Here is a 144,179-nt window from a genome sequence, read left to right on the forward strand (position 1 = left end):
GTTATTCCTGCAGGAGGTTCAATGCAATGTTTTTTTTTCCTACATCACCATATTCTTTCATCAAAGTAATACTGTTGAAAAGTTTACGTATTTTTGCATTTTATAAGGTTTTGTTTTTTGTCTGGTTATGTGAGGTTATGTATTTTTCGTACTTTGAAATTGATGGTAAATGATAACTAGTAAACTAAGCTATGACTTAATGCCAAAACCTTACCAAATAGATGCTTTCCAAAGTCATGAAAAATTATCCTTGATTGCATATAAACCCGTGATCTCAGAGAATGAATTCATAAAAGAAAGTAATTACACGCAAATTTTTTTTAATTTGCAACTATTTGGAGGTCAAGAAGGTCACCTTAAATAAAATAGGTTCTCGAGGGATTCTTGTGCATTTTTTCGAACTAATGAAAATGTGTAATTTTGATATGTAATTCAGCGTTCACTGTCAATTCTTCAAAATGTGTTGTAAATTTTCCACAAAGCGCATTTCGATACCAAAATTTCTTACTGACCATTTTCTTTGGTCGCAGTGCTGTTTAATTTTGGTCTCAAAAATGCCAATGGAAGAAATCAGAAAAAAAATGCACTCTTCATTCGCTGGCGGCAGTAATAAATTTGTCCATGAATCGGTACCCCATTTTGTTTTTTTTTTTTTGGACTTAGCTCTTGCTCGGAATTTCTTCATATTACGTCAGCTTATGAAGGGATCTATTGCGGACATCTCACCGCAAACCGATTTCAAAAATCTTGATTTGGCTCGGAGCTTTGAGCATAGAAGTGAAACAACTCAAATTCGAGTACCCGAGATGCCTGGGTATAAATTTGGCACACAACTTTTTTTTATTTTTTCAAATTAAAAGAATCGTCCTGAAATCACTGGAAAATGTATTTTTTGACATTTTCATACAAAATAGAAGTGAAGTACACTATCTTACGTAAATTAACTCAACTTTGACGAAAAAGCATGCAATTTTACAAAACAAAGAGGAACAAATAAAACGATTTGAAAAAGTGAACAAATTTCATATCGATTTATTTCTAACTAAAAAGTAAAGTAAAGTAAAATTTTGCTGCATGGGCATGCAATACTTAGCATAGTGTATCATCAACACTATGTTTACATCGGGGTGCCAAATTACCCGCATACCGAATTTTCACTTTGGAATGAAATCTATGAAATTTGTGATTAAAATCTCGATACACTTACTCGAATTCGTTGAAGAACATCAATTTCTTGATCCAAATCAGCTTTAATATTTAAAATCGGCTCACTATTCGATTTTTAACGATTTTTCAAAAGACGCACATGAAAAATTTTCGAGATTTCTAAAACAACAAAAAATGATTTTTTTTAAACACAGATATTTTGGGTTTATCTGACGTTTGTTACCACAGTACTAGAACACTTTTTTTTGTTCACCGCCAGAGTGCGCTCATTACCGCCGGAGATCCGGGTAGGTACCAAATTACCGTACCCCGTGGGTTTGTACCAGTTCCTCTATTTTTTTTACCCTGATGTCTAAATCGTTCAGCAGCAGCGTGTGCTTCTCATTTCTCCTACGTGCGTCCTACATCTTGGTGCGTCTATTCATTCGTTTCGATGCATATTGTACATGGGATTTGATTTGCATGACGGATCGACAGTCATCTGCATTGGGGCTGCATGAAACAATGTTTGATCCTCTGGAATGCTGCGCTGCAAATGAAGTGAGATGACAAAATCACTTGATTGTGGATGTCACCTTATTTTTAGTTCCTTTTTTTACCATAGTCGATAACCGAAGATAATACGACTTCGAATCTCATCTTAATATTACTATGGTCCCGTCAATCGCCTTACGGGACTATCTTATGTCATTCGAAGACAGAATAAGAAAAGGGGGAAATATCTCTCGAACAAGAATGCTCAATATCAAGGAAATTAATTTATTAACCTCACAATTTTTGCCTTATGTTTTATGCCTTTTTCGAAAATTAAGGAAGAAAAACACATGGTTTTCGATTGTAAGGTTCTCAATAGTTCATCGTCTTACTATTAAGTCCATTACAAATAGTTTTTTGACGTAGGATTACGTCTTTCGGGAACATATTGGGGTACAAATTGAAAATCGAAAATCGAGCACATCGTGACAATTGTCCAATTTCAAACGCTTTTTGCTCAGTCATTTCATGATGGATTGTTGAAATTTTTGCGTCAATCGATTTCGGCACTCCATAACAATTTTTTATATTGAATAAAATATTATTTGTTATGAAACTAACTATTGAACAATTGAAAATCTCAACCCCTATTCTAACGAAAACATTCACTTCTAATTGGTCAAAATTGACGACAATCTGCCTGGCGGAAATCGGCATTGCAAATAGATGAAAGTAGGGGGAGATTTTGTTCCTACAGAAATGTGTTCCCTAACAGAGACATCATAACCAAGCTGCCTGGGGGAAATCGACATTGCAAATACATGAAAGTAGGGGGAACTTTTGTTCCTACCGAAATATGTTCCCTAACAGAAACATCAAAACCAAGCTGCCTGGGAGAATTTTCACCCAATGAAAGTTCATGCGGTGAGAAAAAATTGAAACAATGAAGAAATATTCGAGAAAGTGATTTCCCATATGCTCTACATAAAGTATTAGGTGTTGTTAGTCCAATTAGAATTCGTATTGGGTTGAATAAACACTCAGAAAGTAAAAATTATAAAAGAAAATTACCTTTTCCCTTTCTAATATGTTTTCTCTATATTCTCTATATGATCTCTATATTATACATGTTTTTACTGATGAGAAAAATTGATAATTTTGTTCGGTATTGGTAATTATCTTATATTACATTGGTAAGTTTTTTTTCTTTATTTCATCCATACATAACACAGGAGGCATCTCGCCTAGGATCACAGAGGGCGGTTTTCATCATATCTCATTCCATTTCGGCATCTTCTATCTGATACGCACCACCCAACGACTGTTTACCATATGTTTGTCATCATCACTCGGTCAACACTGGTGGAGTGAACAAACAATACCCAACTACCAAACAAAATTGCCCTTCTCAGGGCCACCAAATCATTATCGAAGAGTTTAACGATGTAATTCTTCAAACATATCCAAAATCAACAGATAGCCTAAAGGAATCCTACGTCAACTATGCGGTCGTGTCTCGGACACAACCCTACCTGTGATTTTTTTTTTATGAAAATTACTTCTACTTCTCAATGGATCTCATAATCAAAGAATCATCTGTTAACCAGACCCCTTCTTCTTCTATGATCAATAGCAGTCTTCTTGATATGGTAAATGTTTACACACCGCATTCATGGACCATACCGGGACTATAATGATCGTCTTGCTTAAATCAAGTCCAAAGCTGTCGGAAGCTTTTGTGTTTAACATCACATAAACAGTGACAACAAAGGGTTTCCGAAATCGTAATGTTAAAAAATGTGTCGCAAAATACGAATGCTTTCCATTTTCGTCACTTTAAAACATATACGGATTAGGGAATCATAATGTATTGCATACCAAACAATTGTTAGAGAATTTCCGATTCGATTGGTATGTAAATATGTGATACGCGATAAACGTAAAAACATTGTCAGTGGGTAATGTAATTGTAATTGAAATAAATAATCATCCATTCTATGAATGGCAGAGGGTGGAGATATGAAGATTCAGACTCCCTCTAGTTTGCTCAACCGGGGAGTAGTAAGTCCCCAAACGTACTCCTAAATCGTAAGACGGTTCTTCTGAGGACGAGTCACCTCACCCTAGCAAACATCTCTCGAAAAAAATCGCAAATATCGACCCTCATCCATCGAATATTCTCACGCAATCCATGATTTCACCTCCCCCGTCTGATAATCCCGTTCCAAACCAATCTTCGTCCTCGCCAGCCCCCTCGGTTGTCACCGCTCCCCTGTCAGTGTCTATTCAGAAAATATACCTGGAACTGGCCCATGGGTTGTTATCTCTCGGCCAAAACCAAATGGTAAAGCCTTGAGGGTCAATCAGATAATGAAAGATCTGGACAGGTACAATTTTGTATCTGAAAAGGTAAGGTTAGGCCGAACAAATTGCGAGTTGTCGTGTCTAACTGGAAGGATGCAGTAGAGATTGTTACTGATAAGCGAACATCGCGTATTTATTCCCTCCCATTATGTAGAAATTGGGAAAATAATAAGTAAACGATTTGACAAATTCAAGAGGCTGCCTTCGAAGGAAGTCAAAGTTTTGCAGTGTCGCTAACTCGAAAAAGACTGGAAAAGTCTGAAAGAGAAAGAAATGGATTTACACCGTTCCGAGTCACTTTTTCTGGCTCCACTATCCCGGACTACGTCATGGTGAAAAAACTGAGGCTACCGGTGCGACTCTTGGTACCACAATTTTAGGAAGCTACAATTATTATAATGGATTTTCAGGTGGAATGAACACACTTCAAAATTAAAATCATGAATGTAAAAATATTTTTTTTCTGTGTCGAATATGTGTTTTATTTACACGAAAACCTCATTTGATGTGTTTTAGTGTGAAACGTGCCGTGCTGGTTACGCTACGTGCCGAATAGTATAATACTATCTTAAGTGTGGACCGGCCCGGGCTTGTCGACGTGCCGAAAACCGAGTCGAATCATACCGAACCCAACCAGAAACAAGTCGATTCGGTTAAAAGAAAGTCAAACCGAAACAAAACGAAGTACATTCGCGTTGACGGCATTGTGCTTCACGTGTTCAATTTGTGAAGCGAAAATGATAACGGATTGTCAGATGGAATGAACACATATTTTAAAACAGAAATTATGAATGAAAATAAATCTTTTTACATCAAATATGTAATCTATGCAATAGAGTGACGTCCCAATGTCGCCAACGATGAAAATGAGATAAAGCAGCAAATACATAAATAAAACACAATACATATACGAACAAATTTAAGAATTGAGTGTGTTCGTCAACATTGTTTCAATCTCCTTATATCCCATCGTTTTTCTCAGGAAAAAAATGTCACCCTTCAAAATACGAGTTGACCGCGAGTGATCGGTTTTCTACTTTACTAACCATAGAGTTAACAAAACGGTTTATATATAGTAATTGAAGTTTAGTTAATAATTCGGCTCTTTGAAACTTATGTAGCTGAGCCTGTAAGAATGAACGAATAAAAAAAGCTAACCTAATCGACCACTACCCTCTCCGTTTGTGACGTAGGTTTGCATTTTTCAGTAAGGATGTCAAATCAGATAACAGTTTCAGATGTCAGTTGAGGATGTCGAATCAGCAAAAAAGAGTTGTTATAATATAGTTTTTTTTTAACACTAATAACTATCTTTGCAGCGAAAGGATTTAGATGACGTTCATACCAGTTGAATTGGAAATCTTCTAAGATACATTTCGATTCCTTGAAGCGGCCGTTCTATATTATGGCGCAATATTTTGGTTTGTGCAATATAATTGTTCGTCTAGGGCAGGGGTTCTCAAACTATTTTGGGCAAGAGACCCCTTTTCTAGAATGAAGTGATACCTCAGACCCCTAGAGTCAAACTTCTTCAATCATACGAAATACTTAACAATTAAAAAACTTTGCTGTTTATGACCCCTATCTAAGGCTGTGGAAACAAGGCAAGGAATCCACTGCAATTGACTCAAACTTCAGAGAACATAATCTTTACAAATATTTACCTTTGATTAAAAATAAGCTATTGAAACAGTTGAAAAAATGGTAACCACTGCCTGTGAACCTCAAAAACGCTGTCGCTGCCTTGAAAGCTCATTCAATTGCGCCTTTGGTTTGTGCGAAATTTAAAACAATATTTCTAGTGCAGCGAAAAAATTTTTTTTCATACAGACTAACGAGGAAAAAATTGAAAAATTTTATTTTTCATCAAATACACCATTTATTTTTTGGAAAAACTACATGATATTACAGTAAAAATCGCAGATCCTAAATAGAACGATTATAATGAAAACTTATCATATTGTTGCATTTTCAACTAATTTCGACAGAATTTGCTGCCGGTGCTAGAAAATCGCAGTTTTTCTACATAAAAATGTCTCATAAATTAATATCGTAAATATTCGGCAGCTCTAAAAAAAAGGAGTATTGCCAGATACCTTTAGAAGTCTTTGGTTAAGCAAAATATTGAAATAATAATCCAAGTGCGGCAAGAAAAGATCTTGTGGGTGACAATATAGTTGCCACGGCTTTATGAAGGAAATTTAAAGGAAGAAAATGATCGTTTGCACACACTTCCCACCATCCAATATTAACCAAAATCTAATCGATTACTCACCAAATATTAAATTTTCATCTGTCGTCGCAATGTATAGTGGAAAACGTCGTAAAACTCGAGCTAGTGCTCTGAAAGTTAACTTTTCATTTTTAAATTTTCCGCAATGGTTTTGTTTGTATTGGTGAAAACATCTTTATTTTTTCGACACTGATGCCAGACAACATCATTGAAACAGACATAAAAACCACTTAAAAATATGTTATTACTGAGTCATAGCATTTCCTGTCACGGAAATCAATAAAATAAAATTGTGTTGATATCAATACAATTATTATGTTTACATTTAATGGGTTTATAATGTAAGTTTTAGCAACTTGAACATTTGTTAAGAAAATTGTATTGCAGAGCTCGAAACACTGCCACGGCTGCCTTGCTTTCAAAAATAGTGAACGGAAAAGTATTACATTCAATCAAAATGCCTCAGCCAACGAAGAGAAGGGTTAAGGCTCTCCAACGTGAGTATGTGAGAACAAAACGATCAACGAAGGAGAATATCGAGGGATTATCAATATCGAGTTACTGTGCAGAAGAACTTGTTGATAACAAAAGAGCCCCAATTCACTTGTGTTATAAATTTGCTCATGTTACGCTCAGAATTTTCCTTCATATGCAAATACACCTCCTATATATTTACATTTAATTTCAGTATTGAATTGTTATTTTTTTTTTTAAATGTATTCTAAGAGTCCTGTCAGTGAAGCGCCACACAGTCTGATAAGTGAATTGATCTATTTACGTACAAAGATCAAAACAAACGAAACAAATTGCTCTTCTCTCACAAACACTATTACCCCATTTTTACACGTAGTTTTACCTATACTACTACAAAGGCTTGCTTCCACCTTCACCTAAATACGTGCTTATTTGCAACGTGTCTCCTGTTTCGCTCGCCCAAATTGATCTTATATTTAAATAGCATATATATATCATACAAATAATATACAAGCATTGAGGAGTACCGGATTTTTTGTTATTTTTAGGCTCATTTAATGTAATATATCGGGATGCCAAAACATGAGTTAGCACAGTTAGCACAAATCGAGACCGCATAGCCGATAAGCGGAATATAAACATCCGAATCACCATCCAGCTGCATCATCATCAACAATCACAACTTATCGGACCACCCGGAGACCAAGAATAAACAATCAACCGTTCACAAGAATCGATATCAACATCGCGCTGATGCCATGAATAAACATTCCCACATTCAAGATGTTGTAAACACAAATCATTGATATATATAAGCAGGGACAATGAATGTAAGGTTAGAGTTAAATTTGAATAGTGAATAGATGCACATCGTGTGCTCGAAAAGAAGAAATTGTTTTTTTTAAGTAAAGTTTAGTGTTTAAGATTAACTGGCGCCCGAATAGGGACCTTGCCAAGTGAAAGTAGTGCCAAGGAAGTGAGACAAGTGAAGTGATAGGGTGAACGATAGAGTTACCACCCACACTATCCGAAAAAAATATCCGAACGCACGAAGCCTCTCTGGACCGCAGGACCTCTGCAGCCGTGTGGAAGAGCCCCTCAGTAGCCACAACAGTTAGGAGCTCGCTTGTGGACCGAACAGGAATTTGCCGCCACACTGGGAAGGAAGGAAGACACTTCAAGGATCCCGACCAACCAGTCTCGCTGAACCCGCCAGCGGTTGGATAAATCAAAAGGTGATAATAGGACATCGAGACAAAAGTACTGGACACGCGCACCGAAGCTTTTCGAGACGTCACTGAAAGAGGATTGACATCCGAAAGTACGTTGTTCCGCAGTCTTGTGGTGTTCCCACAAGATGTTCAGGATTTACATGTAAGTACTAAAAACAAAAACAGAAATATCACAAAGTGAAATAAAGTGAATAATTTAACAAAGATTCAAATACAAGTAGTGCAAATAATTGTATAATTCCAAAATATAGTGTGACAATTAATTAATTAAATAAAATAACAAAACAATTAATTTCAGAAAAAAATAAAGGTAATTTCCAAAATATTCATTGAAAATAATCATATTATTTTAAAAAAAAAAAAAATATATATATATACTAATTCTTTTTCAGGTAAGGTTAAAATTTTTTGATAATTTTCCAACAATATTTTTAGGATAAAACTTTTTGTGAAACAAATATTTTTAAAACAAACATTTATTTTTATATTAAACAATTTTTTCAGGTTAAAATAAACATTTATTTTATCAACATTTTTTAACATTCAATAAATTTTTTAAACTGGATAACCTGCTAGAAGCATTTAATCAATTAAGAATAAATAATATGGAACAATTCGACGTTAACCAACTACTGAGCAGGATTGCCGCTCTGGAAGCCGCTTCCGCTCCACAAAATATTCCTGATTACAGTGATCCACCCCTATTTTTCACAAAACAAGACGGTTCTCCCGTAAACCCAGATACTTTTGAGAAAATTCCCGATTTAGTCAAAGACTTGCCAATATTCACAGGCGATCCAAGTGAATTAAATAACTGGATCAGTGATGTTGACAGTCTAATCCAATTATATAATACTACTGCAAACCATAGTGTTGAATTGCAAAATAAATTCCACATGGTATGCAAAACTATCAGACGGAAAATTAGAGGAGAAGCAAATGACGCTTTAGTCGCTTCTAACATTGGTATCAACTGGACGATGATCAAGAAAACACTTGTCACTTATTATGGTGAAAAGCGTGATCTTGAAACACTCGATTATCAATTAATGACCGTACAACAAAGAGGAAACTCTTTAGAAATTTATTACGACGAAGTAAACAGATTGCTATCACTAATAGCAAATCAAATCAAAACAGATCACAGATTTAGTCACCCAGAAGCTTCAAAAGCTTTAATAGAATCTTACAATAAAAAGGCAATAGATGCATTCATAAGAGGGCTTGATGGAGACATTTATAAATTCATCCGAAATTATGAACCAACTTCTTTAGCAAGTGCATACAGTTATTGTATCGCATTCCAAAACGTAGAATGCAGAAAAATGCTAACTAAACCAAAACATTTTGAACATACAGCAGCACCCAGAAATTTAATTCCAATTAATCCTCTAAAATTACCACCACGCATGTTAAAACCAAATCCCATTCAAAATTTCAGAAATCACAATTTCAAACCCCAGCCCTTTATTAATAACAACAATAATTTTAGGCCCCCATTTCAATGGAATGCTCCAAAACCAAATTTCCAACAATTTCCGCAACATTCCTTTCAACCAAAACCACAATTACCTCCCAGAAATCCTTTCCGACAACCTCCACCAGAACCTATGGAAGTAGATCCATCCATTAGGACTAGACAAATAAATTACGGCAATAGACCTCAAAATACAACTCAGGTAAACCCAATGAAGAGACCAAGACTCTTCAACATTAAAACCGGCCAATATGAAGATCCCCAAAATTTCGTTGAAATTAATCCCAATGATCACGATTATCCATGCATAGATAACGAATATAATGAAGAGGAACAAACCGAAGAATCATCTCAATATGAACGATATATGAAAACAATTGACACACAAGAACGGGAAACACCTGAAGAAGAAGACATAGAAAAAGCAGAACTAAATTTTTTAGATTAAAATCTGCCCTACCATACTTTCTTTATTTTGGTAAGGCAAAAGAACCACTAAAAATTCTAATTGACACAGGATCAAACAAAAATTTCATTCACCCTCGATACGCAAGTATCAGCCACAAAATAAAAAAACCTTTTTATGTATCTTCAGTAGGCGGAGATATAAAAATTAATAAATATTCCAGCGGAAAATTATTCAAACCATATTCTAATGTTTTGATTAAATTCTTTCATTTAAATGAATTAAAATCTTTTGATGCAATCATAGGACACGACACATTAAAAGAATTGAAAGCAGTAATAGATACTTCAAATGAAAAATTAATTTTAGAAAACAAATTCATTATTCCTCTACTCCAATACAAACTACAGGAAATCAACAAAATAAATATTCGAGATGATCACCTAGACAAGCAACAAAAAGACAGACTCGGAAAAGTTTTAAAAGATTTTCAAGATTTATTTCAACCTCCGGATGAAAAATTACCATTTACTACAAAGGTCAAAGCCGATATCAGAACTACTGACGAAAATGCAGTCTATAGCAAAACTTATCCTTATCCTCAAGCTTTAAAATCTGAAGTTAATAAACAATTAGAAAAACTTTTACATGATGGAATTATTAGACCATCACGATCCCCTTACAACTCACCAGTTTGGATAGTACCAAAGAAACAGGATGCTTCTAAAGAAAAGAAATACAGAATGGTTATAGATTACCGAAAATTAAATTCAAAAACAATTAGTGACAGATATCCAATTCCGGATACATCCACAGTCCTATCTAACTTAGGAGAAAACAAATTTTTTACCACATTGGATTTGGCATCAGGATTTCATCAAATCCCAATGTCTGAAAAAGATATAGAAAAAACAGCTTTTTCAGTTAATAATGGAAAATATGAATTCATTCGTTTACCCTTTGGCTTAAAGAATGCACCAGCAATCTTCCAAAGAGTAATGGATGACGTTTTAAGAGAACACTTAGGAAAAATATGTCATGTCTATATAGATGACATCATAATATTCGGTAAAACACTTGATGAACATTTGAAAAATTTAAGAACAATTTTGGAAACATTAAGAGAAGCTAATTTCAAAATTCAACCTGACAAATCAGAATTTTTAAGGACCGAAGTCGAATTTCTTGGCTTTATTGTTTCAAAAGAAGGTCTAAAACCAAACGATAAGAAGGTTGAATGTATTCGTAAATACCCTGAACCAAAAACTCTGAAAGATTTACGCGCATTTCTAGGACTGTCTGGATATTATAGACGTTTTGTAAGAGATTATGCTAAAATCGCAAAACCCCTTACAAAACTTTTAAGAGGGGAGGATGGCCATCGCCAAATTCTGAAAAATCAGTCAAAAAACACAATCATCAATCTAGATGATGATGCACGAAATTCATTTAATACTCTTAAAGAAATTTTATCTTCTAAAGACGTTTTAACATTTCCAGATTTTGAAAAAACCTTCATTCTCACCACAGACGCATCAGATAAAGCAATAGGAGCAGTGTTATCACAGCAATTCCAGGACGGCGAACGACCAATAACATTTATTTCTCGAACTCTTTCCAGGACCGAAGAAAACTACGCAACAAACGAAAAAGAGATGCTTGGAGTCGTATGGGCTCTTCACAACTTAAGGAATTTTATCTACGGAGCAAAACTAAAAATTTACACAGATCATCTCCCACTCACATTCACATTATCACCCAAAAACAATAATGCAAAGCTAAAACGATGGAAAGCTTTCCTTGAGGAACATGATTATGAAATGTTCTATAAACCAGGGAAATCCAACGTAGTAGCTGACGCACTTTCACGCATCCAAATAAATTCATTAACCCCTACTCAACATTCGGCAGAAGAAGATGACAGTTCCTATATACCCTCAACTGAGGCTCCCATTAACGTTTTTCGGAACCAATTAATTTTTCAGATTGGGCCTAATTCATCCTATGAATTTAATGTTCTTTTTGAAAAATACAACAGACACACTTTTGTTGAACCAAATTTTGATATAAACTTTCTAAAGGACAAACTACAACAATTTCTCAACCCAGGAATATTGAACGGAATTATGACAGATGAACGAACCATGGGAATTATACAAGAAATTTATAAAACAAACTATAATTCAAAAATTTTGAAAGTGAGATTTTCGCAAACAAAAGTAGAAGATATTCAAGATGAAGAACAACAGTTAGAAACAATCAAGGATGTGCATAATTTCGCTCATCGGAATGCAAAGGAAAACTCACTTCAACTCATAAAGAAATACTTTTTCCCAGGAATACATAAACTTTTCCAGAAATATATAAGAACTTGTGAAATTTGCAAAATGGAAAAATATGAACGACAACCTCAGAAATTTATCCCCGTAAGAACTCCAATCCCTAATTATCCTGGCGAGATCATACATCTCGATATATTTTGTTACAATGCCAATTTCCTTTTTATATCCTCACTTGACAAATTTTCAAAATATCTCAAAATGAAACCAATTAAGTCAAAGGCCATTTCTGATGTAAAGAATGTTCTTTTGGAATTATTATATGATTGGGACTTGCCCGCATTAATTGTAATAGATAATGAAAGTTCTTTTATATCAAATGTCGTAGAACAAAACATTATAAATTTAGGTGTCAAAATCTTCAAAACTCCTGTTAATCATTCTGAAACCAATGGCCAAGTAGAAAGATGTCACTCTACAATACGAGAAATAGCTAGATGTGTTAAAGCATTAAATCCAGATATGCCAATTACTACTCTCATTCAAGAAGCAACTCATAAATACAATAACACAATACATTCATTTATTAACAAAACACCAAAAAATATTTATATAGGAGAAAGTAGAGATAATGCGTCCTATGAAGAAATAGCAAGAAGTCGAGACAAAAATAATGAAAAAATATTAAAATTATACAAAAACAAAGAAGAAAAAATTATTCCAAAAGCTTATCAAACATACGAACCCAATAGCTATGCATATGAAAAAACAAATACTCACAATAAACGTAAGAGTCGATACAACATTATAAAAATAAAAGAAGATCACAATACATACATTATAGATTCCAATAATCGAAAAATCCATAAATGTAATTTACGAAAGAATACAAGCGAATAAAAACATTTTTCGTTTCTTTACAGACTCGCCCTCTGCGCGTCTCAAGTACTAGCAGGAATTCAAATACACGACCTTACAAATAACCCACTCGCAATTGTACCACTAGGAAAAGCAAAAATAAAAATAGGACACATACGCATTGTACATCCTATTGATTTAATTCAAATTGGCAATACAATTTTCAATGTTAATAGTGACATACAGAATAATCCTTCAAATAATCCATTGTATGAATTAATCCAAATCAAAAATTATAAGTTATATGAAACATTTATGAAAATCAAACCATTTGTAAACAGAAGAAAAAGGTGGGATACAATCGGAACAGTTTGGAAATGGATCGCCGGCAGCCCAGATGCAGAAGATCTCCGAATCATCAATCACTCCATGAACGCCCTGATAACCATGAACAACAAGCAGTTATTCATCAACGAAGCTATCGACAAACGAATCCAAGAAATAACAGACATAACCAATCAAGTACTAAAGATCGAGAATGAAAGAACAAAAAACCATTCCCTCGAAATTAATCAATTGATAATTCTCTCCAACATAGACTCATTACAAAATCAGGTAGAAACATTAGAAGAAGCAATTCTAATGGCCAAACACGGAATCCCTAGTAGCAAACTACTATCGATAAAAGATTTTACAAAAATTGCAACCTTTCTACAAAACCACGATATTCACATAACTTCCTTCGAAGAATTATTAACACAAGCCAAAGCACAAGTAATGCTGAATAATACGCACATTATCTATATGCTAAAGATTCCACAAGTATCAACTGAAACATTTGAATACGACTACATTGACTCAATAATCAAGTCAATGAAACGCATTTTATTGAACAAAAATTACATTATCAGAAATCAAACAAATGTTTACGAATTAAATCAACCTTGTGAAGAGCAAGATGACTATTTCTTATGCGATAATTCTCAAATAGAACATGCAAATGAATGCATATATAAACTTACTACAGGGAAACATTCAAATTGCACCTTTGAAAAGGTATATTCAAAGGGACTCGTAAAACGAATCAACGATGCAACAATTTTGATCAATGACGCTGGTGCAGAAGTCTCATCAAATTGTACCAATTCCAGTCAACCCCTATATGGATCGTTTTTAATACAATTCAGCCAATGCAATCTTCATATCAACGGCGAACAATATTCCAATTATGAAACAACTATTCCTGCAAAAACATATGATCCTACCACTGGACTTCGTGTTAACGAAATTCATATCATAGACGCACCACCTGTGGAATACCTTCAGAATTTAACCCTTGAACATCGCGAAAAATTGGAACTATTAAACCTGCAAAATCATTCCTTGAGTTGGAAACTCAATATCTTTGGATCATTTGGACTATCAACAATAATTCTAATCGCAAGCACATTTGCAATTCTTCGATTCCTTTCCAGACGTAAACAAAAGGCCAACATAACAGTCCACTTCGACAAAAACGCTGAGACCATCCTAATAAATGAGCCACCAAAAACAACGGAAATTAAACCTGACACCAACAACACAGAGGAATTATCAGACGAAAGAAAAAAACAACTTCAAGCATTCTTTGATGCACCAACACCATTACGCACCATCCAAAAGTAAACTTTGAGGACAAAGCAATCAAGAGGGGAGGAGTTAGCACAGTTAGCACAAATCGAGACCGCATAGCCGATAAGCGGAATATAAACATCCGAATCACCATCCAGCTGCATCATCATCAACAATCACAACTTATCGGACCACCCGGAGACCAAGAATAAACAATCAACCGTTCACAAGAATCGATATCAACATCGCGCTGATGCCATGAATAAACATTCCCACATTCAAGATGTTGTAAACACAAATCATTGATATATATAAGCAGGGACAATGAATGTAAGGTTAGAGTTAAATTTGAATAGTGAATAGATGCACATCGTGTGCTCGAAAAGAAGAAATTGTTTTTTTTAAGTAAAGTTTAGTGTTTAAGATTAACTCATGTGCTAAAAATTAACTTGGGGTGTAGGGGCCTAAGTGCAAGTTTGTTATACAGTAACATATTAGGAGCATGTTTGGACTTGAATATCATCATGATTGCGAGTATATGTGTCAAATATAGCACAAGTCAAAACGTGCCTGAAAGACTTGTACACTCAAACACATTTTCTCGACGAACTTATTCACGCATTTTTACTTGCCGATTTTCTAATTTTGTACGAATTTATGAAATTATGTCGATGAGCCTTGTTAAATCTTTATGAAAAGTGCAAAACGATCGTGGTCAAAGCGTGGTGAAGCAGCTTAAAAGGGTGGTTAAACCAGAACTAAGGACCAAGAAGGTTCTACTGTGGGATTTAAAGATAATCTTTTTTAGGTTACTCTCGTATGGCCGAACACTAAATTTAGATCTCTACTATCAACAACTGGACTGTTTGAAGCTAGCGATTGACCAGAAACGGCCAAAATTGGCCAACAGAAGAAGTGTTTTGTTCCATCAGGACCACGCAAGGTCGAGGTTGGTTGGGAAGTAATAATGCATCCACCATCTAGTTCTAACTTGGCACCAAGTGATTACCACCTTTTTCTCACATTGCAAAAAATTCTGAGTGATAAGAAATTGGAATCAAGAGAAGATTGTGAAAATCGATCACTATAGTTTTTCGTCAATAAGACTTCTATGGGGGTCTTCGTAGTCACTTGGTTACGCGTTCGCTTACTAAGCGATCGATCGTGAGTTCAAACTCAGGGCCCTCAATTGACCATCTTTGTGTTGTTATAGAATAACTACGTCCACGAAACCATCATCAGCTATGGAGATCGATCCACGGTGGAACAAAGATCGATTCAACCATACAACTGCTCTGCTCTGCAAGAAACATCGGGCTGCTGTTCTATAAATAACCCAACAATGATCAATATCAACTGTCTCCGCTGTCCGGTCTGCTGAACAATGGAAGAACAGATAGAATACCCTTACGCCTATATGGCTACTACAGTGTAATTTGCCATAATGTAATGGAACTGAAAACATAACTCCTAAATGGCTACTACTTCTACTGTGTAATTTACAATTTATAGAAACATAAACATATGTACATGTACACGATAAAAACCCGGCTCTGTTACAGATAAAATGCTAATGAGCCTGATAAATAAATAAATGGGATAAAAAAAAAAGACTTCTATGAGAGAGACATTATGAAATTACCTTTAGAGTAGCAACAAAATATACAACAAAACAGTGGATATTTGACCCAAATCGGACAATCCTAGTATCTCAAATAAAGCATACAGGCAAACCTTTTTTTTTGTGTGCGGGGGATAGGGACCGCACAAAAAAGTCGCATAAAAAAATCGTGCAAAACTTCACCAGCAGTTTTAAAAAATCGTGGTCGGTACACATTTTGAAAAAAAAACTGTTTTTGTGCGGTAGATAGGGACCGCATAAAAAAAGTTTCCCCCAAGAAAATAACTGAAATCCACGCCATTCACCGTTCAATTTCCTTTTGATTGTCTGCTTTGAGATGGGACACTTTGCCTTTTCAGATGCGCGTGGCTGTTTTGTGCTTTTAGTTGCATGTCGAATCGTGTTGCTGATAGAAATCATGTCATGAAAAAACTTAGAAAAACTTAGAGCATTTGATGAGAGGAGGGGAATGATCTCAGAAGTGGATAATTGAGACGCAAATATGCTTTTTTCGCACTGAAATGCATATAAACTATCGAAAAAAGTCACAGGAGGGTTGCGTCGGAGATACGACCGCATAGTTGACGTAGGATTCCGTTAGGCTATCTGTTGATTGGATATGTTTGAAGAATTAAACTCTTTGACAATGATTTGGTGGTCCTGAAAAGGGCGGATTTCTTTGGTTGTTGGGTATTAGTCGTTAGATGGTGCGTATCAGATAGAAGATGCCGAAATGGAATGAGATATGATGAAAACCGCCCTCTGTGACTCTAGACGAGATGCCTAACACACCTAACATTATATGTAGAGCATATGGGAAATCACTTTTTCCAATATTTTTTCATTTTTCCAACATTTCTGGCCGTATTAACTTTTCTTAGGTGAAAATTAACAAAACAGCTTGAACCGAACGACCCGTTCTCGGGCGGAACACACCTTGGTTTTTTTATGAAAATTGAAATGAATCGTTTCATATATCAAATCGTTTTTAACCCCTTCCCGTATTATTTAATACGTCACAAATCATGTGATTTCACAACTCTGCTGAGTGTTCTAGCGCCCTATGTTATGCAAGTACGAAACTCGATGTTGTACGAGAAAGGGTTAACACAACTGCTACCATATACAATTTTACACTTACACTTGTGCTAAATTTTTCATAATACACGATTTGTTATTGATATGAAGTTTCACGAACCAACCAAAATTAAAGTTTTTATGTATTTGCAATACCGATTTCCCCCAAGCAGCTTGGTTTTAATGTCTTTGTTAGGGAACACATTTTGGTGGGAGCAAAAGCTCCCCCTACTTTCATATATATGCAATGCCGATTTCCCACAGGCAGCTTGGTTTTGAAGTCTCTGTTAGGGAACCGCCGCATGTGTCGTCAATTTCGACCAATCAGAAGTGGGTATTTCCGTTAGGATAGGGGCTTTTACAGAGATTTTTCCATTGTTCGATAGTTATGACACATATTATTTTATTCAATATAAAAAATTGATATGGAGTGCCGAAATCGATTGACGCAAGAATTTCATAAATTCATCATGAAATGACTGAGCAATAAACGTTTGAAATTGGACAATTTTCACGATGTGCTCGATTTTCGATTTTCAATTTGTACCCCAATATGTTCCCGAAAGACGTAATCCTACGTCAAAAACTAAATGGACGATAACTTCGTCAAATATGCTTCTTTTAATACACCGCACAAAAAAAATCGCACAAAAACAGGTTTTACTGTATTTGGTAAATTTCGCCTTCACACCGGGCGAGTAGGCAACAGCTGTAAGCAGAGGTTTGGCCCGACGTAAAGTCTGAGAACGAAATGGTTCGAAAGATCGATAGTGTGTAATGAATAAGAGGTGTCACACCGCAGTTCATTTTCAAACTTTTTTTTTATTTTGTTCTCAAATACGAGGTAGAAAGATGGAAAAGATGCACTTTTCGTACAGTACAGTACCTTTCGTACAGGCGGAGAATGTTTGTGTATTATAGAATTACACGTACGCCTTGTATTTATGCTTGGGTTAATGGTTGATAATGGTAGTGGTGGAACAAATATATAATCGCCTATAGTCATAATATGTGTCGGTTGTGAAAAAACTGATTTTGATTTTCCTGAAGAAGAATGCCTCACCTTCTTTCAGGATTTTCCAAAAATTTTCCGATTTTACTCTCCACTTCATGGATCTACGGGAAGAGACGAATTCAACAAAATACAGGAGGCTAAAATCGGACCATTCCTTCTTCGGGTTTCCCGCTTACCAACAGATTTTGCCTTACATTTTTATTTATATAGACTAGCTGACCCGACGAACTTCGTCCCGCCCAAAATTGATTTTTTGATTTGAATATTTTCAAACATCCACGTTTTCTGTGAACGTTAGTGAGTCCAATCAAATTCGTCCTTATAATATAAAATTATTGTCAGACACAATTCTCGTTCAAGATTCTTCAAGCATTTGGAAATAACATGTTTCTCCGTTGCATGGAATACATGTTTAATACAGAGAATATTACAAAATAAAGACTGCTCAAATCAGACCATTCCTTCCTCGAGTTTAGGGCACACCAACACATTTGGCCTTCCATTTTTGCTTATATAGATAGAAGATATAGGAATGCGTTATTCCGTCTGGAAATCCTTTTCCACTTTCGAACAAAAATCAATTTCGTTAGCGCCATCATCAAATGGACTAACAACGCTTAGCTAATTGTAGAACATATGGGAATTAAATTTTCCGAATTTTCCGATTTTTCTCAGCTATATTGATCTACGGGAAGAGACGAATACAACAAAATATGGATGGCTCAAATTGAACCATTCCTTCTTCGGGTTTTGCGCTTACCAACACATTTGGCCTTCCATTTTTATTTATAGAATTTAAGATATGGAAATGCGTCATTTCGCCTGAAAATCAATTTCCACTTGCGAACAAAGATCAATTTCGATAGCGCAAACATCGAATGGACTAACAACGCTTATTATGATGTAATTTTCGGACATGTGGGAATTCAATTTTCCGAATTTTCCAGCCTTCCTTCACAGTTTTCCGAAAATTTTCCGATTTTTCTCTCCACTATCTACGGGAAAAGACGAATACAACAAAATACAGGAGGCTAAAATCGGACTATCCCTTCTTCGGGTTTTCCGCTTACCAACAGATTTTGCCTTACATTTTTATTTACTTAGATATAAGATATGGTAATGCGGTATTTCGTCTGAAAATCCATTTCCACTTTCAAACAAAGATCAACTTCAATAGCGCAAACATGGAATGGACCGACAACGCTTATCATGATGTAATTTTAAAACATATGGGGAATCAATTTTCCTAATTTTTCGATCTTCCATCAGAGTTTTACGAAAATTTTCCGATTTTTCTATCCACTATATTATGGGCCGAGACAAATACAACAAAATTAAAAAGCACCGTTTTTAGCCCACTGTATATTTACTTCGATTGCAACGGCAGTACAATTTGGGACTATAGCTCGAACAATCCACATCCTGGGATCAACTTCGCAGCCCAAGTTCAACCAGGTATGTTCCTAAAGAACAACAAAACGAAACCAACCGTACAACACTTGTGTACAATCGCACAAACTCAGCCGGAGCACTTTGCAATCCTTCCTCAGCTCGGCCCGTTGTGAATGTGCCGTACAGATAAATGGAAGATAATGGAAAGTTATTTCCGCATTCGTGCCTGCGGTAGATTTAGAAGGATGAAAAAGGGTGAAAAATACCATCTTCTCGGCCATCCAGGCCAGCGATGCCACCAGTAGCGGCCAGTAATGGGGGCTACCATTAGGAGGGTTAGCAGCCAAGGCGAACAACAACCAGAAGCCAATCATCGCCGGGTCTGGTCTCTTTTTGTAGCTTTTTTTACAGCTATAAAGAGTCACGCTATCGGAACTTGTTTTTACTTTGCTCTAGTTGGCGGCTTATCTCCGGTTTTTCGTGGGGGGCTAATCGTGCCAAAGCTTCAGCATTACATTTCATTTCCTGCCCAGTGGCTTTCGAATGTATGCAGTTGAACCCTTACTATCGATTAATATGATCAATTGGCGTGAAATCATCCGACAAATTTAAGGAAACTTGTGATAAACCAACATGTTTGGCCGGTTGATACAGTTTCGCTTTTCATCGAGGGAAAGGTGCCTTTTTCTCGCGTGAGTTCTCCGTCTTTCTAACTCTAGTCCGTATCCACGCCAACGTGTGGAAAACAAAGAGCTTCGCCGTGCTTCTTTCAGCGACTGCTCCTGCTGATGCTGGTTATGATGGGGGAGATAGAAACAATGAAAGCACTGAGAAAGTATGTAATTTGCGGCAATTACCGCCCCGGCATCCATCAGGACAAAACAATAGACGCGGTTGGAATTCGGGGGGGGATGAAAGGAAAACGTTCTCTCGGTAGTCGTTTGTACTGTAACCAGAGAAACAACGGAAAGAGCCATCTTCGGCCACTCGGAAAAAAATGCTCTTCTGTTTGGATGGTTGGCTGGTCCAACATCGTTTGCTGGTTTACGATAGCACCGAGCGAAAGTAGTCTGCATCATTGCTATGCTTTAATTCCCACCCACCCACATTTTACGCTACCAAGCAACGCACGAGGCGTTACAAACGACTTTTCCGAACGCAACGCAAGGCGAGGGAAGCCGTTAAATTGTGTTACATTCCGGTGTTGTTTTAACGGGTCACCCTGCTCCTTTGCAGCCACCCCAAACCCCCTCTTACCAAGAATTCAATAATATCCTTTCCAAGAGGAGAAAGTATGAACATCAGCAGCAACAATAACAGCCAAAAAAAGAAAGAAATTCTGGCTGGGACGGAAAATGAGACGATAAAAGCTTCTTATGCTGGGTCTTTGATTGCATTAGAGCATTTTAACGCTTTTATTGTTGGCTTTTCCTCCTGCTCTTGGATGGTCGTGTTTGGTATGGTGCAGCTTCAGCTGCTTGGTGGTTAGAATCTTAAGGTCACTTTTCAGGGATAGATGCGTAATCGGTGCAGTGAGATTGCTTTAATGTTTTCTACGCACGAGCCTTGAAGCTGAGTTGAGAGCGTTTTCAACGATTGTGACCTTCAGGAATCCAAGAGAAGTGTCTAATATCGGAATTTTGCAGCTATACTGGGCAGTTTTGCGTAGAAATTCAATCAGACTCAATCCTTTCCATTGGATGAACACATGCTTCCGGAGCAAGAGACTAAGTACTTTCCACTGGTCGAACGTTTCGACCAGTGGAAAGTACTTAGTCTCTAAGTAGCATTTTTCGAATAAAGATTTGTATTTGCGGCTGAAAAATTAAAACCCAAAAACCTCCGGATGCGTATAAAAACTGTTTAACCCTCACGTTCTCGCGAACAAAACCATAACTCGTATACTCGCGCACGGTGGCACATATTATTCGTGTCTCTGTAATATTGCTATCGTGTACTTTTTAGGCGTTATTGGTATTTATTAAAAGATATCCTTTTCTTTTAATAAATACCAATAACACAATTGGACGAAAAAACCCCAGAAAATATTTTTCTTCAACTTCCTTCAGTTTTAATAGTCATTTAATTCAGCCTTCTCAAAACAGAATTATCGATTTTTCAGTCTGTGAGACCCGGTATATAGCAGGGTCCTAAATGGGGTCCAAAGTGTTAAAATTCTTGGAATGAGGTATTTCGAATGATAGGGCGTGAATTATCACATTCATTTTCTTTCTGAAAATGCAATAAGGGGCTGTGCACATACCACGTGGACAACTTTCAGGTGGGTAGGGGTTACGGGAAAGTCCACGCTTGTCCACGGTGAGGGCGGAGGGGGTTTAGATAATGTCCACGTGGACAGGTTAAATATTTTTTAAAGTAAAGCATTCATGTTTATAGTCAAAATTGAATGAGATCTGCTTTGTATTTAAAATATTTTTAAATACAAATACGCCCACCTTGAGTACTCTGTATTCATCAATAGAGCCTGAGAGTGCTGTCCGGTCCAACATCCATATTTTTCATATGGCTTAACTTATTCCTTGAAGGAAGCGCACATGAATTGGGATCGATCAATTTACACCAATCGGCAATAGAGCCATACATTCCATCAGGATAAAGACACCCAGAGACACAAAGAATGTTGAAATTTTTGTAGTATTAAAAATCTCGACCCAAGTCCGAGTTTCGATTCAGCTTTCGTTCTTGATGACAAAACTGCTTCGTTTTGACGTAGAACTACGTCTTTCATTGAGGGTGCCAAATCAGAAAACAGGTCACGTTTTTGTGAAATAAAGTTAACGTTTATAACTATTTTTGCCGCGAACGGATTTTGGCGATTTACATACCAAACGAATCGGAAATTCTCTAAGATATGTTTGATATGCTATACATTACAATCCCACGGTGTGTAAATGGTTAAAGTTCATGAAAACTATAAGCGTTTCTATTTTCCCATACATTTGTTCTGTCCATTTGTGTGCTTTCCCGAACAGAGATGTCAATAACGGGCAACTTATCGACGAGCAACGAAGAGGAAATCGTAAGATTTAATGTCTCCGTGATCAAAGGAAAAGAAGAAGAACGAAGGGGAATACTTGCCTAGAATACAAACAGTGGATCTCGCTGAGGCAAACTTTCATTCTTCGTGAGGATTCCGACTGAACAACATCGTTGCTGAGCTCGAACGGTGATCGAATGCCTTTCTGAAGGTAATGGGGGTGAGGCCAAGAAACCCAATGAGAACAGCACGAAAAAAAAGGCCCAGAAGGGGAAATCCTCATCTGAAGAAGGTGGGGCAAAATGCGTTTGATTTTGAATTGAGAAATTACGTTTATTATTCAAAATTTATAACACAATTTTCACAGAACCGATTGAATAGACCATTGATGTAAAGAAGATGAAAAAGCGGAAATGTTTCTAAAAAAACAGAGCAAAAATGCTGAAGAAGACAAGGTAGATTTTTTTATTTTTTTGTACTCCATAACAATTATTATCTGAAAATTGAAGAAAAGCCGAAGTGGTTTGAAAAGAAAAACCAACGTTGATGCTAAAGAAACAGCAAACAGATCGCTTAGAAAAAGAAAATGAAATTTTGTGAATTTTTTCATGCGTTTCGAAATAAATATTATTATCGGGGATGAAAACTGTATTTACGGTGTCAATATTCGATTTAGAAACTTCGGAGTTGTTTAAAACAATTTTTCTGGGTTTTCCGGTCCCTATACGCTGAAAAAGTGAATTTGCCAATTTGTCATTTGCCATCTCGTTGAAAAACTGGGCAAGGCATTTTTGAAGCTCTTACAGGAATCTTAGCAGTTAATAGTCTCAAGATGAAATATCTGGTGTGTGAGGTTGGTGGAATTTTAGAGCGTTCTGAATCGTTGATTTCAACACGTTCAGCTGCGAGCAGTATTTATTGGAATTCATCGATACTAGTTGCTTGGTAGAGGCTTATGATACAGATTTTCGTCCAGTCTCACCAGACCCAGACCATGACTTCCTTCAGTCGAAAACCTGCTTCGGGGTTCTATTCACTTACCAAGGTTTTTTTAAGCCAACATTATTGTGAATGATGTGCCCTCCACAATTATGTATTTTTGTTGCGTTTATGAAACGAGTCTCAGATTGAGATACGTTCATTTGAATGTTTTTCGATAAAAAAAAACCTTTATTCTGGAAGCCGTTCGGATTTGAAACTATCACAACCTAGCAAACATTAAATCGCATAACTTTTGCACATGCTAGGTCGCATATAAATTCGTATCAAATTCCAATCGTATAAAATATCAATCTAAAATCGTATATCTAAAATCGTATAAAATGCAGACACACGATTTTGTATATCACAGATGGATTAAGTCGTATATCGGTATGACAATCATTCTTATATTGCGATGTGTGGTATTATATACGTACATCATATTTATTTTATATAACATTGTCGCATATCAATTTAACATGTATCGTATATCGGTATATACGGCTTTATATACACATAACAGTTCGGCTAAAAAGTTTATTAGGTAACACAGTAAAACAATTTTTTTTTTTGCAAAATTCAATTTTATTATTCCACTTTGAAGACGATACAGCGATTATAGCGATCTCGCAACTTTTCGATACCATTTTTATAGTACATAGTAGTACTTTCGGTTTTTCCTCAAAATAGGTCACCGTTCCGGTAATCACTTCATCATCGGTCTTAAATTTCTCGCCAGCGAGCATTCTCTCCAGGTCTGCGAACAGAAAATATGTGCTGTGGACCAGATCTGGAGAATACGGTGGGTGTGGAAGCAATTGGAAGCCCAATTCATGCAATTACACACGAAAATCGGATTTATCCATTTTTTTCACAATAACAAAAGTTGCTTCGCTCTCAATGCTGTAACTCACGAACCAATCGACCGATTTCTGTCAAATTTTGACACGTATCCATTGAAAGATGGTGCTTTGTGATAGTCAAGGAGATTTTTGCAAGAGGCGCCATACAGACGTCAACCTTATGAACTTTTCAGTCGAAATGTTATAATATGACATATTCGTATATCGCCTCCACTTTTGCATGTATATACCAATTATACGTGGTGGATCACATCATTGAGGAAGTGGCTGATCCTCGGCTGAAGGAGGCCGTGATGTTGAATAGCTCAGGATTCGAGAATACACGGAATATGGCTTGCACTGGAGAAAATAAAACACTTTGGAATACAACTCAAATACTGTCGGATTTAATCGCGATGCTACAATTATGGCGCTTATATTTGGATTGAATTTTAATTGGCAGGAATCGGTTTGCATGCACATATTTGTTTGTGTGCGTTCGACTTCTGTTATGCTGTGCATCGGATTACTGTGCTGGTTGTGGATGTGTCATACATTTTGAATGGGAGGGAAGGATTTGGATGGGGATAAGCATATTGTTGGGAAAATATGTATATTTATTTAGGTGATATACCCCAAATATGGCTTGCATGTATGTATATCGCCTCCAATTATGGCGTTTTATACGATTTAATGTTTGCTGGGAATGCTGCATTCTTTCATCTGATCGAGTCAAATCCTATCGGGTCGTGCAAATGTTGCAACCTTGAATTACAGAATACAATAGTTTATCTCGTTCGTATCAATAAAGAAAATATTACTGCCAGACAGAGATCTCCGGAGATACGTCCCGTGCCTCCATGGAAGAATTTTTGGTTCGTTTAAATTTTCGGAAAACCTTGGGAGTTCTTGAAAACTAAAAAATTATAGGAGGTTGTGTCCAAGACACGATCGCATTGTTGACGTAAAACTACGCTGTAGTTTAATTTAAGTCGCTTGTTTATAACCGCGAATGTTGTTTTATAATGCTACGAAATTTTAGAAATAACCATTCTACCAGTATGGTCGCCCTGAAATATTTTTTTCTTGTGGAATCATTTGACGATTATTGTTTGATGATTCATTCTTGTCCCCGCAGAACAATACATGCTAGAGATAAACGCAGTTATCATCCTTACTGGAGAAAGTTTTGTTACTGCCAAGCGAAACTAAATCGCATACAAAATTCCAGAACGACATTTAGTTTCTTGGTGACTAAATAAACGAAATAAACTCTTTCTGTTAATCTCAACAACCTGCACTGCTTCATTATGATCAAGATTAGCGCAAATGCAATCCTAGTTGAAGTCAGTTTTGCAACTGGTACGACAACCCAAATAAATTAATAACTTAACTTACCTTAACTTATTGAATAACTTGGTATTCCTCAAATAATTTTTTGGTGCACAACCTTAACACTTGCTTTACCATAGCGTCAGTTCAATGCATTGATGCAATGTCAAAGGCACCAACGAAGCCTTTATGATGAAGGAAAACAAACAATGTCAACTGCTTCGAAATAGGCTGAATATTTGTCTCAGCAGAGATCCATTACTAATACCCTAGCGCGAATATTTCCCTTCCGCTATCTCCCTTCCTTGTAGCCACGTTCGGATCGACATGTTCATCCGCGACAGCGCAATACGTTAAAACGCACGAACGTACGAACACAAATATTCACATATCGATGGAATATACACCTACTTATCTCCGTTTTGCGCTCTTCTCAACAGAAACCCTTTTTGTTAATATTTCCGGTCTAGATCAGCTTAGCTGTCATTCTTTCTGGAGAGAGTTATCCTACCGTCATGCGAAACCAAATCACAGACAAAGTTCCAGAACCTTTTTTTTCTGGTGAACTGACGATAGCCTAGCTTGATGATTCCCACACAATTGGGTGGCTCAGAACCTTAATGTAATGATGTTAGTTTGATGCAATGATTGCAATGCTAGAGACATCATTGAGTCAGTAATTTGGTCGCGTCCGTAGCTCAATCCGAAACTAAGACATGTGAGACTTTAAACTTCTTCAGTTCATTCGTCTCTAACCTTCAAAAAGGCCCTTGGAAAACTTTACTTTTTCCTCGTATTACACCTCCACCCCCATTGCCTTCAGAAAGGCATTCGATCACCGTTCGAGCTCAGCAACGATGTTGTTCAGTCGGAATCCTCACGAAGAATGAAAGTTTGCTTCAGCGAGATCCACTGTTTGTATTCTAGGCAAATATTCCCCTTCGTTCTTCTTCTTTTCCTTTGATCACGGAGACATTAAATCTTACGATTTCCTCTTCGTTGCTCGTCGATAAGTTGCCCGTTATTGACAGCTCTGTTCGGGAAAGCACACAAATGGAAAGAACAAATGTATGGAAAAATAGAAACGCTTATAGTTTTCATGAACTTTAACCATTTACACACCATGGGATTGTAATGTATAGCATATCAAACATATCTTAGAGAATTTCCGATTCGTTTGGTATGTAAATCGCCAAAATCCGTTCGCGGCAAAAATAGTTATAAACGTTAACTTTATTTCACAAAAACGTGACCTGTTTTCAAACGTCACGTTTATGTCAAAAAATTTAGTTCAGGTTTCAGTTACCTTTTAGAGGTTTTTTGAATGAAGCGAAGTACGTAGCATAATCGTTGAAAGCAACATCTTCAACAGCGAGATTGTGACCACTTGGATATTCGTTGCGTGGACACCGACTGAACAACATCGTTGCTGGACGAGCTGGACGGCGAGGGATCGAGTGCCTTTCTCAAGGCAAGAGGGTGGAGGTGTAGTGCTGGAGTAGAGTAAAGTTTTCCAAGGGCCTTTCTCAAGGCTAGAGACGAATGAACTGAAAAAGTTTAAAGTCTCTATAATACAAAACCTTCCTTCCTTGACCACTTGGAGTTGACTTGATCACAGATTCACAAAAATCATCTGAACAATCGACATTATGACATTATGATGACTGAATTCGGTCCTTTTCCTACATCGAACTGTTCTTAGATCAATTAATTGTTCTGTACCTTCGTAACTTCGTTGTTAATTCCGAAAATGCTGCATTTCTTTGCAGCTTTGAAGTAGGATGATCCCCATTGTTGAGGGTTGCTAGGATATGAAACAGTTTGAGCGTAATCAAAAGAAAGTGCTAAAGTTGAATCCATATCAGCTCCCTCCTTACAACATTTCTGGTAATATTCTCGTTGCAATCGAGCCAGTCTGATGTGCTCCTTGAACTCGTTCAATTTCACCTCAATAGCATCGGCACAGATATTGGTATTCTTAACAAACGAAACTGAATGCTCCTGACAAATACCGCATAAGTCATGAGCTGGTTTCATCGTGGTTATAAATGGACACATACGATTCCATAGACTGTAGAATGTGCTTCGACCGAATAATCGATCATTTCCACAACTTTCTAAATAACATCTATACACAGAAGCTTCCGTATCGGCTGATGGCAGCTTCGTAGTTTTATAATTTTGAATGCTGGGAAGACGTCCAGGTAGACGAATGCCAACATTATTCGCGTAATTTTTCAATATAACAGTACCTGAATAAAAACTGGAGTTGGCAGTTGAAGGAAAACTGTCTATTCTATCGAACTCTTCGAACTTTCACTGTAGTTCGTCGTCACTATCCATCACTACGGTTATTTTTAATATCGAAAAATACAGAATAGACAAAATTAAAAAGAAAACTACGAATAGGATCACTTTTTCATACCGAAAATACGAGACGCAAACATGAACTGATAAAAACTTTTCAACCGAATATTACGCCGCAGAAAAACGATCGAATTCACACTCTAACGCAAGAAGAAACGCTACAGAAGGTTGTTTTAATGCTCAGAGTGGTTTACGAAGTTGATTCGACCATTCAAACCGAAATACCGTTGATACTTTGTAACGCAATCTCGCGGAGTGATAGTAAAAACTTGAAACGCGTTTTTTTAAAATGTTGGAAACACGGACTAGGTCCCTTGCTTCGTGGACGATGACATATCTTATCTAAATATAAGGTGCATTGGGTAATTAAATAAAAAACTCAGGAAAAGTACCATCACTATCTTCTTCAAGTTGAAATCATATGCAAAAATCAACAACCATTCCGAGAGAAAAAAAAATGCCTTTTAACCCAAGAGAGTATTATATAGTATTCTCGCATTCAACTCTGTAGCAAAAGTTGCGTCGGGCCATAATTCGATCTTGAACAAAATGGAAAATGATTGGATACGCAATTAAATCGATTGATTTTAAATTGCATTCGCTCGGGGTCCGGACGGGCGTTTTGAGGACGCCCCATAATTGGAAACGCATGTATTATTCGTCGTCTATCGGGTTTGCCCTTTTTCCGGAGGCAGGCTGCCGCTTCATTGGGATATGATGATTCGGTTCCAACACTTCCCACCTTCCGAAGCAGAGCGATGGGGCCTAGAGTGGCTAGACACTGGCATCTGGGATTTTTGTGATGACCCGGAACCGGTGTGGCTATTTGTCGAGGCACACACACAAATACACATACAAACATACTACAAAACCATGCAAATTTGTTTTCCGGCCTACAAGCAATCAAATGTTAATATTTACCGTTATGATTATCCGCAATGGACCAAAATTGCCTCGCACCGCGCCTCGGCCTGTCTTCCCAGAAAACGGAAACCCCAATCGCAATGAACATGAGAATCTCTCTCTCACCCGAGGTGGGCGTGGGAGGTGGACCAGACCCAGGGAAATTTGATTACAAATACAAGCTGACACCAATTTGTTCATTAAATTGGCTTTATAGTGTGTTTTTAGTGCTTATTCCATTTAATCCTGCCAATTTCGGTGCGAAGGGAGCAGAAGATCGGTCCGTTCGACTCGTTCGGAAAAAGGGATAGGTCAGGCGGGGGGGAGTAGTGGAAGGAAGCTTTATGTTTGGCCGGATTTTCTTCTTCGACCACAAATCACCTCCCGCACACGTAGCTCTGGCGATACGATATGTGGGAGTGCACATCGGTCGTACTGTTCTGCCTCCGGATGAAGCTGGGGAGAAGGAGAACAATATACGAGAGGCCTCTTGGATTGATGAAGGGAGTGTCCGGAGGAAGGGTATGATTATTATTGCCTTTTCATATCATTACCACGACACGACACGACTTAACGCGACGATGATAATCGGCCTCCGTTCGGTAATTAGATTTGTAGTGCTAGTGATTCCTGCAATCAGATTATAATTGCCGAGACGGCCAATTCTGGGCCACCACCGACGCCACCACTCTCCGGGAATGAGGTTGCCGCCTCCGGCCAATTAGGCAGCGAGTTGGCTAGCTTCTTCGACGGCCGGCTCCGATTAGCAGTAAAATTGGCTCATTAGGAGATGATTCGAAGACGAGCAATTATAATAAAATCACAATTAAAATACAACAGAACAGATCGAGAACACTCTCGAGCAGCAGCCAAGACAGTCTCCTTAATTCCACTTCCAGCAGCCAATGTCTCAAGGAACGATGCGAAAGCGCGAAGTCGGGAAGGCGGAAAGTCACCCGAAAGCAATCAAATTGTGAATGCCATTAAAAGCTGTGTAAATTGGGTGCAGCTTAATGACAATTTGACTTTCGCAATTTTATTCATCCGTTGGAATTTCTTTTTTTTTTTTTTTTTTTCATTACAGGCTTAGAAATATTGGTCCGCCCGGATTTGCGGGGTTTCCTTTTATGTGGCAGAATTTTATGGCCGCCGAAATAAAAGCGAAAAGCTGCAAATCATTGAAAAAAGAGGGGGTTTTCTCTGCTGCTGCTGCTGCTGTTGTTGTTGCCCTCCTCATCCGCCGCGGCAGGATTGTTTTTTTACGCATTCGCATTTCGGGCGGGAGAATGATGGTAAACGGAACGAATTCATCATTTATTGCAAATTATGACGAGCGATTCATCACGCGCGGGGTGATTTATCACCAGCGAATGGAGGGATTTTATTTCGTAGGTATTTTCAACCACCTTGTTGGACATGATTTTATAGAAATGGAACCCTATCTTCCCCAATGAGCTGGATACCCAAAAACTGTTATCGAAATACTCATGAAGCTTTATTCCACAAGAGTTTGTACGGACTCGGTAACATTGCTGGCAGCACTGTGTCAGATTTTATAGAGATTTTTGGAGTTTTAAGCTCCGCCCACCTTGTGCCCGCTACTTATTAGCCAAAAAGCTTTTGTTTTTGTAATTGTGATTTTTTCCATTTGCGAAAATTCTAACATTCAAACAAAGAAACGTCATAATCAGGTGCAATATTATCACACGTCTTCGCCGATTGCCCGAAGTAACCAGACGAAGGAAAGTCGCGTCCAAGTTCCGTTATCGGTTACCGCGTGATTGTTGTTTTTTTGCCGCTGAAGAGTTCATTTCACTATCTGGATAGTGAGTGAAGTGCCCTGCCTGCAAGTGGATAAAGGCTTTCATCCTCGGAAAGCCAAGTATTGGTTTTTGTTTTGTCGCTGCTTCGCCGACATTGGAGATTTCGCCGAGTCATCGTGCCAACAGTGACAGTGCGGGTAAGCTTTCACCGACGACTGTGTGTAGTGGTGTCGTAGGCACATTCCCACCACCAACGAGCTTTCAGCACGCTCCCGTTCATCTGCACTGGAGTGCGTTCATAGGTGAATAAGATTGAATATACTGAGAGAAAATATTTAATAATTATAAGTTTTTTTTTTGTTTTTGTGAATTATTTTATTGTGAAATATTGTTTAAAAAAATACTTAGAATATAAGTGAAAATTTAAAATGGCAGAGAGTGGGGGACCTTCGGATATGGAGGTCTCTGACTCTAGTTCCCTCCTAACAGATAAAAAAAAGTCACTCAAACGTGTTCCAAATACGGAAGATACTTCTTCTGGGGACGAGTCAGCTAACCCTACCAAGCCTCCCTCCAAAAAACTAGCAAATCTCCCATCTGCCCTTAACGATCCCACTCTACCTTCAACCTCGTCTTCTCCCTCTGTTCTTCCCGCTCCTTCTCAACTTTCGCCTTCCCACTCTCAATCCCCGTCCTCGCCTTCCCCCCCTGTTATTCCCACTCCCCGTGTAAAGGTCTATCCAGAAGATGCGCCCGGAACTGGTCCCTGGGTTGTTTTCTTCAGGCCTAAGCCAAATGGAAAGGCGTTGAGAGTCATGCAGATCGCGAAAGATCTGGCAAGGTATACCTCCGTTTCGGAAATTTCGAAGGTTAGACCAAACAAATTGCGAGTTGTCGTGAATGATCGAAAAGACGCAAACAAGATTGTTGTCGATCAGCATTTTACAATTGAGTATCGGGTCTACATACCCTCTCACATAGTCGAAATTGAGGGTGTGATAACCGAAACGGGCTTGACGTGCGAATACATTACGAGTGAAGGTACCGGCCGTTTTAAAAAACTGCCCTCGACGACTGTTAAGATCTTGGGTTGCCGCCAGCTCGGAACAGTCTCCCATGAAGGAGAAGAAAAGAAATTTACGCCGTCCAACTCGTTTCGAGTCACCTTCGCTGGTTCAGCTCTCCCTGACTACGTGATGGTAGATAAATTGAGGTTAGCCGTGCGACTTTTTATTCCAAAGCCAATGACTTGTCTAAAGTGCAAGTCAGTTGGTCACACGGCTGCTTATTGTGCCAATAAAGAACGATGTGCCACTTGCGGAGAACAACATGAGGGGAAATCCTGCAGTGCGACTGAGCATAAGTGTCCATATTGCGGGGGATCCCCACACGTGCTCTCAGCTTGTGAAACATACAAGGCTCGCTGGGAGAAACAGAAGCGCTCTTTGAGGGAACGCTCTAAACGCACTTTCGCAGAAATTTTGAAGGGCGCTTCTCCACTGGCTCAAGAACAACAACCAATCAATACACACAATGTCTTCGCTACTTTGCCAGTTGACGAAATGGAAGCGGATACAGCTAACGGGGGCACGCCGTTTATTTCTCAAGGGAATCCCCGGCGCAAAAATGTGACCACTCCCAAAGTTCAAGGACAAGTCCCTCCGGTGATACCCCCTGTTAGCTTGCCCAAAAAATCGAGTGCAGCGGATAAGCAAAATCAGGTCCCTCCTGGCCTCCGTGGTAATAGTTCACCTTCGAACGACCCAGCACTCGAGGGGACATCAAAAACCCCAACTGTCCCTGTTTTTCCGTCAAGTTCAACTTCCCAATCGGGATTTATAAAGTTGTCTGACCTTGTGGATCAAATCTTCACGTGTTTTAATGTTTCCGACTCCATCAGAACCATTGTCACCGCAATGCTTCCAGTACTAAAGACAATTTTGCAGCAATTGATGCAAACATGGCCCCTCCTTGCAATGATTATCTCTCTTGATGTCTAATTTAAATAGAGAGGTCGGAGATATCACTGTTTTACAGTGGAATTGTCGTAGTCTTATCCCTAAATTGGATACATTCAAATTTCTAATTCATAAACTCAATTGTGATGTTTTTGCTCTATCCGAAACCTGGCTCTCTTCTCAAAATGATCTCTCTTTCCACGATTTTAATATAATACGCTTGGACCGTGATGACAGATACGGAGGGGTACTATTGGGGATCAATAAGTGTCACTCATTTTTTAGAATTGACCTTCCACCTACTGGAGGGATCGAAGCTGTTGCTTGTCATGCAAACATCAGAGGCAAAGACCTCTGTATAGTCAGCTTGTATTGGCCTCCGAGAGCTGCGGTTAGCCGCAAGCAACTTGTTGACATGTGCTCACTCCTTCCTGAGCCACGATTAATATTGGGAGACTTCAACTCTCACGGAACTGCCTGGGGGGAACAGTACGACGACAATCGTTCATCGTTGATATATGACCTTTGTAACAGCTTCAATATGACCGTTTTGAACACTGGGGAAACAACACGTGTACCTAAACCTCCTGCTAAACCAAGTGCTCTTGACCTCTCGCTTTGCTCGAATTCACTATCGTTAGATTGCAAGTGGAATGTAATCCAGGATCCCAACGGTAGTGACCACTTGCCAATCAAAATTTCTATCACCAATGGGTTGAATTCTTCTGAATCAATAAACATGGCATACGACCTCACAAGACACATTGACTGGAAAAAATATGCGGACGCGATTGCTCTAGCCATCAATTCCAGAGATGGTTTGCCTCCATTGGAGGAGTATAACTTCATTTCTCGTTTGATCTATGACAGCGCGGTTCGCGCTCAAACGAAACCCATCCCAGGTTCCACTATTCGTCGAAGGCCTCCCAATCCATGGTGGGATGGCCAGTGTTCCAAGCTTTATGGAGATAAATCGAATGCATTTAAAGCTTTTCGGAAACGTGGAACCCCTGAAAATTTTCAGAAGTATTTGGACCTTGAAAATCAATTTAAAAACTTGATCAAAGGGAAAAAACGTGCTTATTGGCGAATTTTCGTGGGAGGTTTGTCACGAGAAACGTCAATGAAAAAATTATGGAAAGTGGCTCGAAACATGAGAAATCGCTCTTCATCCAATGAAAGCGAGGAATATTCACATCGATGGATTTTTAATTTTGCACGAAAGGTTTGTCCCGATTCCGCTCCAGTGCAAAGAATTATTCGAGATATACCACAAGATAGGTGCGATCTTGATTCCGAGTTTTCGATGGTAGAATTCTCTCTTGCTCTCCTTTCATGTAACAATTCTGCTCCGGGATCGGATAGAATTAAGTTCAACTTGCTGAAAAATCTCCCTGATGTGGCGAAACATCGCTTGTTGAATTTATTCAATCGGTTTCTGGAGCATAATATTGTTCCAGATGATTGGAGACAAGTACGAGTTATAGCTATTCAAAAACCCGGAAAACCCGCGTCCGACTTCAATTCGTACCGCCCAATAGCAATGCTGTCTTGTATACGGAAATTGTTGGAGAAAATGATCTTGTTTCGCCTTGATCATTGGGTTGAAACGAATGGCTTACTCTCAGATACACAATATGGGTTCCGCAGGGGCAAGGGGACGAGTGATTGTCTTGCGTTGCTTTCTTCAGAAATTCAAATGGCTTACGCCGAAAAAAAACAAATGGCTTCAGTATTCTTGGACATAAAGGGGGCCTTTGATTCTGTTTCAATAGAGGTTTTGTCAGACAAATTACAATCTCGGGGTCTGCCGCCTCTATTGAATAATATGTTATATAACTTGCTTTGTGAGAAACATTTGAACTTTTCTCACGGAGATTCGGCAGTAAGTCGGGTCTCTTACATGGGACTCCCCCAGGGCTCATGTTTAAGCCCCCTTTTGTACAACTTCTACGTAAGCGACATTGACAATTGCCTTACACAAAATTGCAGCCTAAGACAACTTGCAGATGATGGAGTGGTGTCTGTCGTAGGATCAAATGAATCCGACCTGCAAGAATCCTTACAAGATACTTTGAACAATTTTTCAACCTGGGCCATTGGGCTAGGGATCGAATTCTCCACGGAGAAAACAGAGATGGTGGTTTTTTCTAGGAAGCATAAACCAGCAAAACCAAAGCTTCAACTTTTGGGTAAACCGATCACTCATGCTATGTCATTCAAGTATCTTGGGGTCTGGTTCGACTCTAAATGTACTTGGGGGGCCCATATTAGGTATCTGAGTAAAAAATGTCAACAAAGAATAAACTTTCTCCGTACAATTACCGGCACCTGGTGGGGAGCCCATCCCGAAGATCTTATAATGTTGTATCGAACAACTATTCTCTCAGTGATGGAGTATGGCAGTTTCTGTTTTCAATCAGCTGCCAAAACACACCTCATTAAACTCGAGCGAATTCAGTATCTTTGTCTCCGTATCGCGTTGGGATGTATGCCCTCAACGCATACCATGAGTCTCGAGGTTTTGGCAGGCCTACTCCCACTAAAAGATCGCTTCAATTTATTATCTCTTCGGTTCCTCATCCGGTGTAAGGTTATGAACCCATTGGTGATCGGAAATTTTGAGCAGCTGATCGAGCTAAATTTTCATTCTGGATTCATGAGCTCATATCATGAATTCGTCTCCATGCAGGTTGATCCTTCTTCGTATATTCCCAACCGTGTTTGTTTTCCTGACTACATCAATTCCTCTGTGCATTTTGATCTGTCCATGAAGCAGGATATCCATGGAACATCAGATTATCTTCGATCGAGGATCGTTCCAACGATCTTCGATGAAAAGTATGGGGATATCAATTGTGATAATATGTACTTTACTGATGGGTCCTCTATGAATGAGTCCACAGGATTTGGAGTGTTCAACGAATTTTTTAGCACCTCACACAGTCTTCAGAATCCTTGCTCAGTGTATATTGCTGAATTGGCAGCGATACACTGGGCGCTGGACAGCGTCGCCTCACGACCTGTTGAACACTATTACATTGTAACGGATAGTCTTAGCTCTGTCGAAGCTATCCGTTCAGTGAGGCCGGAAAAGCACTCGCCGTACTTCCTTGAGAGAATACGAGAAATTTTGAGTGCTTTATCCAGACGCTGTTATGTCATTACCTTTGTCTGGGTCCCTTCACATTGCTCAATTCTGGGTAATGAGAGGGCTGACTCATTAGCAAAGGTAGGTGCAATTGAAGGCGATATTTATCAGCGTCAAATCGCCTTCAATGAATTTTATTCTTTAGTCCGCAAAAATACCATAGTTAACTGGCAACGCAAATGGAACGAAGATGAATTGGGCCGGTGGCTCCACTCGATTATCCCTAAGGTTAGCCTCAAACCATGGTTCAAAAGTCTGGACTTGAGCCGGGACTTTATTCGCACCTTCTCCCGACTCATGTCCAATCACTGTTCGTTAGATGCGCTACTCTTTCGTATTAATCTTGCCGACAACAATCTTTGTGTTTGTGGCCAAGGTTACCACGACATCGAGCACGTTGTTTGGTCGTGCGAGCTGTATCTTGCCGCCAGATCGAATTTAGTAGTCACCCTTCGGGCCCGAGGAAGGCAGCCCAATGTGCCGGTGAGAGACGTGTTGGCTCGGTTAGACCTTGATTACATGTCCCAAATATATGTATTCCTTAAAGCTATCGATCTTCGTGTGTGATTGTCCTTATACCCTTAGTTTTTCCTTTTCCTTTTCCTTTGTGAGAGATCGGATCCCTTCTTAAGAATAAGATGAAATGTAAATACATATTAGATATAAGATAGGTTTAAGAATTGAGTGTGATGAGTGTGATTGAGAGTGTGATTGAGAGTGTGAGTGTGATCAATGTCAACATATCCTCATATCCCCTCCTTTTCCTGAAGAAAATATGTCACCCTTCTAAACTCGAGTTGACCGCGAGTAATCGGTTTCCTATATTATTAACATTAGAATTAAGGAAAAATGTATATATACTAGTAACAATACAGTAAGGAGTTCGGCTCCTTTAAACCTATGTAACTGAGCCTGTAAAAATAAACGATTTAAATAAAAAAAAAATAAAAGAAACGTTGAGGTACATGACGACTTTTACGCCGCAGTATCGCTTGGTGCTACTGATTATAAAAGCATTTACAATGCAATGATTGATCAGTTTCATAAAAACGAAATTCCTTACAGGGATCGTCTGAAGAAATTATCAGAACAATGGACAGCGGAAGGTAGATCATTTCAAAGCACATTTTTCGCAGTTTTTTCGAGGAGCTGATCTGTTGAAGAAGATTCGATTTTGATGTTTCGATGCTCAAGTCTGCGCCAATGTTAAATCCCAGAATCTTTTCCAATTTATCCAATTTGACCAGCATTAACGTTGTTTCAGAAGCGTTTCCAGGATTCTACAATAGGAATGTACAAGATGTGGAGAATTAATTCCGTGCCCTAGAGATAAAATTACTAAGGAAATCACAATTTCAGAAAACGATCATGTGCAGGGTTGGTGGACAAAAAATCGATGCGTAAAAAGAATTGACGGTTCGCTCGTATTTTCGGCGCTTCGATGGCTTGTTTGTAACGTTCTCACCATGCCTCACTCCTCGGCAACTGTCGAGCGATTTTTTCTGAATATAATCAGAACAAAAATAAGCTTCGAAATCGGTTCAGCAACGATACGATGAACGCTATTTTAAGATCAAAAGATTTGGTCAAACATCTCGGCGGCAGCTCGAAAATTTTAATAAATGCAATCTCGATTCAGAAAAACTATGTATAAGCATCATTAAACACACGAATGACTGTAAATTTAGTATAAATATTTTTTTTATAAATCGTTTATTTTTACAGGCTCAGTTACATTAGTTTAAAGGAGCCGAATTCTTAAATGTATTTTTTAAAACTATACATATACAATTTTCCTAACACTATGGTTAGTAAGGTGGAAAACCGATTACTCGCGGTTTACTCGAGTTTAGAAGGTGACATATTCTTTCAGGAAGGGGATGGGATATAAGGGAATTGTTACAATGTTGATGATCACACTCAATTCTTAAATCTATTCGTATATCTATTGTATATTTACATTTCAACTTATTTTATTGTTTATACCAAGGGGGGCAATCGCTCGCAATGGATGAAAAGGAGGGTATGAAGACATAGGGACAATCACACACGAAGATCGATAGTTTTAAGGAAAACATATATTTGGGTCATGTAATCAAGGTCTAACCGAGCCAACACATCTCTCACCGGCACATTGGGCTGTCTTCCTCGGACCCGAAGGGAGTTTTCTAAATTCGATCTGGCGACAAGATACACCTCGCACGACCAAACAACATGCTCGATGTCGTGATAACCTTGACCACAGACGCAGAGATTGTTACTGGCAAGATTGAAACGAAAGAGTAGCGCATCTAACGAACAGTGATTGGACATGAGTCGGGAGAAGGTGCGAATAAAGTCCCGACTCAAGTCTACACTTTTGAACCACGGTTTGAGGCTAACCTTAGGGATAATCGAGTGAAACCAACGGCCCAATTCATCTTCATTCCACTTTCGTTGCCAGTTAGCGATGGTATTTTTGCGGACTAAAGAATAAAATTCATTGAAGGCGATTTGACGCTGATAAATATCGCCTTCAATTGCACCTACCTTTGCTAATGAGTCAGCCCTCTCATTACCCGGAATGGAGCAATGTGAAGGGACCCAGATAAAGGTAATGACATAACAGCGTCTGGATAAAGCACTCAAAATTTCTCGTATTCTCTCAAGGAAGTACGGCGAATGCTTTTCCGGCCTCACTGAACGGATAGCTTCGACAGAGCTAAGACTATCCGTTACAATGTAATAGTGTTCAACAGGTCGTGAGGCGACGCTGTCCAACGCCCAATGAATTGCTGCCAATTTAGCAATATACACTGAGCAAGGATTCTGAAGACTGTGTGAGGTGCTAAAAAATTCGTTGAACACTCCAAATCCTGTGGACTCATTTATAGTGGACCCATCAGTAAAGTACATATTATCACAATTGATACCCCCATACTTTTCATCGAAGATCGTTGGAGCGATCCTCGATCGTTGGTAATCTGAATATCCATGGATATCTTGCTTCATGGACAGATCAAATTGCACAGAGGAATTGATGTAGTCAGGGAAACAAACACGGTTGGGAATATACGAAGAAGGATCAACCTGCATGGAGATGAATTCATTATATGAACTCATGAATCCGGAGTGAAAATTTAACTCGATCAGCTGCTCAAAATTTCCGATCACCAATGGGTTCATGACCTTACACCGGATGAAGAACCGAAGAGATAATAAATTGAAGCGATCTTTTAGTGGGAGTAGGCCTGCCAAAACCTCGAGACTCATGGTATGCGTTGAGGGCATACATCCCAACGCGATACGGAGACAAAGATACTGAATTCGCTCGAGTTTAATGAGGTGTGTTTTGGCAGCTGATTGAAAACAGAAACTGCCATACTCCATCACTGAGAGAATAGTTGTTCGATACAACATTATAAGATCTTCTGGGTGGGCTCCCCACCAGGTGCCGGTAATTGTACGGAGAAAGTTTATTCTTTGTTGGCATTTTTTACTCAGATACCTAATATGGCCCCCCCAAGTACATTTGGAGTCGAACCAGACCCCAAGATACTTGAATGACATATCATGAGTGATCGGTTTACCCAAAAGTTGAAGCTTTGGTTTTGCTGGTCTATGCTTCCTAGAAAAAACCACCATCTCTGTTTTCTCCGTGGAGAATTCGATCCCTAGCCCAATGGCTCAGGTTGAAAAATTGTTCAAAGTATCTTGTAAGGGTCTTTGCAGGTCGGATTCGTTTGATCCTACGACAGACACCACTTCATCATCTGCAAGTTGTCTTAGGCTGCAATTTTGTGTAGGGCAATTGTCGATGTCGCTTACATAGAAGTTGTACAAAAGGGGGCTTAAACATGAGCCCTGGGGGAGGCCCATGTAAGAGACCCGACTTACTGCCGAATCTCCGTGAGAAAAGTTCAAATGTTTCTCACAAAGCAAGTTATATAACATATTATTCAATAGAGGCGGCAGACCCCGAGAGTGTAATTTGTCCGACAAAACCTCTATTGAAACAGAATCGAAGGCGCCCTTTATGTCCAAGAATACTGAAGCCATTTGTTTTTTTTCGGCGTAAGCCATTTGAATTTCTGAAGAAAGCAACGCAAGACAATCATTCGTCCCCTTGCCCCTGCGGAACCCATATTGTGTATCTGAGAGTAGGCCATTCGTTTCAACCCATCGATCAAGGCGAAACAAGATCATTTTCTCCAACAATTTCCGTATACAATACAGCATTGCTATTGGGCGGTACGAATTGAAGTCGGACGCGGGTTTTCCGGGTTTTTGAATAGCTATAACTCGTACTTGTCTCCAATCATCCGGAACAACATTATGCTCCAGAAACTTATTGAATAAATTCAACAAGCGATGTTTGGCCACATCGGGGAGGTTTTTCAACAAGTTGAACTTAATTCTATCCGATCCTGGAGCCGAATTGTTACAAGAAATGAGAGCAAGAGAGAATTCTACCATCGAAAACTCGGAATCAAGATCGCACCTATCTTGTGGTATATCTCGAACAATTCTTTGCACGGGAGCGAAATCGGGACAAACCTTTCGTGCAAAATTAAAAATCCATCGATGTGAATGTTCCTCGCTTTCATTCGATGAAGAGCGATTTCTCATGTTTCGAGCCACTTTCCATAATTTTTTCATTGACGTTTCTCGTGACAAACCTCCCAAGAAATTTCGCCAATAAGCACGTTTTTTACCTTTGATCAAGTTTTTAAATTGATTTTCAAGGTCTAAATACGTTTGAAAATTGTCAATGGTTCCTCGTTTCCGAAAAGCTTTAAATGCATTCGATTTTTCTACATAAAGCTTTGAACATTGGCTATCCCACCATGGATTGGGAGGCCTTCGGCGAATGGAGGAACCTGGGATGGGTTTCGTTTGAGCGCGAATCGCGCTGTCATGGATCAAACGAGAAAGGAAGTTATACTCCTCCAATGGAGGTAAACCATCTCTGGAATTGATGGCTAGAGCAATCGCGTCCGCATATTTTTTCCAGTCAATGTGTCTTGTGAGGTCATATGCCATGTTTATAGATTCAGAAGAATTCGACCCAATGGTGATGGAAATTTTGATTGGCAAGTGATCACTACCGTTGGGATCCTGGATTACATTCCACTTGCAATCTAACGATAGTGAATTCGAGCAAAGCGAGAGGTCAAGAGCACTTGGGTTAGCAGGAGGTTTAGGAACACGTGTTGTTTCCCCAGTGTTCAAAACGGTCATATTGAAGCTGTTACAAAGGTCATATATCAACAGTGAACGATTGTCATCGTACGGTTCCCCCCAGGCAGTTCCATGAGAGTTGAAGTCTCCCAAGATCAATCGTGGCTCAGGAAGGAGTGAGCACATGTCAATAAGTTGCTTGCGGCTAACTGTAGCTCTCGGAGACCAATACAAGCTGACAATACAGAGGTCTTTGCCTCTGATGTTTGCATGACAAGCAACAGCTTCGATCCCTCCAATAGGTGGAAGGTCAATTCGAAAAAATGAGTGGCACTTATTGATCCCCAATAGCACCCCTCCGTATCTGTCATCACGGTCCAAGCGTATAATATTAAAATCGTGGAAAAAGAGATCATCTCGCGAAGAAAGCCAAGTTTCGGACAGAGCAAAAACATCACAATTGAAGTTATGAATTAAAAAATTTGAATGTATCCAATTTAGGGATAAGACTACGACAATTCCACTGTAAAACAGAGATATCTCCGACCTCTCTATTTAAATTAGACATCAAGAGAGATGATCATTGCAAGGAGGGGCCTAGTATAAATAAATGAGTATTTTTTTTATGCTCAAAAAAACTTTTTTTTTCTCTACAACGAATATTTTCGATGGTACAGATTTATGGAAAAAAAATTACAGATAAGAATGATTGACCCCTCCGGTACAGATTTAAATGTGGCAACACTGATCGCGACCAGTGTTGCCACACGTACAGATTTATCTGGAAAGGTACAGATTTTTTCGTTATTTTTAGTACAGATTCTGTACGGTACAGAGTACAGAGTTTCGTCAAAAAGTATCGATTAGTACAGATTTTTTTCCGTGTGTGAAATTTCTTACATTCGAACAAAGCAACATTAAGGTACATGCCGATTTTTACGACGCAGTATTGCTTGGAGCGATTTTTTTTAAATTTTAGTTCATGATAACACAAAAAAAAACTATGTATAACCGTTATAAAACACACGAAGGACTTGCAAATCTAAATGTAGTATTTGTAGTAAATAAATGAGTGTTTTTTCATGCGGAATTTCTACGACGAATATTTTCGATGGTACAGATTTTTGGACGAAAAAGTACAGATGAGAAAGATTTTTAACCCCTCTGGTACAGATTCAAATGTGGCAGCACTGATCGTGACCCTTCAGAAGAGGTAGCAACAATTTTTGAATGTACACATAACGGTAAATTTTCTTTTTGCTTTTGCATGTTTTAATGAAAGACTCTCTTTTCCTGCCGTAAGTACAATTTGCCTATCATCAATGTTTTTTTTTGGAATTCCAACAAACTTTTTGTGAAATGTACCCCCAGGTTGTAATATTTCAGCAGTTACAGCAGTTACCTTATTAACGATGACAATGACTTTCGTACAACTTATAATTGAACATTTTATTCATACAAAAATAGGTCCACGAGCTACAATAACTTAATTCAAGTTTACTATAACTATACTCTTTTCTTCCAGTTGTGAGAATCCTACTCCGCTCCACTCACATCGAAGAACTTTATGACGTTTATCACCTTTCTCTATATATGGGCCTTGTTCCGTTATTCATTTACACTTACGCTCTTACTACAAGGGTGGCATCGAAAATTGTCATGTCAAATTCCAAAAATCGACCATGTACATTTTATTTATTGGTAAAAAAAATTTCCTGTGCAAAGTTTCAGCTCAATCGGACATGGTTTAGGGGTGCCTCAATGCGCTCAAAGTTTTGATCCCAAAATATTCATTTTCGGCCAAAATTTTCGCCCCGAGCTAACACCAGATCTATACTCAGATCTTTACGTTTTACGCATTTTGAAGTCATTTGGCAAAAAAAATAATTTCGATTTTCCTTTAGTTTTCCGTTTACACCGATCGTGAAGTATAAAAATGAACTCCGTGTAGTGAAGACGAAGGTAAAGACGAAAACCAGAATGACCCTGTGTTCATTTCCAATGACATTTCTGAGAGAAACGTCAGTTGTAATTTGTTTTTGACGTAGAACTACGTCTTTCAGGAAGGGTGCCAAATCAGGAAACAAGTCACGTTTTCATGAAATAAAATTAACGTTAATAACTATTTTCACTGTGAACGAATTCTCATGATTTGCATACCAATGGAATCGGAAATTCTCTAAGATTTGTTTGATATGCTATACATTAAAATTCGCTAAACTCTAAACGGTTTCAATTAATGAAAACTGGAAGAACATCCTTTTTCCCACAAATTTGTTCTGCCGATTTGTGTGCTAACCCTAACCGTAATATATAATATAATATAACTCGAACATTTCTTAACAGATCGGAAAGATGTTTGCATCAATTGATAGGAAATATTTCTACGCGTCTATCACAATTAATAAAATATTATTTTTCATGAAATGAATAATTGAATAACTGTAAAATGTCACGCGTTATCTAAACGCCCTAACTGCCAAGTTTTGATTGGTCCGATTTACGGTTTCCCCAACACAGACTTCAAAATCGATGTACCTGTGGAAATCCGCTCTGCAAATGTATATGCAAGTCTGGGGTATTTTTGTTCCCTCCGAGCTGTGTTTCCCTAACACGGACTTCAAAATCAATGTGCCTGGGGGAATTCGCTTAGCAAATACATGCAAGTCGGGGTTATTTTTTAGTGTTGAGTACTTTTGTACTCGCTTGTCGTTGTGCAGACCGGAATATATTTCCTAAAACGTACTTTTGAACTGAGAAGCCTGGGAAAATCGTCATTTTAGATACTAGAGGTGAATGAACTTTCGCGGTTCGAGAATTACGTAAACAGAGGGAAATGTAAAATAAAATGATCGTTTGATAATTCTTCCGTTCACATATTTTGGTAGTTCTAGGCATCATATCGAACGTAAAAGGACGTTTAACAAATTTATTTGTATCGAAGAACATAATCTATTACAAAAATTTCGATGCATTATAATATAATATTCGAAGTGGTAAACAAGTGGATTGCATAATGTAATTGCGTAGTTCTACGTCGAAAATATGCGGTCGTGTCCTAGATACAACCCCTTACAATTTTTTTGTTTATCCTCTAGTAGTGAACGATTCGTGTCGAATGAGGAATTTGTGGTTGAACAAATAACCCCGGTTTATATGACCCGACTGCCGGAGAACGTTCAGATATTCTACGAGGAGAGTGACCCAGCAAACATTAAATTGTATAACTTGACATATTCTAAGTCATATATAAAGTGGTATCGAATCACAATCGTATATAATGTCGATCAAAGTATACATCGTGTTTTTCATTTTTTAACACACACTATTTTTTTTTTCTTTCTTTATTAAAGAGATTTTCAGCCAAAGGCTGGTTCATCTCTAAAAACACACACTATCGTAAAATCAGTCTAAGTGACATCATATATGTATTTCATGCAGATGCAGTTCGTAAGCCACTTAAGCATATATTTGAAATCAATCTAGTACTGCGAAAAATCTTGTTATATTCTGTGGAGAATCATTTTACAGTAAGTTATATTAGATCGTAATGGAGGACATATCACATTATATTTTGAATTTGACACACCAAGATTCTTCTTATTGTTATTGAATGGTACTGATGCTCCTAGAGGAAATTTGGCGCTTCCACGTTTGTAGAGATTACTGTACCAAATAACACGCCTTGAATATATCCTGAGTGGGAAGCGTAGGAATGTGCAATTCCTCGCCATTTTTTTTATTTCCAGCGTCGCCCAGAACACACTTTCTAGGAGTTTTCTCTAATAATTGAATCCCGAAATATTGGCTATATTTCCACCTAATCTACACTCGATTGATTCCCTTGGCTGGTGGGAAGACGGGATGAGCGAAAAATTGTGCACACCCAATTACCACCTCAATCAAGTATCAATCGAAAATCAAATCAAATTTAACGCCCGACGTAATCGGCTTGCAATCATCCTCTCTCCGCCGTCGTTTCTTTATAGTAGGTAAACTTCCAGGAATCCTTCCAGACAGCAGCGCACCGCAGCCTGAAGAGTTTTCCGATTCACGCTTCACGGCTGGAGGCTGCCAAAAATCGTCTTCCATATCAATATGCACCAGCTCGTTTCAGCTCGAAACGTTCGATCGGCTGTTTGCCCCGTAGCTACCAGACGTCAGACGCCAGGAATAGAAGTGAAGCGTCGCAAAGCGAATGTTATAACATTCCATGCGGCATTTCACAATCGAACTCCTACGCATGACGAAGGCTGGAAAAGCTTGTCTGAATTTACCCCAATTTTCGTGACGAGAAAATTGTCCCAATCATTACATGCCATACTCGGGTGTGGAAGGCGGAGGTGAACCGATCCCTAAGGAAGATTGCTCGAGAGTTTGATCCCTCTTAAGAGGTAAGAAGGGGTTGCTCGGTGTGCGTTTCGGCGATGCCTGGCGATGATGATAATGATTCTTCTAATTTTGGAACGAAGTGTGAAAAACAAGGTCTTCGGAGAGGGGGGAAAGCACCAAAGGCGCCGAAAGGAATAGCAACGTTCACCACATGGAATGAAACAGCAAAAAATCAATTAAAACAAGGGTTAAAACGGTATTTGACTGTTAAGCGGATTACAGTTTGTTTTTTTTTGCTCCCCGCTTCGCCGTTTAGTATGTTCCCCTTTCACCAAGGGAAACGATGGAAACCCTGGGGCAACCAATTAAACATCAAATCCGTTTGGTGATTTGCTTTATGTGGTTAATGGAAAGTTTCACATTATCGAGTGAACAGAACTGTCAATGAAGAATATGTGGATTCATCTGCTGATCACAATTCATAATCACGGAAATGTTTTACTTTTCACTACGGATGGGTCAATGACTGTTGAGTGATGTAGTTCTGATATCGCTCGTAATTTAAAAAAAGATTTAAATGTAGATATTCATTTGTTATTTGTTTTTACAGCAACAGAAATAAGAACAGTACGAAAACACAATAATCATTGACCTATTGCGAAGCAGCGGAATGAGCATAATGCTCCGCAGTAAAAGGGTTAGATATAAACAAACTCAGTTATCATTTGGTTTTCATAAAATACACATCTTCATTCGTAAATTTCTTCCTTTTTCATTTGTTCGTATTTTTTCGTGCAACAATATACTGGTACAAAAATTTGTTTTGTCTTTTGACGTTATCCACGAATCAAGCAATTAAATTAATTAAATTAATTAAATAAGGCAACCGTCACTCCAAATGCTTCTTGCTACGGAATATGCGCCAACACTGGGAGTGTCTGCTTGGAATACAAAAATTGTCTCCCCTCTGGTACCGGATCAAAATAGATCGTGTCAAGAACCTTATTGAACTAACTCTTCCGATTCAGCTGATCCCACATTTTCCCATTCGAAAACCTCTTCCAACTCTTCTGGTCGGTTCGCTCGGAATAAAATATAAACATAATACATATATCAAATTATATATCTAATTAGCAAAATACTTACAGTTCGTTCAGGTTTCTTAAAAATGGACCAATCTTAAAAACACTGTCTGTTAAGATGAAGGCGGAAGCTAGTCACAAATGGCTGCCACAATGGCGCTCATTTCTTCCCCTCTCTCACCCCTCGCCCGAAAATCAATAATTTTGCGAAACAGTGTGAGGAAAATGATCGTTTTCGCACACTTCCCATCCAGTAATATCAACCAAACTCTAATCGATTACTCACAAGATATTAAATTTTCATCTGCTGTCGCACTGTATAGTGAAAAACGTCGGAATACTCGAGCTAGTGCTCTGAAAGTTAAATTTTCATTTTTCAATTTTCGGCAATGGTTTTGTTTGTACTGGTGAAAGCATCGTTATTTTTTCGACACTGATGCCAGACAACATCATCGAAACAGCTATAAAAACCACTCAATAAAATGTGATTACTGAGTCATAGCGTTTCATGCCATGAAAAGCAATAGAATAAAATTGTGTTGATATCAATACAATTATTATTTTTACGTTTAATGGGTCTATTATGTGAGTTTAATCAACTTTAACATTGGTTAAGCAAATTGTATTGCAGAGCTCGGAACACTGCCACGGCTACCTATGCTTTCAAAAACAGTGAACGGAAAAGTATTACATTCGATCAAAATGTCTCGGCCAACGAAGAGAAGGGTTAAGGCTCTCCAACGTCAATATGTGAAAACAATACGATCAATGAAGGAAAATATTAGGCGGCTCGCACACAGGAGCAATAAGCAACTAGCAACTGTTAACATGCAATACGCAATATTATCGCCAATGGATTATTCCATTTAATTTTTGTTGATCTCGCACACCGACGCAATACGATATTGCTGTCGCCTTTACAGAGCAACACATGTCGCTAGCAACAAAGCGTGTCGGTTGAAGAGCAACTTATCGCCCATATTTTGACAAGTTTCGTACATTAGCCGATTGTTTGCATAATGTCAGGGGTTTTTATTGCTCTGGTATGCGAAGAACAACAAAATATGTTGCCTGTTGTATATTGCGTATTGCAGTTTGCTAGTTGCTTATTGCTGCGGTGTGCGAGCCGCCTTAAGGAATTATCAACATCGAGTTCCTATGCGGAAGAACTTGTTCATACCAAAAGAGCCCCAATTCGCATGTGTTATAATTAGCTCATGTTACGCTCGCGTATAACCAGAATTTTACTTCATATGCAAATGCACCTTCTATATATATTTATATTTGCAATTGTTCATCGGAACATATCGTTCATACATTTTACTTTAGTATTGAATTGTTATTTTTTTCAAATGTATTCAAAGACTTGTGTCAATGAAGCGCCACACAGTCTGATAAGTGAATTGATCTATTTACGTGTGCTTTGCTCTTCTCTCACAAACACTATAACCCCATTTTTACACGTGGATTTACCTATCCTACTACAATGGCTAGCTTCCACCTTCACCTTAATATAACATTGCGCCGCCAATGAAACTTGGATGAATGAACATTGAGAATCTTGTTGCAAACATTTTTCTCTCTCACTCCAGAATATTTCTTCAAGATGGACATATCTATAGGCTATTAACCAGGAAGATACTAAACGCCCATCTTTTTGCATCCAACATAGAACATCATGAGCAAAAAAATCCTAACCTAGAATTTAAAATGAGGGGCTTCGCGCCATACTGCAGCAGTGATTTTAGTTGCAGATCGCCAAATGTAACTTCCGGATGAGTATCGAACATATCGTTTACCAAAGGAAACTATCCAACGGAATCATTGGCTTTTTCTTTTTCTTCTCCTTCTTCTATTTGGCTTTAATAGGCTTTAAACTTCACAGTTCATTCGCCTCTAACTGAATCATTGGCTACAGGTCATTGCAAACGCTGAACATATTTGCATCAATGTTGACTCCAAACAGTAAACAATGCTTTCAGGGTTCACGCGCGAGCCTAGCTTTATGCGGCTAGCGATGTCCGGTAATCGGTCGATTAAAGGATTAATCGATTAATCGAACACTTTGTACATCGATTATTAATCGAATGAACACTGTGCAACCGATAATCGAAACGAATGAATAATTTGAGCCAATTAATCGATCCAAATTCAGAGAAAAATAAACCGGTGAGATCACTGATATTTTATTTTTTTAAAAGGTGTTTTGATTACATTGAATGTCCCATGTAGTGTCTAATTCCACCTCGCAAACATGTTTGCAACGGTCCGCATGTCTTTTGTCAGTGAACTTTTGCCTATAGGGTAGGAAAGACGGACACCCCTGTATTATAGATAAATTATATTTTTATCTTAGACTTTAATGATGTACAAACTTGCAATATAGTGTATCAATACCTTTGACACTTACTGTGTACATCTAGCTGGATTTCTGTTAAAATTGTAAATAAAAACAAAAAAGTAATCTACAAAGAGCAGCTCGATGTAAATTTTCGTCTGCAAGAAAATAAAGTTCTCATTGCTATAGAGTAATTTTTTGGGGTATTTTTCGTTACGTAAATGTTTTACCATCACTTCTCTTCCAGTTTTCTCATTTTTACTCCAGAAATATTGACGAAAATAAAATACTAAACAAGTCGGGTAAGACGGACACTTCACCGACAAAAGCAAACATTTTGTTTTGAAAACAATTTGATTATCTACTCCATTTTTTATTAACAGATTCCCACTAACTACGTTTGCAAGTGCAACCACATGTCATGGACGAATCAGCAGAGCGATTTTTAATACATAATCCGAATTTGTCATTCCGAATGCCGGAAGCTATTTTGAACATGAAAAAATGAGTAAAATTACAGGCCCTTCTAGGTGATTTTAGTCTAGCCTTTTTGTTAGATCATTTTAAGGCATATTTGAAGACCTCCAAAACTTATCGAGTACATAAACTTGAATTTTCAGTTGGTGTCCATCTTTCCCGCCAATTATCCGTCTTTCCCGACTCAATCTTATTTTTTCAAAGATGCCGGACACATTCATTTTTCAAAATTTCTGCCTCAACGACAGATTATATTAAAAAAGAGACCTAGACTATCAATTTGTGGTGAAATAGCTATATATTTTTTGTGAAATTCACGAAAAAATCAACTTTTACTTAGGGTGTTCGTCTTTACCACCCTTCCGCTATCAGAGATCGAAATTCTCGCTCGGCTGCTAGATAAGTAGGGGAACTTTGGGTAAGACGCACCACCATTAAAAATGATGGAAAACGCACTTCCTTTTTCCATTATAAATACAATTAAATGTATTGTAGCACCAAAAACCACGTCTATCTTCAAAAAATAATTATATATTAAAAACTGCATGCTTTCATGCAACTTTAACCGCTTCTGTCATAAGACTTTTGAAGCATTGAAAAACTTATTTATTTTTTTTCAAATTCCAATACATTCACAAATGTTACCAGAGTTATCAATTGAGTTTGAATAAAAAAATGTGAAAAAATAATTTCTTTTATCAATTTTATAATCCATCTCATAATGGGGCACATCGCTCCAATATGAAAATGAACAAAAGAGAGTTAGTGAGTTCCAGTGTTACATATTCACTCAGATATGTTCTGCAATTGTTTTATACCCAAATAGTTTCTGAAATGCATAAAACCATTTTCAGATATCTTTTCTTGTATTATGTGATAAGAACCAGAACGAACAAAATTATTTCAATGTTTCTTACTACTGAAATCCATACATTATTAAGAATAATACGAACCTTAGAATAAAAATAAAAATTCATAAATACAAAGGCCAAAAGTCTAGCAACACAGTTGTGAACAGCGGCACGTAGCAATATATTGTTGATCAGCGGCACATATTAATACGCTTGTAAACAAAAATATTGGACTCAAAATTCTTTGGCGTTTTCAGCGTTTGATAACAAAAATGCCTCGAAAATTCATTATCATCTCGCCCGGACTTCCCCTAGTACTGAAAATATGGAACGAAAAATCAGAGCTAACTTTACCAACGTTAGCCTGTTTAAACAGCGTCTAAACGACCTGCATTTGGACAGCGTCTGAATTGTAAAACGTCGTTTAGGTTTTTTTGACGTAGAACTACGTCTTTCAGGAAGGGTGCCAAATCAGAAAACAAGTCACGTTTTTATGAAATAAACTTAACGTTAATAACTATTTTTACTGTGAACGAATTCTCATGGTTTGCATACCAATCGAATCGGAAATTCTCTAAGATTGGTTTGATATGCTATATATTACAATTTGCTAATCTCTAAACGATGTAAATTCAAGAAAACTGGAAGAACTTCCTTTTTTTTCCATACATTTGTTCTGCCGATTTGCGTGCTAACCCTACCGGTATTTCGAATGCATATAACTCGAACATTTCTTAACAGATCGGAAAGATGTTTGCATCAATTGATGGTGTAATAGAATTATAGGACAGATAGCTAATTCATTTCCTGAGTGTATCCGTTTATTGCATGTCTCATGTATTTCTGATTTGTGTGTATTCCGTTCCAGCTAGTTCCTTAAGAAGCTGTGTTGACAACCAAGATGGTGGAGTTAACAGGTGGCTCGTAATTTACACTATTTAGAAAAGACGTTTGAGAAATGGCAAGACGAAAAGTTTGTATTTGTTTATGTTATTACTTACGTTGGTATGGTTACATTTGATTTCGTCGAAGGTATTTGAAGCAGTATAATAAATAAACAGTTGTCGTTGAAAATAGTAAAATGATTATGATTCCGCCAGCTGGCTCGGCTAATGAGATTCAGGGAGTGCTTTGATCGTGGTACCGCCACTGGCGCATAATTTGCAGCTTTGTATTTTGTGCTGGTTCATAACGAAAATCAACCGTGCCGGCGAAACTGTAGTCAATGTTTAGTGTTGTTTGGATACCATCTATGTAAATAAGTTCAAACTTACGGGATAAGTCCGAACGTCAATTCTGACATTACGTTTTATCTTCCACTTCACTTTCCTTGTTGACAACCATGTTTTTCAAAAAATAACGGTCATTCGTGTTCAGACCTGTACACCTCGTGGAAGGAAAAATCTTAAATACTACTATACAAAAGAAATTCGATCATTTTATTCGGTAATTATAATGGGAAATATTTCTACGCGTCTATCACAATTAATAAAATATTATTTTCCATGAGATGAATAATTGAATAACTGTAAAATGCCAAGCTCTATTTAAACGCCCTAACTGCCAAGTTTTGATTGGTCCGATTTACGGTTTCCCCAACACATACTTCAAAATCGATGTACCTGTGGAAATCCGCTCTGCAAATATCCATGCAAGTCGGGGGTATTTTTGTTCCCATCGAGCTGTGTTTCCCTAACACGGGCTTCAAAATCAATGGGCCTGGGGGAATCCGTTTTGTCAAAACATGTAAGTCGTGGGTATTTTTTTTTTCCACTGAGCTGTGTTTCCCTAACACGGACTTCAGCATTATTGTGCCTGGGGGAATCGGTTTTGCAAATACATGCAAGTCGAGGGTATTTTTTGGTGTTGAGTACTTTTATACTCACTTGTCGTCGTGCAGACCGGAATATGTTTCCCTAAAACGTAACTAAACTGAGAAGCCTGGAAAAATCGTCATTTCAGATACTGGGGGTGAATGTTCGTTCGAGAACAACGTAAACATGAGATGTTCAATAATTTCAGAGGGAAATGTAAAATACAATGATCGTTTGACAATTCTTCCGTTCACATATTTTGGTAGTCCTAGGAATCATATCAAACGTAAAAGGAGGTTCATCAAATTTATTTGTAAAGAAGAACATAATCTATTACAATCGTTTCGATGCATTCTTAAATAATATTCGAAGTGGTAAACAAGTGGATTGCATAATATAATTGCGTAGTTCTACGTCGAAAATATACGGTCGTGTCCTAGATACAACACCTTACAATTTTTACGTCTGAATTGTAAAAATTACCCAAATTAAATTAACCCATCTCATGTTCACTTTACGATGAAATACGATGTCAACGCATGTTTCCATGCAATGTTTTCAGCTGTACCGAAGAAGTGAAAAACCATTATCGGCATCAAGAAGTGACTGGAAAAAAAACCATTTTTCGGCAATCTGACTCGCCGAAAAATAAAAATCGGCCTTGTGTTTCTCGCGAGAATCGAAGTGAGCGTGTAACATTCTCTCGCCACCTATATTCTCAACTATTTTTCCCTATGGGCGAAATTGGATGTTTTTTCATTCAAATCGACAAGCATTTCAATCTCTGATATTTACTGTACTCAATGGAATTTACTTTCCGAGTAAAAAGGTTTTTGGGAATGTGTTGCATTTTAGATAACTTTTTTCGGATATACTTCTACCCGTAAACAATATTTTCTACGATTAATACAATCGAAACAAAACATCGCTCTCCTTTGACATATTACTATTTGGCGGCCTGTTTGCAAATAAATTTTAATGGATTTGAACAAAAATATTAAAAGCATGTCGAAAATATCCATGCCGCATGGTTTCTCTTTGGTGAGAAACGCATAAGCATATCTCTTCGTATTGATTCAGTCGGTTGATCAAACTATCGACTGATAAAAAACAGCAGTGTGCGGGGGCTCTTAGCCAATATCGAGATTTGTACCGAATATACTTGATCAAGGAAGTTATATGGTGATCTACATTATCATCACAGGTGTTTTTATTATTATTTTTACGTGTTTTTGAGATATCGTGAAGAATAGCAGTTCTCCCGGTTGTCTTGCTAGGTTGGTAAGTTGGGGATGTTGTCTCGGTTACCTTCTCAGGTTTCCTAAAGATAACTCTCCGTCGTTGTATAGAGCCCAGCATTGGTCCCTAGGAGGGATTTTGATGCGCGCTGATTGGAGGGCGCAGCAGGAAAAAGTCGGGGTTAACGTGTTAAATATCTAATTACTAAAAATTTAAAAAAAAAAACAAAAATAATCAAAATTCTAAAAATCTAAGAATAAAAATTTTAAATCTGAAAACTTAAAAATTTAAATATTTAAAAATTCTAAAATTTAAGATTTTAGGATCACATCACTTACCGCAGTGAATCCTGATTTTTAACCATTCCCACTAACAACTATTCCTTCCATGATAAACGCTAGGGAACCACGCTATAGAGGCGACCCTTCTGGCCTTCGGGCGACGAATATCATACTAACATTCCTTCCCTTCCCCTGGTGACTGTAAGGACGTGGCCGGCGTCGTTATTGACCGTTTAAAGCTCGAATCACCGAAAATTGCACAACGAGAATTATTTGCTAGTCCCAAGCGTCATTCTGTGTGTTCTTTGTGCAATTTGGTTGGTTCAGGTCAATCACGGAGAGCAACTACGAATTGTACAGTCTACCCAAGCTCAAGCTCAAGCAGTGTGCGGGGGCTCTTAGCCTTAAAGAGCAAAAAGGAAAGGGCAGAACACGGCATGTTAATTGTGCCTACACTTATTTCTAAAAATGACACAATGAAGTATCCAGCATCACTTTCAAATTTTCTCGTATTTTTGTTGTTCTTTCGTGTTGTTTTGATTCAATCTTATTTATCAACAGGAGATTCGACAAAATCATAATCTGTAAGCGTGTTTCGGGTGAATGTTACACAATCCGTTCACGTGCACAAAACGAGAAAAGAGTTTTCTATATTGAGCGCGAAACTAGAGCAGCAATATGATGAGCCAGCAACAATGCTGGGGAGGTGAAACGAGAATTGTAATAAGTACCTTTTCGAGTAACAACTTGTCAATAAGAGAGACCTTGTAAAGCCCTGCGAGCGATAAGTCATGAAATACATCGCCGGTTTTGTTAGATTCTATACGCGTTTTCGTGATATTGAGAAGTACAGGAGTTGCTCCTAGTTATAGAGATCTTATAGAGATCCTACGCCGCAGAGGATTCGAATACATTCGATTTTCGGGATTTCGTTCCACATGCGAAATGTACTGTCTACCCTAGCTGAAGCTTCATTCTTAAAAAGCGCCTCTGCTGGACCCTCGGATGAGAACTGCTTGTTAGCTGCTGAGCAATTCCAAATGAAATCGACAATTGACAAAACATGAGTATTTTTGATTCGAATGAATGTTTGTATTCCGTTGAAGGAAATGTGAGTTTTCCACAGCAATTTGGATTTTTTTTACTCAAGCGTAACTTTTGAAAAGGGCGTATCGATTTTAGTAGGAGAAATCTTTGATAATTTATATCTCAAAAGCTATGAGTCGTACTGAAATAGTGTCTTAGAAAGAGTTATAGAGTATTGATGTCTAAACTTGAAAAAAATATACACTGCAATATCCAAAATACATATTTTTTATTTTTTTTTTTCATATAAAATAGAAGTCATGTAGAAAATTTAAAAAATGGGCCCAAGATGGTAAAACTATTTTTGACAAACTTTGTGGAACATCGAATTTTTATGAATTTTCAAAGCTTCGAATTTTTGTATGTTAACAATCGTTTTTAGCCACAAATTATGATTTCTGATGTGATTTAAAACAAAAAAGCTCATTATAAATCTTCTTCTAAATGTAGCCATTCTCGATATATTTTTAAAAATATTTTTAATTTATTGTCTTTTTTATAGTAAATATTCCCTTTTAATATGTTCGTCGTGTTATACCGTCATGTTCATGAAATTTTATGAATTTGCTTATAATTTCAACAACTTTCCCAAATACATCATCATGGTAAAAATATATGTTTAGGAGTAACGTTGAAAATCATTTGAACACATGTGGGTTAATATAAAACGTAGCGATATTATTTTTTTATCTTAATACAAACTTTTAACATGCTATACATGTTGCGCCAACAGAACAACATTTATAAAAGGAAAAAATATAATTCTCTACAATTTGGTCAAATAATTCCTATATTTATCGGAGTTTAAGAGATACTAATAATAATACTAGAATTTTTAGCATTTATTTTTATCAACTAACAATTTTGTTGTATATAATTTAATTTTTTCATTATTTTCTTATATTTCTATATATGTTTATTATATGTATTTCTTGCTGCATTGTCGTTAGAGTACAACTTTGCTGCTACTTCATTCTCGGATACAGGTACAAAAGAATGATACTTTTGGGTACCTGGAATTTGTTTGGTGTTATCATACATGCTACTCAACTCTTCCACACCCTGATCATATTCTTCTTGTGACATATAAGAAAATGACAATTTTGTAAGATAGTCTTCTTTTCGCTTGCTAGCCCAGTCAAATAACGTTTTTGCACTCGTAATCGGATGTTCATGCTGCCTAGCCAAACTAGCCCTTGTTGCCATCCGTTTTAATGTACCACCAATTGCATCACAAGGTCCTTTGCCGTGTGATGTTGCAAAAAAATGCCATTCAGCGTCAATGTCGTATTTCGATTTAAACTGACATAAACTCGCAAAATTTTCCCTATTTGTGTCATGACTTAAAGCTTCAGATATAACTACAAAGCTTAAATTTGCAAGAGAACCTTTTTCATCTCTATAATAAACAACGAACGGATGGATTGTTGCTTGATCATTGTTCCAGTGATGACTTTGAACTTCATCTTGAAGCACAAATGAATAATTTTCGGAAAAATCGCAAATCACAACAAGCTCATTTTCTTGCAAATTAGCTTTTATATTGTTAAGAAATGTGGACTGTTGTGTTTAAATGTAATCATGAGTAAGTAATTTTTCTATTTTTTCGCAAAAATACGATACAAATTCTTCCACCGGTTTACAAGAGTTTCTATGTCGCATCGATCAGTAGAAATCCATTGTGCATAAGTGATTTCAATTAAATTGCGTTCCTGAAGCTCATCTAGGAACCCGTTTCCAAACTCGTCCATTGTTGGGCATTTTTTACATTCACGAAGGTAACAGTATTTCGTTCTATTTGATATGTTACATAGTATTTTTTCCATATATTCTTTGCATTCAATGTTAAAGGAATATTTTTTGAGACTATGAAGCATAAGATTTACATTTTCATGGAATGTACAAACACAAACGTTATGATTTCCTGAACTACTCAGCAATTTGCAATGCTTCGGACGCATTGATGCAAAAGAGCTAAATCCAATTTTGCAATTTGGATTAAGTTGCTTAAATCTGTTGAAAGTTTCCCGTAATGATGTTATTAATAACCTTTTTTGGATGTGTTGACGCTTCCCATCTTTGGCTACAGAAACATAGTTTCTTTCTCCAGGTAATGATCGTCGTCATCATAAAATTCCGAAACATGATTTTTAACATCTTCACTTAAACTTGGTCCATATTTGTTATGTGGTGTCGACAATACACCTTTTTCATTTGCCAGTTTTTTGGCTTGAATTGCCATATGTTGGCAATGTGTGTTATTAAGGCCAAATTCTTCTTCCATTTTTTGCACGGACCAAAACTTAGGTAAAACTGTTAAAATTCAAACTTTTTCTGATCTTGTTGTCTCTGTGTGGTCAAATTTCTCTTTGAGCAGATTAATAATCTCATCAAACTCTTTTGCCTTTTGTTCAAAGTTCGACTCTTCGTCTTCTTCATGTGAAAAGGAAAATAGATTTCTCTTAATACCTATAGAAATTTCTTTGAATTTTTGTTCGGAGTAACTAACCTGTTCAAGACTTTTCGTCATTATTGGTGAAACGTTATTATCGGCGATTCCCTTGTTGAATAGCTCAATGTTGTACGTTCGGGAATACTCTGATATATTGCTGTTTTCGGAATCTTGCGAAGATGCTGAAACGACTGAAACTATTAATGGTACTTCTTCTAAAGTATTTCCTACTGCTGCACTGAACTGCTCCTCAGTATTACACTGCTTTGGTTTGGAAGAGTATACAGATAAACGGCATGATCCGCAAATTTTTAAAGATGTATCTAAAAAGATATTGCATCCCATTCACTTAAGTTTATCAATCATTGACACGGTTAAGAAACGCTTTTCAGATGAACATTTCTTACCGTTTTTCGGAAACGGGTTCGTCTACAACACGAAAAAAAAATTTTGTAGTCCATTGTGGTATACTGTTATTCACTCTATAATAAACTGACCAGACGTCCCGCGTTACGCGGGACAGTCCCGCATTTCAACAAAATGTCCCGCGTAAGATTACGTCCCGCGAAACGTCCCGCATTTGGCAAAAGAAATGTCCCGCGATATCAATATATTTCAATATTACAATTTGATCATGTTGATTTTATTAAATGGATGAACCACAAAAAAAACTATTATTTGACATACTGTTCAAGAGATCTTCCAATGCATCCAAAGATTAAAACGTTTAGCTGGTTTCATCGCACCGACAGTGGACTTTTTGTTTAGAGAGTGTCAAATGGAAACGACAGCAACAAAATTAGAAAATGTTTTTTATAAAAGTCCCCTATTGATCCGCAGGGACCAACGTGAGACAGACGAAAAGTTCATCTTTGGTCCCCTAGCTCGGTCAGGACTTAACGTGTTAAATAAGCCGGAATAACTAGTGAATACGGGACAGGAAGAGACAGGGTTGTTTGATGAAGTATCGTAAATGAAACGCTTGGCGGCCTTATGGAAGTTGGCCGGAACCTCAACTATGGCCGGTGAGAAGATATATGTCAGCGTGTTCTTTTACCTTTTCGTGGCTTTGGTTGTCGGCTGTCTCTCCATTTTGACCATTCGCCTTAAAGTTTTCTGTCGGTCTCAGCTGGGGGATGTTGGGAAGGTTGACGGTTTATCTCCAGCCGATCCATCCTCCTGTGATCTTTTGACATAATGGACGGATCCCAGGTTCAACCACATCACCTTCGCAACTTCCGGCAAGCACTTCGTACTGTATATCTCCCAATTTACCATATGACTCGAAAGAAGAGCGGCTTGGACATTCCCTTCTCGTTTGTCAGAGAATGACCTTCTTGGAGAACTTGATGTGGGTGATATATTCGTCGCCATCACTTATCTGGGGAACGTAAAGTATACGGTCCCTTGCATTCGTTGAATCACAGCATCAAGTACGTTTTGTCTTTCATTATGAGTACGAAAAGAAGTTTTCCACTTCTTTAACCGGAAAGAAGTTTTTCACCGGTACCTCAAGCTACTCCTTCTGAATGATTGCTTGCTGCTCAGATACGGTCGGTCTCGTCTGACGCTTCCGCATAAAAATGTCCATTTTGGCCAGATTCTCTGTCATCATTTGACCGGTTGCTACGATCTCCCGGCTTTAGGAGCGGCAGAGAGAGGATATTGTAAATACCAGATTGGCTATATCTGGCGGACACAAAGTGCCTCAGAATGTCAAACTCCTTCGCTGTGGGGTGGAGCTGGCAGTATGAAAAACTCATCAAGTTGCTTGACAGTGCTGCTGCTGCGAATCAACAGCCTTGAATCATTTTTGTTGTAGGCTTAATAAACCTAACATTTAATTTAATTTGTTCCATTAAATTATCTTTTGTAGCTTTTTTTCATCGTCATCCGAAATTAGTCCATTTTTTAATGCATATGTTAACACTAAAATCGATGAAAAATGGATTGGATTTTTCGAGCATTCCATTGTAGAATTTGAATCGTGCTTGCCAGACCTAAATGCTCTGTCCGAGTGAGAGATTTTCAGGCGTCAACAAAATCTAAACCACCGAAAAACCACGACTGAGTGATTACAGGTCAGGTTTAATTGCTAGGACACATGTTAAGAGTTTCACGAATAAATGAGACTCTCTAAACTATGGTTTATGTTCACATAACGTATATACATAACGTTTCGTTTTTTCTGTCCCGCGTTAGACCTCTGATCATCTGGTCACTTTACTCTATAAGGAAGATTGTTCGACTGATGAACGATGTTTGAACATGAGTAACTTTATATACATTATAGAGGTACTTTAAAGGTACCTGACTTTATATACCTGTACAGAGGTAGCTTAAAGATACCTGACTTTATATACCTATACAGAGGTAGCTTAGAAATACCTGACCTCAGGTATAATCTAGGCATAACGTAAACAAGTTAATTAAATTTGTACCCATAACGTCCGGTTGAATCAACAAGGTGTATTTGTTGTTGGGATTTCAATTCTACTGTTCGTGTTTTGATTGTGTAACACGAATAATATTTTAATATCGCTACGTTTTGTGTTAACCCGCATGTCTTCAAATGTTTTTCAACGTAACTCCTAAACATATATTTTTACCATAATGATGTATTTGGAAAAGTTGTTGGAAATTATAAGCAAATTCATAAAATATTGCATATATAAAATATTGGATATTGCAAATTAAAGTTTTTTGTAAATAAAAAAAAGAGTACTAATTTTTTTTCTCAGTGTATATTTTTTTCATGTTTAGACATCAATACGCTATAACTCTTTCTAAGACACTATTTCGGTACGACTCATAGTTTTTGAGATATAAATTATCAAAGATTTCTCCTACTAAAATCGATAAGCCCTTTTCAAAAGTTACGCTTGGGTCAAAAAATTCCCAATTACTGTGGAAAACTCATATTTCCTCCAACCCAAACGGAATACAAACCTTCATTCGAATCAAAAATACATGTTTTTAAAATCTGCATTTTTTGGACGATTTCATTGATCACGCGGGGCAAAAATGCATCACAACTATTTATGCTTTAAAAATATTGTCGGTTGATCTCGATGTCGAATTCTTCCGACAGCAATGCCGATCTATTCATTTTTTTTCTTCTACTCCAACTCGGTGAAATGCAAACAAGAAGGCGAATAACCCACGCTTCACAAATTCTCCATTCGAACGAAGAAAAAACACACAACTATAAATGTGCTATGAATTTTCAATTTCTCCGCATTCATTTTATTGTTGTTTTGATACGACTTCCACCGTCAAATGCTCGCACTGAAGTCGTGGTGGAAATTTGCTTATTGTTATACTTTTTTTTTCTCGCTGTCTCTCCGCCTCCGCTTTTTGTGCAATCAGATCGAGTTCCCGCGAATGAATCGTTCAATATAGTGTTCCAGGACTCGGTGAGGAGTACTTTTTTTTCACTCTCTCTCTCTCTATTTGCTGTGTGTATTTTGCATCAGTCTCAACGCAGACAATCGGAAAGGAATGGCTCGGGCTAGCAAATACAGCATCCGACAACAGAGAGCAAAAGAATCTGTTCTGTTTTTCAATGGCTCTTACTGGCAAGAGTCATACTGTTTGCCGCTTCCAAAGTTCATTATTTTATTATCTGGCTCCAGCTGACATGCTCCCGTCTACCGGGATGTTGCTTCTGGTTCTTCTCCGGGAGGGAAGCATTTGTCCTCGATTCATGCACTCTCCCCCCCCCACACACACACACACACACAAGAATGGAGCGCGCAAACAGTGGCATTCCAATGAATTGAGTTCAAACTTAATTTGGTAGTTTTTTTTTCGGAGTCGACCCCTTAGAACCGTTTGTAGTAATTGGCACTGTGAAATGAGTGGGGCGAAAAAGGTTGGGAACTTCAGCGCTCAGTTTTTGCTGTTGTGCTGCACGACACGACAAGAGGAAACCTAATGACAGCGGAATAATTAAAATGTGTCACTGTTTGTCGGGATGGGAATAGTAATGTTTTATCGCCTTCTCGTAAGAAAAAAAGAAGAACCCGGATGCAAAACTATGCACCGTAAGTCGCGCTATCCGAAGCCAAGTTCCTCCAGCCTGTGACAACCTTGGGCAGATTTATCACTATGGATACGCATCTCTCGGGAAAATGGGGGGCTGTTCATTAAATTAATTCCAAGCGGCACAGAACGCATGTAATATGTATGTATCGACTAAAAGGGTCAACAGTTGTTGTCATCCGATCGTTTGTCGTAAATCAAAGCGCAAATGAGCACAAAACGGACCGTATAATTCAGCCTCCCACTTCGGGACCAATTTATGGTGCCCCTGCATTAACGCCTAATGGAAATAGTGTCCAAAATAAATGATAATATATTTGGCAATCCAGGCTTCATTTGGGAGAGAATTTGCAGAAAGCTTAACAAGTTGTGTTCATCGAATATTTTTCGTATTTAACTTTCCGAATGCAGCGAACAAATTGAGTTTAAAATTGGTTGGTTCCCCGAATTCGGACAAACATGTTCAGCTGTGCAAAATTCGATCGAATTTCGCATTTATCTGCGGTTTAGTGGGACAGCGAAATTGAATTTCATGACCCTCACTCTCATCCTTTCCACCTACACCTTTCGGAGTGTTCAGGAAATTGGCGTAAATTACATCCCAATTGTGGCACCTCTTTGAAGGACATCCCACGTGTCGGATATTACTGTTCGAAGGCTGTAAATTGGGTGGTGGTTAGGCGTGTATTAGCTGAGGAATACATTTGTCGGATTTGGAAATGATTCGAGGGCGTGCCGCCACATGAGAATGTCAGTTTATGAGATTTTTTTATATTTATTGAAGCGTCCCATGCAGGTTTTTGTTTATTTCAATGCATTTATGCACGTTTCACTAATCTGTGAAGATTGGATTAGTTTGAATGCGGGAATCGGAAACAGGATGATTAAAATAGACAATGACTGAATATATTCTGTTGTGAATAATGTTTAATCAATTATGAAATATATTTGATATAAATTGTGTTTGTGCTCTTTGAAACGCACTCTCTCTTCAAATGTTTTCGATGAGCGTTGAATTTCGCGCCCTACATCTGTACTTTTGAGTCAGAACTACAATTTTAAACTCATTGTAAGACCATTTACACGTTCCATCATTCGCTTGAACTTCTCCTCTTTGTTCGCAGTTAAACTTCAATTTAGTTTTCACAAACGAAAATGGACTCCACGCAGGCAGACTCCAACACTCAGCGACGGATGATCTCCATAAGAAGCTACTGAAGGCAACTAAGAGCACTCATGTACTTCTGTACTTTGATACCACAAAACGCGTATGGATTCAAAAAAACCGGCAATATATTTCATTAATCTAGCTCTATTCCTTCTTCAATGGCAATAACGTTTCTGGGGGAACTTCGCCGTCTCAAAATAGTATTACTCATGAGATTTTGACGTAGGACTACGTCTTTCATTTCTATACCGGGGTGTAAAATCAAAGTTTACGAAAACGAAAGCGTTACGCCGAAGACCGAGATTTTGAGTGTTAATAGCTCCTAAACAACTGAACGAAATGGTATGATAAACACTTCATTCGAAAGATAAAATGTCTACGCGTTCTATACTTGTTACTTTCTGATCCAAAAACTTGTTTCAATAGTCTTAAATTTGCTTTCAAAATAGGCTATTGAAATCACCAATCGGTATATAAGCGAGCGCCGGAAATCCACTCAGTTCTAATTGAACAGCGATTGGAGCATGTTGTCGCTGTTGTGGTGAAGCTCTTCGTTTATCATGAAAGCGCGGATGAACGGTGTCACCAAGAGCCTGTTTGTGCACCTTAGGCCAGAAGGGAATCCATCAGGAGGAGAGTGATGCTACAAACGGTTCCCCGGGAAGATCTCGAAGCAGCCGCTACACACACACACATACACGCACGGAATTCTTTCCGTTTGGATCGAGAAAGATCCGGAAAATAATCTGCCAGTTCCTCTGGGAATTTAGAAATACATTCATGTGAAAGAGTTTATTTGAATGTTTTCTATCCATGTAACACTGTGACCAAATACATTAGGTTTTGTGATTCTTCAATCAATCGCAATCAACAGGATAGCTTCTGAAGATTATTCTTCCCCATCAGTAGGATATTTCCGTATCCAATATTGGATGTATAAAACCTTGTGCCTCCAACGTAACGCTCTCGTTTTCGAAGTTCTCCAAATATTCATTCATTCAGAATGAATTCAGATTCAACTTCATACAAATGATCTCTAAATCAACGATAGTCCTACGTCACCCTTGCGGTTATACCATAGATATAACCCACTTCCTGTTTTTAGTTAAGATTTCTATGCCAAATAACACGCCTTGAATGTATTCTGAGTGGCAAGCTCTAGAATACGCTTGACCACAGTGCAAGTCGGGAGAAATTTCGATTGACAAAAAATCCACCGTCTAAAACGGGCATCGAACCCGAACTCACGGCATAATACTGTGTGGCGCCAACCACTGGGCCATGGGAGCACTTCGTTCTACTTAAGGGCGAAAGTTTTTGATAAGGATATTATATCCGTGTACGCTTTTGCATACGACATTCACAATTTTTTGTGTGGTTTTTTTTGTGCGATTTTTGTTTTGTGTGGTATATGAAAAGAAGCATATTTGACGAAGTTATCGTCCTTTTAATTTTTTTTCGATGGTTTATATGCATTTCAGTGCGAAAAAAGCATATTCGCGTCTCAATTATCTACTTTTGAAATCATTCCCCTCCTCCCATCAAATGCTCTAAAGGCGCGTCCACATTATGCCGAATGATGCCGATCGGCCTGTACCAGGCGGGATGTTCGGTTCGTTATGTAATGTGGACGCAACATCGGGTGCACGAAGCCGAAGCCCCATCGGATGTACGAAGACGTCACGAACAAACGAAGCACCATGTCGTCAATGCTAATTTACTTCGTTTTGTTTTGGTTCGACTTTCTCGAACCGGACCCACTTGTTTCGGGTTGGGTTCGGTTTGTTTCGAGTCGGTTTTCGGCACGTCGGCAAGCCCGGGCGGTACGTCCACATTTGGTCGGCTTTACCGGGCGGCCAATTGGTAGGGAATATTTCTACGCATCTATCGCAATTATTAAAATGTTATTTTTCATTAGATAAACAATTGAATAACCGTAAAATGTAAACCGTCATCTAAACACCCTAACTGCCTGGTTTTGATTGGCTTGATTGACACTTCCTCCAACACAGCCATCATAACCAAGCAGCCTTGGGGAAACTGGCATAGCAAATACATGAAAGAATGGGGACTTTAGTTCTTACCGAAATGTGTTCCCTAACACAGACTACAAAACCAAGCAGTGTTGGAGAAATCGGCATTGCAAATACATGAAAGTCTGGGGTATTTTTGTTCCGACTGAAACGTGTTTCCCTCACACAGACTTCAGAACCAAGGTGTCTGGGGGAATTGGCATTGCAAACTCATGCAGGTCGAGGGTATTTTTGTTCCGACTGAAATGTGTTTCCAAAACACAGACTTCAGAACTAAGAAGTCGGGGGAATTGGCATTGCCAATCCTGGCAGGTCGGGGCTATTTTTGTTCCACCTGAAATGTGTTTCCCTAACACAGACTTCAAACCCATGGAGCGTGGGGAAATTGGCATTGCAAAAAAAATGCAAACTGCGAGTATTTTAATACTCGCTTGCCATTGTGCAGACTAGAATATGTTTCCTTAATACGGTCTTCTAAGCTCAGCAACTTGGGCAAATCGTGCAGGCATTAAAGGCGAATGAATTGACCTTACATGACATTCATTCAATCTCTTTACTCACAAAGCAAATATATCGTGTTCAATTGAATTCGGAAATTGTTTCATTCAATCAAAAATTTAATCAATACAAACAAATGATTGCTGAGCAAAGGTAAAAAAAACGCGGTTTTTTACGCGGATTTTACAATTAACACGGTTTTTTTACGAGGTACGTATCCCCGCGCAAAAAAACCTGGGTGTACTAAATTATTTATTACATTGAAGTGCAGTAAATGAAGTGTTCACAATTTGAATCATGCGTAGAAACTTGATTCATATTCCGAACACTAATTCTAATGAAGATTTCTGCATAAAATATCATTTTATTTCATCCATTATTTGCCATTTCTAGCACATAACATGAAAACAACAAAAAATAGTTGAAAAAACTACGAAAACTGAAAAATTAATTATGCTTGTTTTTTTTACAGAATTTGCTAACGAAAACATTTTATCATTGATTTTGACTGTCACTTTTTTGCAAATGCTTATTATTATAAATTATAGGCTGTATCGATACCTGTGAATGATGTTAAAGTAAAGGCTATAACCCAAAGAATTTCAGGGTTTTGATTATACAATTATTTATAACATTAAAGTTCAGTAAATTTACATTTGAAAATGAAGTGTTCCGAATTTGAATCATGCGTAGATTCATATTTCATATTCCGAAAACTACTTCAATATTAATTTTAATGAAGATTTCTGAATAAAATATCATTTGTTGTACGTTCTCTAGCAATTAACATTAAAACAACAAACAAAATAGTTGAAACAACTGAAAAAACTGAAAAATCAACGATTCTTTTTTTTTACGCATTTTGCTCATTGGTTTTGACTGTGACTTTTTTGCAAATGTCCAATATTATAAATTATAGGCTGTATCGATACCTGTAAATGATGTCAAAATGAAGCCTATACATCAAAGAATGTCTGTGTTTTCATTATTCAATTATTTATAAGATAAAACATTAGTAAATTTACATTTAAAAATGAAGTGTTCGGAATTTGAGACTGTTCGGAATATGAGACAAAACGGTACAAATTTGCAATACAGTGTATCATTTGATTTGACACTCACTGTGCACCAGGGTTGCCATAATAAAATTAGTGTTTTGACGTAGGACTACGTCTTTCATTTCTATACTGGGGTGTAAAATCAAAGTTTCGAAAACGAAAGCGTTACGCCGGAGAACGAGATTTTGAGCGTTAATAGCTCCTAAACAACTGAACGAAATGGTATGAAAAAAAACTTCATTCGAAAGATAAAATGTCTACGCGTTCTATACTTGTTACTTTTTGATCCAAAAACTTGTTTCAATAGTCTTAAAATTGCTTTCAAAACGGGCTATTGAAATCACCAATCGGTATATAAGCGAGCGCCGCTGGGAAATCCACTCAGTTCTAATTGAACAGCGATTGGAGCATGTTGTCGCTGTTGTGGTGAAGCTCTTCGTTTATCATGAAAGCGCGGATGAACGGTGTCACCAAGAGCCTGTTTGTGCATCCTAGGCCAGAAGGGAATCCATCAGGAGGAGAGTGATGCCACAAACGGTTCCCCGGGAAGACATCGCTACACACACATACACGCGCGGAATTCTTTCCGTTTGGATGCCATTCAGCATTGAGAAAGTTCCGGAAAGATCTAATCATTCCTGGAAAATAATCTGCCAGTTCCTCTGGGAATTTAAAAATACATTCATGTGAAAGAGTTTATTTGAATGTTTTCTATCCATGTAACACTGTGACCAAATATTTTTCAATCAAGTACTATTAACAGGTGGTTATCGAGTTAGTATTAACCACTGGTGGGCTTCCAGTATCGAGGAAAATGTGGAAATATCTAATCGTTACTGAAAATAATCTGCCAGTTCCTCTGGGAATTTAAAAATACATTCATGTGAAAGAGTTTATTTTAATGTTTTCTATCCATGTAACACTGTGACCAAATACATTTGGTTTTGTGATTTTTCAATCAATCGCAATCAACAGGATAGCTTCTGAAGATTATTCTTCCCCATCAGTAGGATATTTCCGTATCCAATATTATATGCGCCCGCAATCGATTATTGCTCAGTCGCCGAAAGTTTCGAGCTCAGAGAGTTAATTCCCCTCTAGTTTGCCTTCCAAATTGCCATCGTAAACCACACCTTCTCTCGATTCAATCACACACAAAAAGCATACTTAAGTGATATTTTGGTGGTGAGACACATTCATTTTTCGTGAGGACATCGACAAGACAACATCGTTGCCTAACGTGCTGGAGGAGGTGGACGGCGAAGGATCGACACATACACACGCAGAATTCTTTCCGTTTGGATGCCATTCAGCATCGAGAAAGTTCCGGAAAGATCTAATCATTGCTGGAAAATAATCTGCCAGTTCCTCTGGGAATTCAAAAATACATTCATGTGAAAGAGTTTATTTGAATGTTTTCTATCCATGTAACACTGTGACCAAATATTTTTCAATCAAGTACTATTAACAGGTGGTTATCGAGTTAGTATTAACCACTGGTGGGCTTCCAGTATCGAGGAAAATGTGGAAATATCTAATCGTTGCTGGAAAATAATCTGCCAGTTCCCCTTGGAATTGAAAATTACATTCAAGTGAAAGAGTTTATTTTAATGTTTTCTATCCATAAAATATCCATATAATACATTTGGGTTTGTGATTTGTCAATCAAGTACAGTTAGCAGGTTAGCTTCTGAAGATTATTCTTCAGAACAAGGTTTTTCGTATCCTATATTGGATGCATAAAACTTTGTGCCTCCAACGTAACGCTCTCGTTTTCGAAGTCCCACAAATATTCATTTATTCATTCATTCAGAATGGATTTAGATTCAACTTCAAACAAATGATCTCTAAATCAACGATAGTCCTACGTCACCCTTGCGGTTATACAATAGATATAACCCACTTCCTGTTTTTTGTCTCAAAAAATCTGTTTTATCTGTGTTTTTCCTCAGAAAATCTGTATCAAAATCTGTACCAATCCATTGCGGTTGTTTGTATGCCTTCGGCCATCACAGTGAAAAAAGGATACTAGTATTATAATTTATAGAACAGTGTATCCGCTCACACTTTTTCTAAACGAATTTTAATGTCTTGTGAACTTACCCACGAACCAAAACGGTGCTACTATGAATAATAGATAACGGTACTCTGTATAAACAAAAGCTGTCATCCATGCTTGAGAAAGGATTAATGGAAAACTCCATTCACTATTTTTGTGATACATTGCAAAATAAATCACACGAAGAAGAATTATAGCAATTTTTTTTAGACATAAACATTAAAACATTGTTTAATAATTAATTATCAGAAGTTTTCAAAAAAAAGGAATCTTATTCATCTTTCATTATCTCACAAAGTTATACATCACTACTTTTTCAAGTGAAAATAATTGCGACCAGTACGACACACATGTCGAAATTTAATACGACCGCAAAGGGTTTTGGTAAATTTGTAAGTTCAATCTTGAAGCATAACCTTAGCTTTAGTATCATTGATTGGCATAGTTATTATGAATTTGACGATGTTGATGGTATCCAGGTAAAGGTTCGTATTCACTGTGCTTTAGTAGAAAAAAGAAAATAGTATTATTTATTTATTGTAATGTAAGCCGATGACGCATACTTTTGCACCCTCTCGCCTTAGATTGAACATTAGAAAGCAGTACTATACGCTATATATGAATAAAATTTACATGCTATATGAATAAAATTTGTGAGTTGGGAAAAATGTTATAGAGATCAACCCATAACTAATATTGGATCGTTATTTTGAAAAATCTGTAAATCTGTATAAAAACCATAAAAATCTTTAATCTGTATCTACAGATTCTTGGTTTGAAAAAGTCTGAAAAAAATGTATAAATACAGATTATTCTGTAGATATGGTAACCCTGCTGTGCACACCTAGCTAGCCATCTGTCAAAATTGTGAATGAAAACATAAAAGTGATCTGCAAAGAACAGTTCGATGTACATTTTCATCCGCAGAAAATAAAGTTCTCATTGCTAACAAGTAATGTTTTGAATATTTTTCGTTACGTGAGTGTTTCAGCATCACTTTCCTTCCAGATCATCTAATCAGTGGTAAGCTTTCTCATTTTTACTCCAGAAATATTGATGTTAAAAGAATACTAATCAAGTCGGGTAAGACTTATGGGCGGACACTCCACTGAAGGGAAAGACAAACATTTTGTTTTGCAATCAATTTGATTATCTCCTACCTTTTTTTAACAGATGCCCACTAACTACGCAACCAGAAATCATGGAAGATTCAGCAACACGGTTTTTAGAACGTAATCCGAATCTGTCATTCCAAACGCCGGAAGCTTCTTTTGTACATGGAAAACTGAGAAAAATTACAAGCCCTTCTAGGTGATTTTAGTCAAGCCTTTTCGTTCGAGTACATGAACTCGAATTTTCAGTTAGTGTCCATCTTTCCCTTCAAGTGTCCGTCTTTCCCGACTCTTTCTTATCTTTCCAAAGACATTAAGTTTGCAAAATTTCCGCCTCAAAAACACACTTTATTATAAAAAAGTCACAGGAGGGTTGTGTCCCAGACACGACCGCATAATTGACGTAGGATTCCGGTAGGTTATCTGTTGATTTTGGATAATTACATCGTTAAACTCTTTGATAATAATTAGGTGGACCTGAAAAGGGCCCTTTTGTTTGCTTGTTGGGTATTGTTTGTTCATTCCACCAGTGTTTAATGGGTGATGATGACAGAAGGATGATAAACAGTCGTTGGATGGTGCGTATCAGATGAAGGATACCGAAGTGGAACGAGATATGATGAGAACCGCCCTCTATGATCCCAGACGAGATGCCTGTTGTGATATGTATTGTTGAAATAAAGAAAAAAAATTCACCAATGTAATATAAGATAATTATTAATACCGAACACAATTATCAATTTTTCTTATCAGTAAAAACATGTTACTTTAATATAGCGAAAATATATTTGAAATGGGAAAAGTAATTTTCTTTTATAATTTTTACTTTCTGATTGTTTATTCAACCCAATGCGAATTTTAATTAGACTAACAATGTAGTGAGACTCTATGTTGTACGGGAAAGGGTTAACACAACGGCTATCGTATACAATTTTACACCTACCCTTGTGCTAATTTTTTCACAATACACGATCGGACATTGATATGGAGTTTCACGAAGCAACCAACATTAAAGTTCCAAATTTAAATTTTATTTGCTAGAATTATTCGTATCACTCTTCTTACTTGCAATATAAAAATGCCTCCGACTTTCATGTATTTGCAATGCCGATTTCCCCTAGGCAGCTTGGTTTTGATGTCTCTGTTAGGGAACCGCCACATGTGTCGTCAATTTCGACCAATCAGAAGTGGGTATTTCCGTTAGGATAGGGATTGAGATTTTTCAATTGTTTGATAGTTAGTTTAATGATATATATTATTTAATTCAATATAAAAATTGTTATGGAGTGCCGAAATCGATTGACGCAAAAATTTCATCAATCCATCATGAAATGAATGAGCAATAAGCGTTTGAAATTGGACAATTTTCGCGATGTGCTCGATTCTCGATTTTTAATTTGTACCCCAATATGTTCCCGAAAGACGTAATCCTACGTCAAAAAACTATATTCGTGGTGAGATAGCTATATATTTTTTTGTGGAATTCACCAAAAAAAAATCAACTTTTACTGTTCGTCCGTGTCCGTCTTTACCCCCCCTTCCCCTACGTGATTTACCTTTGCATTCACTCGCAAAACATACCTCTTTTATTCGTTAAATTGCTCACTTGTTTCACTATCTCAACTGTTTCAGTAAAAAAAAAAATAAAGGCCATAAAGGGCCCGGCCGGGTAAGGGAGTAAAATGTACTCCCAAACCAAATCACTACCTGTATGGCAAATATTGTATAGGATAATTTTGGTGGGTTTTTTGAACCCCTATGTGGCTTAACATAGGATCTACTAGTACTTTTTCGTTTATTTCGCGCCATTCTCAAAAGCTTCGAGATAAAAATTTGAAAAAATACTGAATGTGTATCTCACCAAGGTGTATCCAGAAAAAATATCAAAAAAAAATTTCATCAAAAATGGAAGTACTAAAAAAATATTGAAATTTTGAAATATATATTTGAGATTATCTTTACATTGGATTTAGATGGATTACCAAATTCATAGGAGTCAGCAGTACGATAGAGTTCTGTGAGAAAATATAAAGTCCTTGTGGAAAGATCATTCGGATTAATGAGAAGAACACTTAAAAAAATCCAAATTGTCATTATTTTTTATTTTAATATTACAATTGTAAACCACGTATACAATAAAATAATCGATTTCAAGAAAATAAAAATAATAATGCAGACGATGAAGAAAATTATTTTTGTGTTTCGCAATGCTCTTAAAAATTCAGGAAAAATACGCCACATGTGAACAAAAACAACGAAAAGATGCATCTTTCACCATAGATCCTATTTTGTACCATATAAGAACTCAAATATAGGGTACTACTGTCAAAATTTCATATTTAGTACCCTATAAAATATTTTCCACACAGCTGGTGATTTGGTTTGGGGGCACTTTTTACTCCCGTACCCAGCCAGGCCCTTTGGAAATATAAAAAAAAATATTTTTTTTTGTATCGCGCAACACTGAAAAAACTCTGGAAAAATCACACATATCTAGAAACGCTGTAGGAACACATTGAAATATGAATTAGAATTGTACTAAATCTCTAAATTCCAAAAAAAAAATTCAAAATTTCAATATTTTTTTAGTGCTTCAATCTTTGATGATTTTTTTTAATATTTTTTCTTGATACACCTTAGTGAGATCCACATTCAGTATTTTTTTCAATTTTTTACCTCGAAGATTTTGAGGGTGGCGTGAAATAAACGAAAAAATACGTTTTCCACTATATATCCCATGTGAAGCCACATAGGGGTTCAAAAAAATCCCCAAAATTTCTTATTGAATATCATATACAATATTTGCCATACAGCTAGTGATTTGGTTTAGGGGCACCTTTTACTCCCTTACCCGGCCAGGCCTTTTTCCGTCTAATGGTAATAATTTTAACATATATCTTGTGAACGATTCTGTGTAATATGCATTCAAAATCTCTTAATTTTCCGTTACATTTTTCGTAGAGTTACCCACCAATATAGAAATCAAAGAAGTAGTCCTACGTCAAACAATGTGTGCCCTGGCGTTTACGATTCCAGTCCTTCTGGTTACCTGAAACAAAAAAAAACGCACAGTTGCTGAATCAGTAAACAATCCGCTACGCTATGAAGCTCGGGCAATTTAAGACAATTTATTTGACAAAATGGCAATCGTTTGAAAACAAATTACTCGTTTTAACACGTTTTTCATTACAATTTGATTTTTTTTAAATAGTAAAATTTGAAAAAAAAAAAAATATATATTTTTTATTGGTTCATGCGTTAGAGAGATGTATAAAGATTGATTCACATCGAATTTGAAATAAATCGATTCAGTAGAACTTGAGATGTCGTGTGCGCCTGTTTGAAAAAATAATTTCGTAAAGAATGAATTTGAAGTTTTGAGTCAAGGCCGTACTAGATTAGATACCGTATCACTAAAATGACTATAACTCGATAAATAATGGAAATTAAAAAAAAAAACTCTCAAAAAATCCCCAATGGCATATTCTTGAATGGCTAAACTTCATAAATATGATAGAAAATAATCCTTTTTATCGATTCTAGACTAGAGTACCCCTTAACACATTAATGATTTGTGGGCAATGTTGATTTTCTTATTTAGGCTACAGACTTCAGGCTACAGGGTTGCTCTGAGTGAAGTAACGTATCGTTATTAGTTGCTCCAAAAACGGTAATTTCAATGTTTGAATTCCTGCCAATATCACCGTGAAAACAAACTTAGCAACTCACCATGCTTATCATTCTGTTCAAAGAAAATATGGAAAATAAGACAACGAAAAAAAGGTGTTTTCTCGCAGCGAGAGCTGTGTTCTTTGGCAGAAAACTTAAAAATTGTAAATTCGTTCCACTGTGATTATTATCGATTTCGGATTTTTTGTTGACGTTCTTTGAATGACGCTGTATAGTATAATTTGATGATTATTCCATTGGGAATTATGATTTTGGGTGCATTGGAGATGTAATTCTACTAAGAGATATTGAAAAACAATTTAGATATTCAATAAGTTCAATGTTTCAGTTTCACTCTTAACAGCGAGCAATCAACATCACAAATCAATGCTGAAGCTGAAAGATATTTCGAGAATTTGATTGCTTCGCTGATTTGAGAATAACCTGAGTCACTCAGTGCAATCAGGTAATTAACTTAAAATTCATCTGCATTGGAATATGAATAAGAATCAATATACTGAACTATGTAGCCCTACGTCTCTCCGCCCTTACTCACCCAGTAATCAAACAAGCTCAGAGAGGAGAGAGTTTTTGAGCGTGGCGATAAGTTATGGAACAAAATGATGCATGTGTGTGTACTAGAGTGCCAATGAAAATGGCCATCTCGAATTTTCAAAGCGAACTTGATTGAAAATGTGAATTCCCACGAAAAACTACCCTATGCAAAATATCAGCTCAATCGGACTTCATTTACTAGTGTCGCACAGCCGTCAAAGTTTGAGTTTTTTGAAGCCCGAAAAATCACTCAAAGGGGGGAAGTAAAGGAAATCGGGGTTTTCTATCTTTTTTTTCTGATGCCAAATGTCTTCAAATTGCATTAAACGTCGAAATCTAGTGTCATCTCCACAATATTTTTTTTGGTCAAAAATCGACATTCTGGGACTTTTTTGATTTTTCGGAATACGAGGCAAAATGTATGGTTTAGAGTGCCAATAAAAATCGTCATATCAATGATTCATACGGGACTCCCTGCGAAATGTTGATTTGAACGATAAAATACCCTATGCGAAATATTAGCTCATTCGGACTTCGTTTAAATACTACTGTCGTAGATGTCAAAATTTAAGTTTTCTGAAAATCGAAAAATCACCCAAGGGACAATAGTAAATAAAGTCCAAATGAACTAATATTTTGAATAGAATACATTATCGTGCAAATCAATATTTCGTAGCAAGTTCCGAAGGAAAAATCGAGATAACTATATTTGATTCTCAGCATGTAAGTCACAAAAAAACTTGAAACCTAGAAAAAAATAATTTTCTACAGCATTCATCTTGAACCGTTAAGGAATTATTTAATCAAATAAATTAATTGAAATTATCATCAGAAATTCAACAACTGATGTTCATCCAGAACTTCGCTGACAATATTCCCGTTGAATTCAATCTTATCATACGCCTGACATTTAGTCGAAATATTACTAGTAATCCCTGTTCTAGAAAAGAACGCTTCAGCTGGACCTGATGTCACCATCCCATCTCATCACAAATTTCACTGTCAGCCTTGTGAATGTGATGCTGTAAATATGACTTGTGACCACTTGTTTTGTAATGACCAAACTTACAAAACTGCTTCTCCTGAATTTACGACCACTAATTTGACAACCAAAACCATACTCCAATGTTTATGAAATTTGCGGATTTTGGTGAGAATTGATGTTCACAAAAAAACAAATTCTCAAAAAAGTTTCTACGGTCAAAAAGATTGGAAATATAGCAAAGAGAAGATCGATTTTCGCAATTTTATTTGGAGTAGGAAAAATCAATCCGAAAAATCGTAAATCGGAGAGAAAAAGACCGATCTTCTAAATATCGATCTTGGATAGCTCAATTCTATTCACTATCACTAATTTGACATCCTCAAAAGCTATCCAAATGTTGACATTATGTTCATAAAATTTGTCAGGTGGTGAGATTAAAATCGATGTACATTGAAAAAAAAACTCTAAGATCGAAAAGATCGGAAGAAAAAGATCGATCTATACGATTTTTTTCGGATACAAAGAATCGATCCAAAAAATCGGAAATCGAAATGGAAAAGATCGATCTTCTGAAAATCGATCCAAGATCGCCCAATCCTAGTTGACAGTGAAATTTGGCACGGTACATTTTCCAAGATTCACTTGAGATATTGTGAATGGCGTTGTTTTGACTATTTAAAGGAGATTAGACTTTTGCTCATAATATTCATAATATTCATAATATTCAAACTATAGCAAACATATACTATGACAAAACTGTAATTCACGAATACAATGATCTTTCAGTCAATGACTTTCAAGAATTTCTTCGCCATTGTCACATCAATTACATTACTGTACTTATTGTATGTTCTCATCATTCTATTAAGTGGACCATCCATAGCATATAAAGCTCGGAATGAAGTTGGTTTGAACAAATTCCGTGCCCGCAAGGCTCATGTTGGTGCATGAAAATTTAGATTTTCAAGTAAGTTTTCCGAACTAATCGTGTGTGAAACCAAGTCAATTAAACATGAAATTGTGGCATTTCCTCTGCGTTTCCTTAGTGATTCAATATTTATTAACATACAACGAGCTTCATATGGGGGAAGGGGAAATGTTGTCCAGCCTAACTTTCTCAAAACTGTTTTTGTACTGATTCTCTTCGATTGGAGTGCAATTCTTGATAGGGTGCCCATACAACACTGCAATATTCTAAAATAGATCTTACAAAACTTATATACAATGTTTTTATTGTGTATGGATCCCTGAAATTGTAACTAAATCTTTTTATGAAACCGAGCATACTATTTGCTCTATTGATCATTGTATTGTAATGTTCGCCAAAAGTGAGTTTCGAATCAAAAATTATACCTAAATCTCTAATTTTGACACATCTCTCTACAGTTTCAAATTCTAGAGAACACATGAAGTCATAAGTTTCATATTTTCGATTATACGATATAATATTACATTTTTTCACATTAATATCTAAAAGACTTTTCACGCACCATTCGAAGAAAACATCTATTTCTTGTTGGAAAATCACAAGGTCACTACTTTTTGGTTTTTTTGGTTACTTCCATGTACAATTTCATATCATCAGCATATATTAGGATGTTGAGGTTAGTTAATACTAGTGACACATCATTTACGAATAGGATGAAAAGTAAAGGGCTTAAGTGAGAACCTTGTGGAACTCCGGATGTGACATTCACTGGACTAGAGATGTTTCCTCTGAAGCAAACAAACCGTGTTCTATTGGTGAGGAAAGATTCTACCCACTTCAATAGAGTTCCAGTTACTCCCATACGTTGGAGCTTGAAAATAAGCATTGGAATATCTACTCTGTCGAAAGCCTTGCTGAAGTCTGTATAAAGAGTCTCGACAACGTTGCCTCTATCCATTACCGCAAGAGAATGGGATACATATTCTAACAGATTTGTAGCAGTGGATCTTCCTTTATAAAAACTATGTTGATTCGATGAAATATAATGTCTTAACTGTATTGACAATGGATTCAAATAATTTGGGAATACAACAAAATATGGCGCAGTCATATTGTTATTTATGTCAGAACGGTTACCAGATTTGAATATGGATAGAAGGAATGATTTTTTCCAGACAGAAGGAAATATTGCGAATTTTAGCGATAAATTGAAAAGCAAGGACAAAGGATGAACGAAAGCCGATGCCAACTTTTTCAACAACATTGGAGGGATACCATCCGGCCCGGGACCTTTAGATGAATTTAGATGCTCCAGCGCGATAAAAAGTTCGTTAGCGGTAATATTATCAATTGAGACCGAGTTTGCACACTCGGGTAAATACGAAAAATATTCGTAATCTCGAACCACATTATTTGTTGTGTAGTTACCTTGGAAAAAACGGGCGAATTGATTACTAATATCATTATCATTTGATCCCACGTATTCTCCAAATTTCATACTTGATGGGAAATTGTTAGATTTCATCTTATCGCTGGCATAATTGAAAAATTTCTTAAGATCGGAATAAATATTCTTTTCTATCCTTGTGATATAGCTTTCATATTGTAGTGATATTTCCGCATCAAGATTTTTGCAAATATCTTTGTATATTGTTAAATTATCCAAAGTTTCGCTTGCTTCGTATTTTTAATGAGCTTTTTATTTTTTGTTTTTAAGATTTTTAATATCACGAGTGAACCATACTGGTGTTTTTGAATTTGTATTAATTTTTTTCTTTCTTGTAGGAATATGTTCACTTATGATTCTATACAGATTATCATCAAAAATTTCAACAGCTTTGTCTATGTTCCTTTCATATTTAACCAGAAATGACCAATCTATATCATTAATATAATTGGAGTGCTCCCGTGGCCGAGTGGTTAGCGTCATAACTAACATGCCGGGTGTTCGGGTTCGATTCCCGTTCTGGTCGGGGGAATTTTTCGTCAAAGAAATTTCCTCCGACTTGCACTGTGATCACGCGTATTCTCTAGAGATTGCCACTCAGAATGCATTCAAGGCGTGTTATTTGGCATAGAAATCTCAACTAAGTACTAATAAAAAATGACGCAAGTAATACTACGTTGAGACGGCGAAGTTCCTCTAAGAACGTTAGTGCCATTGAAGAAGAAGATATCATTAATTTATGTTGTTCACTAGGAATACGAACTGCGTTTAACACTTTCAACGCCCCGTCACCCAGATATGGGTGACACTTTCCTCGCTAGAATTGAGTAGGATTTTTAGAAGGAATTTGATAGAATAGGCACCTAAATGTAACTATAGGATATGAAGCAAAATAATAAAATCATAACCATAATATTATACTGTTTATACTATACTTTTTATTAATTTATAGTACGGATGGTTTGTATTGCAGTTTTTTTGCAAAACCCCTATAATATGACTTTGGCATGCGTTATTGTCATCAATTCGTCTTCAATTGGAAATAAACATTGCTAGATCATGTAAAAGTTATCTACAAACTAAGTTTGATCTTTATTTAATAATTTAATCGCAAGTTGGGCTCTGCAAGAAACTCAAAAACGTCGCGTTGGGCGTGTTAACAGGGCATTAACAGCAATGGGTACACCACCCCCCGATTTTTTACCACACAATGACAAATCTCGATCACACCTAAACACGTTAAAATTGCTACTAAATAATTCTTCACTTTTCACTGTGTCATTCCAACTGGTTTCAGTGACCAGTGTCACATTGTACAGGCTAGCATTAACTGTTTTATATATTTGTTTCATTTTAGCCGCACTACGCATTATATTCAAATTTTGGCAATAAATTAATATTTCAAGTAAACCAGTATGAACTAAATCTTCATCCGAAGAATGCGTCAGTGGTGGTGAAAACACGAGCAACCATTATTGTTCGTACAGCAGTATGGCATACACCTGTGAGACGATGAATGTAGCTGCGTTGTGTATGGAGGTTGATGTTCCACAGGATATGGGTTAAGGACCTTTCCTCTTTGCAATTTGATCATTCGTGGATTCGTTTCGGTTGGCCTAGAGAACTGATGTTTAGCCGCTGCCAGAGTACTCTTCCCGGCGGTAGAAGCATTGTATTGTTTCTCGTTTGATGATTGTTAATGTTGTTCCTGCGTTAATTATTGTCCCTGCTGCTGGATTGTCCCTGCTATTATCGACATCCGTTCCTCAATTGAATATGAACATGTTTCTCGACCTGAGTTTGATTTCCAGTCTGTGTGACCAAACAATAGAGGATGGTGAAATATAAAAATAAATAAAAAAATTAAAATTAACCCAAAACTCTCAATTTGAACCGTGAAATTTGTTAACTAAACAGAATTTATGATAGGTTCTGTTATTCAGATAGGAGATTTCCAAGTTCAATTTCTTCCTAAGAAGAGGCATTTCTTCCAGTAAATTAAAAACGCTGTAGAAATTTAATTTTTAGGAATTATATCTTCAGCTTTCGCTTATAATCAGATAAGAGTGTATAGATCACGTTGGCCATGCTTCACTGTCAATTTTTCGTAAATTTGGAAAAATGTCGTCGAACGAAAAAGAGCGTCGTGAATTAATCCTGCGCACTCATTTCGAGAATCCGGAGTTGTCACATCGGGAAATCGGTAAGATGCTGGGAATCGTCCAATCCACGGTCAGCAGAGTACTAAAACGATATTTCGAGAACCTAACCATCGACCGGAAGGTGAAGAACGGCAAAAATGGATGCTCCGTCAGTGAAAAAGATCACAAGCGCGTAGTTAAGCAGTTTAGACGTGATCCGAGAAGTTCGGTCCGGGATGTCGCCAATAAGCTGAATTTGTCAAGTTCATTCGTCCAGCGGACCAAGCAGCGGGAGGGCCTGCGTACATACAAGGTTCAGAAGGCTCCTAACCGCGACGAAAGGCAAAACATGGTGGGGAAGACGCGAGCCCGGAAGCTGTACACCGAAATGCTGACGAAGCCGCATTGCCTGGTAATGGACGACGAAACCTACGTCAAAGCGGACTTTCGTCAGCTGCCGGACCTGTTGTTCTTCTCCGCAGAGGACAAATTCAGCGTTCCGGAGGAGATTCGCAAGCAGAAACTATCCAAGTTTGCCAAAAAGTACATGGTGTGGCAAGCAATCTGCTCTTGCGGAAAGCGGAGCGCCTCCTTCGTGATGACCGGCGCGGTAAACGGGCAGGTTTACCTTAAGGAGTGCCTACAGAAGCGCTTACTACCACTATTGAAGCAGCACGAGGGCCCGACCATCTTCTGGCCGGATCTCGCTTCGTGCCACTATTCAAAGGACGTGTTGGAGTGGTACGAAGCCATCGGGGTCACCTTCGTGCCAAAGGAAATGAACCCGCCCAACGCGCCGGAGCTTCGCCCAATAGAGAAATATTGGGCGATTATGAAGCAGGCCCTCCGGAAGAACCCAAAAGTTGTCAAATCGGAGGCGGACTTCAAGAGAAAATGGATTTCTGTTCAAAAAAAAACTACAACCTGACGTTGGACAGAACCTTATGGACGGGGTAAAGAGGAAGGTGCTAGCATACGGGCTTGGGCTCGAAGTATGAATAAAAAAAAATACCAATAGTTGTTTAATAGTTTTTATTTTACTGTCTAAAATTTTCAAAAGAATCGGTCTACTGGGCGAATTTCTACAGCGTTTTTTCCGTGATGCAATTTGATGTGACACACCCTTTAGTTTCTTTTAAATCGCGTTTACCGAAACACATTAATAACTTTTTAAATTTCGTAAACTAGACCCAAACCCAGGTACGGTCTAATGTAAGACGTTAAAGCACACAGCTCTCGAATTAAATAATTCACCACATTTCACACGGAACGAAAAATAGTTTCAAATCGTTTAATATTACGATCTCAACAACATTCTAAAGGCAATCATGAAGAACCTGAACCATCCCAACATTCCTCCTGGTCAACGACTTCGATCCATGGATAATCTATCCTCGCTACGCTAATCTACCTTCGGAGAACACCGGCTGTCCATTTCCCTGTGCCGACTCGGTACAATCCAACGACGCGTTGCAAATTGAACACCGCACCGCACGATGACGATTGCACAGCAATGGTACTCTATCCTCCGGGAAGTCAGCTATTCCCCGTTCCATCCCGCCAAATCACTATCAGACCAGCGCTCATATCGTCTAATCCCGGAGCGCTTCAGTTAATGAAACAACTTTTCTCACATCCGCCCTGGTGTGAATATTGAGCCCGACCGGTTGTCCATCCTTCGCTCCATCTCGCTCTCCATTCCTGGATAGCTGGATGGCAGGCTGCTGCAATGAAGGAATGCCTCCCGGTTATTCGTTAGGCATGTTCGGTTCAGTGACTCCGTGTGCCGGTGTCCCGTCACATTGGCAGGCAGGCAGGCAGGCGAACCCTCCCGAACAGCATGTGCATCCGAAGCATCTGGTTTTGTGGTGCCCTTCGTGCGCGATGAATGGTGGAATCGAATCAGGCGCCACAGCGCTATCCTCCGACCGAAGCGGGTTGCGATTTTGCGGGCATCAAGTGTTCGGTTGCATATGTGGGATAAACAAACCTTTTATCGGTTGCCGTTGGTTTGTGGGTTAGGATGTAGGGTGAATGGAGGGAGGGAAGGATGGATCCGGTCAAAGAATTCAGGTTATAACCGGAAATCACTTCTATGTTGTGGGATTTTCCGCGCCGCGAGGGATGATTAGATTATGATTACTGGATGAGAAATTGTGTAGGATTTTTTTCCTGTAAAGGGTTTTCTCGGAATTTATCTTATGGTAAAATTTATGAGTCGAAATATAAACCGCAATCAGGAATGGTTATCTATCAGTTTGGAAGCTTTCCCCCGTTCCAGCGAATTCATCAACCGATCAATCAAGTGTATTCATTGAATACTCCATCCATACGAGATAAAAGTAAACATCAGGAGTTAGCGTTGAAGAAGCGCTTATTCCCTACTTCAAACATCATCCACAATCAACTCCCAGATGGCCAGAGAGAATCATTTCAAGCTTTCCATTCAGCTTGAGGTGATTATAAGTTGTTCGGTTCGGTGGTAATTGAAAGAAACAGATACAATCGATGGTACTCTATCGAAATTGATTTCTGAAGAGAGTAGCTCCTATCGAAATAATTACAATTAGCAGGAGAATGGATATCAGTTCTGGGTTTCTGGTTGTTCCATGGAAATCATCACTTTCCGGATAATTTCACTGGCGGGAGACTTACTTCTACTGTTTTGTTCTGTTATATTCGTCAATATTAGTATGCCGGGTGCAATACTCGGAATCAGCATGTTTACACGCCTCTTCTCAGTGCACCAGTTAAAGTTTTTTTCTTTTTGGTTAAGTTAAGAAAATGTTTTTTGGAGCTTGTGCGTGTGACTTTTATTAAAAAGACCGAAATACAGATTGTCCGTTCTAAAGTTCTAAAGTTACCTACACCCAAACTAGCGTTGGCTGAAAACTTTTCATATTTGGCAGAAATGATCTCATTTCGTGTGCTGGAGGGTAAAATGCGCAAACAATGAGCTGTTTTAAAAGTTTAAAAATGGTTCGTATGTATGCGAGCAGATATCTCTGTTTCTCTGTTTTCTTTTCTCATTTCATTTGTGCCAAAAAAAAGTCCATACCTTTCCAAAAAGTGCTCTCTGTCCTTCCTCTCCGTTCCTAAGTTTTAATAAGAATATGCAGAGCATATGTGCAAGAAATATGGTTAAAATGGATGAGCTACGTCAAATAATGAGCATTGCTAGTGTGGATATAGTCTGTGTATGCGAAACCTGGCTGAATGACAGCAAGCCTTCAAGTTTCATTGAGATTGTCGGTTATAATACTGTAAGAAATGACAGGATTGGAAACGTTGGAGGTGGTTTATTAATATATATGAAAAATGTTACAATTTCAAAATTATTGAATCTTCTTTTATTGAACAACACAATCACCCAAATGAGTTTATCTTCGTTGAAATTATGGTAAATTCTGAAAAGATATTAGTTGGACTAATCTATAATCACCCATCTTGATTGTTCAGAGCTTATTTTCGAGAGGGTTACGAAGTATGGAACGCGGTATAATAATGTTTTGCTTCTTGGTGATTTCAATACAAATGTTCTTCGTACGAATTCTAAATCTGAGCGTTTCATTGATGTTCTTAGTTCACTGTCATTGAGCATAGTTGGCAAAGAACCGACTTTTTTCCATTCCTATGGATCCTCGCAGCTTGATTTGATCATAACCAACGAGCCAAGCAAAATATTAGGATTTGGAAAAATAGATGTTCCTAATATATCACAACATGACCTCATTTTCGCTTTTCTGAATTTCGATAAAAGTAAAGTCAACAAGGAGGTCCATTACCGTGACTACAAACATGTTGGTTCTGATACAGTTTTATCATAATTCAACAGACTCAACTGGAACGTTTTCTTCTCATCTGATGATCCTGATACATTAGGTGACTTATTCGATTGTTTTGTCAAAACTTTGTATGATGGTTGTGTTCTTAATAGGAAATTTAGTAACAAGAATCGACACAACCCTTAGTTTAATGAACAAATTCAAAAAGCTATGATTGACCGTAATCTTGCGTACAAAAGATGGAAAAATACACATGGTTCAAATGACTTCTCATTATTTAAACACTTGAGAAATTTGACTAATCGTTTAGTAAACCAGGCGAAAAGAAATTATTGCATTACTCACATATCTTCTAGTACGTCTCCCAATGAGTTTTGGACAAAATTTCGAGAGCAATCGGCGCAGAACGAGATTAATTTCGATGCTAATGAATAATGAAATAAATAGTAACTTCCATAAAAAAATTTCCTCTGGAACTTCTCATCACATTCATCATATATCCAATTCCGATTCAGAGCACCATTTCCGTTTTCGATGTATTCAAGATTACGATGTAATCAATTCCATTCATATGGTCACATCAAATGCTGTGGGCCTAGATGAACTTCCCATGAAATTTTTAAAACTCATTTTACCAATTCTAATCGATTCAAATACCTACATTTTCAATTGCATTATTGTATCTGGTAAATACCCTCTTGCTTGGAAATGTTCTAAGGTAATACCACTCAGAAAGAAGAGCAATCTAGACACTTTGGATAATTTACGTCCCATAAGTATTTCATGCGCTCTATCTAACAGCTTCGAACGAATACTTAAAGATCAAATGTGTTCTTTTTTACAAGAAAATCATTTGGTAACAACATTCCAGTCTGGTTATCGTGCAGGTCATAGTACCAAAACAGCAATGATGAAAGTGTATGATGATGTAGGATATGCTATCGATAGTGGTGACAAAGTAATCTTGATTCTATTGGATTTCACGAAAGCGTTCGATGTTATTTCCCATGCTCAGCTATGTGGAAATCTGAACTCGAAATTTAATTTTATTGCTTCTGCGGTAAACCTCATCGATTCTTATTTAAATGATCGTAAACAAGCAGTTTATATAAATGACGTGCTTTCAGAATTTCTTCCAGTCACGTCAGGAATGCCCCAAGGATCGGTACTAGGCCCAATTTTGTTCACTCTTTACATCAACGATCTACCAGGAATTGTAAAACATTGTTCTGTGCATATTTTTGCGGATGATGTCCAGCTTTACGCAAACTACAATAATGTGAACGCTTAGACTATTTGTAGACTAGTGAACGATGATTTAAATTCTATAAAAACTTGGGCAGAGGCTAATAGTTCGAAGCTTAATGCACAAAAGTCAAAAGCTCTTCTTATTACACGGGGTAATAATGTTAACCATATGAATTCGACTATCGGAAATGACACAGTTCAGTTTGTAGAAAGTGCCACTAGTCTAGGTTTCATTATCCAGCATAACTTCCAAGATATACGGAACTCTACGATGTTTCCAGTTGAAAGGATCTTTCTTGAACCAGGAAACTAAGCAAAAGATATTCAAAAGCTTCATTCTATCATATTTCGTGACGTGTGACTTTCTACTGCTTTCAGTGAGCATACAGACTTTAGATAGGTTAAGAATCGCACTTAATGCTTGTGTTCGGTTTGTATTCAATCTTGGTCGTCTGGACAGTGTTTCGCATTTACAGAGTAAACTTTTAGGTTACTCTTTCCATAATTTTATAAAAGCTCACTCTTGCTTAATGCTTCATAAAATAATTACAACAAAATGCCCCGCATATCTACATGAAAAGCTGATACCTTTTAGAAGTAATAGAGTAGAGAAATATGTTTTACCGGTGCATTCTACAGCTTTTTATGCCAAAACTATATTTGTGAGAGGTATTTGTCTCTGGAATTCTTTACCAAGCAATCTAAGAAATCAAAAATCATTTTTAAAATTTAAGAAGCAATGCAAAAAGTATTTTAGTGTAATGAATTAATTTATATAGTGAACATTTTTGAAGTTAGATAGTACGTAAATGACTAGTAGTAACATGCACTCCCTATATAGCAATTTAAAAGATGTATAATCTTATGCTATTATGTTAACAAATAAACAAATAAACAGGTTCAGGTTTTGAATTATAGAGAATTAATCTAGAATTTAAATTGAGACTTTAGGTGAATAGGCCAAGTTTATTTCATACATGTACCTACTGTATCATTTAACTTGATATGTGCGAGTGACCACTTTGCCCCCACTAAGTGACCACTTTACCTCCAAGCAAAAAAATAAATTCGATTTTTTACCATTTTTTCTAATGATCAAAAGTGTACTATTTTGAATTTTTATAGTAAAAGCCGTTTGCTATCTTGAACAACAATGAGTTGAACTACAATATTCTTCGAGAAACGGGAATTGAAGAGGTATGTGGATGCTGGAAATGGGCTTATTCCTTAGGGTGACCACCGGCCTTTTACAGTCGTTTTAACGGAACGAAAGTCACCATCTTCGATTCCAGAATGGTATCGGAATACGATATTCGACTTACACTAGTAAGACCCTTGCACCCCACCTAATACCTATATCGTAGAAGTATTTCATATTTTTTGTCTTTAACTATTATTATTAAAGGGTGTGTCACATCAAATTGCATCACGGAAAAAACGCTGTACAAATTTAATTTTTAGGAATTATATCTTCAGCTTTCGCTTATAATCAAATAAGAGTGTATAGATCACGTTGGCCATGCTTCACTGTCAATTTTTCGTAAATTTGGAAAAATGTCGTCGAACGAAAAAGAGCGTCGTGAATTAATCCTGTGCACTCATTTCGAGAATCCGGGGTTGTTACATCGGGACATCGGTAAGATGCTGGGAATCGTCCAATCCACGGTCAGCAGAGTACTAAAACGATACTTCGAGAACCTAACCATCGACCGGAAGGTGAAGAACGGCAAAAATGGATGCTCCGTCAGTGAAAAAGATCACAAGCGCGTAGTTAAGCAGTTTAGACGTGATCCGAGAAGTTCAGTCCGGGATGTCGCCAATAAGCTGAATTTGTCAAGTTCATTCGTCCAGCGGACCAAGCAGCGGGAGGGCCTGCGTACATACAAGGTTCAAAAGGCTCCTAACCGCGACGAAAGGTAAAACATGGTGGTGAAGACGCGAGCCCGGAAGCTGTACACCGAAATGCTGACGAAGCCGCATTGCCTGGTAATGGACGACGAAACCTACGTCAAAGCGGACTTTCGTCAGCTGCCGGGCCTGTTGTTCTTCTCCGCAGAGGACAAATTCAGCGTTCCGGAGGAGATTCGCAAGCAGAAACTATCCAAGTTTGCCAAAAAGTACATGGTGTGGCAAGCGATCTGTTCTTGCGGAAAGCGGAGCGCCCCCTTCGTGATGACCGGCACGGTAAACGGGCAGGTTTACCTTAAGGAGTGCCTACATAAGCGCTTACTACCACTATTGAAGCAGCACGAGGGCCCGACCATCTTCTGGCCGGATCTCGCTTCGTGCCACTATTCAAAGGACGTGTTGGAGTGGTACGAAGCCAACGGGGTCACCTTCGCGCCAAAGGAAATGAACCCGCCCAACGCGCCGGAGCTTCGCCCAATAGAGATATATTGGGCGATTATGAAGCAGGCCCTCCGGAAGAACCCAAAAGTTGTCAAATCGGAGGCGGACTTCAAGATAAAATGAATTTCTGTTCAAAAAAACTACAACCTGACGTTGTACAGAACCTTATGGACGGGGTAAAGAGGAAGGTGCGAGCATACGGGCTTGGGCTCGAAGTATGAATAAAAAGAAAATGCCAAAAGTTGTTTAATAGTTTTTATTTTACTGTCTAAAATTTTCAAAAGGATCGGTCTACTGGGCGAATTTCTACAGCGTTTTTTCCGTGATGCAATTTGATGTGACACACCCTTTAGCAAACAGGAAGTATCCAGCTATTTAACCATCGATAATAGACGAATATCATGCCAACTCGACTGGTCGTTGGCAACACAGATAGCAGTGAAACGTTGTTGGTGTAAAGACATGGGTCATTTAAGCAACTTTGCATACTTGAAATATTCGAAAAATAATTAGACAACTTTTTGGAAAAAGCCAAAAAGTTTTTACAAAAATTAGTAACTTAAAAACTATGATACTTACAAAATTCATGTCATAGAATGACATGTAGTAAATAGTTTGAATTTTTACGAAAAAATACCAAAAAATTTTTGGAAAAGCATTTCGCTGAAAAAAAAGTTATTTTGAAAATTAAAATTCATTTTTCTCAAAAATGTATTTTTTTTTAAATTCCTAAAATTGTATATATGAATATCCCTTACAATTTCCATCAAGTCGTTCATACAACGGAAGATGGGCATTTTTACAGGGAAAAAGGTTTTCGAACAACAACTTTTTCATCTTTTATTTGAAAAAAAAAACAACTTATCCTTATTCTGTTTAAAGTCAAGAGAGCGATATAGTGTTTTCGACAAAGATTTAGATCTTGTTAAAATATAAACTTTTGTCGAAAACATCAAATTTCTATCTTTTATAGTGTTCGGAATATACGTCATTTTTGTATGAAGACTCCTGAAAAAAAATAATGTTTTGCTCGTAACATTTTTGTGTGTAAATTCTCACGTTTGACATGTTTCTTAATAGAGAAAAGTTAGCAGAGCATTTAAAATGCGATAATTTATACAAAAAAATGTAACGAATTGAACATTAATAGCATTTTTCAAAGAAAAACATGAAAAAAATGTTGTTCGAAAAACTTTTTCCATGTAAATGTGCCCATCGTCCAATGTATGGAAAACTTGTTGGAAATTGTAAGGGCTATTTATATCTGTTTTTTCAGAATTTTAAAAGCATGTTTTCGAGAAAAATGAATTTTAATTTTCAAAATATTTTTTTTCAATGAAATTTTTTTCCAAAAAAATCTTTGATAATTTTTAATGAAAACCTAAGTAATTTCCTACATTTCATTCTCTGACCATCTTTTTGTAGATGTTATAGTTTTTAAACCAAGATTTTTGAAAAAAGTTGAAAAAGCTCAAAATTTATAAAAAACCTACAAAAAAAAATATCAGACCTACAAAATTTTAGTCAAAGAATGGAATATAGGAAATTACTTTCGTTTTCATTAAATATTAGCAAAAAAAATTTTGGAAGAAAAATTTCATTGAAAAAAAATATTTTGAAAATTAAAATTCATTTTTCTCGAAAACATTTGCTTTCAAAATTCTGAAAGAAATAGATATAAATAGCTCTTAAAATTTCCATACAATTTTCCTTACATCGAACGATGGGCACATTTACATGGAAAAAAATTTTAGAACAACAACTTTTTCATGTTTTTCTTTGAAAAAATGCTATTAATGTTCAATTCGTATCATTTTTTGTATAAATTATCGCATTTTTAATCATGTTAAGAAACATGTCAAGAACATGTCAAACGTGAGAATTTACACACAAAAATGTTACGAGCAAAACATTATTTTTTTCAGGAGTCTTTATACAAAAATGACGTATATTCCGAACACTATAAAAGATAGAAAGAAAATGTTTTCGACAAAAGTTTATATTTTAATATGATCTAAAACTTTGTCGACAACACTATATCGCTAGCTGACTTTAAACAGAATTAGGATAAGCTGTTTTTTTTTTCAAAGAAAACATGAAAAAGTTGTTGTTCGAAAAACTTTTTCCCTGTAAAAGTGCTCATCTTCCGATGTCTTGTTGGAAATTGTAAGAGCTATATATACATATATATTTTTGGGAATTAAAAAAAAACGTTTTTGAGAAAAATGAATTTTAATTTTTTAAATAACTTTTTTGTCAGCGAAATTTTTTTAAAAATTTTGTTTGGTTATTTTTTGTGAAAATTTAAACAATTGACAAGAATTTTGTAGGTATCATACTTTGTAAGTTATAATTTTTTGTAAAAAAATAAGAAAAAAAATTTAGGGGGCCTCCGTAGCCACATTGGTTGCGGGTTCGCTTAGTAAGCGATCGATCGTGAGTTCGAAACTCAGGGCCCTCATTGACCATCTTTGTGTTGTTACAGAATAACTACGTCCACGCAACAATCATCAGCGATGGAGATCGATCCACGGTCGAAATATGATCGATTCATCCATACAACTGCTCTGCTCTGCAAGACACATCGGGCTGCTGTTCTATAAATAACTCAACAATGATCAATCAACTGTCTCCGCTGTCCGGTCTAACTGGATAATGGAAGAACAGATAGAAAACTCTTACGCCTAATTGGCTGCTACTGTGTAAATGTGTGTACCATATGGAATGGTATAGAAGGGAATACTCTAACGCCGAAAAATGGCAACTGTGTAATGTGCTAATTATAGATATGATAAATATGTGACATGTACACGATTAAAATTCGGCTCTGTTACAGCTAAAATGCCAATGAGCCTGAAATAAAGAAATAAATAAATGGGACAAAAGAAAAAAAAATTTGGCTTTTCCCAAAAAGTAGCCTAATTGTTTTTCGAATATTTCAAGTATGCAAAGTTGCTTAAATGACTTAAATTACACCCACAACGTTTCACTGCTATCTGAGATGGTGCTGCCAACTCCTAAGACGAGTTGGCATGAAATTCGTCAATAGATACTACCTTTATTAAAATCGGAAATTTTTCAATGGAGGGTGATTGGGTGGTGTTCCATCTGGGTATAAATGAAAAATAACTGGATCATCATAATCCAAATCCGGTAATGAAGCGTTCCATCTTTCCAAAACACTCATTCTGTTTAGAATATCCTGTACTTACTCTGCCATTTTATTGAATTAATTCTAATTGAATATCATTGTTGAAGATATTTGAATAATGATTACAAAACATATTTGAATTTTTTTGATTTATTTCAAAACACAAACACAAAACACAAAACACAAACAATTCATCTGAATTTGATTTATATATCGGTTCACTTTTCGTTCTCAATCTTATAAAAATAGTGACGTTTTGTAAGTTGATTTGAATAAAAAACATAATTCAAATTTACAAATTCACTCAGTATTTATTTTCCTTCATTCACTTCTTTTAAATGATTTTTTTTAAAATTCACATTCGCTTTAAAATTTGTTTTCAGTTTGATAAATATACTTACAGCGAAATCCTTAAATCTATACCACTCTTAACTGTAGCTACTTTATTCAAGAAGTGCAAATACAGCAAATACAGCTTATATTGAATTTCAATAGAATTGAATATCCATATTTTTGTTTCTGGTTTTACTTTATCCATACATGTTAACACAATCCCATTCTTAGAAGAAGAAAAAACTGATTACTGCCACCCCAGAAGACATCCAATCGTGCGTGTCCGATCGGAATGAATGAATCCATCGACTCGCCATCCCGCCGATCGCAAAAGTCATCTCCCACCAAACTGTTTGTGTCAAATCACTTGCGAATTTCATTTTGCGCCACCATTCATCGTTGCGTCGGTCTGCGTCGTGGGGGGTGGGATGGTGGTGGTGAGCTTACGCGTTCTTTTGTTTGATTTATACGAGTATTTTGATTGACTTCTGCTTCCGGGTATTGATTTATTCCATTCCATTCTTCTGTTGGGAATTATCCTCCCCCCACGCCATGCGGAAATGCGGTTTGGATGTGGAAATAGTTTTCTTTTTTTCTCGTCCACTTTCGCCCCTAATTCAATCAATGCCGCTTTCATCCATCCTGATCGAATTAGGGATCAGAATCGGAAAGCTCCCCCGCGGCATTGAGAAGCTGGGGCGCTGACGAGAGAAAAATAGAACAGCATCTCAGAAAACAGTCGTCGGAGCATATCTGGATCCACTAAATCAAACGAAATATGCGACATAATACCGTTCATTAGCATAATTTCTCCGTGGCTCCGTGGGGTGGATGTGACATAACCCGCCCCCGGCAATATTCAGGTTGATTTCGCTTTTTTTCCCCCACCGGAACAAATGCCCCATTTTCGCAATTGGTTCTAGCCGATGCTGATCCCCTTTTCCGGAGCGCAAAAACTTATTATCGATGCGGCGATTGTCATTATTATTCCCCCGCTTCGTTTGTCTGTCCACAGAAAAATTGGCAGCGGCGCCAGCTCCGTTCCCGAGCTTTTTTTTTCACTTTCTTTTTTCGGCGGGACATCCGCCGCTAACGATGTGCTGCTGCGCTGATCGCTATTCCCCCCGGTGCACAATTGTTGATGACAAACTCCGCAGTCATCATCATCATCATCGTCCTTGTGGCCGACGACGTCGGGAAGCCTAACCAACAAAAACCGAATGACCGAATCAGTGCGCGCGCCAGCAACAACAACAAAAAAAGAAGCATCTTGTTTGTCGTGGAAAATGCAAATTAATGATGTTGTTTATTTGCGGATGACTGTTTACATAATCGAGTTAGTGAGGTGACTCCGCCGTCTCATCAGGTTCCCTCTCTCGAGGGGCGCAAGATGCCTCTACCAGTCACACCGAGTCCCAAGAGACCCGAGAAGTGATTTGCTTTTGTCTTGAACGAATTCATGAGGCCAATTCGAACGCAATAAACCACGTCTATGTGTTTTGTGGTTTTTTTTTGCCGTCTTCAGGACGTGAGTCATAGTATAACATATTTTTCCATTACGTATGACAACAATCCCTAGAGTTTTACATTGACCAGCACAAAAAGAAACACACTTCCAAATATGGGTTTCGAAAGGACACGGTAATATCGGAGACAAAAGTGTAATTTTTCATTCAATCAAAAATATAGTTGTAGTGGAGAAGGTTCTTCTGGAACGTCCTTAGAACCAAATAAAAGTAAATAAAATTTTTTAATTGGACTTGTTATGAACTTGGGTTGTAATATATTTTTTTTTTAAATCTATAGACACTGAAATCAGAAGGGCGGTACCAATTTGAGCCAATTAACCAATTAACCTTTAACACTAACGTGTACTGGTAATTTCTCGCTGTCTAGAAAACAGTAAAGTTATTGAATAACTAAGTAGATTTTCAGTCTTTCTTGCAAAATTATGTCTCCAACGCACACTGTGTGGCGCTTTACTGACACGAATCTTAGAATACATTTGAAAAAAAAAAAAAACAATTCAATACTGAAGTAAAATGTATGAACGATGTGTTCCGATGAACAATTGCAAATATAAATATATATATATATATATATATATATATATATATATATATATATATATATATATATATATATATATATATATATATATATATATATATATATATATATATATATATATATATATATAAAGGTATATTTGCATATGAAGTAAAATCCTGATTATACGCGAGCGTAACATGAACCAATTTAGAACACATGCGAATTGTGGCTCTTTTGTAATTAACAAGTTCTTTCGCACATTAACTCGATGTTGATAATTTCTTATTATTTTCTTTTGTCGATCGTATTGTTTCACATATTCACGCTGGAGAGACTTAACCCTTCTCTTCATTGGCCGAAGCATTTTGATTGAATGTAATATCTTTCCGTTTACTATTTTTGGAAGCATAGGCAGGGTTCCGAGCTCTGCAATACAATTTGCTTAACCAATGTTAAAGTTGCTAAAACTTACCCATTAAACCCATTAAACGTAAAAATAATAATTGTATTGATATCAACACAATTTTATTCTATTGATTTTCATGACATGAAACGCTATGAGTCAGGAATAACATTTCATTGAGTGGTTTTTATAGCTGTTTCGATGATGTTGTATGGCATCAATGCCGAAAAAATAACGATTTCACCCAACACAAACAAAACCATTGCCGAAGATTGAAAAATGAACATTAAACTTTCAGAGCACTAGCTCGAGTTTTCCGACGTTTTTCACTATACAGTGCGACAGCAGATGAAAATTTAATATCTTGTGAGTAATCGATTAGAGTTTGGTTGATATTACTTGATGGGAAGTATGCGAAAACGATCATTTTCTTCACACTGTTTCGCAAATTTATTGATTTTCGGATGAGGGGTGAAGGAGGGAGTTGAAAGAAATGAGCGCCATTGTGGTAGCCATTTGTGGCTAGCTTCCACCTTTACCTTAACACAAAATACGTGGGGGAAAGTTTCCGACACCAAGAGATGGTGCCAGAAGTCCTAATGTTTAGCTATTCAATAGTACCTCACTAGTTTCTTGCTTGATTACTCAAATAGTATGCATTTAAGAGACCAAAACAAAACAATTCAATGAAAACGAGAAAAATCAGAAAAGCGTGTGGTCATCAAATACTTTTATTCAAAAGGATTAACACCATCCGTGCACCCGTGGCCGAGTGGTCAGCATCACCCATTATCATGCCGGGTGTTCGGGTTCGATTCCCGTTCTGGCCGTTATTTGGCTTAGAAAATCTCAACTAAGTTTTAACACTAAACCTACCATGAGGGGTCAAATGACCCATTTTGAACTTATTATCAAAACTTCTAGCAAATAACATTATCACATCGTCATTTATCTAGACTACTTTTCTTAAAACATAAATCGAATGCATTTTTCAACATTTACTCCTCTTTTGTATATTTATTTTACTGAGAAACATATGTAATCTGCTCCCACTACCGCAACGGGTCATTTGACCCGTGCATACATTCATGTGGTATCATAAAGATTTGTATGTATGGTTATGATACAAACCGGTATATTACACAATTTTGCTATTGCTTTTTAAATTTTGCTGTTTTTGTGAATGAATAGAATGAATTGTGTTGCTGACAATTTACCGTAACCATTCCAAACTATAGTGCTATTTTGCTTATCGAGAGTTCTAATTTAATTATTTTGCTGATAATTCTTTTCCCAAAAATGTCGAAATATTCAAGATATATGAAATCATTGGAAATTATAAATTACATAGATGAAGCGTGTTCGGAATTTGGCGAAGAGAAACTATTTGAACATAGAACAACTTAGATGACAAATTTGACACTACAAAAATAAATGCATTTATTGCTCTCCTATATGCACGTGGCGCATTTCAGGCAAATAGTTTGAGCATCTAATATTCATGGAACAAGAAAAGGGGCCTTTCCTTAGCAACCATGAGCAGGAGTTATGTTTTGTGAAATTATACGGTGATCTGATCTGATCTGATAAGATATGATCAGAAATGTTAACGAAGCCAGCGTTTACGAATCTCTGAAGTATGGTAGAAATTCATCGAGATTAGTCAAAATTGTTACAAGCCTGGGGAACATGTAACTATTGATAAACAGCTTTCCCTAACAGAAACGAGGTGTAGCAATATATGCTGAGTAAACCTAGTACATTATAAATGGATTTCCTTTTTTGGGAAAGTGAGGAAACAGAGGAGCTTCATCTCGGTTTGGGGAATCCGTTATTCTGAAACTTATGGAACTGTTCACAGTATGCTGAAGAAGTGTCACTATATATAATTTCTTTACGAGCGCATCACTAGTTGCAATATTACTAAAAAAAACCGTTGCAATATTACTAAAAAATTATCCGTAGATATAAAAGAGAACTACTCGCCAAACAGGGAACAGATGGTATGCCACGTTTCTCTACAAAGGGGCCGTCCACATACCACGTGGACAACTCTAGGGAGGAGGGGGTGGTTTTGGCTACGAAAATGTCCACGCTTGTCCACGGAGAGGAGGGAGGGGGTATGAACAGATTCCACGTGGACAGGGAGAGTTTTTTTTAAATGGTGAATGGTGAATATTTACCTATACATTCCAAATTGAATAAAATAAAACATGTTCAAGAATTTCAAAACTCCCCATATTTATCAATAAACGTTACCCAGTCAATCATTTATCAATCAAGAGTGCTGCCCAGTCAAACGTTCATATATTTTTTCTCATATCATTGAATTTCCTCAGCAAAATCTGAATTATAAAAATATTGAATAAAAACAAAAAATTGTGAATGACCAAGCTATTTCCTATGATTGAACTTTTATAGTTACGAGGCATGCACAGACCCTCATAACCCAAAACTATGAAAATAAACGATTCCATAATGGTTGAGATTTCATGATAATGATAATGATAATATTTGATGAAAAAATCCTTCTACGCACATGCTCAATTCTCAACTAGGAGAGAGTTTTTGAACCTTTTTTGAGTCTAATTTTATGTCTTGAACTGACTCTAATTTAGAAATTGCGCTACTTAGAATGATTATGCTGCTCATTTGATAGATAAATTTTTTTTTGCGTAAAATGCAGTTAAAAAACATTCAAATTAATGGAACCAAAAAACTTTTAAAAGTAAAGGAGAAACTTATAATTTTGTGCTTTTATGGACAAAAATGCATTATAAGCTAAATTGTTTCTATCAACCAAATTGAATCCCTCCACTTCTCTCTACAATTCCTTCCTTGATGTCACACTGTTATCCTTCTTGTTATCTTCCACTAATTTAAATGTTTCACAACAAAATTATATGCAAAATTTCCTTAAATGGAAATCGTGCTTAGCAGCGTACTTTTTAAGTTAAATTCAGTTTTAAGATAAAAAGGAAAGTTCAATAATTCTTTCGTAGTTGAGCTTTGACCATAAGCGTGGAGGTTTTTTGAATCAAATATCTATCACCTGAAATATTCCGGATCACCTACCTAACAACCTGTATGTAATAATATTTTATTCAACTTATGAGAAAGTTTCTTTGAATTTTAATAGAAAGATGATTGATTTCTCAAAAGTTTGCTTCAGTCGGGCAGCAGGTTTCAGAGCTATGATTTTGTTGGAAAACAAATTTGATAAAAATGGGAAGGATCGGGGCAGTGGCTGATTAATCTGGCGTTGAATTGCTCTCTAGTAAACTGTGCGAATCTCATAGGTGATGTTTTGATAAGGATTTAAGCGGAGGAAAATCAAAACAACATAAATGGGAGAAATTAAAGAGTGGTACAAATAACTTTTCGGGTAAGGTTAGTAAAAAAAATCAATGAGTCGTGAGTTTTCTGATGTAATTTTTCTTCTCGAGCACTTTGGAAGCCATCTAGACACTCAATGCAGAATGGTCAATAAGCAGTTGAAAAATAAAAATATATATATTGAAAATATTTTAATACGCTATTAGTACTCTTTAAAGATTACACAAATAACTACACTCGACTAAAAATAGCCATCGATTTGAGTGATTTTTTGAATTTTGAGTAATTTTCGAAACGCTGTGACTCTGTTTAAAGTAATGCAATAATGTCAAAACAACAACTTCTTCTTCTTGTATGGCGTTAACGTTCCCTGTGGAACTTTTGCCGTCTCAACATATGCATTAACTAGCGTCATTCATTAATACTTAGTTGAGATTTCTTAAGCCAAATAACACGCCTTGAATGTATTCCGAGGGGCAAGCTCTAGAATACGCGTGACCACAGTGCAAGTCTGAGGAAATTTCTTTGACGAAAAATCCTCCGGCCAGAACGGGAATCGAACCCGCACACCCGGCATGATAATGTGAGACGCTAACCACTCGGCCACGGGTGCAAAACAACAACTGGGCCTTGCATATAATATTTTCAAGTGTGCAGCGGGCAGTTTTGGTTTATTCTTAATTGAATAATTTTTCATTCGATAGAGAATACCTCTGTGGTAAATAGTTCTACTGAAGCTTTCTATGAATCAAATGGAAGCGAAATAATCAGGTTAATTGAATTGTTGTTAGAAATATATTTTTTAAAATCTATAGACACTTTGAAAGCAAACCAAAATCACTTTATTGCTGTTGCAATGTCATTTGTCTACAACGCATATACACATCAAACAAGTCAAGTGAAGATCCATAGAAATCAGTATATGCTTCCTTCTTTTCTTCTTTTCTTGAAATTCTTTTTAATTGATAAAAAAAATCTATGCATATAAAATAATTCAGTTAGTTTTTGTGAGCTCAAAAAACTCGAAAAGTTCGGCACTGATGGTGCTCATATTATGACACAATATACAATTCACTTCAAGGATTGTTGTTGCTACTCCCAACACCTCAGGTAGCCTTAAGATTTCCATAAGCACACTTCTGAAATAAAGCTGCGAACGTAATATAACCTACTAGTATTATATATACTAGAAATCTATCTTTGTATGTATCTTTGGAATTATGTGGTTTATATTCGATTGTGGATTGTTAAACTGTATATTGCGCGTTTCCGTGATGACAAGCCAGATAGCCTTTATATCTTCGCAGATAATAGAAAAACAAAGTTTTACAAGTATTTCAAAATTAAACTCATATGAAACATATGCCTTGTTTTGCTATTCATTTCTCTGCTATAAAACCTCAATGTGTCACAAAATAAGGAAAAATGTTCTCGTGGACAACAGGGGAGGGGTATGAAAATGTTCATGCTTGTCCATGGAGGGGAGGGGAAGTCTAAAATCGTGCTTTTTTTGTCCACGTGGTATGTGGACAGCACCAAATCTATATAAAGCGAGTCATTTTTTTTTAAATTTATTGTATGAATAAATCATGTAACTTGAGACATTTGTTTCTATTCAAATTAGCCAAAGATTTTCAACAAGAACATCAAAAAGAAAGAGGTACCGCAGAAAACCTCAACAAATTCAAGTTCGGATTTTTAATTTACCAGTGCAAACAAAGTACCACTTAGTTTTTAGCAAAAAAAAAACAAATCTACAAAAATCTATTTTAAATAAAACAAAAATATGTGTGGAAAATGTCCCTTCGTTCACCCAATAAATTGTATAACATACGGTAATTAAAGTTGGCATATACTTATTTGTTTTCTAAATATGGAATACAATTGAAGGATATATGATTTTTTTTTTCTTATATTATTTCTATATTTTAATAAGTAAATAAATAAAAATAATTTGAATTGATTTTGAAAAAAAAAGACTTTTCATGTACTAGATAATATATTTTTCGTTATACATGGTAATATATATACAATTTTGAAGAAGGGTCACTTGACTGTTTGTGGTAGGAATAGGCATATATTAACCATCGGTAGGTTTAGTGTTAATAAATGACGCTAGTTAATGCATACATTTAGACGGCAAAAGTTGTACTGGGAACGTTAATGCCATTCAAGAAGAAGAACACTACTGTAAATTCAAGAAAATCTGGATTCCACACTAAAACAATTTTTTTCCCCAAAATATATATTTTATTAAGACACATGTGGCGTTAGCCTGACGGGGCCGGGCTATTTATATTTTATATGACAATTTTTGTAATATGTAACCGATTACTCGCGGTTGGCTCGAGGTTCGTATTACAAAGATTCTCATAATTGGGATGTTGCAGTCTCCAGTCTCCAGTATGTATGTGTAGCCGACACGGGATACTTCCTATTGGGGTGCAACTGACCATTGATCAGCGACGCCCCCCTAGTCTGTACCTCATATCAATCAATCAAACAATGTTCTTCATAAAATTCGTCCTAAATTTAACATACATTGAGGGCAGCCATATGATTGTGTCGGTCACTGTATGCTCTATAAGCGTAAAAAAACCACTTCGACATTCATTTCTACATCCTCTTTCTATCCCATAACCGACTCGTCATGTTTGATTATGAGTCAATCACGAATTACGTTACGGCAGATACAATCAATTGCATGTAAAGTGAGCTTGGGGCTGTCATCGTCAGTGGAAGTTCCCTCCAACGATCGAATGGGGTGGCTTTACAGGTTTGCTGTTATTCCAAAAGTTTCACGCTGAGATTTGAATTGGTAATGTCTTCTATTTGCATACAAATGACAGAATGAGTGTTTTTCCATGTCCTACGAGCTGGATCATTTTCAGTTAATCTTTTTGTTTTGTGGTTCCTCGCGTGTTACACCTTCGTGACAACTTCCGACGAAGGAATGTATGAATATTTCCTCGTTAATTATTCTATTTCATTTCAAGTGGTGTGATTAATTGAATCTTTCTTTGTATCTTTTCAGGACACATCGTCAATCTACGCGATACGTGTCGAAGTAAGTATCAATTTCGCAGAAATCTGAATATTACATTGTCGTCGGAAAATCCCCGTTCGTATCACAATCACCCAATTGTCGTCAGCCGGCGCGAGTAGACAATTTCGATGACGGATATTTCGCATTCTTCTTCTTGCGTGAACAAGAGGAAAAAAACGAACGAGAAAATCCATTTCGATGGAAACGCGGAGCGATGGAATATTGCCTCCTTATTTGCTGACATCACGATGCAGCTGCTGACGACGAAGATGAATGGTGGAATCCCTCGCCAGCTGGCAGCTGAAATCCGATTCCCGCCTCCTGCCTCCCCCATTGACACTATTATGCTAGTTTTGCATATGTGTTCGTATCAATGTCTACTTAGTTCCGCGTCTTGCAGCGGGGTGAAGGCGTCTGGCGTCCCGAAAGTATGCCGTTTCCGGCGCGAGGGCAGTTTTGGGCCACCGAGCTAGTGACTGAGAATAACTCCATGGGGGGCCGACTTACAACGAACCTGCAGCAAAACGAAAATATATTTCCTCTGCATTTCATTTCCTGGCTGCTCGCAAGCTCCATCCGGGTCTCTGTGTGTTTGTTACTTTGGAGTTCTACCCGTAAACTGCAGACACAGACACACAAGGGGAAGGCAATTTTTCTTGTGCCCACGCCACCCACCAAAGCCAGCTCAGTCAGTAGTGTTACTCACGTACGAATGAATTCGGAGGCCCGATGTTATCTCGGGAAAGCAAAATCGCTCGATTCGGTTGGGTGAAGCTCCGAACGAATGGACCGCCAAAGGACGAAGCCACGACGTTATCGAAACTATTATTATTACTTAAAAGATTTTGATAAATTATGGTCTTTGTGGATAGCATACTCGTCCGTTCGGAGATCTGCAGTGGCTGCAAATAGCGACCGCACCCCTCTCTTCGTTCGGGACGTATGCTTCGATTGTGGGGAGAAAGATAAAGCAGTCCGTCTTCCCAACAACTGACGCGTCCTATCGACGCCAAAGGTCTCGATGGAAGAAGTGAACTGAAATGTCCGTCTTTTTTGCGCCGTTCTCACCGGACTGACAGCAGACCTCTCGTTCGGATAGTGTCGACATTGGGAACGACATCAACAAAGTTACAAAATGATATTTAGAAAAGCCCACTATCGTTTCGCTGGGACCGACACGAGCCAAACGAAAAGTTCATTGTCGGTCTCCTATTTCGGTCGGGGCTCAACGTGTTAAAGAAGTTGGAGCATCGCTGGATCAAGTGTATCGAGCTAAAAGACTAAGACTAAGTTTGGAATCAAATCACCATTTTTCAAAATTTTTGATTTTTTGTACTTACCGGACTGCTCTCGTACAGTGTGTCAAAAAATTGTCCGCTCAGCAATTCTTTTGATAAGGAGTAATTGATGGAACACATTTATTTAACTCGACAGTTTCCCTATAGTACTCAACGCACTGCGGACCGCTCACGAGTTCTCTCGTGTTTCGCGTTCTGTCTGTTACGGATGGATCATGAAATAACCCGTTTTTTCTACACATGAAGGATATATCCTTGGTTTACCAAGAATCTAACAATGCCTACCGATGGCTCGCCTTCGTCTCATCCTCATTGAAGCAAACGATCTTATTCGTGGAATCCGAACATGTGAAGCGTTCAAGTTTGCCCCAAAACGTGCGGTTCTCAATATGTTAAATTCAATTTTTCTAATGCACAGTGCGTCAATATTTTCTTCTTCGTCATCTTTGGCTTCGAGAGCTTTCAATCTTCGCAGCTTATTCGTCTCTAGATCAATGTTTTCACTTCTGTACTTTGGATTGGTTTTTCCTTTTCTTACCACGTGCAGAAATTTGGTACAATGTCCCTTAACGGTTTACTTCTCGTTGGAGGCATCGGATGTTTCTGTTGAATAGTACCCGTTCGCTGACTGGATTTTCTTTAACTGGACATATCTCTAACAGGGCGTTTGTGAACTGCAGGCTGCAGTCCATTTATGTATCAATAAAAGACGTCAAATTAAGCTTACTTTTGCTGCTTTGCAGCCCAGTGAGCGGTTAGAACTCGATAATTGGGTTCACCTTCCGAGCCAGTTAGCGAACGAATACTTTTACTCGTGGAATCATAATTCGGTTAATTCGTATAGGCAATTCACCAACACAACAATTCAGGGGATATTCATCACTTCTTTCTCACCCAATTCCCGTGTGCTTACCAAAGAGCCTTCTAAATGTTTATTAATTCGTAATTCTTTCCTGGTGAAGTGCTGTTCCATAAGTAAGCTTTTGTAACTTTTTCCCAACCTATAAGCTATTGCATTTTATTTTACGGTTAACGTTTCTTGGACTGAATACAAAGTTCCGCATTCATTCTCATATATGCGTTCTTTGTGTTTCTTTTAAATATTCATACACTTGCAAGGCTTCGTGTCACTGTTCACGATCACATTCTGAGAGAACGTATTGCATTTTGTATTTCTGATACAATTTGCGATAGAGTGCTCCTCTTATTTACTTCAAATTTAGAAAAATCGTCCTAAAAAATTATAGGACGTTGTTTTCAAGACACGACCGCATTGTTGACGGAGAACTACGCTGTAGTTTAATTCAAGTCGCCTGTTTATAACTGCGGATATTATTTAATAATGCTACGAAAATTTTGAAATAACCATTCTACCAGTTTGGTCGCCCTGAAATGTTTTTTTTTTGTATTCTAGAATCATTTGACGATAATTGTTTGATGATTCATTCTTGTGGTCGCAGAACAATACATGCTCGAGATAAGCGCAGCTGTCATCCTTAGTAGAGAAAGTTTTGCTACTGGCAAGCGAGACAAAATCACATATAAAATTCCAGAGCGACATTTACTTTCCTGGTGACTAAATGAACGAAATAAACTCAACAACCTCGAAAAGAGTAGTACTGCTTCATTATGATCAAGATTAACGCAAATGCAATCCTGGTTGAAAGCAGTTTTGCGACTGGCACGCGAGCCCAAACAAATTGATAACTTATTATACCTTATTGAAGAACTTGGTATTCCCCAAAAAAATTGTTGGTGCACCAAATGTCAAAAGCACCAACAAAGCCTTTATGATGACAGAAAACAAACAATGTTAACTGCTTGGAAAAAGGGCTGAATAGTTACCTCAGCAGAGATTCATTACTAATACTCTAGCGCAAATATTTCCCTCCCGCTATCTCCCTTCCTTGTTTATGTTTATCATTACGGCTGCATAATTTGCAACATCAAATAATCGTCAATCATAGCATAAAAAAATTAGGCGATTGTTGCATCGTTACAGGGCCAATGCGCACGGGAGCAGATACAAATGGGGTTTCAGCGTAGCGTAGATGCACTATTTTTACGTACGGGTTATGAAGCACGCACGAACGCACACAAATATCCATATATCGATGGCTTCAAGCAACTAAATATACACACACTTAACTCCGTTTTGGGCTCTTCTCAACAGAAGCCCTTTCTGTTAATATTGCCAGTCTAAATTAGCTTAGCTGTCATCCTTTGTGGAGAAAGTTTTCCCACCGTCATGCGAAACCAAATTACAAATCAAACCAAACAAAATTCCAGAAAATTTATTTTCGTGATAGGCTGACGATAGCCTAGCTTGATGATTCCCCACACAATTGTGTAGCTCTGAACCTTAATGCAATGGCGTCAGTTTGATTCAATGATTGCAATGCCAGAGACATCAGCGAGTGAGTAATTTGGTCGCGTCCACAGCTCAATCCGAAACGAAGACATTTGATGACGCAAAACAAGGAAAAAACAAGTTCATTGTTTTGAATACAGAACGAGACTGAAAGTTTGCCTTCTTTCCTTGCTTGTTGAATTAGAGAGACTTTCAAATTCTTCAGTTCATTCGTCTCTAACCTTCAAAAAGGCCCTTGGAAAATTTTACTTTATCCATCGTGTTACTCCTCCACCCCATTGCCTTGAGAAAGGCATTCGATCCTTCGCCGTCCAGCTCGCCCAGCAACGATGTTCTTCAGTCGATTTCCTCACGAAGAATGAAAGTTTGCCTCAGCGAGATCCACTGTTTATACTCTAGGCAAATATTCCTCTTCGTTCTTCTTCTTTTCCTTTGTTCACGGAGACTACATCTTACGATCTCGCCTTCGTTGTTCGTCGATAAGTTGCTCGTTATTGACAGCTCTGTTCGGGAAAGCACACATGGGTATGCTTCAAATTTTCATCAACAGACTATGGGATTGTAATATATAGCATATTAAACAAATCTTAGAAAGTTTCCGATTCGTTTGGTCTATAAATCGCAAAAATCCGCTCGCGGCAGAAATAGTTATTAACGTTAACTTCATTTCATAAAAACGTGACCTATTTTCTGATTTGGCACCCTTAATGAAAGACGTAGTTCTACGTCAAAACGGCTGAACGTATCAATATGTAACATTCACATATGTTTTTGGGATACGCCAGCCTAAAAATTTGCCTGCTAACATTAGAACTTACTTCAACATTTGCAAAATTTCAAACGATTTTCTAGAACACTACAAGAAACTTTTTTTGGCACATTGTTGAAATCGACGTGAAAAATTGAATCTTCATTCGTCAAAGCAATAAATTAATCTTGTACAGAATTTATTGGAGCTTTCAAAACTGCCTTCCGATTTACCCACCCGCACCCATTATTTATTAACTTTTTCATCATCAAAAACGAAAGGATGATTTTTCATTCAAACAAAAATATCTCTGTATGGGAAGGTCCATGGGGAACGCTCTTAGAATTAAATGAAAGCTGGTTGATAAGTTTAATTGGATTAACCATTGAGTTGGTTAGTAAGAATTTGGGTTAGTCCACAATTTTTGACGTAGGACTACGTCTAACCGGAAGATATAGGGGGTGAAATGGAAATCTAGGCACTGAACAAGTAGGAAAACATGCAAGATTTGGAACGCTTATAACTCGAGCATTTCTCAATATATCGCAAAGTTTTTTGCATCAATTGATAGGAAATATATCTACGCATCTATCATAACGAATAACATTTCATTTTTCTTGAGATAAATAATTGAATAATTGTGAAATACCAAGCATTGTCAAAATGCACTATGTGCCCATTTTTGATTGGTCCATTTTGTGCTCCTCAAATCGTACCAACCAAAATGGGCAACCAGAGCAGCAGCGAAATAGAATGAAGCACGATTGGAAAGGAAAAAGAAAAAAATGAACGAAACATTGGTCGCAGTCTCACACATGCGTAATTCTCGGGCCAGCCAGTCAGCTTAAAAATCCCTGCTCCGCTGCCGTTACGATCATTCTCATTCAAACCGTACACCACATCGGTTCGCATCACAACACATCAACAAACCAACCCAAGCAGCCATTTCTGGACATGGTAAAGGAGGAAAAGTGAAGGGAAAGGCAAAATCCCGCTCGAACCGTGTTGATCTGGAGTTCCCCGCAAGGGTAGCTAGGCCGAGCGCTTTAGTACCAGTGCACCAGTCCACCTAACCGGCGTTATATAGTTTCGGCCGCCGAAGTGATCGAGTTAGCTGGCAAAGCTGCTCGCGACGATAAGAAAACCCACATTCGGAACAGAACACATTCGGTTCGGTGGACAACAAGACAACAGGCAGTTGCAGCGAGTGGCAAACGCAATCGCAAAACGGCATCAGGTAGCAGAAGAAAAAAGTTTGTTCTTTATACAAACTGCTTTGGTGGCAAATCCAGAACAAGGCGGCTCGAAGGCGTTCGAAATGGTTTTTTTCAAAACCACGAGTACTAAGTTTTCTAAATTGGAACCATTCCATAAAACAATGCGCTTTTCAGGGCCTTAAACCTTCCAAAAAAGAGTTTAGGAAATACAGTTCAATGCTTTCTAAAACAGTATCCAAAATAATAATAAAACACAAATTGATATTTTCATAATTTGTTTGCCAGGAGATCATTTGTTTGAGTATGTGAATTTGGCAGTTGTTCTGAGCTTATTGATTTTCACCAATTCTTAAATTGCTTCTAGATTGAAAGTACAGTAATTTACACTTATCTCGACATTTAGCTAATTGGACGGACCTGTAATGCGACATATTTAGTTGGACATTTTTGTAAACATAGAGTTCGGGGTCCAAATTATGACTCCACATTGCAAGTCGACACTGTACCATTGTCATCGCAAATGTTCAATTACAGGTTGAAATTACCTCCAATCCGACACTGAGTGGTGGTAATGCGACATGCCATTGAATGTAATTTACTGTACAATATGTCACAAGCTGGATGGGAAGAAATTTTCTGTGACTGTGAAAGCTGTAGCGAGTGGCAAACGCAATCGCTAAACAGAAAGGTTTAGCCGAACAAGATGGGGATATCGAGTGATAACAAAAACACAACACCGAAGGTTCTTTTCAGAACCATCAACATATTCATAAAGAGTAAACAGTAAACTAATCCATTTTTCAGGTAGATAGGTAGGTATTCACGTAGGAGAAGAAAATAAAACAATATATTTAAAATATATATTTAACAAAAGCTGTCCCCTTTGTATAGTCCTACGTTACTCCGGTTATGTCCCCGACATTACCCACCCGTCTTTTTTCTTAAAAACATAAAAAAAAACCATTTTAGGATCTTCCCGAAAGGTCGATTTTCGGCCAAAAATTTGTTTGACGTAGAACTACGTCTTTCAGGAAGGGTGTCAAATAAAAAAAAACAGGTCACACGTATAAAATAACGTAAAATAATTAATCAATACTAACGCGAGGACCTTTAAAACATACTTGATAAATGTATAAGTTCGTTGGTTTGAGTTCACGATGGGTAAACAATGAACCGTCCATTGATGGGGTAACTTCTTTTTTGCATCAGAAATCATGTTTTCGTTCCTCTTTATATGGACGTTATAATAAGATTGCGTACGCGGGTATGAATTAGTGTCAGGGGGAAGTGGAAGTGTGGATTGAAGTCAGTTGAATGAAGAGGCAGATTTGTATTCGGGCCCTGACTATTTTCACTGTGAACAAATTCGCATGACTTGCATACCAATCGAATCGGAAATTCTCTAAGATTTCTTTGATATGCTATACATTACAATTCGCTAATCTCTAAACAGTTTAAACTCATGAAAACTGGAAGAACTTCCTTTTTTCCCATACATTTGTTCTGCCGATTTGTGTGCTAACCATATCCGTATTTCGAATGCTTATAACTCGAACATTTCTTAATGGATCGGAAAGATGTTTGCATCAAGTCATAGGAAATATTTCTACGCGTCTATCACAATTAATAAAATGTTATTTTTCATAAGATGAATAATTGAACACATAAGATGAATCGAGTCACAATCGTATATAATGTCGATCGGTATGCTTTGACGTGTCAAAAATCAAAAATCGCATAAAATGCGAAAAATATGATCCATTTATCACGGCAGATTAAGTCGTAATTGAGTATAACAAACATCGCTTCTATGATATGTACTATCTTTATCATTTCAAATAAACGAAACTAAGTTTGGTTTGTTTGATAGGGAGAACCTCCCTTTTCTTAAGACGCAGTTTAATAAGCGAAAACTGTAACCAGAAATGATGTATCCGATTGTTCGAGTTTCAACTACTTCAGAATTATATTTCAGATAGCCGTGCGAGATAGCTGCTGTTTGATAATACAACAACCGGAGTTCGAATCCCATTGGGAGAATTTTCTATACCATTATCACCACTCATTTTAAACATTTATATTCCACTCCCATTAGAAACCAATTGAATGATTCCAATTTCTACAAACAGAAATGTTTTCATATATACAAATGGCGATTAGTGATCCTGCGTAAATGTTTTCCGTCACTTTTTTATGCCTGTAAAAATATACTCTTAATTGATATAATCGTATGACAATAGTCGTATTAGGTGCATATACAGTCATTCCATGCCATACCGATATAGTGGTTCTCAGATTTTCGTCAAATGTGGTAACTTTGTTGTTTATCGCAAAACCCTTATATTAGACCCGTTTTTTTTTTTAATTTTTGTTAGGGTGTTCATTTCCATTTTAGGGTGGTCCGAAAAATCATTTTTTCCATTTTTTCCCAAATATGACATTTTTCAAAAATTCATAACTTAAGAACGACTCAACCGATTTAGATGATCGACATATCAAATTGAAGATAATGAGCTAGCGTTATGCAATGAGCTTTATTAGAAAACATACAATAACTTGCAAGGAAAATGGATCTTATTTTCGTAATTACTCATTGTAGTCGTTTTTTATGGTTTCCATGGCTTTGAACTAGAGCGCGCTATATTTTTTATAGTTTTTCTTGAAAGCTGAGGATTTTTTACATCACATATCTTGATATCAGAGATGCTTTTTTTGTTTTTGAGATATAATTTTTCAAAGTTAATCAATGGTTTGGAAAAACAATTTTTTCCCATTTTTGCCATTCCAAAAATTCACAACTTTTGAACTACTGGACCGATTTAGATGATTGACCCTCCGGGTCTCATGTTTAGCGATAAAGAACAAAATGACTAGTTTTGACGAACATTTGGAATAGCTGTATATAGATCGTATATTCATTCAAACTAATTTACAATGTATGTATATCGTCTCCAATTTTTTATCTGTTTGCTGATTCCCAGAAGATCTTTTGTCTAGGTATTATTGTATAATTTTATTATTGTTATTTTATTATTATTATTGTGTTTATTTTTATTAGTTTCATAATTCGGTTTCTTGAGCAATATCTCTCTTTCTCTCTCTCTCTCTCTCTCTCTCTCTCTCTCTCTCTTTCGCTCAGTTCACATTTCTTTCTAATGCTCCCGTAGAGCATATGACGGGTATCAGTGCCGCACGCCATCACAATTCTCACGTGGTGGTTTTAAGTGATCTGTTTTTACGGGGTTTTTGAACTAACATGACTTTTTTTTTTGCATGAGACCTTACACCAGAATACGCTATCAAAAAGACAAGATGTGGCCAGACATACAAGAAAGTACAAAAGTTAATTCGACATGACAAAAAAACCTTCACTTCATCTCGATAAATTACTACTTTTACAAAATGACACATAGTAAGCTTCACTCCTAACACTCTTCTACGGCATCGAAGGGGTTCAGATCTTTCGCTGCTAGCTTCGAAGATGACTTGCGTTTCCAATAAAGTTTTTTAGATGGAAAATCAGCCATACCGTTTCACGCCAACCGATGGCTGGCTGCTGTCTACTATCTATTGGCTACATTGGCAAAAACGCAAGGCAAAGAAAATCTAGAGAAGAAACCGATCCAACAAACGAACCGAAGGGCGTCACTCGCTTGGAAGAGTTCACTCAGCCGGAGGAAATATCCATTTTCTTCCAATATCTCCCCACAGCAAATGTTTGATAAGGAGGGACCTCTGCCTTTTGGTGGCGCTGGTTCTCGGCCATCCGTTGCATTGCAGGTTCCTTCTTCACGGAGAGTGTCTTTCCCTTATACATCCCAGAGCACAGAGCACACAGGAATGATGGATGTAATGCAAAACAGAGAACTTTCGTCAGCGCGCTGCAAATAGTGCATTTTTCTTCCGAGCGACTTTCACCCGGCCACGCTCTTCCAGCATAATAAAATCGTCCTTATCCAGCTCACCTAACCAGTCGACTATCATTTCGGTCCCGGGAAGAGTCAAGCGCGTGCTGCTGCACCTCTCGGGATTTAAATTAAATAAATGTCTTTGGAACGTCAGTCCCGAGTGTGCAGCACCCGCCGCGCACTAATCCGGAAACCGGATGCCCACCCCCCGAATGAAGACAGGCAGGCAGGAAATTTATGCTTGCACTTTAGTAGCAATCATGTCGCAAATCAATTCTCATTTCATGCATCGTCAAAATGGCAAATTGTGTCCCCAGCGACATCCCAAGTCTAGCGTAGCAGCGGCCGAGGGGACGGAAGTAGAACTATGTAAAGGACCCAACCGACGACACTGAATGATGGAAAAGTGCTTCGGTAGTAGCTTTCTTTGGCCGGTAAATATTTGTCTTCTTGTCAGAAGGTGCCAGCAGGTGGAGGAGAGAATGATTCTTCGAGTTTCCAGCCAGCGGAGAAGGATTAGCGAAGAAGGAGTCGCTCTCTCTCTATCTCTCTCTGTCGATCACACAGCTTTGACTGACTGTTTGGCCACTACCCCCTTTCCAGGGAACCCGAAGTGAATGAGCAGGATCAAAGTGTCTGCGTGAAAGAAGCGGAATGAATAATGGAGGAATGTCGCCAATATTGAGAGCATGTGTTAGATTTGCATATCTAGGTTGTAATTTAGCTGAGATGGCTATTTGCATAACCTTTTTTTAATCCAATTCAGATGCAAATCAGGTTTCAGCCACACAAAGGAAAATTCGACTTCGGATTTAATGAATTCTCAGTTTGTGGGTCGGCCCATCTGTAATTGAATCTACCGGGGAGCCCATTTTGAATAATTGAGCAGAGAAGGATTGGAATTAATTTTCAATCGTGCTTGGTAATTTTTATATCAACAGTAATTCAATTAAGGGGGGCTAATTCCCGTCAGTTTCGTCAGAAACAGGTGTTGAAAGACCGAGACGGCCCAAGGACCGTGGAGAACGACGGTTTTAATCCCCAGCCTGGATGTACTAATCATCGGACGGATTATTCACTCACCTTTAATTAATTTCTCCTTCCTTTCATTTGCTGTCGTTCTCCTGGTGGAACAAAAGCGAAAAAAATTGATTCTTCCGGCGATTTTCAGCTGGAGAAAGATGGGATGGATCGGAGATTCTATCGCATGTTTTATGGAGTGGTGTGAGTTTGCGGATGATTCCATTTCTGCGGTGCTCTAACCGTGTTCCGAGATTTAATGGGCATCCAACATGGAATCACGAATACAATCCTATATTTATTCTTTTTATTTTGAAAATTTCCTAAAGTCAATAATAAAAGAAGTGGCAACATTGGAGCGTGGTGAACCTGTTATGAATTCAGACAACATCGGACGAAAGAGACGCTAAATTGAAACTACTTTTCTATTGCATCCTGGTTTTCTATGACTGACTGATTCCAACAATTACCGTCGAAAATACTCGTAAATATGAAAGAATTCCACGTCAAATTAGCCGAAAAACATCCGATTTTGACGTGACCATCTTCGATATTTTTGTATTTGTACACAAGGTAGCAGCTACCCAAAATTACAATTTTCACTATCGGATCATCAATTACTTTAATTACGACTGATTTTTTTATAAGGGCCTATCACAGTTTTTTTTTTCAAAAAAATATAACTCGGGATCCAGATGTCTGATTAAAATATAATTCACAGAATAGTTGTTATAAAATTAATGAACTATTTAGAATAAAAAAACAGTTTAAATACACCGTTGAAAATTCTTACTCAAAAATTAAAATTTATACTTGAAAAGTTTATACCTCACAATATGCCCCCTTCGATATTGTTAAAAATATTTTTAATGCTAAATCTTTTTGAACTTTGTCGAAATATAGTGGTTGCGATTGTGCCACATTTACTCGAAAGACAGTTACCCTAATGGCAGCTACCCGGAAGACATGCACCCGAATTCCAATCACCCGCATGTAACAAATTCCCGAATGTAACATTTATCCGAATGCACACTTTTCCAGATGCAATACTTTTCCAAGTGCAACACTTTTCCAAATGCAATATATACCCGAATGCAACGCTTATCCGATTGCAACATTTACCCGAATGCAACATTTACCCGAATGCAACACTTACCCAAATGCAACACTTATCCAAATGCAAGACTTATCCAAATGCAACACTTATCCAAATGCAACACTTATCAGATTGCAACACTTATCTGAATGCAACATTTTTCCGAATGTAATAATTTATCCAACAGCTATAACATTTACATTCACTATTTACTGCGCTGCACTGATTTTAGTATTGTTGAAGCACTCGCTTTGCAGTTCATCCGAAACATACACATATGAAAAGACACTCAGATTCCACACACGGGAGTTGTGTTGAAACTGACGTTCATCGATCAACAATGAAAATTAACAGGCAGACTCAGACGAAAGGATAAAGCTCATTCGAATCTGACAACTGATTTTTAATAAGAAGGTATTTTTGTATTTGATTCGGACAAGCGTTAATAAAATAATCACATTTAACTGGTATTCGAAAGCTCGTATGTTGAGTGGGTAGAGCAAAGACAAGAGAAAGTGGCGTTACGTACTATATTTTTCAAGGTTATGAAAAAGATATATAATTTCTCTTTTATATTCATTTAATTATTAATTTGTACAAATGAAGGACTTTCAAATTTGATTATAAACATTATCCAGTCATTTGGTAATCCAAGGTAATCCAATGTAGTCCATACACGTAAGAGAAAGCTGTCAAAAAAAACAAAAAAGAAAAAAGACAGATGAGTCGTTCAAATATTAATGATATATAGCCCAATCGATGGAACATAGGTTTGCTTGCGAGAGGCCGCCGCTTCCAACGGCGGGTCGGCGACCTACTCGGATTGCCACACCTCGGCGGCCGTCTCCGTTCCCTATCACCGTTTGATGGGGGCTTCAAAACATGTTTGTTTTATATATATTTTTTGTTGTTAAAAGTACCTGCTTCAATTAGCTTTAAAAACAAATACAAAGAATATTGTAGATTGTACCTTAAAATGAATCAGCGGAGTCGTCCGCATCATTTTCAAATTTTCTCATCACAATTTTTCATTTGACTTCGTATTTTTGTTGCTCTGTCATGTTGTATTGTTTTAATCATTTTATCATCAAAAGATTCGATAAAACTCATAACTTGATTTGTCGCAATTTTCCTTCTTCATTCGGGTAAACGTTACATTCGGGGAAATGTTTCATTCGGGTAACTGTCGCATTCGAGTGAATGTTCATGTGGGTAAAAGTTGCATTCGGGTGAATGGTATTCGTGTAAATGCCACACAACTTTGAAATTCAGACCAAAAATATTATAGAAAATTAAAGAAATGTGAGAAATGAGAGTAATGAGAAGAATTAGAGCAATTAGAGAAATGAGATAAATGAAAGGAATCAGAAAAATTATTGAATTGATAAAATAAGAAAGAATGAGAGAAATAAGAAAAGTGGGAGAAATGTGAGAAATAAGAGAAATAAAAGAAATGAAAGAATCGTGAGAATCGAGATAAATAAGATCAATGATAGAAATGAGTGTAATGAGTGTAATGAGAGAAATGAGAAATGTGGGGAAAATGAGAGAAATTAGATAAATATGAGAAATAAGAAAAATAAAAGAAATTAGATAAATAAGATAAACGAGATAAAATGAAATAAATTAAAGAACTGTGAGAAACGAGACAAATAAGATAAATGATAGAAATGAGAAAAATGAGAGTAATGAGAGGAATTAGAGGAATTAGAGAAATGAGATGAATGGAAGAATTAAGAAAAATCAGTTGATTGAGGAAATTAGAAAGAATGAGAGGAATGAGAAAAGTGAGTAAAATGAGAGTTGAGAGAAATATGAAAAATAATAGAAATAAAATAAATTAGATAAATGAGAGAAATGTGAGAAATGAGAGAAGTGTTACAATTGTGAAAAACGAGAGGAATGAGAAAAATTATAGAAATGAGAGAAATGAGAGCAATGGGAAGAATAAAAGAAATGTAATGAATGAGACGAATGAGATGAATGAAAGAAATTAAAAAAATCATCGAAATTTAAAAAAAGAGAAATGAAAGAAATGAAGAGAAAGGGATAAGAGGAATAAGAACAATGAGATAAATCAGCGAAATGAGATAAATCAGCGAAATTAGAGATATGGGGGGAATGTGAAGAATGTGCAAAATGGGAAAAATAATAGAAACTAGAGAAATACAAGAATTAAGAATTAATTTAAAAAAAAACTAAAGAAATGACAAAATTGATAAAATTCTGAGAAATAAGAGAAAAGAAAGAAATGCGAGAAACGGAGGAAATGGGATAAATTTTAAAAGTCGGAGAAATGGGAGAAATGAAAGAAATTAAAGAATTGTGAGATACGAGAGAAATAAGATAAATGATAGAAATAAGAAGGAACAAGAGGAATGAGAACGATTTGATGAATGAAAAATGAAAAAAATCAACTAAATGGGAGATTCAAAGGGAATCAGAATGATGAGAAACATGGACAAAATAATAGAAACTTGAGAAATACAAGAATTAGAAATTAATAAAAAAAATTAAAGAACTGACAAAATTTTGAGAAATTATAGAAATGAGAGAGATGAGAGAAATGAGAGAAACGAGATAAATGCGAGAAAAGAAGAAAATGAGATAAATTAGAGAAGTGAGAGAAAAGGAAAAATGAGAGAAATGAAGGAATTTCGAGAAACTAGAAAAATAAGGTAAATTATAGAAATGAGAGAAATGATTGAAAATAAAAGGAATTAGAGGAATGAGAACAATGAGATGAATTAAAAATGAGAAAATCAGCGATATAGGGGGAAAGAGAAAAATGAGGAGAATGGCGAAAATAATAGAAACGAGAGAACAACAAGAATGAAGAATCAATAAGGAAAATGAGACAAATGACAGAAATGAAAAATTGAGAAATAATAGAATGGAGAAAAATGAGAAAAATGGGGAAAACAGTAGAAACGATAGAAATACGAGAATTAATGATCAATCATGAAATAAGGGAAGCGACGCAAAATGCCTTCACGAGAGAAATGAAAGAATTTCGAGAAACGAGAGAAAAAAGATTAATTATAAAAATTAAAGATATGATAGAAGTAGGAAGGAATAAGAGGAATGAGAACAATGTGATGTGTATTATTCAGTATACAATATAATGAGGGGTCTTCGTAGCCTAATTGGTTGCGTGTCCGCTACTAAGCGAACGATCATGAGCTCATAACTCAGGGCCCCTCAACTGACCATCTTTGTGTGTTATTATAGCTACTATGTCCACGCAACAATCATCATGTGAGGGTAATCCCAGTCCCTTACCGCTCACATATTCGGTCTGCTGCATCGGTAATTGGCACTATTATTAACGCAACAAAGGAAGCCTCACATCAACAGTCCCACTGTGAACAGCCCATCTGTGAACATTCGAACAATAGTAATATTCTTACGACGAAAAAGGCGACATGTGTTGTGCATCGATAGAATTAGGAATTCTCTTACGCCTAAACGGCTACTGTGTTATAGATAGAACAAATGTTTATCGATACTCTTACGCCCCAAAATGGTAACAGTGTAATATACAACAAAATTTATCTTAAGACAACAAAATGTACACGAATTAATTCGGCTCTGTTACAGCTGAATTGCTAAATGAGCCTAATAAAATAAACTGTTGGGATACAAAAAATAAAAAAAAAACAATGTGATGAATGGAAAATGAGAAAAATCAGCGAAATGAGAGAAATAGAAGGAATGAGAAGAACGAGAAAGATAGGAAAAATAATAGAAACGAGAGATATACCAAAATTAAGAATTAATTTAAAAAATGAGAGAAATGACAAAATTTTGTGAAATTAGAGAAATAAAAAAAATAAAGAAATGAGAGAAAAGAAGAAAATGAGATAAATTAGAGAAGTGAGAGAAATGAGAGAAAATGGGGGAAATAAGAGAATGGGAGAAATGAGGGAAATGAGGGGAATGAGAAAAATTAGATAAATGAGATAATGAGAGAAATAAGAGAAACGAGAGAAATTAGAGAAATGAGATAAATGAGATAAATGGAAGGAATGAGAGAAATTAGGTAAATTATAAAAATGAGAGAAATGGTAGAAATGAGAAAAAATATAGAAGTGAAGGAAATGGAAAATTGAAATAAATGAAAGGATTGAGAGAAATGAGAGAAATTAACAATGTACTCGCTGTACTCGCGCGCAAAATCGTATCTCGTATACTCACAGACGTTGCGTGTCTTTGTAATATTTCTATTGTGTATTCTTAGGCGTTATTGGTATTTATTTAAAGAAAAAGATGTAATTGAATGAAAAAACTCCAGAAAATATTTTTTTTAACTTCATACAGTTTTAATAGTCATTAAGTTCAGCCACCTCATTGATTCTCGGTCTGTCAGAACGTATGCGCGAGTATAGGAGGGTCAAAGAAATCAGACCAATTAGAGAAATTAAAGAAATGAGAGAAATTAGCAAAATAAGGCAAATGAGGGAAATAAGAAAACGAGACAATGAGAAATCGTTAAATTGATAAATTGGGAAAATGAGAAGTGACAGAATGAGCAAAAAAAAATAAGAAAATGAGAAAATATGAAAATGAAAAAATAAAAAAAATGAGAGAATGAGAAAATGAGAAAATGAGAAAATGAGAAAATGAGAGAATAATAAAAAGAGGAAATGAGGAGATGAGTGCACGAGAAAATGACAAACATTTTTTTTCTCATGTAAAAAAATGAGAAAAGTGATAACAATTAGGAAGATCAGAAAAATCAGCAAGATTAGAAAAATAAGAAAAATGAGAAAAATGAGAAAAATAAGAAAACTAAGAAAACTAAGAAAAATATGATAAAATAAAAAAATTAAAAGAGTAAGAAAAATATGATGAAATAGAAAAATGACAAATCTAATTAAATTATCTCTAAAATTCGAATGGAAAACGAAATGATTTTGGAGAAAATGGAGGAATGATAGCCTTCTTCCAAATTTAAGAGCCTATTTCATATGACTAAATTTATTACCATTATGCTGATTGAAACCCCGCCGCCTTTTAATGAATACGGTAGACCACAATAGAACACGATATGTTGATATGTTGTAAGGGAGTCGCTTCTAAAAGTTATTCTTGGAGATCTTTTGCCCGATCAATCTCTTTGAACCCCGAAAGATATTTCCGGTTATTTTCAAGGTTTGTCTCTGCGATAATCTGGACATGTTCAAAACACGGTACCTTCTGAAAAACTGAAGCCATAAGTGAAATATTCCACACAATCAGAGGCCGTAATGAAAATCTCGACCTTTCGATCTTACAAAAAGTTGAATTTACCCAAATATACACTTAACCTAGCGTTGGCAGAAAACATGTTACCTATTTTGCAGAAAAAATGCATTTTCGTGTGCTGCAAATGAGCAAATAAAAGCATATATTTCAAAAGTTTTAAAATGTGGGTATGTATAGGAGCAAATATCTTTCTTCATCTCTTTTGGGATTGCACCAAAAAAAAACCGGAATTAAAAACCAGCTGTATTTCGGGATTGATCAAAGGTACAAAACATGTTGCAGCACCACAATACAGATGTTCATTGTTCTTTCAAAAAAAATACATTCAATAAAATTTTCCTTTACACTTTGGAAATTTGTACGTTATATCGAAGTTTATCTGTAAATTGGAAAGTATGCGAAAAGTTTTAATGCGTGCTTATTTGCAATGTGTTTCTTGTTTCGCTCGCCCATGTTGATCTTATGATGCTATACCTTATATATTATACAAATGCAGTATTTGAGAGTCTTGACATTTTCTGTTATTTTTAGGCTCATTTGATATAATAAATCGGGATGACAAAACATGTACTAAAAACTATATTTGGGTGTACTGAAAATGGTTTTAGCACACTATTGAAATGTGCTAAAAACATCTTCTGGACGTTCCACGCTCAATCGGAAGATATTGGGCCCTGATGAAGCAGGCGCTTTCAGGAATCAGGAGGTTACAAATTCCAAACATTTCCAACGAATCCGGACCTAAGCTGCATGTGCTCTTTTTATGATCATAAAAGTTTTGCTCAATGATTTCATTAGTGAAGCTTTCTAGGAAATGTAAGAACCTGAAGTAATTTTTCCCCGAAATGCTTTCTGCAAAGGGCACTTCTCAATTCAGGTACCGTTACGCCTTTTCTTTATGTCCCCACACTGAACAATGCAGAATACTGTATTAATTTCCCCAACCAATCAACTCGAATCCGCAACAATGTCCCACTGAACACTGAACCCTCGTACCGATTGTGATACACTTGAACGAATCAACAGCAGCGGCAAAAAAAGTAAAATCGCAAACCTCAGCTTTCCCACGGGTCCATTTATCTCCACGCTGCAGCCGTGACTAAGAACTCTTGGCAGCTGATGACAACTTCCTTTTTTCCGCTGCCACGTCTTCTTCGATTGTGTTTATTTATTTACACCTTTTTTCCGTCGCTCCCGTCCCCTGGGGGACTGAACTCAAACCTTCGCGCTAAAACGATTCGGAAGCGCTAGGGTGTTGTGCTAAATTCATGGTAGCCCCCGCTAAGCGCTGCCTTTTGCCAAGCACGAGCGACTGGCGATAATAAAGCGCAACCCTTCATCCGACGAATAAAACATATCACACCTCCAGCAGCAGTTGCTATCGACGTGGGTTTTTCCCTGCTACCGGGGACAGCTTCCGTTTTACAACTTTGTTTGTCAGCATTTTTTTTTTGGCTCTCCGTCCTCCTCTCTCGTTCCCATCCCTCGTTCCATTTCGATTGCTCGTGACATCGTTTTTTTACGGCTGATTGTTGTTGATCTTATCAAACAGCTCCTTCTGGTGCCATGCTTTTGGCTGGCAGAAGTGCAATAAAATTTCCCCGTCGTCACCCCGCTTCCGACGTCGTTTATCGATTTCAATCAAAACCCTCCAGGTTTTTGTTTTGTCCTGCTTCCCCAAAACCCTAATCCTCTTATTACATTCTTGAGGAAAATTTCTACGAAAAAAAATATCAGCTAATCCGACTTCCAGAGCTGCTGTTGCGTCGATTTTCCACTTAGTAAAATTGTTTCCTCCCTCTGGCAAAAGCAATCAGTTTATGGTTCTCGGGAATCGAATCGGCGTCGGATCTGCACGCAGAAAATGTTTAAACAATGACACTCGTGGTTTGAACGTTTCAGCGTTTTATCAAATCACAATCGAAAATCACCGAAACAGGTCCCCCACCTGACTGTTCATTGAAAGCCTTTTCGAGTACCACAGTGCCGCGACACGGAACGACGCACTCCGGTGAATATTGAATCGTCGGACGAATACCACCTGTTGGCTGCCAAAGCTTCCCGAAAATCACCATCAGCAATTGCAACCCATACAGAGTGATGTCCTTATGCATCAATCATTGCTCTCACGTTCCGAATCGTTTCGAAACGGGGCTGGCAAAGCAAGCACAGACCTCAGAGTGTCCATTCCTTTTCCCTGTTTGCAAATCAAGCGCTTCCATCTTGCGGCGATTGATTAGTGCGTCTCCACCCAGTTGCGTCGGCAGAAACTATTTAACCCTTTAACGGGCCGTGGAAACTAGGCTACGAAACTTCAGAGAACACAATCTTTATTTGAGAAATAGCACACATTTACCTATCAAAAATAAACCGGTCGAAAAAATTGAAGTGCTGATGTTTTCGGATACACATCGCTAGCATTAATTACGCATTTATTGCATCAATGGCAAAAGTATCTCATATTAATCGGATTATAAAAATAAAATTATGTATTGATATGTCAAATTTATAATATGATTTAATCGGGGTTCTCTCAAAAACCAAAAAAAAATGATGGCATTTGTTACGACTGTGTCACCTTCACATAACACCATTGCTCCAGCAACACAGTCGACGCACCTTTCTCCAACATTTTGGTATAGGAAAGATGAAAAATAGAAAGCGATAATCTGTCAGATAGAGGTAAACAAAGCAAACCAGAAGCTAAAAAGAAAACGATTTATTAGAAAAACCTGAAAAGGAAGTGATTGATTGGAAAACCTGAAAAGAAAATTGGATTAACTGAAAAGAAAAAAAAATATTGTAAATTTGAGTGTAAATGCTAAACGTAAGTTACGATGAAATTAATTACGAGCATTTGTGTCCTTACCTCATACTTTATTGTTATATGTAGGTTTTTTTAACCATCTGTAACCTTCATACATGGAATAAAAGAGGTTAAAAAATCGGAAACGGATTTACATTTGAATGTAAAAAGAATTCACCACAGAATCATTTTTGCTTCATAAACAAAGCTGCGCCTTGCTCCAAACACATTCACTCTGTCCAACTTCTATAAGACCACCATGATTCTATTTCGTTGCAACACAAACAATTAGAATTTCAACAAGATACATCCATACATTTACATACATTTCGTTCAAAACAGTTGTTTGTTTATTTATTGTGCTTAAATATGATAATTCTGGACAGCTGGTATTTCTGGTTTCTATAAGACTATTTCAAAATTCATAAGTATTTTCAAAAAAAAAAATCAAAACGATCGGATGATTTACATGCCAATAATTGATAACCTTGACATTTCGGCTGATAATCTGGAAAATTCGTGTTTGAATACTATTTACCCAATCCAGTGAAGATTCTGCGTACAAGGATCCCCCCTAAGATTTTCAACAGGATTCAAATCTGGAGAGCGAGCCGACCAGTCCAAAAAAAAAGTTTTTGGTCCTTAATCCATTCCTTAGTTACCTATGTGAATTTTTTGTGACGATATCCACACAAAAACAATCCCACCCAAACCATGCACGAGTCTCCATCAAAATTCCTCGTTGAAAAATATTGTTCCTTCTTCCGTAAATCACGCCAGTACCCGTTGAAACCGTCAGGACCATCCTAATTAACCTTTTTTTCGTCACTGAAGATAACCTATACATTGAAGAACTTTTCGTTATGGTATATAACAAAATGTATTCTTTGGAAACATTCTTTGTCACAACATACCATGTCCCACTGTCGGTTCATGGGAGCTTTGGCAAAACTCAGACGTCTTCCGAAGTGAAATGGTGTAAGATGAGGAACTTTAACCTCTCAAACCCTCTTTATGTGAGGGTTTTTTCCCACAACTTGACGAATTGTCACCCGAGCAACATTTTAATTGAAATATTGCTTCATTTGTAGGAGCGGTAAGAGGGAGCTCTCTCCCTCTTACCGTATCCTTGAGGATTCGTCAAATAATTGAACACTACTCGATGGGATCGTCCAATTTGACGAGAAATTTCTTTGTTACCTACATTTTCTTGGAGAAATGCATCGATTTGTCTTTGTTTTCTCTCCGTGAGCACTTTTCCCTTCGAAATTTTCCAGATTTTTTTATCAAAACAACTAAAACAACGGAGAAATGTAACTGGTCTCATAGAAACTTGACCCTTGAAAAAATGCGAAATCCTCTGGTTTACGCTCAGCGCTTGCACACACACATATGAAAATCATGCAGTGTATAGTAGTTACCAATACCAATACACTAGAATATAAGTTGAAGCATTGTTTGTTTACAATTGCACAAAGCAGCAAGATCATCACCTGGTTGTATAGAAGTTGGACAGAGTGTATTAGAAGCTTTCCTTGTTGTGGTACGAACGATCATTATCGTCTCGCCGTGTTTATTTATGATTTAGCCTCGTGGGAGGTAAAGATACATCACTTAGCCGCTGCTTTCTCGTGGGATAGTGTGCTACACGTTTTCCCATCGTGTATGATGAATAGAGACTCGAAAGTTATCTGCAGATCGGTACCGTGGGCTGAGGTGTCGTAAGGTAGCAATTCACTGATGAGTGACTCTACTGCAGATTGCTCATTCAAATGAGGTTTGCATCCTCTTCTGCGAACATGAACTTGATAGGTCTGCAGAAATGTGTCCTGTGTATCCTGGACGGGGATTTTGCCACAAGATTTCCCCTGTTTCAACAGCAATAAGCAACCAAGAACAAGAATTCATCTGTTGCATTTTCATTCGAAAACTTTTGTTTGAAAACATGCTACAATTTTTTTTCCCACGGCTAGAAAATTTGGATTTGGGGGACACTTGGTTCCAACAAGACGGTGCAACAGCACGCACTTCAAGAACATCGATGGCTGTTTTGAGGGACCACTTTCCAGAGCGCCTTATCTCAATTAGAGGCGATTTGGAATGGCCGGCACGCTCTCCCGATCTGTCCCCTTGTGATTTTTTTCTATGGGGTGAGTCATAACAAACGCTAGAAATCGGTTTACGCAATGTATGGAGAATGGGGGACGTCACCTAACAGAGAATTTTTACAGGCCTCTTTTGTGGCTATCTTCTGACTACCTAGCTCGTTCGCCATGGACAAAAACAGGTGGTTAGTCACTTGGTGCAAGGTCCGGACTATACGGCGGATGCAAAAGAACCTCCCATCCGAGCTCCCGGAGCTTCTGACGCGTCACCAAAGAAATGTGTGGCCTGGCGTTGTCCTGGTGGAAGACAATGCGGCCTCTGTTTATCAAAGATGGCCTCTTCTTCATGAGTGCTACCTTCAAGCGGTCCAGTTGATGGCAGTACAGGTCCGAATTGAGCGTTTGACCATAGGGAAGCAGCTCATAATAGATTATTCCTTGACAATCCCACCAAACACACAGCAGAATCTTCCTGGCCGTTAATGAGGGCTTGGCCACCGTCTGAGCCGCTTCAGCGGGCTTCGACCACGACCGTTTGCGCTTCACGTTGTCGTCAGTGACCCACTTTTCATTGCCAGTCACCATCCGCTTCAGAAACGGGTCGATTTTGTTGCAATTCAGCAGCGATTCACATGCGTCGATACGGTCAAAGATGTTTTTTTGCGTCAACGTGTGTGGCACCCATACATCGAGCTTCTTTGTGAATCCAAGCTTCTTCAAATGGTTATGACGGTTTGATGATTTATCCCCAGCTCTTGGCCGATGCTACGGCTGCTACTATGCCGGTCTTTCTCGGCTAATTCAGCGATTTTGTCGCAATTTTCGACGACAGGCCTTCCGGAGCGTGGCGCATCTTCGACGACCTCTACACCAGAACGAAAACGTTGAAACCATCGTTGTGCGGTGGAAATGGAAACTGTATCGGGTCCATAAACTGCACAAATTTGATTGGCAGCTTGAGATGCATTTTTGCCTTTGTCATAGTAGTACTGTAAAATATGTCAGATTTTCTCTTTATTTTGCTCCATATTTGCGACACTATAACTCACGAAGGACTTAACCAAACAAAACACTGTCAAGGACTATATTAAAGCGCACAAAAATACCTTTCCAACAAGCTATAGTATGACTCGATACAATGAATACAACTAGAACTACGCGCTTACAACGACACCTCGCGGAAATACTGCAGGACTTTTTTGACAGCCTAATATTACATGCTGTGAAGAATCGTTCAACAGTAAATCATATTAGATCATAATTGAAGCCATATTACAACATATTAGGAATTTGACAAATCAAGATCCGTGATGTCGTATGTACAATGTCAAAGTCTGGTGGTGATATTGTGATTTAGAGAGGCAAATTAATCTCTACCAGGCTCGAAAGCAATCTTAAATTGGCAAAATTTGAATGAAAATTTTTACTTAATGTAATCTTTAGAACTGAATGAAATTGCGCCTACGTCATATAAACCCTCAAAGAGGGCATGTTTAGCAATAACTCTATGGAGGTTTGAGAGCAGAAGTTGGTGGAAGTTTTTTTTCGAATGATATCTAAAGTTTGAATTTTAATGTCATCATTTTTTATTTCTTTGCAAATTCACTCTCCCCTGTTTCTCAAGAGTATTATTAGAACCAAGCCACTTTTTCATCAACGTATTCTCTACTTACCCTTAAAATTGCATTCCATTTCAGTTGATTTGATGGCACAAAAGATTTGACATTTCAAAACGAGTTGAAATCTGTTTGACATTTCACAAAAATATTCGCATGCAACAATTACGCCACAAGTTGAAAATTGAGCTGCTTTTTTGACGTAGAATTACGTCTTTCATTAAGGGTGCCAAATCAGAAAACAGGTCACGTTTTTATGAAATAAAATTAACGTTAATAACTATTTTTGCCGCGAACGGATTTTGGCGATTTATCTACCAAACGAATCGGAAAAATTCAGGAAATATTCAGCCTTCTTCAAAGCAGTTAACATTGTTTGTTTTCTGTCATCAATGCTTTGAACTGACGCTATGGTGAAGCAGGTGTTAAGGTTGTGCACCAAAAAATGATTTGGAGAATACCAAGTTATTCAATAAATTATATTAAGTTATTAATGCTGTTTTCAACTAGGATTACATTAGCGCGAATCTTGATCATAATGAAGCAATCAACATTATCTTTTCAGGATTGTTGAGATTAACAGATAGAGTTTATTTCGTTTATTTATTCACCAAGAAAGTAAATGTCGTTCTGAAATGTTGTATGTGATTTGGTTCCGCTTGCCAGTAGCAAAACTTTTTCCACTAAGAATGACAGCTGCGCTTATGTCGAGCATGTATTTTTCTGCGAGCACAAAAATGAATCATCAAACAATTATCGTCAAACTATCCTACAATAAAAAACATATTTCAGGGCGACCAAACTGGTAGAATAGTTATTTCAAAATTTTCGTAGCATTATAAAATAATATCCGCAGTTATAAACAAACGACTTGAATTAAACTACAGCGTAGTTCTACGTCAACAATGCGGTCGTGTCTTGAACACAACCTCCTATATTGTTTAGTTGTTGTGATGCTTTATCTATCTTACCAATACTTGTTTAAATAGTTTTAGGCATACATAAACAAGTATAAATACATTGGACATCCAAACAAAAACATGGAAATTGATTTTTGTCTACGATTCAACGCACCGTGCTGACCGCTAATCCCAAAAACACTGTTTATCGCTGCCTTGTAAGCTCACTTTATTGCACCTTTGGCTAGGCAAAAATTTAAACAATACTTCTAGTGCAGCAAAAAAAACTCTTTTATATAAACATACATGAAAAAACACAGCATGATCTTACACAGTAGATCCCAAATAGAATGTTTCCAGTAAAAAACTAAATATAAATAAAAAAATATATACAACGAATTTGTACAGCATTTTCTGCCGGCGCTCTAAAATCGCGGTTTTTTCTACATAAAAATGACTCCCAAATTAATATGGTACATTTTTAGCAGCCCAAAACAATGGAATACTGCCAGGTACCCTGCAACGAAAAACAATTTTTTTATCTGGATGGCGATATAGCTGCCAAGGGCCTATAAAGGGTTAAGCTCCCAAATATCCACACCGTTAATTGCATAACGCAAGGCGCTAGACTCTTGGGAAAAGTTTTCCCTCTCTTCATTGAGACACGCGTGTGCGGGGGGAGTTCGCGAGCGATAACTCAGTCGGAAAATACCAATTCATCACCCTCTCGGTCTTCGCCGATGGCTCCCCTTGCGTAGGTACAGAACTGCGCTTATTGCGGATCCGGACGAGTAAATTTCGTTGGAACTTTTTCGCACTAAATACAACAGCCCAACTGCCGAATGCCAGTGGCAGCGGCACATGATGGTGGTTACCTTTCATGTCATCACCACTGGACCCACCCTACGTGAAGCGTCACAGTTTGACAGTGCAGCGGAGGTCTGTTTGTCGCAATGCCCACACAAAACGAATCGCAAACAGGCAAGCGGCAGTGATCGATTGACGTGTTGGTGTTGAATAACTTTCAGTCGGTCGGAACGGTTCCGGGGGAACGATGCTGATTGGACTGGCCAATGGGCAAGAATTAATTCAATCAATGTGCAGGAGCGTGAGTGGGTGAGTGATCAGGGGAAGGTGCTCTCGGATTTGCAGCGGGGAATTCGAACGTTTTGAGTAAGGGATTGTTGAATGGTTCCTTGAAATGTAGACAATTTCAATGCGTTGTAAATTTTATAGAGATTTTTCGGATAATTTTTTTCGAAAATATTCAAAGCAAATAGCAGGGGAAAAGTAATGCTCAGACAATTGAATCGTTTGTTTGAGAATCCCCATTAACGTATGTACCTATATCGACTTTCAAAATTTTAGAAAAAGTTAGTTCTACGAACTCCCTTAAATAGGAGTTGCAAATATTCATTTGTTTGAGAAACACCATAAGTCCATGGTTCTAAAGCATGAAGAACACTAAGCTGATTGGCAGGCAAAGCCCCGTAGTACTTATTAAGTACTTTTCATATATTAGGTAACGCAAAAAATATTCTTAAATGTCCTCTATCTTCCACCACACGCATTTTTTGAATTCCTTATGCATTAAGAGTAAAACAAACAATACATATCCAACGCCCCTCTGTCTCCTCCTTCAATACAAAGCGTAAGTTATATACAGCCCCATTCTTACTTAGTATGAACATTATAAACATTTGGAGTATTTAAAATTGAATTGAATCAAACCGAAACAGGGGGTCTCCGTAGCCACATTGGTTGCGCGTTCGCTTAGTAAGCGATCGATCGTGAGTTCAAAACTCAGGGCCCTCATTGACCATCTTTGTGTTGTTACAGAATAGCTACGTCCACGCAACAATCATCAGCGATGGAGATCGATCCACGGTCGAAATAAGATCGATTCATCCATACAACTGCTCTGCTCTGCAAGACACATCGGGCTGCTGTTCTATAAATAACTCAACAATGATCATTCAACTGTCTCCGCTGTCCGGTGGTCCAACTGGATAATGGAAGAACAGAACGAAAACTCTTACGCCTATATGGCAACTGTGTAAATGTGTACCATATGCAATGGTATAGAAGGGAATACTCTAACGCCGAAAACATGGCAACTGTGTAATGTGCTAATTATAGATATGATAAACATGTGACATGTACACGATTGAAATTCGGCTCTGTTACAGCCAAGATGCTAATGAGCCTGAAATAAACAAAACAGGAAGTGGGTTATATCTATGGTATAACCGCAAGGGTGACGTATGACTATAGTTGATTTAGAGATCATTTGTTTGAAGTTGAATCTGAATTCATTCTGAATGAATGAATATTTGGGGGACTTCGAAAACGAGAGCGTTACGAGGGAGGCACAAGGTTTTATGCATCCAATATTGGATACGGAAATATCCTACTGATGGGGAAGAATAATCTTCAGAAGCTATCCTGTTAATTGCGATTGATTGAAAAATCACAAAACCAAATGTATTTGGTCACAGTGTTACATGGATAGAAAACATTCAAATAAACTCTTTCACATGAATGTATTTTTAAATTCCCAGAGGAACTGGCAGATTATTTTCCGGATCTTTCTCGATGCTGAATGGCATCCAAACGGAAAGAATTCCGCGCGTGTATGTGTGTGTGTGTGTGTAGCAGCTGCTTCGAGATCTTCCCGGGGAACCGTTTGTGGCATCACTCTCCTCCTGATGGATTCCCTTCTGGCCTAAGGTGCACAAACAGGCTCTTGGTGACACCGTTCATCCGCGCTATCATGCTAAACGAAGAGCTTCACCACAACAGCGACAACATGCTCCAATCGCTGTTCAATTTGAACTGAGTGGATTTCCGAGCGGCGCTCGCTTATATACCGATTGGTGATTTCAATAGCCTGTTTTGAAAGCAATTTTAAGACTATTGAAACAAGTTTTCGGATCAGAAAGTAACAAGTATAGAACGCGTAGAAAATTTATTTTTCGAGTGAAGTGTTTATCATACCATTTCGTTCAGTTGTTTAGGAGCTATTAACGCTCAAAATCTCGGTCTCCGGCGTAACGCTTTCGTTTTCGAAACTTTGATTTTACACCCCGGTATAGAAATGAAAGACGTAGTCCTACGTCAAAAAGGGATAAAAAAAACCGAAACCGTTGAATACCTAGTCCACCAACTTCAAAGCGTTATATTTAAAGCCTAAACTTTTATATTGATGAAAAAGTGGTTTCACATAAGTGGTTTTGGGTGGAATCACCGTACCTGATACCAACAAATAGAAGAAGCAGGTAAAAATTTTGAGAAAACCAGTTTTTAGTCGTTTTCTTGCAGGTGCGTCAAATGAAATTCGAACAAACGATTCAATTATGATCTTAATTACGAATGATGTATATTGTCTTGAGCTAGCGTATTCTCGAAGGGTTCACAATCAACTACACATTCCATTCGACGATTTAGAACAGCTCATTTGATTGAACAGTGAACAATCAATATTTTTAATGTATTGAAAAAATTATTGCATGTTGTGTTGAAGACACGACCGCATTGTTGACGTAGAACTACGCTGTTATTTCATTCAACTCGCTCGTTTATAACTTCGGATATTATTGCAGAATTCTAGAAATAATTGTTTAGTATGATCGTTTGGTCGCCCTGAAATGGTTTTCTTTATTGTAGAATCAGTTGTTGATGATTGATTTTTGCCCTCGAAGAACAATACACTAGCTGATAGTAAGACGCAGTTTGTTTCATGTCAATACATTGAAAATTTACCCCGAACGCTATTCCGGTGGCCTCTTTTGCAATTGACATGCACTCGGCTACAGTCGATTGTATACTTACCAGCACCCGGCACCATTAGTCCATATTTCATAACTACATCAATCTATAATTAGCACCGCATGAAAACAAGAACAATAGCAATACAAGAGTACAAATATCATGCTACATATTATTAAGTATTGCCTCAGTGGAATCGTACCTCTAGACATCCAAACAAGCAGTCAACATACCATGCATACAGAGCCATACATTGGTGGCTCGAAGCGGCTAGGAATATATAAATACTTCTCATCATTTAGCGCTATTCTCAAAAAAAACGCTTTTGTTAATATTACTGGCCTCGAATAAAGATGCATTACTTTCTCATGCTTGAAATAAGCGCGGCTGTTATTCATAGTGAAGAAAGTTTGGCTACTTGCAAGCAAAACCAAATCACATACAAAATTCCAGAACGACATTTACTTTCTTGGTGACTAAATAAACGAAATAATCTCTTTCTGTGAAACTCAATAAACTCTAAAATAGTAGCATTGGAATTGTCTGGGGAAATCGGCATTGCAAAATAGATGCAAGCTGCGGGTACTTTTGTACTCGTTCGCGTTTGTGCAAATTGGAATGTTTCCCTAACACAGACTTCAAAACCATGGAGCCAGGGTAAATCGGCATTGCAAAATAGATGCGAGCTGCGGGTTTTTTGCAAACTGGGATGTGTTTCCCCAATACGGATTCCGAAACCAAGAAGTTGGTAAAATCGGCATTGCAGATACATTCAGTCTGCAATACTTTTATACCTCCAAGCATGGCAGCATGGTTATTAAGTGTGTCTAGTGGAATATAAAGCTGTACATTGCTCTATCAGATTTCTATTTGTTCCGGTCCATGACGTCGGCCCGTTCTGAAGAGCGATTCCGATCCTATGGAGGTATAAAAAAAATGGGTCGCTTCAGAGCAATTATACTTCGACCAGCGCGGAATTCAGGTGTTGACTGAAAGAACAACACATTGGTATAAGTGAGTAGTTTCCTCAAAATATCACAATCTCAAAACTAGTGAAAAAATCCAAAAAAGTGATATCGTTTGGGGTGCCATTTTCATAATTTGCCGGGGGCGCTGTCTACCCTCACTACGCCACTGGTTCCAAGTAAAACAAACAATCAAAACAATCGAGCACCACTCGAATGTTTGGAACGTAATCACCTGTGCGACCCAATCCTTATTTGCGTTTATCCAGGGTCTCATGGGTATCGTGCAACTGAAATCTTGAGAATCTAAAAAAATACAAACATTTGCATTTTATACGGATCTTATCCAATTATCTTTCCCTTTTATGTGGGCACCAATATTTGGCCCTGTAAAACAATTCCTCCGCAGTAATCATCAGACAGCTCGAAAACAACCCCCGGTTGACAATTCCATCGAACGCCACGCACTTCGAGATCAACAGCATTTGTTTTGCCTCTCGTCGGATTACCGATAAATCCCCCAACAAATCGCCCACATATGACACAAATCACCAATTGACGCCAGTTCCGTCAAAAACTTCGCCCTCCCTCCCCAAACGACCCATCACATTCTTCTGTTGTGTTTGGCCCCATCACATCCCCGCGCGCATCCTGCCCGCGAACGGAAGCAGTACTTCAGTTTTTCCCGCACCGCCGACTCCCAGAAGCGTTTCAATGCGATCGTAAAGTGCTGCCGCTCTTCAGCGCTTCCGTGTCAGCACGCGCCTTGTGAAAACATAATAAAAAGAGCAATATAAAAATTAACTTCTTCTTTATCCGCCTCGCCCAAAAGTCGAGCCCGGGAGATGGGAGTCGGAAGGAGAAGGGAAGCACACCTCTCGTTTTATGCGAACGACCTGTGTCAGGTATGACGACGACGACGACCACGCGATGACGGTGACGATGATGACGATGATTTTTCCTCTTTTCCCAGTGATTACCGTCACGGTTCGCGTAAAAGTTGCCCCGGGGTTCAGTCACACCCCCACCCTCTCACGCGTTTATCCTCCCATCCAGCCAGCGCAAACAACAAGAAAGCGATGAAGGAAGTTGTAATAATTGTGATTTTCACGAGAGTTTCCCGCGAGGGACTCGTTGTGGCAATGAAAATTCATTGAAAAATATGTTACCCTCGCACGCGCCATGCGCTCCCCTCGAGAAGTGAGGGGTGATGGGATGTTGTAACGACTCACTTTATTTGGGTTGGCCCAGAGGAAACATTAGTGTTTGTATTTGAACAAGTTCATTTTGTCGGAAGACTTGCTTCAGATGCTGGCAGGTAGTTTTATTGCGATTATGTACTGAATACATAAAATGTGTTTGTTATGATTCTACGGGGACAAATCGAGAGTTCAGTGGAGCACACTGAACTGCCGCTCTCTAATCTGGGACTTTCCACGTGGGTGCAGAACTATAAATAGTTTCCGTCGGCAAGATGCTCCGATGCACCAAACCACCGTTTCGCTTGACTCACTTTTTCAAGGATCGTTAATTTTGCCCAGCATTGTGATCTGTCACGTGACGACCCTCCCACGCGCCGGAAAGGCGGAGATCTTCGTGCAGCCCGCGTAGCTGTCACTAGTTCATCAACATCATCTCCCCGGCGGCATCAGCGAATGAAAATTGCCTCCCCCCACTTCCCTCCATGGGTATGCAATCGCCCACAGAACAGCCGTCGCCAGCCGAATGGCTGTTGTAACAAGATAAAATCACGGTGTGACAATGACAGCAAGGGGCTGCGCTCCGCTCGTTGGTATAAGGTTCAGAAAACACAAAAGCATCATGTCATGTGAGTGGAAACTCTCTGCTGCCACGACCAACTTCCACGCCTCTCATCATCCTCGTCCCGGTAATCTTCGCCCCCACCCCCACCCCAAGTAGACTGGGAGTCCTCCCGAATGTGTGTACCCATCGGAAGTTAACGTCTTCCGCCGCCCTAACGAAGTGCGATGACGACAGTCGGTTGGTCCGTTGGTTGGTTGGTTGGTTCGTTGAATGGCATGAGACCTCCTCCAGACGCCATCAGTGTCATCCCAGTTGCGCGCTAGTTTTCCAGAAATTCTGATGGTTCTTCGCTTTGGCCCGCCGGAAGGCAGAAGGAGCGACGGGAGGAGGTTACATTCCCATAAAGTGTTTGCTATATTAACTTCTGCAAATGTACACGCGAAGTGTAGCGAGCGGATGCAGGAGGAAGAAACGGGGATGGCAGGGGGAGGGTGTATACGAGTTTTGGAGAATGCTTACAGCAAATATTACGTACATATTTTATGTTTATTAAACGTGAAAGGATGACACAAGGGCAAAAATTAACATTGTTTGCAATGCGCTCCATTCAACGCGTCGTAATTCGCAGACCCAGAAAGCAACGTGACGTATGGGTAATGGGTTATTATTTTGGACTGTGCGATGATTTGGGTTCTTGGCAGAGGAATTGGGACGAAGATCGGAGTAGTATTCACATGATTTACCAGCCCCAGTGTGAACGTAAGCACGTGACTGGGAACCATAAATTGCCGTTGTTTTACATCTATATCGGTGTAAATATGCAACTTGAACTGCTTTAATTTTTATGATTTCAGTTATTTCACTAAATATGGAAAATTATATTGTGCACAAATACTTCTACAGGATATTTCATGAACACTAAATACAATGTGTGAAATTTCTATAATCCGTTTGTAACTTTAGATCCACTCAGTTTTTTTTAGTTTCCTGTGATATATAAGAACTCGTTACTCGAAAGCATTCAATCAGTTTCTACAACTTCTTCGACATACATATTCCGTTTATCGATACTGTATCCATACTGTATCTTGTCAGAATATTCACAAATTCTGGATAGCGTTTTGATCTAGTGCACATACCCAAAATCTTCAAAACCTTTTCAGTGAACTGTGCCGAATTTTTTTTTATCCCTTTTGTTTATTTTAGGCTCATTAGCATTTTAGCTGTAACAGAGCCGAATTTTTTTAATCGTGTACATTTCACATACATGTCACATGTTTACCATATCTATAATTAGCACATTACACAGTTGCCATTTTTTCGGCGTTAGAATATTCCCTTCTATACCATTGCATATGGTACACATTTACACAGTAGCCATTTAGGCGTGAGAGTTTTCCTTCTGTTCTTCCATTATCCAGTTAGACAGGACAGCGGAGACAGTTGATTGATCATTGTTGAGTTATTCATAGAACAGCAGCCTGATGTGTCTTGCAGAGCAGAGCAAGTTGTATGGATGAATCGATCTTATTTCGACCGTGGATCGAACTCCATCACTGATGATTGTTGCGTGGACGTAGTTATTCTGTAACAAGACAAAGATGGTCAATGAGGGTCCTAAGTTTTGAACTAACGATCGATCGCTTACTACGCGAACGCGCGACCAATGTGGCTACGGAGACCCCCTGAACTATGCCGATGTATTTAATCCAGCTTTTATGAACTGATGCGTCACCTATTACTAACGATTGTTTCGTAGTAAAAGACGGGTACAAATAATAATGAAGCTTTTCTAAGTACCGTCGATGCGGGTGAGAATGGGTCAAAAACGGAGAAAGTTACAACAGCGGTTGTCGCGGTTGGGCGGAAGCGAATTCTGCTCGTTAACTGGGCTGACCTTTCAAACGCCAAGAAACACCGAGGGGAACGTCAATAATGCACTCAAAAAAATATTAATTGAAATAAAAACTACACTGAAAGAAATAATTAGTAAATATAACGAACTTTTTGATAAATGCAACCACCGTGTTAATTATTGATTTAGTCTACCGTGCTAATTATTGATTTAGTGTACGAAGAGAAATTGTTAAACATATATCAAGCAGCACCATGACTCGAAAGCCGGATATCGACTACATTTACCAAGTGAAAATGCACGTGTTACGTCTTCAGTCTTCAGATATGACACATTCAAGTTTACGTATGCTATCGAGTAAAATAGACTAACCTCTGATGGGAATGTCAATTGAATCTGACATTCATTTTACATACCACAGCAAACATTAAATCGCTTAACTTGGCGTATATAAAGTGAGATTGAATCAAAATCGTACATAATGTCGATAAAAGGATACATTGTGTACATTTAAAATCGTATAAAATGCGAAAACCACTATTTTATTTATCACTACACGAAATCGAAATATCTATACGAAATCATTTATGCATATCAGGCTGATGCAGTTTGTAATTTGCATGAACATTTTAATTAAATCAATGCAGTACTGCGTAAAAATTGTATAACCCCAGCAAACATTAAATCGTATAACTTTTGCATATGCTAGGTCGCATATAAATTCGTATCAAATAAGAATCGCATAAAATATCAACCGAAGGATACATCATGTAAATCCGAAATCGTTTAAAATGCCAAAACACGATTTCCTATATGATTGATGGACTTGTATATCGGCATAACGATCATCCTACTATTGCGATAAGCAGTATTATATACGCACATTCTATTCAGTTTATATAGCATTGTCGAGTCAAATCCCATATCAGTGTAAAAAGCATCGTATATCGTTATATGCGGTTTTATATGCGTATAAAATATATACGTATATCGCCTACACTTTTACGTGTATATGCCAGTTATATGCATAATATACCACCCAAAATATTGGATAAATGATGATGTATACACGCTGGTTATACGATTTAATGTTTGCTGGGTTCTTCAATTAGTCTTCAGCTGGCCCACTTCATCTATCGCACAAATATTGTGCCAGCGAAATTCTTCCAATTCTTGTACTTATCAAACACTCTAGACGGCACCGACAACAAAATACCAGCGCAGATATGCATTACCAACTCGACAATCATTCAGCAGCAAAATACTTCGAGCGTGGAAGTGAACCCATCTGCAAATTATGCTAGCAGAAACAAGTGCCCAAGGTCGAAAAGTCTCGGACCTTCGCCACACAGTTCATTTGCACCATGTTCCGATTTTCTGCTTCTCAAATCAATCGATTACATGTTGTGTGTTGAAATTTTATTCAATGGAAATAGATGAACATAACATAACCTTTTTTGTCATTATTGCAAGAACTGAACTGAACAACAACACAAAAGCAACCCGATATTGATAAATTGGACGTTGGTCCGAAATCTCGAAAGCTGGATCGATGTTGAACCGATATTCTGCTATAAATGTTGACATTTGTATTTAACATTTACTCACGTAGAATGTACGAATAGTTAGCACAGTAGAAAGTGATGATCGAACTGGTCAGTCATAATAAAATTTGTTATATAAATATGTACTAATAATTTCTCTCAGTGTATTGATGATTATAGATCTGTGATGCATTGGAGTACCCCTCACCAATGTTGTTGTTTATGTTATATATGACGTTCAACTGATTTTTAACTGGATTATAGCACAGTTAACGAGCGCCCGATTAAAAAGCAACTCAGTTAAAGAACGCCTAGTTAGTGAACAAGTGCTGTACTAGTAATATCAAATATTGCGAATATTTTTGAAAGCTGTAAACCGTTTAGTCATGTGCACCCGTGGCCGAGTGGTTAGCGTCTCACATTATCATGCCGGGTGTCCGGGTTCGATTCCCGTTCTGGCCGGGGGATTTTTCGTCAAAGAAATTTCCTTCGACTTGCACTGTGGTCACGCGTATTCAAGAGCTTGCCCCTCGGAATACATTCAAGGCGTGTTATTTGGCTTGAGAAATCTCAACTTAGTATTAGCAAATGACGCTAGTTAGTAAATACGTTGAGACGGCAAAAGTTCCACAGGAAACGTTAACGTCATTCAAGAAGAAACCGTTCAGTAGGAGACATATTTTCACAACTTTCAATTCATAATACTTAACTGTAGTACAAATAGTTATTGTTTAATAATTTATCAAAGTTTATGTGTAAATACAAGATATTACTACGAGAGTCGTTCGCGGAAGAATAGAGTTAGGACAAAAAACAAGGTGATTTTTGTAATCTACGTTTCATTTTATCACATTTTAAAACGCACGATAATACTCGGCCACATTCTGCTCGCGTAACTCAGGAGCAATTGAAAAAATTCAAATGGACTGTGTTCGAGCATCCTCCTTACTCCCCAGACCTCGCCCCTATCGACTATCACTTATTCCCGGTGATGAAACAGGCGTTTGGCGGTCAAACATCGTACTTCAAAAAGTTGGACGCTGCGCACTTCGCGCTCGTAATAGAAAAACTCTTGTCACGCTATGAAAAATGCGTCGAACGTTACGGCGATTATGTAGAAAAATAGAAAATAAAACTTAGATCATGAAAATCACCTTGTTTTTTGTCCTAACTTTATTTTTCCTCGATTTCTGAGGCACTGAAACTTATGTTTTGAACGACCCTCGTAATAGTAACTTTCTACTTTTTGACCCAATCTCACCCCCATCGACGGTACTTCTTTCATGTTGATAAAAAGCAATATGCACCAGTCCATTTCTTTCCGTAAATAATCAAACTTCCACCCACGAAATTCCTAGTTAAAAAATATGATGGCACAGGGTTTCAGCAATCTTTTTCACCGTCAATTTACGATTTTTAACACGTTGAGCCCCGGCCGAAATAGGGGACCGACAATGAACTTTTCGTCAGGCCCGTGTTGGTTCCAGCGAATCGATAGTGAACTTTTCTAAATGAGGGGCTCAGAATGCAAGGGGTGTAAGTGACTTGATCGATTTCTCTTCATCAACTTTTTATTTAGTTAATAACTCACCTGCAAAAACGTTCCAATTTAAGTTTGCTATACAATCCGATAGATGAGGTTCTGACCTATCTTCCACAGTGCGAATTACAGCTGGGAATGTATTTGCAGATAAGTTATGATCAAAAGAGAGAGTCGATGTAGAGAAATCGATCAAATCACTTACATCCCTTTCATTCTAAGCCCCTCAAATATCATTTTGCAACTTTGTTGTTGTCGTTCTAAATGCCGACACTCTCCGAACGAAAAGTCTACTGTCGGTCCGGTGAGATCGGCGCAAAAAAAGACGAAAAATTTAGTGTCAGTCCCCATGGACCGATGCGGGGCTTAACGTGTTAATAAAAAATTCACGGCTTTTGACGATGTTATCAGAACAATTATCATATCCATATCCATATATTTTTTTTGGTTAAAAAAACACAATATTGTAATATCGTATTTTTTTTCCTTTTCATTACAGTCAACTCCAAAACAACAAGGTAGGTTGAATAAAATGCATTATATAATACATAGTACAAAGCAGGAAAAACATTGTGTGACTTATCAAGCTTTGTGTTATGATTTGTTTAATATTTGTTTATTTTGATTATAAAGACAACTTTAAACATTATTTTGAAGACGTCGATATGTTCGAGAGATATACTGAGTGTAGGCATGTGAAACTGGAATTCACTCATTGATAGTTAGGGTAAGTGGGGGGAATTTGGACCCTCTAAACAAATCGCCTAATATTTCCAAACCAATACGGTCTAAATAAAAAATGTCACATTGAACACTTAGCTACACCTGTTTTCTCTGAATCAATAATGTTTAATCATTATATCAAGCTTCAAACTACCAAATATATCATAAAATAAAAGAGATGATTTTTGGACATTAAAATTTGATGTGGGGTGATTTGGTCCAGTGTGTGTTTCATGGAAAAAAAAACATACTTATGTTTATGTAAAGTAATACAAGATAATATTACAATCAGTAACAATGTTCTGAGATCGATACCAGGTGTCTTGGCCAGATTCCTGACCAGATAAATTGCATTAAGACCATTTCGAATTATGCATTGATCTTTTCACTGTTTTTCGAGCATTTTCAAACTCTTTTGATGCTTGGTCAAAGAAAATCCTTCCCTGATGGTCTGCGTTGTTCTTTCAAGCTCCTACTTCTTACAACGTTGTCTGCCCATCCTTTTTTTTTTAATTCAGCGACATCTGGAATCAATTAGACCAAAGAAAAGCTTCAAACCTGTAGGACCAATTCACCTCACAGAAACGTGTCCATGTCACCCACACAACATGCAAAAATTGAAATGTAAATAATTCCATTTATTTTTATCAAAATAACAGTTTCGTTGCATCAAATTGTTACTCTCCTGTAGGCGAACAGAACTTTACTGTACGATACACGAAAAGTTTGTTTCATCAGCGGAACAAAAACTTAAAACCACGATAAAAAAAACTCACATTTCCTGACAAGTGCTTGCTGTGTTCATGCTACCGTTTCTCTCCATCTTTTAAATTTTACCAAAGTTTTTTTTTACGTTAGGTACATACGATTCAACAATAGAAGGTGATGACATTATAAAAATTCCAAGTTGAGCTGTACTTTTTGAGAAAAACGGGTAGTCTAAATCACCCCGTATGACCAAATCACGTCAACTTACATACAGTGGTAGACATTCGTTTAGCCGCACCCAATTTTTCCTCAATATTTTTAAAAATAAGTCAATTATTTGTACAGTTTAGTTCATAAAAGACGATTATTGTTGATTTTCATCGAATTCATTCTAAAAAAAGTATAAATACACTTTTTGTTTTCTTAGTAATTGAAATATGTGGAATCAGGGTGGACATTCGTTTAGCCGCATCCTAAAATTTAAATAAAAGAAAATTTGTGCGGCAAATTTCGAGTCCAACCGGAAGCTAATATTTAGTATGTCCACCTCCATTTTGGACCACTTTGAAAACTCGTTTTGGCATCGAGTCAGACAGCTTTTAAAGTGTTACCATATTGATTATAGCCCAACACACTCCAGAATTACTACCTTGAGGCTGGAAATGTTGTCAAATTGTCATCCGTTTGCATAGACCATCTCGGCCAAGATTCTCCATAAATTCTCTATGGGATTGCAATCGGCTGCAAGCAGGTCATTCAAGAAGCGGAATGTCCTTCTCGGCAAACCATGCCTTCGATTGCTTGGAAAAGTGGATCTATGCATTATCCTGCTGAAAAAACGATATCCTCGGTAGCGTTATTCTCAATATGGCCAATCAAGGACGTTCCTCCAGTAATTGAAGATACTTTTCGGAGTTCATTCGGGTGAAAATAAAACAAATGGGATGTTTGCTGTGATAGGAAACGGCTCCCCACACTGTCAAACTTCCGCCCCCAAAGTTTCGCTTCGATCTCACGACATTCCGTCGACTTAAATTGTACCAATAGCAACTGTAACAGTCCGGGCCAACATTTCACCATTCCATGTATTGCCGGGCGAAAATGAGATGGTTCTGCTTATGGATGGCGGTCAGTTTCGGCTTCCCTTGAGGTTTCTTCCACGTGATGTTTGGTGACTCATTCAAGATGCGCGCAATATGCCTCTTCGTTACTGGAACAACCGATTCTGCCTTAATGTATGAGCAGGACATCGTTTCCTGGTTGCATCGTTTCTTATTCGACCTTTAAGACGCAAAGTAACTTTGGTATTCCCATTTGTTGGTCGTTTCATCCCATATTTTTGGCACTATTTACAGAAATTCCGTACCACTTTCTCAGATCGACCAATTTTTGTTACGATCGAGCGATTAGAAAACTTTTGTTCACTGAATATCTTTATTATTTTCCGCCCCTCTTCCGTCAATAGAATACCTTTCGCCATTCCTTTAAATTCTACGTAGATCACTAATCTGACCAACTTCTTACGTTGCACATCTAATATTTACCTTGTAAATTGAACATTCCCAAGTATTTTTTTCAAAAAAGACAGACAAAGGCTTGGTGATTATGCGAAAACCTGCTGATTTTTATGCCCTGCGGCTAAACGTATGTCTCGGGAAACAACGACGTTTGAATGTTTATATCCACCGATGCCGCCTTGTGTGTGTGTGATTATGACGCACGTCCTTTCAATAAAATTGACTTAAATATACTACCACTACAGTAAAAAAGTATCCCGCAAAAAGAACATTCCTTGTTGTTTTGTAAGTGTTTCAAGGTTTTTCCAAGTGCGGCTAAATTGTTAACATATAATTACAAAATTATTGACACTAAAATAAATATATTAACCCAATTATCGAATTCCTCATGTCAATCTATGTATATGAAAATGGATTTTTGACTGTCTGTCTGCCTGTCTGACTGGCTGATTCTTATGGACTCGGAAACTACTAAACCGATCGACATGAAAATTGGTATGTAGGGGTTTTTTAGGTTCTTATGATATTTCAAGACCCCTCCCCCCTCTCTAAGGGGGGGCTGACATACAAATGAAACACAAATTTAAATTATTATTCAATTATTCAAGCAAATGAAACCAAATGCCATACGGAACAAACGGAACCTAATTTGGCATGTGGAGGTTTCAGAAACATTTCTAAGGTGGTTCAACACTCCTCCCATCTTTCTGAGGGGGTGCTGCCATAGAAATATAATACAAATATCTGCATAACTCGATAACTAATCAAGCAATGGGAACCAAAGTTAGCATATGGAGGTTTGAGGGAGCAATAAATGTTTATATGGTGGTTCGACACTCCTTCCCCTCTCTTTAGAGAGGTGCTGAGCATCTCGAAAACTAATCAAACAAATGGAATCAAACTTAGCATGTAGAGGTTTTAGGGATCGATAAACATTTCTATGGTAGTTTGACACACCTACCCCCTCTCTAAGAGCATGGGGGCTACCATACAAATGAAACACAAACTTCTGCATAACCCGTGAACTATTCAAGCAAATGGAGCCAAATTTGGGATGTGAGGGTTTTGGGTAACGTGAATTGCATTTCAAAATAATCTGATTATAATGTCGAGTTTTGGTAGAAGTACTGAAATTTCATAGTAAAAAATAATTTAAAAGGGTAGATTAGAATCAATGAACAATTCTGTGATTGAACCCATGAACGTGCGCTTAGTAAGAAAACGTGGATGTGATAACGAAAAATCAATTTTGAGCGGGACGAAGTTTGCCGGGTCAGCTAGTCATCAAAATTTTGTTTGCAACGCCACTGGACAGAATGACTATGAAGATTGAATACTTATTTTGCATATGTTCATTACGATTCAATGAGCCTCATACTGGACTCAGAACTTGCAAGTACCCGGAAAAATATTATCGAATGACCACTGAAGCATATGTTCGGAAAATGATGATTCTGTTGGTCCATTTTCTGTCACAATAAAACAATTTAATCGATTGCAAGTGCTTTATCTCGGGATAACCAACAGCTCCAGTCTTTATTATGTCAATGGGTAGCACCCACCCATCAGTCTTCAGCTACGGATCGTTCGGATCGGTTCCAGCATTGTTGCATTGAAATGAATAAATTATACAACATACTCTCTCAGTCACATACAAACACACACTCATACTGCTTCTTTTTCACTTTCTCGAGAATCCTTTGGACCCAACACTTCCAACACTTATAGCTCTGTGACAGACGAAAAGGAGAAGCAGCACATCTTGTCCAGACGAAAACGAAACACAATCGCATGCATTTTCCCACCGTTGTTATTCCTAAGGGTGGTAACGAGATGCAGCCCCGCAGAGAGAGCGTCGAGATATTCAAATAGAAATCCTACTAGCATATTGAAACGGTAACAGGATTTTGTGTTTGCATACAACTTTGTCCCAATCGGCATGTCGATGCACCACAACCTCCTTCGAAACGGTACTGCTGATTCTCGCACGCCACCGGTTATGACACTTGTCGGCACAATCGCTTCCGCAGACAGTGAAATGATGATGCCTTCGATTGAAAACGATACGTTATCTGCAGAACTCCCAGTCAGTGTTGCCAGCCGGGTCAGATTCGAATGCCTGACAAACAAAGAGTGTGTGCAAACTGGTTTGAATTCAATTTTAAATCGTTGAGGAGTTTCTCCGGACATTATGGAATGGAAAATCGACTCTCGGCTCACACCGACAAGTGCAAGTTAAATTGGAGTGAAGTTCGTTTCCCTCTTTTCTTTGTCTTCTGCTGCCTCGAATGCGTATGACCAAACCACAAGGAGCACATCTCTCTAATGTGCCTCTTCCTGTCCCTGTGTGGGTGTACGTGACGGGTCGCATTCGGAATGAATTTATGGTATGTTCTACGCCCCTCCGAGATGACCGTCTCCATTCGGCCCTATTTATGAATTCAGTCTTCATTCCCAGTGCTCGCCTTCTCCTCCACAACGAAATTAAAGATTCATCCCACATTGAATACGCAAAGGACGGACGGAGGCAATTTTCCACACCACCTCGCGTTCCCCCAACGTTTCGTGGACATGTTTGCGTTCGGATCCTACGACATTCAGGGACGGAGTGAACGACATACGCCCACTGTGCGACGATAGGAAATCCTTGTCGTCCATGACCATATCCGCTCGCAGATCCCCCCCAAACGCCAACGGTACGGTAAATCTCGGTGTACAGAGCAAATGCGATCAATTATAAACACATTTTCCCACCGAGCCTGTCGACCGTGTTTCCTTGCAGGCTGGTTGGCACAATTGTGTAGCTCTGCTGCTCGGGATCGCTTGAGACATGAGCGATTTGTCCAAACACTGGAAACAAGCAATTACCGACGGCATCGGACCGGCATTCGAGGATAAAAGTACATTCGCTTAAGTTCTTCTAGTTAATTGCGGCGAAGTAACCTATTCGTATGCAAAATGTACCCAGTAAACTAGTATCCTATGTTATAAATGCCAAACAATGCCTTAGATCAGCAGGAACTCAATCTATTTTTCATAGAGCCCACGAACACACGTTAATCATGGTGTCGCGGGTCGCATAAAAATAAAAAATAAAACTAGAAGTGGGTTATATCTGTGATAAAACCGCAAAATAGACATAGGACTAACGTTGGCTTAACAATCAGTAAGCAACAACATTTCATCATTAGAATAAAGTGATTATCATCTTCAGAATTAAGTGATTATCATGCCACTTCGTTCAGCCGGAAAAGAATTATTAACGCTCAAAGGAGGAATCGACTCCTCCTCGGAAATACCCATCGCAAATAATACTCTCTCTGCAACCCCCGACAAATGGAATCATCGATCGACAGCTGCATTCGTAAGCATTTTATAATAGAACTGCTGCTTTTACCAAAATATGCGGTTCCGTTCAATCCGGCAGCAGAAAAGAAATGGGATTGGGAGAGAAGAGCATAGTGCTTGGCGAGCTAGCGAGACCATGGTCGTGTCACATCGCAATCACAACTAAAAGGATTTATTCCTCTTCTTCTTCTTCTTCTTGAATTAAAAAGACTTTGAACGTTGCAGTTTATTCGTCTGTAGCCCTGAGAAGGGCACTTGGAGACAACCCAATCCAAACTTTCCTTCCACCTACCTTGACAAACACACTTCATTGTCGTTCGACGCTCCTCAGCAAACATCAAACGATGTTCCTGAAATGGATTTACGAGCGGGCACCAATTTGTGATTTGTGATTTCATTAACCTGTTTTCAAAGCAATGTTTAAGCTATTGAAACAATGTTTCGGGTCAATAGTTAATAAGCATATAACTCTTAGACATTTTATCTTTTGAATAGAATGGTTACAATCCACTTCGTTCAGCTGAAAAACAATTACTAACGCTCAAAGAGCGATCGATTTCTTCTCGAAAATATCCAGAACAAATAATACCCCCCTCAATTATAAGCATCGATGGATTATGGCATTCGTCAAGAAATGATATTAACAATCCAGCTTTCATTCAATCAATATGGTTTCTTTGATATGGTGGAATATTCAAAACCATATCAAACGTTTCTTTTTCTCCGCTATCAAATCCATTGCTAATGTCACCATTTGTAAACAATCTGTATCGATTTGTCATCCACACTTCATTTTTCGCCAAACGCTCCGTTCGGTCCGGCTGCAGAAAAAGAATAGAATTGGGAGAGAAAATCATAATGCATAGGCGTGTGAGCGTGACTTTATTCTCTCACATCGCGATACAAACTAAATAGTTTTGACGTAGGATTACGTCTTTCGGGAACATATTAGGGTACAAATGGATAAATGAAAATCGAGCGCACCGTGAAAATTGTCCAATTTCAAATGCTTGTTGCTCAGTCATTGCATGATGGATTGATGAAATTTTTGCGTCAATCAATTTCGGCACTCCATAACAATTTTTTACATTGAATAAAATAATATATGTCATGAAACTAACTATCGAACAATTGTAATATCTCAACCCCTATCCTAACGGAAATACCCACTTCTGATTGGTCGAAATTGACGACACATGTGGCGGTTCCCTAACAGAGACATCAAAACCAAGCTGCCCGGGAGAAATCGACACTGCAAACACATGAAAGTAGGGGGAGCTTTTTTTCCCACCGACATGTATTCCCTAACAGAGATTTCAAATCCAAGGTGTTTGGGGGAAATCAGCATGTAAATACCCTCGTGGTCGATAGTTTAACTAACGACGCGCACAAATGGATAGTGCTCATAGTAACTAGCGTGGGCATTGCTGATTGCATACGTGCTGGCGAATAAGTTGGGAGCGATGAACGAGTGTTTTTTTTTTGTTATTTTCGATCCAATAAGAATCTATCGATGGGTTAATTGAAGAATGATGTCTCAATGAACTGAAAAGAACTTATGCTTGATAGAATATAAATAAAATTTAAATTTAAAACTTTTATGTTGGTTGCTTCGTGAAGTTTCATATCAATGACCGATCATGTATTCTAAAACTTTTAGCACAACTGTAAGCGTAAAATTGTATATGGTAGCTATTGTGAACTATGCGGTCGTGTCTTGGACACAACCCTCCTGTGACTTTTTTCTTCTTCTTTTTCTTCTTCTTCTCCTTGTATGATTATAAAGACTATAAACCTCTACAGTTCACTCATCTCTAGCCCTGGAAGTGGAGGAAAACTCTGCTCCAAATTCTTTGTCCGTCAGCATTGAAAACGGCACTTCATTATCATTCGACACGCGTCAGCAAACCGTGTCCGCTTCCACCAACGTTCAACGAAGATTTGTTGAAATGCATTTCCGAGCGGGTGTCGGCTTATATACGGATTTGTATGATTTCGATAGTCTGATTTCAAAACAAATGTTAAACTATTGAAACAATTTTTTGAGTCAATAATTAACAACCATATAACTCTTTGACATTTTGTCTTTCGGATGAAGTGATTATCATACCACTCCGTTCAGCCGACAAAGTGGTATTAACGTTCAAAACCTTGCACTCCAACCGTCACGCTCTCATTTTCGAAACTTTGAACTTACAGCCCGGTACAGAAATGAAAGTCGTAGTCCTACGTCAATGAAGAGCGGTGGTGCTCAAGATACGGAGTCATTGTTAACGTATTATTACGAAATTACTGCCGGCGAGAGCAAATATTATTGAAATTTAAAAACGATATTCTTTACTACAAACATTTGGTAGCTTTTCACAGGGTGAGGGTCGCGAAGCAATAAAACGCCAATTTAAGCAGATGATACTACTATCATACTCTCAGCATTAACATGTACATGTAGGGTAGAAGTACCTATCATCGCAATAGTACCAATTATGGTAATACGAGTGAGTTTTTTGTTAGTTTAGAAAGCATATCTTATTTTTAAAGGCTCTAATACGATTTTAAAAACATCAGAAATCTTTTCTTTGTCGATTCTGGTACTTGATTCCATGCAAAACATTGTTCTTTCGTTGAAAAATTTAGTTTGAAAATAGTGTGTCCCATTGATGCTTGCTTCTTAGCTTTTTGCTAAGGAATATGCGATCAAAATAATGAGATTTTTATGCTGTGAAGTGGCTGTTTTGATGCAAACACAGATTTGACGTATACATTACAACCTTCTTGATGTTGTGATTCGGCCAATTTATACGATTTTATCGAAATAAACATGTATTTTTGTATTATCATAATTGGTACAATTTAACATCTTCGTGCCAATTTTAGCAATATCGAAAGATGCATGTTCCTATCATGGTTTTAGGAAATCACTGCAAAGCTAAAAAGCTGAACTGCTATATGTTCCTATTATGGTTTTACGGGTTTTTACGGTTGTCACGCTGTGTAATTGCATACCATAGGGCGTTTTTGAACGCTCAGTAGTGTTGTGAAATAGCACATGCGTGTCCGATCGAAGCATATTTGTTTAATCCACTCTGTTGAAAATTTAATGTTAGGTGAATGGGTTAATACCCCTCGTTCAGTTACTGAAGAGAAGCGAAAACTTAATCACTTTATCGGCCGGATACCGGATGAACAATAATTTCTCATTAACAGAAGATAAATCATAACCGGAACTAATGCCTGTAATGCTTGTTAATTCTTAACCGGAACTTATAATGCTTGTTAATTCTTTTCTGATTTATTAAGTATACCCTCTCTCAGATTATCATCCCGGAAGATCTTTGTTTTTTTAATTTGAATACAAATAATTGGTTGATGTTCTTTGCATATTGGAATTATGTGACACAAAATCTGTCTGGAAAGCCATGATTATCGTAAGAGAAAGTCAACTAAGAGAATTGATCAAAGCAAAAATTAGGCAAAAATAATGAATAATAAATAATTAGCCTTGTACAGAATTTATTGAATTTTCAAAACTGCATTCTAATTTGGGAATAATCGGATAATCGAAAAAGTATTCATTAGAAAAAGGGTAATTTTCCATTCTATCAAAACATTTTCCTGTAGTGAAATAACCT

Source organism: Toxorhynchites rutilus, chromosome 2 (assembly GCF_029784135.1).
Source record: "Toxorhynchites rutilus septentrionalis strain SRP chromosome 2, ASM2978413v1, whole genome shotgun sequence".
NCBI classification, from domain to species: Eukaryota; Metazoa; Arthropoda; class Insecta; order Diptera; family Culicidae; genus Toxorhynchites; species Toxorhynchites rutilus.